Source organism: Malus domestica, chromosome 10, assembly GCF_042453785.1.
Source record: "Malus domestica chromosome 10, GDT2T_hap1".
In the NCBI taxonomy this organism is placed as follows: Eukaryota; Viridiplantae; Streptophyta; class Magnoliopsida; order Rosales; family Rosaceae; genus Malus; species Malus domestica.
Window position 1 is genome coordinate 28,718,815 of NC_091670.1, and position 138,459 is coordinate 28,857,273.

Below are 138,459 nucleotides of genomic sequence, written 5' to 3' on the forward strand. Positions count from 1 at the left end.
AAATTAATGCATCAAATAATGCAGTAGTATTTTCATCATATCAACAATGTTTTTTTAATAATTAATTCTTTTTGTACAATTTTTTTTATATATATATATTTTTTATAATTAATACCTCACAATGGGCTAGCAATAATGTGATTTAATCAGTTGTTTATTAAATATTATTTTCTCTATTTTTAAACACGTTCAAAATATCTTAAGAGGTGGATAGTGCCGGTTATAAAAAAAATCTTTTGCACGGGCATAATAATGTGATTCAATTAGTTGTCAAATTATTGTTTTTTTTTTTTAACAAACGATATTATCTACACCAAGGGGGAAGGGGTGAGCTTAGCCTTACAATAGGCTAGCAATATTGTGATTCAATGAATTGTTTATTAAATATTATTTTCTCTATTTTTAAACATGTTCAAAACATCTTAGGAGGCGCGTAGTGCCAGTTATAAAAAAAGGGTCTTTCACACGCGCATAATAATGTGATTTAATTAGTTGTCAAATGTTTTTTTTTAACAAATAATATTATCTACACTAACGAGGAGGGGTGGTCTTAGCCTCATAATGGGCTAACAAAAATGTGATTCAATCAGTTGTTTATTAAATATTATTTTCTTTATTTTTAGACACATTCAAAATATTTTAAGAGGCACGTAGTGTTGGTTATAAAAAAAAAGGTCTTTCACACATGCATAATAATGTGATTTGATTTGTTGTCAAATGATTGTTTTTTTTTCTTCGAACAAATGATATTATCTACAATAAGGAGGAAGGGGTGGGCTTAGCCTCACATTGGGTTAGCAATAATGTGATTCAATCAGTTGTTTATTAAATATTATTTTCTCTATTTTTAATCACGTTCAAAACATCTTAAAAGTCGCGTACTGCCAGTGATAAAAAATGTCTTTCACACGCGCACAATAATGTAATTCAATCAGTTGTATTATTTTCTCCATTTTTAAACACTTAAGAGGCACGTAGTGCCCATTATAAAAAAAGTCTTTCGCGTGCACATAATAATGTGATTCAATTAGTTATCAAATGATCTTCTTTTTTTTAACAAACGATGTTTTCTACACTAAGGGGGAGGGGTGGGCTTAGCCTCACAATTGGTTAGTAATAATATAATTCAATTAATTGTTCATTAAATATTATTTTCTCTCTTTTTTTTTGTCGAATTATTTTCTCTATTCTTAATGTAAATTCAATAGAATGTAGATAGAAATTAAAAAACCCATTTTATTATATGGATTCAGCTACTTTGATTGGTTTATGAGGAGTTTCTTCTAGCATGGTCTAATATTATTCATTTACTTCAAATATCTTACTTTCTTTTTGTCATAAAAAAAATTATTGAAACAATTCAAGCATATAAATACATTTAAAACGTGAAAGTCGAGTGTTGCACGCTGTGGTTCAAAAAATGCCTTCTGCACGCACTCACGCGCGTGCATGAAGACTAGTAATTAACTATGCCAATTGAGCGAGAAAATTAATTACCTTGAAAAAAAAATACAATTTTTAATTAAAAATATAAAAAAGATAATATGAAAATCTATTAATATGTTGAGGTGTACAAAATCAAAGGACATTGATAAAAAATTAAAGGGTAAATCTCAATTTACTACCCTCAAGTTTTGTGGTTTTTAACATTTGGTACATGAAGGTTTTTTTCATCCCAGAGTCATACCTAAAGTGTTAATTTTGGGACAGTCTCATACATCCATTAGTTTGGCTGTTAAGTCTCCCCTTAACTGATGACATGGTGCCCATGTGAACAATGACTGGGCACCATATGTCATTAAGGGGTCCATTTGGAAATTAAAAATTAAAAAAAAAAAAAAACCCAACCATCTTCTACCTCCCCCAACCCTTCATTCCCTTATTTCCTCTGCAACCCGTACCCTCAATTTTATCCTCTCACCCATCTTCCTTCCCCTTTCCCAAAAACCCTAATCTCATAATTCAAGAATTCAGAGCCAAAGAAAGAAACAGACATGGGTTCCTGCTTACCCGAGCACCTCAAGGCTCAGCTTTTCTGGGTTCTTGTGCTATTCACTCTCGACTCTTTCTCTTTCTTTCTTTCTTTCTTTCTCTCTCTCTCATCCAATAGGTCTATGTCAATTTCCTTAGACCTGCCAAGAATCTCAGAAAGTATGGATCTTGGGCACTCGTCACTAGACCCACCGATGGCATTGGCAAGGCCTTCGCCTTCCAACTGGCTCGGAAGGGGCTCAATCTGATCTTGGTAGGTTGGAATCCAAGCAAACTCAAGGATGTCTTACATTTGGATGCAAATGTATAAGAAAATAGCGACGAGAGAGGGGGGTGCGAGTTGCAGAAGAGAGAAGGGAGGGATGATAAGTGTGGGTTGCAGAGGAGAGAAGGGAGGGTATGGGTTGCAGAAGAAAGAAATGATGGAGGGGGTTGGGGGAGGTAGAAGACAGGTGGTTTTTTCCTTTTTTTTTAATTTTTAATTTCCACGTGGACCCCTTAATGACACGTGGTGCCCAGTCATTGTTTACATGGGTGCCACATCATCAGTTAACGAGAGACTTAACAGCCAGACTAACGGATGTATGAGACTGTCCCAAAATTAACACTTTAGGTATGACTCTGGGACGAAAAAAACTTCATGTACCAAATGTTGAAAACCACGAAACTTGAGGTTAGTAAACTGAGATTTATCCAAAATTAAAACTACTAAAAAATTTTAGTTTAAGAATATTAGTAGCTAGTCACTACATCTAAATCTCCCTAATTTTGAACCTAGGGTTTAGCAACAAAAAGTACAAGTATGTCAGCTTCCAACAAACCATAACTCTGTATAATACTGATACAACATCTTACCTAGTATGAAAGATGTTGAGTTTTGGTTTCAAACCTTTTTGTATTTCTCATTGTGAAGATTACAAGAAAAAAAAGGCCACTCTTATAGAGAGCCAAAAAGAAAGCTACAAGAAATTGTAGGCTAACTACTCCAACACAATCCCTAAATCTGCCCTAACAAGTGGAAAAGCCAAAACCTAATTATAAGGAAAGAAGTTCCTACAAGCAACTAAGAAAGGTTGACAAAGTAGGCAAGGAGAATGACAAGTTATGGGAAGACATAAAAATAGGGTTAAGACTATCACTTTAGCTCATGACTTAGCTAAAGTGAGGATGACAACCCATCATTGAGATCTTATACAAATCGATTTCAATACTTCCCTTCAAGCTGGATCAAAGGGATTGATTGATCCAAGCTTGCAAAACAAACACTAAAACTGAGTAGAGTCCTAGGGTTTTTGTGAACAAATCAGCAAGCTGATCGTGGTTGCGTATGAACACGGTGTCTATCACATTGGCTTGAACTTCAGCACAAATATAATGGCAATCAACTTTGTTTGTACCATATTTAGGGCTTCCGTATTTAGACCTCGTATAAATATTTAGGGGACTCAAAAGTAATTATGTAATAAATGAAGGGGCAAATATGTAATAAGTGAGGAGCCCTTATTCTATAAAAGGACTCCTCACTCTCCATATTAAGGGAGGTCAAGGTTTAGGCCATGGGAAGAGAGAAAATATCTCAGAGAGGGCAAACACAGAAAATAGGCTAGAGAGCACACTGCCTCTAGCCTTTTTGTATATTCACCATTCAGAGTGAAACAATATCAACATCAGTGTGGACGTAGCCCAAACATTAGGGTGAACCACGATACATCTTGTGTTCTTTACTTTCTGCAGATTCACGGTCGGATTTACGTTGTTCCAAGACCCCTCCGGTTTTGTGCATTAACAAACTTCAATATGTTTGGTCCTTTCATGAAACACGGGATTAGAGGCAATGTGCATGGCAGCTTGGTTGTCACAATACAAAGACATTGGTGCCATGCTTGTGAATCTAAGCTCATAAATAAGACCTTTCAACCGTATAAGTTCACACGATGTTACTACCATGGCCATGTACTCAGCTTCTGCACTAGATCGAGCAATCACAGTTTGTTTCTTGCTCTTCCAAGTGACAAGATTCCCTCCAACAAATTTGCAAAAACCTGTTGTGAATTTTAGATCAAGGGCATTTCCAGCCCAGTTAGCATCTGTGTAGGCCAAAATGTGATTTAATCCATTGTTCTTCATAATTATCCCACTACCTACTGAGCCCTTGAGATAACGAAGTATTCTCTTGACGATTTCCCAGTGAACTAAAGTAAGATAGTGCATGAACTAACTGGCTAGGCTAATTGAATATGAAATATCAGGCCTAGTAATGGTAAGATAAATAAGTTGCCCAACCATTCGTTGATAAACACTAGGGTCCGAGAGAGGTTCACCTTTTGCATGCAACTGAAGCTTGCTAGATAAGGGTGTCCGAGCTGGTTTGCACTCCATCATGTTAGCTTCATCTAGAAGATCTAGAACATACCTTATTTGATTTAAGAATAATCCATTTGAAGAGGTGGCCACCTCAATTCCAAGAAAGTATTTCAAGGGCCCCAAGTCTTTAATGGCAAATTTTGGATAAAGTGACTGCTTAAGAGCCTTGATTTCACTCACAATATCACCTGTAATAATTATATCGTCAACATATATAAGCACAACTAATTTGCCAACATTACCACTTTGAACAAATAAAGAAGAGTCAGCATGACTCATTTTAAACCCTATAGCTTTAAGAACTAAACTAAGCTTCGAATACCAAGCTCGAAGAGACTGTTTGAGACCATATATGGCTTTGTGAAGCCTGCATACCTTATTGGTTTCCTTTTCTCTTGGATGACCCTGAGGCAACTTCATATACACTTCTTCTTCAAGATCCCCATGAAGAAATGCATTCTTCACATCCATTTAGAATAAGGGCCATGCATTATTGACTGTCATAGACAACAATACCCTCACAGTGTTCATTTTGGCAACTGGAGCAAAGGTCTTATTGTAGTCAATCCCATAGGTTTGAGTAAAGCCTTGAGCTACTAACAGTGGTTAATGTCTCTCAATGCTTTCATTAGAGTTGAACTTGGTCTTACATATCCATCTACTCATCACTGCCTTATTGCCATTTGGAAGATCCACCACACTCCATGTCTTGTTCCATTCAGAGCTTGAAGCTATTTAGTCATAACATCTTGCCACTCAAGCATGCATGTGGCTTCTTGAAAATTCCTTTGTTCGAAAGTGTTTGATAATTTGTTGAGAAAAAAAGCATGAGAGGGTGAGAATCTATGATAAGAAATGGCTGAAGAGATAAGATGCCTTGTAGTGTAAGTAATGTACTCTTGTGCCCTCATTGGTAGATGTCTATCTCGTGAGGATTTCTTCTTGGTGCACTTATAGCTTGCTAATTTGGTTCAGGTTCTAATGGTCCAGAGGAGTTAGACACTTCTTCACTTACATTCTTAGTGGGATGAGAATTCTCAGTGCTGATATGTGCATAAGTGACTTCATGAACTTCTGCTGGAGTAGGCAATGGAAATAGATCCATAAGATATTCCCTGTTGGGATTAGTATCCAAACTTTTGTATAAATAAGGTGAATATTCATCAAATCGAACATCTCTAAAGACTGCCAGCTTCCCATTGTTAGGATTGTACATTTTGTAACCCTTTTGAGAACTTGAGTATCCCATAAACACACATTTGATAGCCTAAGGGTCGAGTTTATCATAATGGAAGCTTGAATGTGCACATAACAAGTGCAACCAAAGGTTCTGAGGTGAGACAAGTCTATAGACCTGCCCTTTAAGACTTTGAAGGGAGATTTAGTATTCAACACACGAGTTAGCAGTCTGTTAATGATGTAAGTGGCAGTGAGTATGGCTTTAGAGCAAAATTTCTTAGGAACATTCATTTGGATCATAAGTGATCGAGTCTTTTCCAATAAGTCTCAGTTCTTTCTCTTTGCCACTCTATTTTGTTGTGGGGTACCAACACAACTAGTTTGATGTAAAATGCCATGATTGCTCAAGTAATTAGAAATGCACTTGGTGCCATTATCTGATCTCAACATATATAACTTAGATGAAAATTGATTAGTGATTAGGGTATGAAAATCTTTAAAAGCATCAAACAACTCACTTTTAAGTTTTAAAAGATACAACCAGGTCACTTTAGAATAGTCATCAACAAATGTAACATAATATCTATACTCATCAAAGGATTCTACACGAGAAGGACCCCAGATAACTGAGTGAACAATCTCAAAAAGTCTACTGGTTCCAGAATTAGAAGAAACAAAAAGAAGTCTAGTGGTTTTTGAAATTTGACAAGTTTCACACTCAAGTGTGTTTTTACAAAAAATGGGAAACAACTTGGTCATCACAGGTTTTGAGGGATGGGCAAGATGTTGGTGTCAGAGTTGGTGTTCCTGAGCTTGACTTAAGTTGACACTGGGTTTTTTAACAAAATTGGACTCCTTTGAGAAATAGTAGAGTTTGTTTAAGAATAACCCTTCACCAATCTTCTTCTGAGTAACTCGAATCCTGAAACATAACACTGTGAGGGGAAAATATGGTAAGACAATCTAAAGTTTTTGTGATTTTTCCTATGGACAATAGCTGAAAAGGAAATGAGGGTACATAGAAAGCAGTGGAATTAGTATGGTCACTTAACAATCTAATTTTTCCTTTCCCTAGAATAGGTTCCCCTTTCCCATTTGCAATAGACACATGAATTGGATCAATAGATTTTTGAAATTCATGGAGACTAGAAGGTTTATTAGTTATATGATCAGTGGCACCGGAGTCAACAATCCAAAAATCATGTGTAATATTTGCATTAAGAGCAGTGGAAATGACACTGATAATACTTGGAATATTGCCTTTCGATGTGTTCTCCGAGTCAGCTAAGAATCCATTGAATTTCCCTAGCATTGCAGTAGGGTTTTCAATCTTCAATTCTTCATGCTCAGTGGTTCCTTGCTTCTTTTGAAGAAAAGCTGCAAACTCATTGATTAAGGAAATAGGGTTTGTTGAGAAATTAGCCATCCCATTAGCTGAGGAACAAGTTGAGTGAAAGGCTTTTGGAGTGATTCCCCTTCCCTCTTGGATCATCTTGCCGTCCCTATCAAACTTAGGCTTTAACTCCAGATGTAGGATCTAACATTTTTCTTTCAAATGTCATTTCATGTTGCAGTAAAAACATTTCCAGTTTGCTTTCTTCCCTAGCACCTTATCACTAATTGCTTTGTGATTGGTCGTGAAAACCCTAACCTCAAAGTTGGATTTGGACTCAACGTTTATCACTCTTCGTCGAGTTTCCTTTCTTTGGACTGCATGACACACACTGAAAAAGGAGGGCAGCTTTGGAGTCATTAACAAATGACTACGTAGGTCTTCATACTCAGCTCTCAAGCTTGCCAAGAGTTGAAACACCTTGTCCTCATTAACATTTTTCAGAAGCACAGCAGAATCAGTCGTGTATGGACGATACACATCGTGTTCATTCCAAATAGATTTCATGCTTATAAGATGTTGAACGAAAAAGTGGTCACCTTACTTCAAACTAGCAACACTCTTCTTGAGTTGAAAGATGCGATCTGAGTTGTTTTAGCTGCCATACATGTCTTTGACAGACTCTCATAAGAGAAGGGAATATTCAGAGTAGCTGAAGAGCTCAGACAATTTGGGCTCCATGGAGTTAAGGATCCAAGACATGACCAACTGATCAGTGTCGTGCCATGCATCATAGGTTGGTGATGTGGATTCTGGAGACTCAGAGCTTCCATTGATAAACCTAGCTTCAATCTTCCTCCTAGAGCAAGTGACACAGCTTTTGACCAAGGTAGATAGTTGAACTCGTTTAGTAGCACCAAACATAGTCGTTGATTTGGGTTGTTCTCACCCTCTTGAGTTAAGTTGAGGGATACGGATGAAGAGCTATCAACACTAGAGGAATGTTCTTCTGCCATCTATACCAATGATGAGCAAATGAAGAAGTAAAAAAGAAAATGGACAGAGTCAGGACCCTATGGTTCCTGCTCTAATACCATGTTGAGTTTTGGTTTCAAACCTTTTTTTATTTCTCATTGTGAAGATTACAAGAAAAAAAAGTCCACTTTTATAGAGAGCCAAAAAGAAAGCTACAATAAATTTGTAGGCTAACTACTCTAACACAATCCTTAAAATTTTCCCTAACAAGTGGAAAAGCTAAAACCTAATTATAAGGAAAGAAGTTCCTACAAGCAACTAAGAAAGGTTGACAAAGTAGGTAAGGATAATGACAAGTTATGGGAAGATATGAAAGCAGGGTTAAGACCATCACTTTAGCCCATGACTTAGCTAAAGTGAGGATGACAACCCATCATTGAGATCTTATACAAATCGGTTTCAATAAAAGAGCATTGTGTTCATCAAATAAGACAAGGTTTCATATGAAAGAATCCATCAAGTTGCAATTGTACTTGCATATCCCATCAATTTGGAGTTGGTTATCCTGTTTGGACTTCAGTTCCAGCAGTATAGCTCCACGTTCCACCCCCAGATCAAGCATTGCTCCACCACTTTTTGTAAAACCAAGCGGCTTGCTAACCATATATTCCAGGCGTATAGTAAATAATTTAATCCATGATTCTGCTTCACCATACGTTTTCATTACCCACATATGAAGATAACTATCATACTCATCATCACCATCTTCGTCACGACGATTTATAAAATGAGCAAGGGACTATCCGTATCTTGAAATAAAGTACGGAGTATTTGTATAAACAAATTTGAAGTTTTCTCTCAAATATTCTTATACCATTATCTCACCAACTAATTCATTAGACATATCAAATGACGCGATAAAAAAGTCCATGCTCCGGCGAAGTTGAAGCCAATGCAGATTACCATTGACAAATACATCATGAGAATAGTAAAAGAAGTTAATTTCATTCAACATCCCTTCTACAGAGCACATCAAAATTATTTATATTCAGCTGAAAAAGGGAAAACCCTAGCTAAAAGGATAAAACGCAGCCACATTACGTTGTTCCAAAAGCTAGGGCATTGAGCAACAAAACAAGTTGAAAGCTAACAAGTATGGGCTGAAAGAGAGTTGATAGGCCCAACAATATGGTTCTAACAACTCTCTCCCCACTACTTAAGATGAGACATGTCCTCAGGTCTGAAAATCTGGATAACGGGCAATGATGTCGTCGGCTTCTTCCCAGGTAGCATCTTCGTTGGGCAGTCCTGCCCATTTGATAAGCCATTTGGTCACTACAACATTCTTCTTTTTGAACATGCCTCCGTCGGGAATTTTTTTAGGTTGCCAATGTAAAAAACCAGTAGTGTTGATCGGTGGCAGAATGGGATTAAGAGAAACAGTGTCACCAATCTTCTTCTTGAGCAAGGACACATGGAATACTGGATGGATCTTCATTCATGTGGAAGATTAAGCCGATAAGCCACATACCCAATGCGTGCTTAATTTGAATGGTCTATAAAACTTGGGTGCAAACTTGTTGGATAGGCGCATGGCAACAGATTGTTGCCTATATGGCCGCCGCTTAAGGTAAACCCAATCACCCACCATAAATTCATGTTTCATCCTGCCTTTGTCATAGATTTGTTTCATTCGATTATGAGTGAGCTGCAAGTTAGCCCTTAAAAGTCAAAGCAACTTGCCTTGGTCTTATAAAGCTACATCAATGGAGTGTAATGCAATTGTTCCCGGCAAATAAGAGTGAATGGATGAAGGAGGGACCCGTATAATGCTTGGAATGGTGACATCTTGATGGCGGATTGGAAGGTGGTGTAGTACCACCATTCGGCCCAAGGAAGAAGAGTGGACAACTTGATGGGTTTATTGGCAGAAAAACAACGAAGGTAATGCTCTAAAGTGCGATTGAGGACTTCCGATTGAGTTGAGGGTGATATTTCAAACTATGACAAAGTTTGCTACCTTGGTGTTTGAAAAATTCTTGCCAGAAGTTACTGAGAAATGTTGGGTCACGATCAGACACCATTGACTTCGGCATGCCATATAGATGAAATATCTCCTTGATGAAGGTGTTTGCAATGGAGGAGGAAGTATATGGGTGTTTAATTGGAATGAAGTGACCGTATTTGGTTAAGCGATCCATGATCACTAATATCACTATGTAGCCATTTTTACCATCGATTTAATGAAAAAGGGTTTAGAATTATTTCCACCATTCCATTTATAGTGAATAAATCATAACCCCAGCTTACGAGTTTATTCATGATCAAAATAAAGAAATCAACATATAAATCATTGTGATTCTCATCCATATACTCCGATTCCCAGCCACATTTATTGGCAGAATAAATATTAGAAATTCTAGCCATACACATTGGCAAAATAAATATCAAACATCAGGCCGCAAGTCTCATTGGCTAAATCAATTTCAGAATTTCAAGCCAAACCATCAAAATTGGCAAATCAAATATCAAAATTCTGTCCAAAATCATTGGAATTTCAAATCACAATTACTCACCATCATTGGCTAACAACAATTCCATCACTTTTTTTTTCCTTTTATCCCAATAAGTGACTAGCAACTGGAAAAGATCATAATATACCTGGTCACATTGATAACACATTCTCACAATCCACACATGGCGCTTTTCTTTCCTTTTTTTTCTTTTTTTTTTCTTTTTTTTTCTTCCACCCAAATTCAACATCCACGGGCCTTTTTTACCCAATGTCAAATCCACGAGCCTTTTTCGCCCAATTCAACATCCACATGCCTTTTTTGTCCACGGGTCTTTTTCACCCAATTCAACATCCACGGGTCTTTTTCGCCCAATTTCACATCAACGGGCCTTTTTCGCCCAATTTCACATCCACGGGCCTTTTTCTCCCAATTCAACATCTACGGGCCTTTTTTGCCCAATTCAACATTCTCAATTGCCTAGGTATAATACGAATTTTCCATCTACTTGTCACCATTTCACAATCATCTTACTTTCAAAATTTTATAATGCATAACATAATATCAACTCAATTCAAGATTAATCCGAAACTTTAAATCAAACGCTCATTCTTAAAGCTATACATAAAATATGACATTAGAAAATTTTCTACTCCTACTCAATTCAATTCACTTCATAATGATTCACAATATAAACATTTCACATAAATTCATCACTAGTCAAAGAACTTATGAAACAGTGCAATATGAATGCAATTCACAATTCACAACCAACAATAATATTTCACATTATAAGGTAGGATCATTTGCTCTGATACCATTTGTAACACCCCGCTCCGAAATATTTATTTTAGAAAATAATATCGGTGATAGGCCCAAAAACACTTGTTTAGTTAATTACCATTAATCACAATTTTCCACAACAATTTCTTAATCCCTCACAAAATTTATGATCAACATTTATTTACCAAAACATATGGTTAAATCTCAAATTATTCACCAAATTCCTTTTCTTAGTTCAATTTCTCAACAAAAGATTTGCCTCGATAATTTAAGGCTACATCTAAACCCTATTAGACTGCCTACATACCCTTGAACGGGATCAAACTTTTCGTAGTTCACCATTCAATCTTTAACCACTTCCGATTCTATTCCAAATAAACAAAATATTCAACATTAGTTCTAATGATTGAAACACATCCCATGGATACCAAATTCGCATTTAGAATATCCAAATTTGTACAAAATGGCAACATCGGCCCACTGGCCACGCGCCGCCCTGGGTGGCGGTTTCCGGCTTTTCGGCTAACGTTAAAAATTACCAAATTTTGCAAGTAGAGTTCAATGAGAGGAACAACTTTCATACCTGGGCCAAAGTCCAATTTGGCCGTGAAACACCTCAAATCACCATCAATCCACCAGAAACCCTTGATTTTGGGTGTTTTAAATTTGACTCCAAAACCATTCTGACGCCCCAACCAATGCATGGGCTTTGTTCCAAGCCTCAAGGGGAGTCCAAAGGTGGTGGTAATTGAAGGTAATCGTTTCAGAATTCACCGGAAAAAAAGAGAAACCTGCGGGAATAACCTTGGGTTTATAGCTTCGATTTGTAACATTGGCTAAGAAATTTTAAGAATATAACACCACCGGGATGTTGGACTTATCAAGATCTTTCCATAGACACCGGAATCACCTCCAACGGACATCAGACGGAGGAGATAAGACCGGGTGGAAAAACCGGGTTGGCCAGTTCTATGCTTCTCCCTCCCCTCATTACCCTCATTTCCTTCCTTATTGGTCCTTTCCCCCCCCCTTTTTTTCCTCATTTCTCTCCTTTTCTGCTCTTTCCTTCTTCCATCACAACCATCCACGTGGCGTTTCTAGATTATCTGGAACATTCCAGATTATGGTCAAATGACCATTTCACCCCTAACTTTGCTCGTTCATATCTTATTCGTTATAATTTCGTTTCACAAATGATTTGCGCCTACTCGTTCATGAGATCGAGCTCTATCCGAATATGCCAAAAAATACAATAGAATATATGAGGATAAAATACGTCCTCTTATAATTATGTTAACCAAAAATGGGCATTTTCGCCATTTTTCACTTAACGAAAAATTATACGACATAAATAATAATAGAATTTGGATGCGGAATTTCACATTTCCCCCCTTCGAAATTTCATAACCATAAATCAATTTGTTTTCGATTTCCTACACATTCATAATTATGAATATTAATTTCATATACTTAAATTTTCCAAGGTATTACAAAGGGTGTTGTCTTCCTCGGAATTGCAATCATGGAATTCATGGTGTTCATCATCTAGGGTGTCAATGTCCAGCAATACAATCATAGGGGTTTTGCATTTGTGTCAAGGGACATGAGGTTCTGTGCAGTGGAAACATTTTTTTTTCGATTTTTTCTTGGACCTCAGCTGGGGTTAAACGTTTGAAGGGAACATTGGGGGTGTGGGATGTTTGTTGATGTAAGTAGCCTGGCATAGTGGTGGTGGGAATGGTGGGTTGAGAGTCGGTGATTGGTGCTGTGGAGAAAAGATAGGACGGGATGAACGTTTGGCATGGTTTTTGGTTTAAAAAATTTTGGCTAATTTTTGAGCTTGGTGAAGAGAATCAAGCTCGAGAGCAAGAACATCATGATGAATATCCTCTCATAAGCCACTGAGGAAAACATGTTTCAATTGGTTTTCTGTCCAATCAATCACTCGACATGAAAGTTTAGTAAACTCGGTTATGTACTTATCCATCGTGCCTGTTTGTTGGATATGGGTGAGTTGTGATTCGATATTTGCTTGATCACCACCACCAAATCGCTGAAGCAACAAATCAACAAAGGGACTCTAATTATCTCTACCATAGCGTTGTTCAAACTCTCACATCCAAATAGAGGCATCAACCCCAAAATTACAGGCGGCCACCATAACCCACTGATGTGGTGGTACCTCATAGTAGTCCAAGTACCTTTCAACCATGACCAACCAACCATATAGATCATCCTCATTAAAACGAGGTAATTCCATTTTAATGGCCTTAAAATTAAAGGGTTGCTGATATGGGGTAGGTGTTATGGGAGGGGGGTTTTGGGAGGGAAATGTCACTGTGGAGGGGATGACATGGAATGATTGGGGTTGGGATAGGGCGGGAGAATGTGGGTGTGGGGAAAAAAGTGAAGAAAAGGCGGTTTGGTGCTGGGAATAAGTTGGTCGACTGTTTATGGTTGTGAAGGATGAGGTGGTGTGGATGGAGGACAAATATGGAGGTAGCGGAGCTAAACTTGGTGAGCAAGGGTTAGAAAGACTCAGATTGGAGTATATGGCGGTGGGAGGGGCAAATAGGGAACATAACGAAGTTGTGGGGATGGGTGTGGAGGGCTGAGTATGCACCTAGGTTGGGTTTGTGATAGGTGGAGCGGTGGTGGTTTGGGAGGTAGGAATACCAGATTTCAAAAGATGAAGTTCGTCAAGCATCAACGATTGAAACGCTGCAAACTATGAGGTCATTGTGTTTTGGAAGGTTGCGTTCGAATTGTTCATATGGTCGAACGATTTCTGGAGGTTGGTTTGTTGTGTTTCAAGGGCTGAGATGGAATTGGAGAAACCCTCAACCTAAGTGTGAATGTGCTCCTGGAGAGCATCCATCGCCACGGCGACTATATTCGGATCGAAAGAGGTGGCAGACTGGCTGTTTTTGCCCATCGAATCAATAGGCTCTGATACCAATTAGTGCGCCTAATCGGTTCAGGATGATGGAATTGGGAAATTAATGAGAATAATGCAGGAAATGTAAAGAGAATGGAAGGAGAATTGAGATTTGAAGGGAAAGAAAGTTCATTTCATTCAACATCCCTTCTACAGAGCCCATCAAAATTATTTATATTGAGTTGAAAAGGGAAAACCCTAGCTAAAAGGATAAAACACAACCACAATATGTAGTTCCAAGAGCTTAGGCCTTGAGCAACAAAACAAGTTAACAAGTTGAAAGCTAACAAGTATGGGCTGAAAGAGAGGTGATAGGCCCAACAATATGGTTTTAACACAAAGCAATTTTGCAATATAACATTTTGCTCTAGTTTTTCTGATACAATGAATCTTATATATAAGGGGATGAGGATTTGAACTCGAAACTTCGGTTGTGAATGATCTTAACCAACCAAGTTTTTGATGCAAAAGAGTTCGGAACTCTTTGAGGTATACATAGTGTTTGTACCATACTTAGGGTCTCCGTATTTAGACCTCGTATAAATACTCAGGGGACTCAAATGTAATTATGTAATAATGGAAAGGGCAAATATGTAATAAGTGAGGAGTTCTTATTCTATAAAAGGACCCCTCACTCTCCTTATTAAGAGAGGCCAATTCTTAAGCCATGGAAGGACTCTCTCACCCTCAGAAGCTCTCTCCATCTCTCCCTCACAAACAGAGAAATACAATAATCAGTGTGGACGTAGCCCAAACATTGGGGTGAACCACGATACATCTTGTGTTATTTACATTTCTTGCTGATTCACGGTCGGATTTACGTTGTTTCAAAACCTCTGGTTTTATGCATCAACATTTGGCGCCGTCTGTGGGAATCGACACGAAAAGCTATGTCGGTTCTCTTACATTTTTTCATCTCACCACCGTGAAACCTCACCACAATATCCACCGTGAATCTGCTCACCTAAAAAACCACAGATCTAAATTCTTCTGTCTCTCCCCAATCGGATAAGTAAACGCCCCATTTCCCTCTCAGATTTCCTCTCCCTCAGAAAACCCATCTCCCCATTTCATACAATTTCTTTGTAAACTTTCAGAATCCACACACCACAAACTCAAAAGCCTAAACCTTTTTCCAACCCAGAGAAGGAAACAACAAAAAGCAACAATTTTTTATTTTATTTCTGGAGGACTTGGGTTAATCGTAAAATTGATTGGCAACCATGAATTCTGGGCTGGGAGGAGAATCAAAAGCCTCGACCTTGGAGTTGGAAAGCGATTCGGGAAGTCACCTGGAGGGTCATCGCCGTCGAGATTGACACCCGCATGGACCTCGAGCTGCAGCTCCGAGGCATTGAAGAGGGCGACAGGCAGAGACCCATTAAAGTGGATCGCCAAGATCGCCGTCGAAGAGATCGTCGCTGCTGTGGAGAACTTGATAATCATTTTCTTCGCTGCTGTTGTAATCAAATCTCCCTGCCTTCGATGCTTCCGAGTCGCTGGCAGCGTTTAATTCCCATATTTCATTTTCAGAGTCACCAGAGATATCCTCGGACTTGACATCCTCCTCAACTGGATTTCTTCTTGGGCTAACACCAGCATTTCTTTTGAAATGTTCACTGTTGCCCCGACCAATCAATCATCTCTCCCCTCTGCAACTCTTGATGCCTCAAGCATTTCTTGATCACCTATATTCTGTGATCCATCCCCTTAAAGTTTTCTTTGGAAAATCTCTACAATGGAACATCCAAAAAGCTTTCTCTCGCGCGTAACAAAATCTGCTCCAAGTGCAAGGGTAAATGGTCAAAGTCAAGTGCTTCAATGAAATGTCCTGGCTGCTAAGGTTCTGGAATGACAGTCTCTATTAGACATCTCGGCCCCTCGATGATCCAGCAAATGCAACACCCTTGCATTGCTAGGTCCCGCAATTGCCGAACCTTTCCAAGCCCAACCTTCTCTTCATCCCTGGCTTCGGCGTCGACGCAACATGGTAGTTCGTTAACCTCATCCACCTTGTCACCCTTCACTACGACGTCTAGGTGCCGGATCTCATCTTGCTTGCTCATCACTGGCAGCACTGATCAGACCACCCACATGGATGACTTTTGTCGACCACCCACAGAAAAACTATAGATATGTTTGCTGTAAAGAAAGTTTGCATAAGCAAAAGCAAGTCTACTAGAGAGGGTGGAGGTAGAAAGACAGAGAGAGAGACGCAGTGGAGAGAGAAAAGAAAGAATTATGCTTTCTTTAGTTAAAATCTGAAGCAATTCGATAATAGCGGTTGGTGTTTTCTTTATTTTGTCGACCACCCACAGAAAAGCTATGGATAACAGGCACGCAAATTTGCAAAAGCAAGGAATAAATGGAGGCTTTCATCTGCGAGAGCACATGGGGGACACTAGAAAAGTAAAAGAAGATAAAAAGAAGCAGACATAATTACGGTGGTGATGGCATGCAGAAAAGGGAATTATGGGCGTGACCCATTGAGCAGAGGGTCAGATTTATTTTTGAGTGATGTAATTTATTTTTCTTATCTTTCGGAGACAACTGTATAAACCCCATCAGAGGGTATTAATCATAAAAATAAAAATAAAAAACGGCACGCCCAAAATAATGGGCTAGAATGTTATGTGGAGGGCGAAGACCCATATGCCTAAAAGAGCCAGACCCTCTATTATCACCAACCAGGTGATCAAAAGTACGTCCAGTACTCCACAAATATTCGGCACCCTGTCGCTATTATCACCAATCAGGTGATCAAAAGTACGTCCTGTACTCCAAAATTATATATGAGCATCACTCATGTCAAACATACATAAACATACATAAGCATCACTCATGTCAAACATACATAAACATACATAAGCATCACTCATGTCAAACATACATAAACATTCATGAGCATCACTCATATCAATCATACATAAACATTCATGAGCATCACTCATGTCAACATTCATATCAATCATACATAAACATTCATGAGCATCACTCATGTCAACATCCATGAGCATCACTCATGTCAATCAACATAAACATTCATGAGCATCACTCATGTCAATCAGCTTCAAAAGCTTCATTTACAGAGCTCTAGCTTCGAAAGCTTCATTTATAAAAGCTTTAGCTTCAAAAGCTTCATTTACAGAGCTCCAACTTCAAAAGCTGCATTTACAAAAGCTCCAACTTCAAAGCTTCACTTGCAAAGCTTCATCTACAAAGCTTCAGTGCAGGGTATACAAATACCGCCTCCGAACAACCGACACTTCAGCCCATACATGGATTCAATTTGAAGTCTCCAGCCAACAGACTCTATTGACCGAAGACTTGGGGGACTACATTATGTACCATATATTGGGCCTCAATTGGGCCCCATGAAAAATACTTTGGGGACTTAGCCCATTATTTATGTATTGAGGAGCGAGCCCTTATTCTATAAAAGAGACTCCCTCACTTTCATTAGAGAGCACCCATTATTCATGTACTGAGGAGCGAACCCTTATTCTATAAAAGGGACTTCTTCACCATCATTAGAGAGCATCACCGCTAGCTGAGCAACCGCCTCGCCGCAAGCATCAACTCTAGCCCATCACCATATATTGGGCCTCATAAAAAAATACTTGGGGGACTTAGCCCATCATTTATGTATTAAGGAACGAGCCCTTATTCTATAAAAGGGACTCCCTCACCATCATTAGAAAGCATCGCCGCCTGCTGAGCAACCGACTCGTCGCGAGCATCACTCTTAACCCATCACTTATGTATTGAGGAGCGATCCCTTAATTTTATAAAAGGAACTCCCTCACCTTCAACGCCACAAGCCGAGCCAACCAAGGCAACATAAGTCACAAGCAGAGCAGCCTCGCAACATATGCTACTTCTAGTGTAGCATCATTTCACTTTGAGCACCGCCTCATATCAAATATCAGTTCAAGACGACATCTAGTTACTTCGGCACACACATGGACTGAATTTCAAGTCTCTAGCCAAAAGACTCTCTTGAATGAAGACTTGGGGGACTACTGTTTGTATCATACTTAGGGCCTCCGTATTTAGATCTCGTATAAATACTCGGGGGACTCAAATGTAATTATGTAATAAAGGAAGGGGCAAATATGTAATAAGTGAGGAGTCCTTATTCTACAAAAGGACCATTCACTCTCCTCATTAAGAGAGGCCAATTCTTAGGCCATGGAAGGGCTCTCTCACCCTCAGAAGCTCTCTCCATCTCTCTCCCTCACAAACAGAGAAATACAATAATCAGTGTGGATGTAGCCCAAACATTGGGGTGAACCACGATACATCTTGTGTTATTTACATTTCTTGCAGATGCACGGTCGGATTTACGTTGTTCCAAGACCTTCGGTTTTGTTCATCAACACATAGTAATAATATTTTCCTGATTTGGCCAGGAATTGAGAATTCTCCCAAAGTCTAATCAAACTAGGACACCAAAAAGTATCGAGTAATTTACTTTTGCCGGAAAAGGAAAGGGTCAAAAATTACATTGAACTTGTTCAAAATTAAAATGGGGCAAATTGCTCCTTCCAAATTTGCTCCTATAGCAATGACCCGAATCTGGATTCGTCTAATTATTACACGGTGCATTCATCATATTTAATTCAAAATATGTTCAATGTTTTCATTTAAGCTCATCATTAATAAGGGTTAGGCTATTCATGGAAGGCTGTTCCATGTCGACACTATTTAAACACCCCCCCCCCCCCCCTTTTCTTCCTTATGTATGAAAAGGCATTATCCAAAAATTGAGAATTACTTTTAATCTTGGTTTAGTGAAAGAGTGTTTTCGTGTTTTCTTCCTATCTCTAAACTCATATCTCTTTGGTGAATTTCTTAGAGTGACGAGTTATTTATGTTCGAGTGTTCACTTGTGGTTTCTCTTTTGATGTCCATTATTCGGGGTCAAATTGTTACCAAAGTTTCAGGTGATCCTACGGAGAAGCTCCTAAAGGAAATGGCTTATCCAATGTGTAAGAAGTTCCTAAATAATTTGTACCTTCCTCCAAAGTTTGATTGTTGTCCAGATGGTTTTTGTAAAATTTGTTGTTGTATATGTCGTTATACTTTTGTCTATGATGATGGTGAGGACGAATGAGAAGATAAAATAGACCTGTAAGAAGGCTCCAACTTCAGACTGCCTAAAATTTATGTAGACTGATAAGATAATTTACACCGTCCGTTACAAAGTTTCGAACTCATTGATGTATAGAGTACGGCAGCGGAATTTAGATAATTTAGCGGAAGCCACAGAAAACTTAAATTAAACTACGTCTATAAGGGTAACTGAAATCACTTCAGGGGCGTCACACCCGTTCTTGTACTCCGGAAAACAAAGTTTTTCTATACATAAACTCTTCATTGTTTGTTAATCTGAAGTACAAGGGATGTTTACAAGGCCTTAAACCTAATGAACGCAGGAAGGTAAGCTTGTTAAAATACTAAAACACCCATTGATTTAGGAAAGCCATCACTTCTGTTCCGCATCACTAGTGAGAGGAAATAGCTCAAGTTCTACGCTAAATTTCACGTTTTCCAATTAACTTTGCCAATCGCGTAGGACTTCCTGGGAAATCTTAAGATAGAAATGATGCCAGGCGTGCATCTGTGCGATGTGGAAGGCCAGTTCGAGCTCCTAAAGCCCTACAGCAGGCACCTGCCTGCAATTGATACGACGCCAGAGGAAAAAAAAAAGGTCACAAACAAATCTATGTTGCAGCAGCCCACCACATCAAAACACTGCCCCAACTTACCACTTGTGCAGCAAACGGCAGCATTTTCTCTGGTGGCATGTTGGTGCAAATAGCTACAAAACCAACAATCCCATCCGTGAAAAAAGTACATGACACGATAGAGATGATATCTTCCGATGGATAAACTAAGTACTGATTTGGTACTGAGGTGCTTTTATAAAAAGTTGGTATAAAAAAAAGCTGAGCTCAAAAAGGTGTTTGGTAAACACTTAAAAACAGCTTATTTTCACAGTTTTGGATGAAAAAAAAGCTGAAAACGTGAAGCAGCAAAAATAAGCTTATTCTCACAGCACAGCAGAAGCAGTTTTTTTTTCAAAGCACAGCAATACCAAACTAGCGCTAAAAGATTCTGGCAATGGATGGAGAGAAGAATTTGCAAAAAGTAGTAAATTCAACTTTATGAAATCAACAAGAATGTGTGTCTGTGAGAGAGAGTGAGAGAGAGATACCATAAAGAACTGCTCCAATAAAACTATCTCCAGCACCTGTTGTGTCTACGAGTTCTTCCGGCGGTACTTTCTCAGCTGTTCCAACCAACAACCTCCCACAAACTGTCCCTATTCCGTTGGCTCTCAATTTTGTCACCGGCTGAGAGGATTAAAATAGAAAAACTTGTGAATTAGTAGATCTTAATTTAATACAAAGGACTATACAGCAGTTCCAGGCTGATTTATTATAACGCAAAGGGAAACAAGTCTTGTCTGAAGTTAAAGTTCCTAACCGATGAAACACATGTTGGGATAGCTGTGCTATCATCCTTTCTCTGCTTCAGTGATTCCAACAAGCTGTCGACATCCATTTCTTCTATCTGAGGAGTTTCTGCCAGAAACAAAGTTTCAATGAAAACCTGTAAAAAATTTAAATCTGATAAAACAAACTATCTTTACAGAATTCTGAGTCGCAGTTTTGTACCCTATGTTTTATATTGATTTCCTCCTCAATAAACCCTGGAAAGAACTTACCGTCCACACTTCTCTCAAGCATAATGCATCCATCTTCTCCCAATGTCACAATTGCAAATTTGATCTTTGGCAATTTCAAAAGCATTGAAACAAGAGCACTAGAAACAGATGCTGCTTCTGTCCATGCCTGTTCACATAAATGATCTAGCAGTGTTAAGCTTAAGCAACATGATGAAGATATACAATGAATGTAAAGAAAATCTTGTAAGAATTTTTTTTAAAACGTAGAACAAGAAATTGAAGAAAAAAATGAACAGCAAAAAATGTTTTTGAATGTGGTCTAAGTTTATTGTAAAATAAGAGCAACACATTACCATACATCCTAAGTGAAACGTATATCTATAACATTGTTAAGACTAATAAATAATATGGTATAAGAAGAGCAGTGCTCTAGAAAACCTCTTATTATCTGGAGAAAAGTTTCGTTCATGGGCTTCTTTTTTTTCGGCTGAAAATTGTTAGGCAACAGACAGGAAGGAAATCAACGTCGTATCTCTAGTTTTAGGGGTTTCAAAAAAAAAAGAAATTGAGCATAAGTTAGTTTCCTTTCAAGGAAGAACAGTTGACTTGCCTGCGGAAATTTCGCTGAGCATACAGCATAATCAGCCAAGTTTAGAAGACCATCCAACCCTTCTCTTAGCCGTTCACCATCAACTAATATAGGTATATTTTTCCGAGCAGCCTGTAAGAATTCAGTTATGCTTGATTTATTCTCTTTAGTTAAAATTACCAAATAGTAAACTTCAAAGAAAATTAAATACTAGAAACAAGAAGATAACAATTACCTCCTGCGCAACAACTAATGCAGTTTCATGTATTCGGCAATCTAAATAAAGAATTCTTGCTCCATCCAACGCAGATGATAAACTTGATTGGGAAAGGTCATCTGGTATCATGGGAGGATATCCTGGAGTATGAATACAGGTGCGAGTTTTCCTGGAAATGACACTCACAGCTAATCAAATTGAGAATGATTATCAAAAACAGCCTTTGAGATGCTACGTAAAGAGAAATTCCATTGCAAAATGTAGGGTCAGTGCCTACTTTTTTCAATGCCATCAGATCGGATTCAAAATGTTGAAAGAAAAAAATAGGTTGCGTTAAGCAATACAGTCAGACTGCCACAAGGTTGTGTGTGTGTGTGCATGCAAGAACGTGTGTCTGTGTGTGTGCATGCAAGAACGTGTGTCTGTGTGTGTGTGTGTGAGAGAGAGAGAGAGAGAGAGCAGAACAGATATAAGAAAAGGTCCTCACGTTTCGTTGTCAACAATAATGTAGGTAAATGGTGAATTACCCTCCTCGGAAACCTGAAAATAAGACAGGTCGAGTTTAAAAAAAAAATGATAGCAATATTGGATTGCACAGCAGTCAAGTCCTATTTGTTCAACAACCGGAATTGATAATCAACCAATTTAGAGAGTTCCCAGAAGCATTCAAGGGAAAAACCAAATTTTGTTAGCTATTTTTTAAATATATTTCTAAATCTACTTTTCAATATTGCAAAGGTGTATAAAGCATTAATATACAGTAATCGAAAGATACATAACCTAACCCAAGAAATAAAAATGATGGGCTCCAGATTTAAAATACTTAAGCAGCAAGCATCATTATTAATATCATAATTGCCTGATAAAACACCGCAGGTGAAACCAAGATCATAAATGACTTTCCTTTTGAAGCTTACCACAACAAAAGAAGTATCAATGCCGTCATCCTGCAGCCCCTCCAGTATACCCCTGCCTTGTGTATCATTTGCAACCTATCATTTCACATTGCTCAAGACATGTTACAAACTTACAATAATCAAACAACCAATGCTCGGCGAAAACAGTTGAAAATTCAAAGTAAAGGATTCAGATTGAAGACCTTGGAAATCAGCCTGGCATTCAAACCCAAACGAGCTGCGCAAGTAAAGGCATTACCTGCATTCCCACCTCCTTGAACCTAAGAAACCAACCAACCATTGGCAACTATTAAAGCAAAGCCATAGCACAATTCACGCTGTAATAACACGTATTAACAATAACAATTGGGGGTCGTTACTGGCACTCCAAAACAGTCATCATGCGCTCTTAAGCATACATGAAAAATTTTCACGTGACGAGTGCAAATAAGTTTTTTGGAATGTCAATAACAATTTAATAATATTAAACAATAAAGCTTCGACTGGATAGGATGTTGGGCTTCAGCTACGAGTCCTGGGTTTGAAACTCCCCCTCCCCCAAAGGCAGACGACATTTTTTACAATAACCTATCGATAACAGTTTACTAATTCCTAACAAAGCTTTCATCGGTAAAAATTGCACAAGCAACCGAGTTACTAAAGTCAAATCAAGTTGGGTAAATTCAAGTAACCTTTAAGCTGGTGGATCTGATTTTATCGTCCGGCTTAGGATAAGAGGCCACTGCGGCCAAAAAATCAACGACCACCGCGCCGACGCCGACCTGCGCATTCACAGTTGGTCAGTGTTTATATTATTAACAATCGTAAAAAGTATGATAATTAATTAATGGGGATGAACTTACGACGGTTCGGTTTTCGGGGAGAGGAGGGAGAGAATCGATTGACATTTTGAACCTGAAATCAAAACTTGAAATTAGTGATTAAAAGATGTAGAATTTTGGTTGGAGGAGAATGGTGCGGTGGTTGGAGCGGAGGAGGGAGGAGGAGACCTGGCGGAGCGAGGTGGGGAGGGAGGGAGGGAGAAGGATGTTGGTGAGTTGAGAAGAGTGGCATTGGAAGTTGGGGAGAAAGAAAGCATCGTTCTTTTCTTTCTGATGTTCCAATGGCAACGCGCGTGGAAGGCAATGTGTGTGTTGCTTCAGTATCCGTGCGACTATTGTTAAAGGAAGGGAGTCGTGTTGTTTGGTTTGGTTCAGTTCGGTTTGATGAATAATTAAATTATGAATTAAATTGAATATGTTTAATCATATCGTAACTGAACAAGTAAGGTCGATGGATGGATTGGCTTGGTTGATTTACAGTTAATTTGCGAATTGAACCGATTATGTTGGTAAATACTTGGTCAAATCATAAACCGAACCAATAGTATTAGGTCAAGTTCTTCGTTTATTAAGATTGTGAATGTGAGTTGAACAGATTGATAAGTATTCGAATTCATTTCCATTGTTTTTAAATTCAAATCCACTTTTAACCTTTAAAAAGTATAGTTAGAGTCTTAGAGAACAAATTTTGGAGCTAATAGTGCCAAAATGAAAACCTGCTTTAGGTCAACTGGCTACAGTGAATCCGCCCCTTGTACTTAGTAATTTAGAGTATCGCTTTATTTACGATAATGATCTTGTTCATTAGAAGAAAAAATATGAAAAATACAAACAAATGCTACGCAGCTTGAAGATTCGTCCGTACAAACTAACAGAAGCTGACAATATCAGTGGAAAGTATGTATCTGAATCAGATAAGTTATATCTGGCTACAAGTAGAAGATGACTTTCAGACGAACAAATACAAACGAGGGTAAAATTGTCAAATCAATAAGCCATTGAACTTACATTCAACTTACATTTCTCCATCCATCTTGAGCTTGTATGCAAATGAATCAAGAATTCCAAAATTAGAACCCATTAATCCTCTCTCCTCACTTTCTCTCTCATCTTCCAAACATGGAATCCGCAGGATTTTCCAACCCTAATCTACACCAACGGCTTAACTAAAAAGCCGCCGCGGTCCTTTTTGAGCTGTACAAAATTCAAAAAATTAAGTTAACAAACTTGTTCAAACCCAGAAGCCATCGTTCCAAGCACGCTTCTTCGAGAGCAGTCCCCCATGCTCGCTCCTACTTCCTCTTACTCTGTAGAATGCTGGCTTGCTTCGGACTGTTCTCAACGGCCCTGACCTATTGCCGTGTCTGATTGGTAACAATATCTCATCCCCTACCAAACTTGAAGTTGAAAACGGTCTGTTTTCCATATCTTCAAGTGGTCCAGAACTATACTCCTTTGTGATGAATGAAGAGGCATGCCCATAATTCATCCGGGGAGTGAGTCCACCAGCATTCCACCAACTGCTATCAGATGGGGCAAGATCACCTTTAAAGTCAGAGTCCTGGACGGAAGACTCCTTTTGACTATAACAGTCCCCACCAGTCTCATCGTTATCATTGTATATCAGCTTTAGAGCCTGCACAACTTCACCCATAAAAGGTCTGTGGGTCACCTCAGGGTGAACGCACATGGAAGCAATGGCTGCCACTTTAGCCATGTCGTCAAAGTCATGGGTTCCAGCTAAGGTGGGATCCACCAACTGCTGCAAGCCTTCTCTGCTCGTTAGCAATGGTCGTGCCCATGTTACTAAATTCTCCTGTCCCGGAGAGTGGGACATGTCAACCGGTTTTCTTCCAGAGAGGAGTTCCAGCAGCACAACGCCATAACTATAAACATCGCTCTTGACAAGTAGGTGCCCTGTCATTGCATATTCTGGGGCAACATACCTGTAAAATCCATCATTTTGGTCAAGAGAAGAGTTGAAATGGTGCTCTGAAAAAAATCTATTAAAACATTATTTCATCACATAGTCATCAAAGTATACTAGGAATTTTACATATATATGGACAGAGGATATAAAATTCTAATTAAATTGTTCCCTAAGTATCGTTAATCATTCATTAAAGGTTCCCAATCTCTAGTGAACTATGTTGTTATACCCAAGTGCATTTATCAACACTGTATTAGCTTAAAGAAAACAACGAAAACACAATGCACTGTAAAAAGCTTTGTGAAATCCTGATATCGCAATAGCTTAAGCAACTCTGATTACCCAAAAGTTCCCATGACCCTAGTGGAGATGTGATGACTTCCCTCAGTTGCTTCCCTAGCTAACCCAAAATCTGAAACCTTGGGTGTGAAGTCAGCTTCCAGCAAAACGTTACTAGCCTTAAAATCTCGGTGAATAACACGAGGATTAGAATCTTCGTGAAGATAGGCTAATCCTCTTGCTGCCCCAAGGGCAATCTTCATCCTTGCATCCCAGTCAAGAGGCCCATTTATCTTGTCAATGCCTGAAAAACAACCATAACATACAATTAGTTAGTTGACACACTTTGGCAATTCAATTCAGAAACCAAAAGAGACCGCGGTAGACAAGAAAATATACCGTGCAAGTGAGATTCAACACTTCCATTGCGAACAATCTCACATACCAAACTGCGTGTCTGCCCTTCAATACAAATGCCTATCAACTTCACAAGATTACGGTGATGCAAACGGCTTAGCATCTCAACTTCTGCAATAAATTCACGGTCTCCATTCTGATTCTGATTATCCCTTGTAAGCACTTTGACTGCAACTTCAGTCCCATCTTCCATAATTCCATGGTAAACACGTCCAAATCCCCCTTCTCCCAAAACCCTTTGGGAACTGAACTTATTTGTTGCTTTCTCAAGCTCAGCTAGTGGAAATGTTTTGACAGAGAGAATACTGGTAGCCATGGTGGACATTAGGGACACTGAAGTGGAGCTTGCAATGCTACTTGATAAGATAGACCCGATACCTGCTGCAATACACACATATATCCAATCACTCAGTCTACAGTCGTTTACCATGGGACTGAATTAAAAATTCATTAAAAGCCACATGTTTACCAGATCTTTTGTGAACAGAAGGTGTGAATACAGGACTGACTGCGCTAGATGGTCTTCCAACTCTCCTCCCCTTCACAAAGATACAGATAGCCGCAAGGAGAACCACCAGGACTACAAATGCAGACAGAGCAATAATCACAATCGTTCTAATATTCATCCTCTGGTTCTTGCCGCCAAAATCCGCGGTGAAAGGGAGACCTCCAGCAATTCCAGCTGGATCATGCCCATTGTAAATCTCATATGGCGGTGAAGAAGGTAGCCCTGATTATAACCCTTTCAATCTCAACCTCAAACAATATTGAAATGATAATCCAACACATTAGCATGAGAATTGAGGGGAGTACCTGGATAACTAATGTATACCACTTCATAGTTTCCAAAAAGTGTCAAATTCAGAGGCACTTTCTTATGCTGAAATCTATCATATGTCAGTATCGCAGTGGTATTATCAAACTTCTCCCCTAGTGGAACCAAGTTAATATCCACCACTGTTCTTCCTTGATTTTGACTATCAGCACTTGCACCCATTATTTTCACTTGACTTTGTGTCAGATACGTGCCTTCAGCAATCTCAATCTCTAGCTCACTCATTACTGGAAAAATAGCATAAGGAGCTATGTCCAGTAAAAGTTTGACTTTCATGGGAAACACACAACCACAAGGTGAACCAAATGGAGATGTGGTAAGTGGCTCTACACAAATTTGGTCACAACCTGCCAGAAGTACCATGATCACAGAAGTAAACTGGTAAGGTACTTGCTAAGAGAAACAATATTCTGAGGTAAACTATATTGTCATGACCATAGTTAAACTAACAAAACTTTTTTCATTTCCATGAATCCGAGTCCCTTTTCTAGCAGCAGCTGCTAAAAAAGTTGCAAGCAGCACCCCAACCCAGAGTTGAAGGTAAAGCTTAGAACTTTTTTTTCCTTGTTGAAAAGATGGTGAAACCTCAAACTCATCTTCCAAAAGATGTAATTAAATAGGCCATTACGTTGTCGTCGTATTGAATAAATGGAAAGTCTAAAATATATAACTATTGCCTGGGTAGAGGAATGGTTTTATAAGGGACTAGAAGATTAGTTGGTCCAGTTATTAGTTCTTGGTCACCCCATTGTGGTCATAATAGAAATTAAACAACTTTTTTGGAAATTCAATAATTTCAACTGAACAGCTACCGATTGTCTGGATGTTGTACCAGATGAGTGACACCTGACATTGACAATTGATGACAAATCCGAAACCCCATATAATTACCTGGGTCATTTGATGGAGCTGGAGCAACAGCACGGGGTTTCACTCTCACATGATGATGACGATAATGGCCGTGCTGTGGTGGGTGAGGACTGCTAGGACCTGTAATTGCGAAGTCAACATCAATGCAATGCCAGTGACACTAGAGCATCTAGGTATTCATAGTCTGAAAAGAATACATACCTAGATGAATTGGAGAAGGTGCAGGTGCAAGGATTCCCGTAAAAGGCTTGACCGCCCATGCTTTGGATCGCTTTGATGAAGCAAATGGAAGAACCATCAACGTTGACCTTGCTGCAAATGGTAGGACAACCGCATATGTCATCCGCAGATTAAGAAATAAATGCATAGCTGTCAAAAGAAGTAAACTTAACACGGCAAGAGGTATAACTAAAACACCGTAGCAGATGCAAGACCGACGCATACGCAAAGTTACGATTGGCAACCTCAAAGAATGCTCATTTCACAGACAATATTTATGCTAACACACTGTACTGCTTAAGGTGGAGCCTGGCAAATGAATTATGCACAGAATAGTAGCATCCTTACCGCGTTCGACTGAGAAATTTTTCATAGACAACGGTTGGTCTGGCAATTGAGAAGGAAACAAGTAAATATTTAGAGAAAAACCCCCTGAAATAGTATAAAATTCAAAAAAAAAAAAAAAAAGCTAAGTCAGTTTTCTACATAACCACTACTTTTCGAGCACGCGAAGATTTAAGCTAATAAAATCGCATAAAATAAACACTCCAAGCACAATTGGACTGCAATGCACAGTATAAAGAGCTGAATATTTTACCTAAGCAGCAGAAAATCAAGAGGAGAACAAACAGCAGAAGCAGAATCGGAGTTCGCATTGTCGAAATTCACACAGAACATCGTCAAAAGCAGCCGCCTTGGAGCTCGAGAGAGTGACCGGAGAAGAGTAGCTCGAGGCTTCTAGGTTTCCGACGAGGTTCTCCATCGCATTGAGCTAGGGATTGCATGGTTTAAGCTACAAAAAAAAAAACAGTGGAAAGAGTGGCGGTGACTAAACCTAGGAGAGAGAATGAGAGGCAGAAACTGGGGGAGTGAGTGGGGGTTGTAGATCCATGAAACGCGGTGGAAATATCTAGAAGGAGAGAGAGGCGGAAGCGGAGGCGGAGGCGGAGGCGGAGGCGGAGGTGTAGAGAGAGAATGTGGGTGTTTTAGAGAGAGAAAATGAAGAGAGAGAGAGAGAGAGAGAGAGAGGAGGAAGGAGGAAGGAGGAGGCAGGTTGAGGGAGACAGTAGGAGTGAGGTGGGGGAGAACTTATTGCTTGTGTCTCTGAGTCTGGCGTGCGTGTGTACGGCTCCAGCAATACCGGCTTGGCAAAATTGAATGATGCCGTCTGATCCACGTGCCAAATTGCGCGAATGAGTGTATGTTTTCGGGAAGGGGCCCACCCGACGAAACGCAAGTTACGTGGCCGTTTTACCTGATTTCTGTTTTAAAGATTTGGATTTTGTTTTATTTGATTGAACTTAACCCACGTATAAATAGAACTAGTAGTTAAACAATTGGATTTAGAAACTATTTTGTTCAATCATAGAAATAATTTATATATATTTCTTACATATAACGTAATTATTATGTGGATAGTCTGATATGTCATAATTGTTTATGTTTGAGTCATCAGAGTTGATACTGACTCATTATGATGTGATGGTTGTAATAGATGAGTCCATATAATCACATTTATCGGTAATAAATAAAGTGGTTGAAAAGTTAAAATCGCATAACAATATCATGTATAACTAAGTTTGCTTTGGCACACCGTTTGACTAAGTTTGGTTTGGCACACCATTTAGTTAAGTTTGGTTTGTCAATTAGTAATTTTCAAGATTGAGTTGAGAATCGTCCTGATTGATTTGAAATTATAGTTGATTTGAAGTCCGATAAAGCTATCACATTTATTTAAAAAAGAATATAACTAAAATAATATTTAAAAATAAATATAACCAAAATAGCATTTGTTTAAGCTGAGTTTTTTTTTTTTTTTTTTTCAAGTTCTAAACTTTATTTTTTCATAGGTCATGCGTACTATATTACATTTTTTTAGATCATAAGCATTTTAATTTTTTTTACACAACGATATATTCTTTTGATGATATAAATATTTTGATTTAGCCAAAACTCTATAAACGACGTGCGGTTTAATCTTGTTGGAATAAACCAGAAGATAAACTGGGACCCGGTCTTTCCCTCAAAACGAAGCAAACGATGGTTAAACTCTGTGAATCTCTCCCATTGACTGCTACTTTGCTGCTTCCCAAAATTCCAATCCACCCTCACAAATTTACAGTTTTTTCCAATTTTTCCCCACGAATCCTATCTAATCTTCCCACCGCCAAAAATTCCTACCGGTTTTCGAATTATCGTTCTTTCTTCCTCTACGAGCTCCATGCTCTTCTGGGTTCGTTGGATTCTTCTGAATAGCCATGGCAGTTTTCGGCGTATCGGGCTCTAGGGTTATTCTCTCCGAGATCGGAGTTGTTCTGGGTTCGTTTTAATTTTTCCAGTTTTATCTGAATTTGTTTAATTGCCATTTGAAGGTTTTTCGGAATTGAGGGATTTTAGGTGGATACTATTTTTGTGTTGGTTTCTGTGTTTTTTGGGCTTATGGGTTAGGATGGTAAAGCTGGCAGCTTCATTTGAGGTACAAGTGCTTTTCGCGTAAGGACTTCTGGGCATTGAGAAATGAGAATTGAGCTCTTCTGTTGTGCTGGTACGTTTTCGTTTGAGCTTTTGTTTGGCAGTAAATTTTGTTGTTTGAATTCAGAATTGGAAGTGGGGTTCTAGGGAGCTTCTCTGCAGAGTATGAGTGCTTTCTCAATGAGGACTTTTGGGCATTGAGATTTGAGAGCTTCCCTTGACTTGGTACGCTTTCGTTTAAACTTTGTTCGGTTTTGCTGCCTTTGTTGTTTGAATACAAAATTGGAGGTTTTGGGTTTTAGGGAGCCTCTTTGCAGAGTGAAGGGTTATAAAGTTGATTTTCTTAGGTTTGGGGTATTTGGTTACAGAGATATAAAGTCGAATTCTTTTCAAGATTGGTCGTTCGGAATCCTCCATTACTGGAAATTCGAGATAGGAGGTGTGAAATTTGGCAATTGGCAGAATGTTTGCTTTCTCTTCTGATTTCATGGCTGGTGGAAGGAATGGGGATCATTGACTGTAAAAGGCTAGGAAGTTCATCAAACCATTAAAGGATTTGCCAAACTCCATTGCTGATGGAGGGTTCGCCTAGGCTTGGCTCAAAAGGCCTAGTTAAGAAACATGAGTTTGTAAGGATAATAATTCAATGCCTGCTTTCAATTGGCTATGAGAAGTCTGCTTCATGCTTGGAGTTGGAGTCTGGCATTTCGTGCAAATCCGATGATTTTCAAATGCTGGAATCACAGATATCAAGCGGGAATTGGGATGGTTGTGTTGATACGCTTAATACCGCTCAGGATTTGACAGATGAGACCAGAGCTGCTGCTTTGTTTCTTGTATTCAAACAATGCCTTTTGGAGTATTTGAGTTGCGGGGATGACAAATTGGCTTTGGCCATTTTGCAGAAAGAGGTGTCAGCATTACATGTAGACAGAAGTAAGGTTCACAACCTGGCTCGGATCATCCTTTCCGCAAAGGAAATGGAGCAGAGCAAGACAGACGATATTGCTGTCTGTGAGTTGCGAAAAGAACTATTGCAGGAATTGGAAAAATTGCTTCCTCCACCAATCACGCTGCCTGAGAACAGGTTGGAACATCTGGTTGAAACCGCTGTTTTGTCCCAGATTGATTCATGTATGTATCACAATTTGTCGGATGCAGTTTCACTTTATGCTGACCATTTATGTGGTAGGGACCAGATCCCTACTGAAACTGTTCAGGTGTGATTTGCCAGCAATAATGCTTATGTTTTGAAAATTGAAGTTATGAGAGTTTTACTTTTGTTTGCTCATATGTTCTTCTGTTGGAGGACTGACATACGCATGAACACTTGTTTTCCCTGGAGCAGATTTTGACTGAGCATAAGAATGAAGTGTGGTTTGTACAATTTTCTAATAACGGGAAGTATTTGGCCTCTTCGTCAAGTGATTGCACAGCCATCATATGGAAGGTACCATAGAATTATATCCGTATAAGTTTTTATTCAACTTATTGAATATTGCTTTGATACTAAAGTTTCAATGATGATTAATATATTAAAGCGCATGATGTTTTACTTATTTGGTGGAAGTGTGGTCTTCATGCATAAAAAATTGTGGATAAGAAGTAGAAAAGGGAAAAGATAATCTTTTGAGATCATGAAAAATCCTGCTTTTAGTATTCTCTAAATTTATAAGGAAAGAAAAATAGTTTATTCTGTTTTAGTAAGAGGTTTGTAGGAAGGAATCTGTTTTTAAGCTACTTCAATATAACACATTGTGTCACGTGGAGGAATGCATGATCCAAAGAGGTGTATGTTTAATCATTAAATTTTGGTAATGCAGTAAAAGCATTTGTATTGTTCCCAGAGGTATTGTGGCAATGTTAATATAGTTTCAATCATGCAAAACAGATATAAACGCTATACAGGATCCTAACTTTTATGATTGTTACTTTAAATAGGACTTTCATGTTTGTATGAACTGAATGCTAAAAAAGTGTGTGCAAAAAATGACAAAATAAGATACTAACTGGAATAACTAGAAGATGCCAAGATGTTAGGGTTTCTGACATTAATTCTGCCATTCTGGGCCAGGTTTTGGAGGATGGTAGGGTGACATTAAATCATACCCTGCGAAGTCACCACAAACCGGTATCCTTTCTAGCATGGAGCCCTGATGACTCAAAGTTGCTTACATGTGGAAATGTTGAAGTCCTCAAGCTATGGGATGTGGAAACAGGTACATGCAAGCATACATTTGGGGATCCTGGCTTCATTGTCAGCTCATGTGCTTGGTTTCCCGACTCAAAGCGACTTGTGTGTGGCAGTTCCGACCCTGAAAAGGGCATCTACATGTGGGATTGCGATGGCAATGAGTTAAAAGCATGGAGAGGGATGAGGATGCCCAAGATTTTAGATCTTGCTGTGACACCAGATGGGGAAAATCTTATCAGCATTTTCTCTGATAAAGAAATTCGGATTTTAAATGTGGGAACAAATGCTGAACGCGTCATCTCAGAAGACCATTCTATCACATCCCTTTCAATTTCTGGGGACTGCAAGTTCTTTATTGTCAACCTAAATAGCCAGGAGATTCATATGTGGGATGTTGCTGGGGAGTGGGAAAAGCCACTGAAGTACATGGGCCACAAGCAGAGCAAGTATGTGATACGCTCCTGCTTTGGTGGATTGAACAGCACATTTATTGCCAGTGGTAGTGAGAATTCACAGGTATGCTTCCCGAATTTGTGAATTTACCTAGAGTTCTGCAGATATACAAATCATTCTTGTACCAATGAACCAAACGGAACCTCACAAAGTTCAAATCATTATCTTGTTTAGGTATACATTTGGAACCGAAGAAACTCTAGGCCGATAGAGGTTTTGCGTGGGCATTTAATGACCGTGAACTGTGTGAGTTGGAATCTTAAGAGACCGCAGATGCTGGCATCAGCAAGCGACGATCATACCATCCGCATATGGGGGTCTAGCCGACCTAATAAGATTCAACCTCAGAAGCTCTGTTGAAAAGATCACGTCTCCAGTTTTACATCCGTCGCCTTCTGTAGATATAGCCCTTGTTATTTTCAAGCTCCTATTCATCAATGAGTTTGTGAATATGTTTTTTGAAAATTTTGGTGTAGATTTCCATTTTTAGATCCTTAATTTTAGTCTCTGTGAACATAATGTTGGAAGTAAATTGGAAGCGTGTTGTGCTATTAAATATCTGTTAGCTTTGCTTTTCTTTTGCTTTTCCATCAATGGAGACGAGAGATTTGAATATCGCTAAATTAAGAACTAGTGACGTACGGTGGTACGAACCCAACTTTTGCCGTGCCACCCAAGTCTACTGTACCTAGTGGTAGGGGCACTGTTGAGATCCTAAAACCTGTTTCCTATTTCCAGTTTGCTGTGTTTCTCTCACAACCCAAAAGTAAGGAAGCAAGAAAACACTCCAAAACCGAAACAAACAATAGGAGGCCGGTTGAGAAGAACGTCAACCAATGAGATGTTACTGTGACAGTATACCGAATCAATCGGGTATGATTTAGTGTTAGAAAGTTAATACGTTAGACGATGCGTGATGGATGGTCATAATTTATTCGTGACATGAAGGAGAACAAACGACATAACGTTTTGATTTAAAACATTTAAAATGTTTACGCTGATGTGGCGCAATACGAACCCTCGAGAAATTCAGATGGACGGTTGGAATTAGGAAGTAGAAAGTAAGGGAGGGAATCAGAAGGGCATTTTGGTAAAAACGCAGCGACTGCGCATTCGGCCTTTGGTAAAATCGACGAAGGAAGTACATAGGAATGAGAGAGGAATAGACTCTTCTTCTTCCCGCATCAGAGAGAGCGAGAGAGCCTCGATTTTCTCTCCTAAATTTTCTCTCTCCTCGGATTCAGATTTCGCAGAATTCTCCTCAAAATTCAAATTCCAAAATTGGGGTCGCAAGTTGGGCGAAATTCCCATGAAGTCCGATCTTACGATGGCAGGACCTTCGCGGCCGTTGGATCAGACCCCGATTTCTCCCCCTCCGTCCTCCGAGCATCTTCCCTGCAGGTCAGAATTCGAATCCCTCAATCGTCCCTGAATTGCGTTAGGGTTTTGTTTGTTTGCTGTAATTCGATCCGTATGCATCTGCGATTTTGGATTTGGCTAAATTTGATTCTTGCAAGTGTTGAATTTGAGTTATATTATTGTAATTAGGAATCTCCAGTCCGATAATCGTCGTGTTTAGTTTAAGTTGGATATTTTAATTCAGTTTTTGTATTTTCGTTTAATTTGAAATTATCCCATCTTAGTGGTTAGTTGCGCTTTATAGATTTCAAGTTCAATGTAGCTTTCCAATTCTGTTGGTTTGTGCGAAATGCTTGTTCGAATTATGATACAGTCTCGAGTACATAGGACGGTTCGGTGTTAATGATCGAAAGTACATAGGGCATAAGAATGGATCAGCACCGATTGGCTTGGACCGCTTATACGCTTCAGAAATGAATTGATTGTATAGCTATGGCTCTGGAATAGGGCAAATACTGCAAGGCTGCAGTTTGAGATGTTGATTTAAAACGATAGATTCGGATTTGACTACTTGGTGGGAATTGTTGGTATTATATATTATTAAAAGATCGACCATAAATAGAGAGATTTTTATACCTTTTTGAAATAATAATTTTTCCTTGATTATTTCAAACGTTTCATTTCGTAAATAGTGAAAGTTTACATGTGAATTAACATCATAATACTCCTAAACAAGTGAACTTTTTAATTTTGTCTGTGGCAGAAATGTGGTTGGCTTGCTAGCACGAAGGGAGATTTCACCTAGAGCAAAACATGCGCCCAGAAGGGGGTGGGGAGAAACTTCTAAAAGGAAAGCTAGTTCCTCCTATGGGCCTAAGGGTGAAGCAACAAGAGATGCAAAACGTGGCCTTCTCTCATGGTAACAACCATTCTCTTTTTTAACTATTTTCAAGCAGGTTTGGGTGTGAGGTTTTTTGTACCTTCTATATGAGGTTATCAAAGATGCCATGCAGTATTTATTGAATCTTTATTTCATTGATCTTTCAGGGTTGAAGCAGAGTCACTGCGGCACTTGTCAGCCAAGTATTGTGATTTAGTGCCTCCTCCAAGGTCAACCATTGCAGCAGCATTCAGCCCCGATGGAAGAAAACTTGCTTCTACACAGTAAGTTATCTCATTTTGTTCACTTATTTAGATTTGAATACTTATTTCTGATTTTGACTCTATTTCAAATCTTTTCATTCTCGCAGTGGTGACCACACTGTAAAGATAATTGATTGCCTAACTGGCAGATGCGTAAAGGTTTTGAGCGGCCATAGAAGGACACCTTGGGTGGTACGTATGGCTTGTGCAATTGCAGATCTATTTATTCTTCATTTTCTTCCTAATATTTGCATCCTTCTCTTTGAACTTCTTAGCCAAAAGTGAAATCTATGTAAATAGAAGTCTGCTGAAAAACCAGATACAAATTAAATAATCTTATCCCATTTATTTGAAATATTATGTACCAATTAGCTGGTCCAAAATGTTTAATTAATTAATTAATTAATGGCTGCGGTAGTTGCTTCTGGGGCATGTGTTTTTCAGTACAGCCAAAATCGAACCACCAAATTGTGATTATTGTTTTGACGTGGATGTAACTAATGGCATTCTTACAGGTTAGGTTTCATCCTCTGAATCCAGAAATAATTGCTAGTGGAAGTTTGGATCATGAAGTTCGCTTATGGGATTTAAACACATCAGATTGTATCGGCTCTCGTGATTTCTGTAATTTCTGAAACTTCAATGTCTTACAAATTTAGTAGTGCAGCTTTTTTTTTTTTTTTTTTTTTTTTGACACATTGTATTTTTTCTAGAATTCTGACATAGTTCATATCCCTTTATGAATCTCTTCCTAGATCGACCTATTGCATCTATTGCTTTTCATGCCAAAGGGGAACTCCTAGCTGTTGCATCAGGACACAAGGTGTTGATTTTTTATGACAGTTCTTTGTTATATCATATAAGTCCTTGATGATTAGTAATGGGCATATATGTTTTGATAACACTGACATAGAAAATATGGTTTCAGTTGTTTATATGGAAATACAATGGGGAACCTTCTTCTCCAGACATGGTATTGAAAACATGGCGTTCCCTTCGAGCAGTGCATTTTCACCCCCAAGCTGCTCCATTCCTCTTAACTGCTGAGGTAATTTTCCAGAGGGTATTTAAATGATTATTCATTCCTGATATCGTATAGGTTACATTATTGAACTGATATGCAGGTCAATGATCTTGACTCTTCAGATTCCTCAATGTCTCAAGCAACATCTCCCGGCTACGTGCATTATCCATCTCCTGCTGTTTTTGTGGCAAACGCTGATTCTAGTGAACGTCTTAGTTTGGCTACTGAACTACCACTTATGTCCTTGCCTTTTGTCTTCGTGCTGCCATGTGTAGATGATCCAAGAATAGTAATGCAGCCTGAAAATGGGCCTGCTGGATCAAATAGCATGCAAGTCACCTCTGCTTCAATGCAGTTTCAAGCAGATGCAAATGCAGCAGAGCAGGATGCTACCACAATTTCTCCAATGGAGACATTTCCATCAGATCCAACTGTTTCCAATCTCAACGCTGAAGGCAATGCAGATAATTCTTTCCTTAATGGAACGAGAAGTGGTATTTGTAACCGCACAGGAGATGCAATGGAGACTGATGAGATGCCGGCTGTAGGGGGAAGCCAGCATGGAAGCTTGACTAATTTTGATTCTGCGAATATTAGAGTTGAAAATACTTCAAATCATCCTGGTTTTACTGAATCTGGGCAACCTTATAGGACGTTTCCATATAGAGATCCTGCATTCTGGGAGCTACCTTTTCTCCAAGGGTGGTTAACAGGTCAAAGCCAAGCTAGTTTTCCCTCAATGCTTCCTCTAAATCGTGGTGGGCTTGACAATTTAGCTCAGTCTATGGGTTCTTCTAGTTTGGTGTCGCATCTGTCTGCGCATAATGTGGCGGATGTGGTAGCTTCTTTGGCATTGCCAGGAAGCAGCAGTGTATCTGGGCTTTCTGGAAGATCTGATTTGCAGCATTATCCACGGTTCCACTTCTCTGGACCAGAATCAGGGGATAGTACTGCCTTAAATACCCAACCCGATGAGAATGATGCTCAGCCCATTATTAGTAGAATCCAGTCTGATATTGATACATTAATGGCTGCAGCAGCAGCTGCAGAATTACCATGCACTGTAAAACTAAGAGTATGGTCGCATGATATAAAAAATCCTTCTGCTCTGCTGAATGATGAAAGATGTCGTTTAACCGTTCCCCATGCTGTTCTTTGCAGGTATGTGAACAGTTTTGGTATTCCTTTTTTTTCGTTTTCTTTTTCCAGCTTTCTCTTTGTAATCTTATTCATTCTTCTACATGGCTTAATAATTGATTGCAAATTTACAATATCTTCTAGCACTCACATCTATATTGAAAACAGTTGTAATCAGATGCATTTTGTGGATTTTTTGTGCTTAGCTTGCAATTATGTTTATGTTACAACTTCTTTGTGTTGCATATGCTTTTGCAGTGAAATGGGTGCTCATTTCTCCCCTTGTGGGAGATTTTTAGCTGCCTGTGTTGCGTGCATGCTTCCTCATACGGAAGCTGACCCTGGACTACAAAGTCTAGTTCCTCAGGATTCTGGAATTGCAACATCCCCGACTCGCCACCCAATCTCAGCGCACCAAGTTATGTATGAGCTTCGCATATATTCACTTGAGGAAGCCACGTAAACTTCTAATCCTTTCGTCAACTTTCTTATTTCCATTATTCTTTTATCAACATCTTATATATGAGTTATTCAACTATCTCGTGCAGATTTGGTTCGATACTTGTGTCTCGGGCTATTAGAGCAGCACATTGTTTGACTTCAATCCAAGTTAGTTTCATTGAAAATTTGACTGCTATTTGCTTTTGTTTCGATTTATTCACTGGTGCCTTGTACCATGCTTTTATTACCTTGGACTCATTTTCTAACATGATTTGGATCCTTGACCTCTTGTTCTATGAATGATAAGGTCGAAATTCATGGTTAATAATTATGCAGGTTTAAGTTGGATAATGACTTTCTTTTTGGTTTAATCTTATATGTCTATTTCTGGAAGCTGTTTAGCCTACCATCTATTGTCATTTGCCACTGACAATAAATTGTATATGTTCCTGTTGCTTTGGTACTTATAGTTGATTTAGCGTAAATTCCAACTACTGGTACTTTTGCTTTCGATGTGGGAAGGATATTTTGAGTTGAGCCTCTGTGCTTTATGTTGTGCCTGCAGTTCTCCCCCACGTCTGAGCACATATTATTGGCTTATGGTCGACGCCATGGTTCTCTTCTTAAAAGTATTGTCATTGATGGGGATACAACCTTACCTATTTACACTGTTCTTGAGGTGAGCGTCCAGAGTCTTCCCTCTTGTTCCGTAACTGAATAGATATTATTTTATCTCACTTTCTGCATGTTGTTTGTTCTTTGGGAAAGTATTAGTTGGCAAAAAGTACCATTCGTTGACATATGCTTTCTTTTTGTAGACATATAAGTTAGAAAGCGTAAAATGCTGGATAGTTTTCATTCAAGGAATGTAATAGTATGCCTACTTGGTGATATTGCGAAGGCACAATGGTTGAACTTGTTTTTCAATGCTTATGACAGAGTGATGAATAAAAATTCAAAATCGAGTGAACTTTTTCTTTTTCTGTTTTTCCTTTTTATTTAATTGGAAAATGAAAAGCACTGCAGATATATTTCTGCTTAATATTTTAACATGTCAGAACTGTCTCAATTGGCATGTTGTTTACTATTGTTACTAAAGTTTTACTTTGTCGCACTCTTAATTACCATATATAGGTTTACAGAGTTTCAGACATGGAACTTGTGAGAATACTTCCCAGTGCAGAGGATGAGGTTAATGTTGCTTGCTTTCATCCCTTTGCTGGTGGAGGTCTGGTTTATGGGACCAAGGTGTGCTTCTGACGTTTCAGAAATCTTGCAATGATCAATCTACTGCTCTTTTGTTCTTTTCTAGAAGTTTTGTTTGACATTTACAATACTAATTTTCTATGAATTGCAGGAAGGGAAGCTTAGGGTACTCCAGTTTGATGGTACCCATGATGAAAATTTCTTTGGACCAAAATACTTTACAGAGGAAAATACAGCTGTTGCAGTATAGTCAGCAAGGTTGTAGCATATTCTTCCTTTCATGTTTCTTCATGAGTTTTCCTTGTGTCATTATAAGGGATCAATAAAGTCATAAGTTGGGGTGCCGGGTTTGGCGGGTGATAATGTTACCATTTGAAAATCTTTACATTCGGTACACAATTAAAGTTGGTGTGTATGTGTTGATTGAAAAAATATAGTGTTTGTTGTCAACTGTTGTGTTCTTATATGCCCATACCACCTATTTGACTCAATTATTCACTGCATGCAATCTATTGGAACTTCACTTTGACATCTCTCTCTCTCTCTCTCTCTCTCTCTCTCCCTCTCCCTCTCTCTCTCAGAAACTCAGAAACCGTTCCAAAATTTAATCTCACTAGAATTGAATTCCTCTTCTTTGTTCAGATATTGAGGGAAATGGTTCAGAGATTGCTTGCTGAGCATATATATTATAAACTCCAAAAGCCTAGCCTTTTTCCTTCAGGTAGATATATTTTCCTATAAATTCAATGTTTGCATGCTTACCTTTATAATAATTTGCGAACTTGGGTTTGATTTTTATTGGCTTTTGTTTCCTTTTGTTTATTTTTGGAGGGTGGGGGGAGGGGAGGTGTTATTGGTATCATAAATTGAGGGTTATTTATGTACTTATATATTTATTTTGACTTTTATAGTTCTGGGGATGGTTTTGGATCGTATCAATTGGTTAAAAATTTGATGTGTATTTGACTATTTGTGTTTGTTGGCTTCAATCTAATACATTAGGGTTTCGAGTACTGGTGTTTGGTTTTGTTTGATGTTTGTGGCTTCGGATGGAAGTTTCCATAAAATCGTATCATCTGTATGTGATTGCTATAATTTCCATGTCTAGTAATTCGGAAGAGGCTAAGTTATAAAAACTAGACTAGAACGTGTAGCATCTCTTTTTCACTTCCCCTGCTTTGAGTCCTGTAAATTTACTCTGCAGACGATACAAAATGCATTTTACCGAGACTGTTGCAATCCAGATTTTATGAGCATCGTATATTTTCGTATTTTGGGAGTAATCGTCCGCCTTATATCTTTTGTTTGAATGGTTTTTTGGTTGCAGGATCCATGGCAATGTAGATATTGGGAAAGCAAATCCATAAAACAGCTTCTGCAGTTGGAGCCACATAGTTCTAACCCTATGCGTGCTTCTCTCAAACCACAGCTCTATTCGGGGGTCCTGAAAGATTGCACAACCAGCTTCATTGAGGTTGATGGCGGAGTTTACGCATTTACGGGTGACAACAAAGTGAGATTGAAGTTTCGTGCTTGTACATAAACCCGTGTTTGGTCAATCAACAGACCGTTCGAAGTCGATTTTGTATTCATGTAACTCTTATCTAATTGTGAAGTGCAATTTTGATATGGAGACTGCTTCTCTGTGTCTGTAATTCCAAACAAAAAAAATCCAAAAATCTTGTCCAGCTTTTGCGTCAACAAAAAAGGATGGGATTTGAAGCCCTAGAGTAAACTTTGTCCAAACAAACGTTTTGGTCTATTGGACTTGTAAGTTGTACCATCCTTTTACCAAAATAAAAAACCCTAACACTTCCAACACAAAACGTTTCCCCCATCACTCGATGTTAGGGTATGCTTTCTTGCTAGGTAGTCGAATATGTTGGGTTGTCAAATTGTTAATTGAAGCCATAACGTTTCTGCATTGATCTGACAATCTAACATGTTATTAAATTAGAGTGTTTCTTTCTTGCTAAATGGTTTGAGACATTGTATTGACAAAATTGTTGGTCAAGGTTGTTAATTGCGGTCACATACAAATAATAATCTTAACCAATCTTCATATTGATAATTTATTTGTATATTGCATTGAAATTAATAGCTAAACTTTTTAGGATAAATTATTCAGAAATAAATGGTAGTCGTTATTGTTAGGGGAATTTGCACATATACTACTTGGACTTTTGCTGGTGTGCGATTCCACTTGAACTTTCAAATTTTATTATTTACAACCCGAACTTTGTATTATGTAGCAATGTACCACCTATAGTTACAAATTTTGTTAATTAACATATACAACATAGGGGTACAATAAAGCAAATATAAATCAATATAAAAATTAAAAATAAAAAAATGATCTCTTTCCTTCATCAATCAATACGACCCCATTTTCCTACTATTTCTATATGAAACCAACAATTCCTAGTGGAACCACCGACCAACTTGATCGAGTCGCATTTGATTCATGACTTCTGAAACTCCCAGCTATACTCCACAAATTTGGAAGCAATGAGAGGGAGGAGTGGTCGATGTGGTTAAGTTGAAGGGTGTGGGGTGGGAAGCTGGTGGGGGAGATTAAAGGGGGCCTACGCGTAGGAGCCACTACCATTATTAGGGTTCTTTTTTGTTTTTCTTTCTAATTTTTGTTTTCAAAATTAAATTGTGTCCAAGTGGTGCGCACGTTGGGTCCACGTAAACATTAAATGTAGCGACTATGTTGCCCACACTATCAGTTAACAGAAATTTTAAAAGTAGATGATGCGTTGTAACATAATGCAAAGTCTAGGTTGTAAATAAAAAAATCAAGTGGTAAATACGCACACTAGCAAAAGTCTAGGTGATATTGCGTAAAGGGTGGTGCTATCAACAAATTCATTTTTATCTTTCACACACCTCTCTCAATTTTTGGTTGTCATATGAAAGAATTGGAAAAAATTAATGGAAAAAAAATTACAAAGATGTGTGCAAAATTAAAAAAAATAAAAAAAAGGTGTGTAAATAGCACTACCTTGTGCAAATACCTGTCTGGGTTAAATTACATTTTATTTTACCCTCTTAAGTGAAGTTACAACCATATATAGCTTCTTTAAAACATTTCAATCTTGTACATTACTTATTATTATATTTTAGTTTTATACATCCGATAAAATTTCCGTCAACTTCACCGTTATATGTCAACGTGATCGTCTCAGGCCCCACAAAATTTGTACCACATAGATAAAAAAAAAAACTCAAATCTGACCCATAATAGGATTCTCTCATCCTTTAATCTCTCTCATTTTCTCCCATTTTACTTGAACGGTTACGATTAAGCCACGTTAACATCTTATATTGAATTTTTTATGCGGACAAAAAGACAAAAAGCAAAGGGAAGGGAAGGGAAGAGAAAAGAATGAAAATAAGAGGAGAGAGGACCAGAAGAGAGGGTAATATATAATTTAGAGAGTTTTAACGAAAAACATGTTGTATAGAATCTGAAGGCTTTCCTTTCATTCAATGTAATGTATAATTACAACAGAGTTTGTTATATATAGTATTGGGTATTCTAGCATATTACACTTATACCCATAACCAAACTAACCATTTACAAAACAGCATAACAAACTATAAACCATTCTTATCAACACTTTGATGATTCAATTTTAGCTTCTTTACACCCCCTCAAGCTGAACTTGGAAGCATCGAAAGGACCAAGAGAAAGCTTGGATTGAAGATATAAGAATCTCTGCCAAGACCGGGACTTTGTATGAATGTCTACCAATTGATCTTGACTACAAACATATTGAATCTTGATAAGTTGAGCAAGAACAAGCTCACGGATGTAATGATAGTCAATTTCAACATGTTTAGTTCGGGCATGGAAAACAGGGTTAGAAGCTAAAGAGATTAAAGAAATATTATCACACTAGAGATGAGGATTTTGAGGTAGGGGAAATCCAATATATTTGAAAGCTTTACAAATCCATGTGATTTCTGTAGAGGTATGAGCTAACGACCAGTACTCTGTGTTCTTGGGTTACAGTCTTCAACATTTTTAGCTTCTTTACGCGGTACTGTTCACTTTAACGAAAAATCACATTTTTACACTAAAAAGTCAATCATGGTACTATTTATTTTGTTCTTATCATTAAAATTCAAAGTTTTCAAACCCTTTTCATTAGTTTTTCTTATAATTTATCATATTTGTTACGTTTGTAAGCCAAAAAAAACCAGAAGAACAGGCGGGTGTCAATATCATTGCCCACAAATAGTTGAATTTCTTTGGTTTTCTCTTTCTAAAATATCATATTTGACCAGTCAAAGGAACATTAAAGGCGATCTCGAATACGTAAAGAGGATTAGTTCCAATGGGACATGCATTGACTAATTGTTCTCCTTCTTTAGGCCACTACTACAAGATATCCATCTCTCACTAAATTCACTAACCCTAGAAAAATAAAATAATAAAATAATAAAATATCGAAAAATATGAATAAATTATGAGCAAAAGAAGACAATAATCAATATGAATAAATTATGAGCAAAAGAAGACAATAATTATGGATTAATGATGATAATAATAATTAAGAAGAAGAAGAAGAAGCAGAAAAAGAAGATTCGAATTTGTAGTGTTTATCAACAGCAAGAGAAACATCCCAAGTGCAGGTGAGTCCCTTTGGGATGGTGACAAGATCTCCAGCTCCAAACTCGACATATTCCGACGACCCTTTTGGATAATACGCCTTCACTCTTCCCTTCAACAAATAACACGTCTCCTCTGCATCAAACTTCAGCTGGTACTTCCCCGGCGAGCAACCCCATCTGTAAATTCATAATTCCAAAACAAATCATAAATAAACCTTAAAAAAAAAAACCTAAGTTATATATACTTGAGAGAGAGAGAGATGACAACTATGTGCACTGAGGAGCTAATCACGCCTAATCCTCTTGAGCAATGATTGATCTTTTATTATTTTAGTCCTCACTTATTTAGGGCTTAAAGTGGCTCACTTGTGACTCTAATTGGCACAAAGAGCTAATCGCGCCTAATCCTCTATTTATTGAGAGAGGGAGAGGGAGAGAGGGAGAGACTTACTTGGGCCAGCACTTGATGTCCAGTTGGGATAAGCGAGATTCAGAAGGGTTTCTTTCAACTATGATTCTTAGGTCTGAAGATGATGAGGAACTTGCTGATGAGGAGGGTTCTGCAGCCATGAAAATATTAAGAAGGAATGGTTGTTTGAGAGGATGGAATATGAGTTGGAAGAATGGAATATATCTTCTAGACTTCTTTTTTTTTTTTTGGTTGAATTTTTGAGCTACATATATATAATATTAGGGAGAATTTGGAATATGGTCAATTTTGTAGGCCTACTTTTGAAACAAGTTTAATTTTTAGTGACTTTTAACTTTTGAAATAGGTCTAATTTTTTGTTACTTTAGATCTATATCAAAAAATCTCATATTATTATTGTAAGGGTTTTTCGAGAAGCTTCAGAAAAAGGGAATCTTTTACAAGGTATGAGAATTGGGATCAAACAAATTTTAAAATTGTACGAATTGGGATCAAACAAATTTTATAACTTTTTAAAAGTTATTATTTAATAGACGTGTGGTTAGAAAATATTATTTATTGCACTATGGCTTATTTCCAATACTAGTCGGCTTGATCGAACCAAACCTCCGCATTTTTTTGTCCTCAATGACATTTATAAGTATATGGAGACGGGTTTCGTTAAATCAGACCAAAAAAAAAATAAAAAAAATTATTACCATACATAATTTATTTCAATACATAACTGATTCCCAAATTGGGACCAAAATTTTTTTAACTTTAAAAAATTTATTCCAGTATAGACTATTACTTTAAAGTGTTTCTGTAGACATCGAAATTTTGGTAAATAAATGTTGACCGATAAATCAAAGTTTCAACACTCATGTATTACATAAATTTTACACGTAGCGTGTGACTCAACGAAAAATTGAAATGAGTTGGAAAAGTCATCAAACAAGACACGTATCAACACCTGGCAGAAACGACTTATTTCATCTGGAATATTATATTCAAAATTAGTCCTTGAAAATTTTTATGAATAGAAGCCAATTCATTCATTTCATTTAACTAATAGATATTACACCTTGAAGCTCTAAAGCTCTGAAACTCTGAAGCTTTCAAGCATCCGGGTTCCCGAAGAATCAAGAAAACCTTCTTCGTTCTTCGTTCATCGTTCTTCCAAGATCAAGCCCCGACGGCCCTTGGATCAACAATCATCCACCTTCAAGATCAAGCCCCGACGACTCCTTTGAAGAACTTCCACCAATTCAAGATCAAGCCCCAAAGGCCCTTGAAGAACTTCCACCAATTCAAGATCAAGCCCTGACGGCCCTTGAAGAAAGTGTTCATCGTTCATCATCCGTTCATCCTAAGATCAAGCCCCAACAGCCATTTGGATCAACAACGTCGACAAATCCATACATCCAACCGTTCTTCAAGATCAAGCCCAAAAGCCCTTGAAGATCCGTTCATCACTGTTCTTCAAGATCAAGCCCAAAAGCCTTTGAAGATTCGTTCATCACCATTATTCAAGATCAAGCCTCAACGGCCCTTGAAGAAACACTCATCCTCAAGATCAAGCCCCAACGGCTCCTTGAAGATCCGCTCAAATCCACCTCCAAAGATCAAGCCCACGACCCTTAAAGAACGTTCATCCTTAGATCAAGCCCAACGACCCTTTGGATCAATCGCACATCCATAAATCAACACCTTACGGAGATCGAATCAGATGATCAAATTTGAGAGAGATTGTAACCCAAAATCATCAAATACAAATATTATTTTGTGCACATGTTCTTGTCTCTCTTGTTTCAGGAAAATTTCGTGTTCACAAATTTGGCACGCTCAATGGGACTATCTTTACCTCTCATCTCTTTCTTCGTTCAAGGAATCCAAACACACCTCAAAGTCAATGGCATCAAGCAAGGAACAAGCTTTTTTCGCAACCACCAAGGGAAGAATCCTGAGCATTTTTGCCGTGAACGGATAATCCATTGGCGCCACAACTGTTCCTCAACATGCCACTTCAAAGTTGGTGCTGCTAAAGAAACAAGGAGAGCATCAAAGGCGTGAGTCCGTCATCAACCTGACCTTGTTGGGGGCACCGAAGCATGCTGCTGAGGCACACAAGATGACATCCCAAAGCAGCCAACGACGTTCTTCGTCAGCATCTTGGATGTCTAAAGGAAAGTCATGTCTATTGGTTGCACAAGTCATGACCATCGGCGTTACCTCCATCGAAGAACAACTAGCTCAAATGAATGAAGCGATCGCAAGGCTAACACGGATTGTGGAAGAAAAAGACTTGCAAATTGTTGTACTTGTCAGCCGACTGGAGCCATAGGACGGCGAGAACCCCGACCCACTAAAGAGATGAGCTGGTGAAGAAGAAGAGCCTCATGTGGAGAAAATCGATGTGAAGCCGAAGCCAGACCAAGCAGCGACACTCATGGGATCTCTTTCTATCTAGCAGCTGCAGGAGATGATCACCAACACCATCAAGGCATAGTACGAATTGAGCTCAAATACCTTCGGGTTGTACTCGAAGCCGTATTCAAAGAAGATTGACGCCTTAAGGATGCCGAGGGGTTATCAACCGCCAAAATTCATGCAATTTGATGAAAAGGGAAACCCGAAATAGCACGTTGCCCACTTTGTTGAAACTTGCAACAACGCAAGGACCGAAGGGGATTACCTAGCCAAGCAGTTTGTGCGCTCGCTGAAAGGAAACACCTTTGAGTGGTACACATACCTAGAACCTGAGTCCATCAACAGCTGGGAGCAATTGGAGTGGGAATTCCTCAACCGCTTCTACAGCACCCGCCGCACTGTGAGCATGCTAGAGCTAACGAGCATAAAGCAATGGAAGGACGAGCCAGTCATTGACTACATCAACAGATGGCACACTCTAAGCCTCGACTGTAAAGACAGGCTTTCGAAAACCTCTTCAATCGAGATGTGCATCCAAGGCATGCAATGGGGTTTGCAATACATCCTTCAAGGCATTAAACCACAGACCTTCGAGGAATTGGCCACTCGCGCCCATGACATGGAGTTAAGCATCGCCCATCATGGGAAGAAAGAACCAATCGCCGACTACAAGAATGACAAAGTTGTTGGTCCAAAGGTGGAGAAGACTGCGTGGAAACCCACCAAGGAAGCAATGACGGTCAACACAGCTCATTTCAAAATCCCTACACGAGGTAAGGCGATTCAAGCCGAAGCTTTTCGTGATCAAAAGATGCGTAGACGCACTTTGAATGAGCTCGAAGAGAAGACGTATCCATTCCCTGACTCTGATGTAGTTGCCATGTTGAAAGACTTGCTTGACAAAAAGGTGATCGACCTACCTGAATGCAGATGGCCGGAAGAGATGAATCGTACTGATAGTCCAAGGTACTGTAAATTCCACCGTTTCATCAGTCATCCAACGGAAAAGTGCTTCGTACTGAAAAATCTCATCCTGAAGCTAGCACAACAAGGGAAAATCGAGCTTGACCTCGAAGACACGGTTGCGGCACACACTACTACTATCGTGTTTGGATCACTCGATCCTGTGCATCTCCGAAGAATGCATGACCATTCCCGTCAATGTTCCAGTCACACGGTACCTCCTACACAACCATCACCAGGGGCAAGTAACCAAGATGCATATACTGGTGATAAGAAAGGGTGGACATCGCCAACCTACAAAAAAATGAAGAAGCCAAGACCACAAGCCACAAGGCCAAAAGAGGAGCCTAAACCCGCCCCTCGAACTTCAGTCTTCGACAGGCTGAATCATTTAAAACCTAGAATTTCGGTGCTTGATCGCATTAGTGGTCGAGAACGAACTTTCGTCTTCAAAAGGCTTATGACGCCAACACCGCAAAGATCTGTTTTTGAAAGGTTATCAAAACCCAAGAAACAAAGCGGCACAGCTAGATCTCCTCCACAACTATCGACTTCAGACAGACTTGAAGAAACTAAGAAGCCTTCTAGAAACAGGAAGACAACGCCAAAGGAAGAAAAGCTCGACAGTCTAGTAGGAAAAGACGATGTTCAAAGCTTGATTCCTTCAAGGATGAAGCGCCAAGCAACTTTGGAGGTTGACACAAAAGGACCACTGAAGGTAAGGAGGCACACCATCATCTACACCGGCCAATCTTCACGCCAACAAACCCAAGAAGACCTCACTGAAGAGGAGGCCCAAGAAGACAAATAAGACGAAATCCCAGAAGAAGACGTCACTTCCAACTCTGTCAACTCAAAATCTTCACCTCAATCGCTGAAGGCATGCTCCAAAACCATGCCAGTCAAGCTGAGTGAAGTTGAAGGATGGACTCGTGTCACTCCGAAGAAACTGCACAAGAAGCATATGTCTTCTCCACAAGTGCACCAATAAGAAAGGGGGCAAAGCAGCTTTCGCCAACCTCCAAAGCGATGTGAAAGTGTTGAAGATGAGGAAATTTCGACACAAATATCGACCATGAGCGATCTCTTCTTCATCAGAAAATTATTCAGCTACTCGGTCAAGGCTCCTTGCTATAAAGATTACGAGGAACGCCTCTCCAAGCAGCAACCATCTCTTCCACAAGTTCACCAATGGGAAAGGGGGCAAAACAGCTCCTGTCAACCTCCAGAACAATGTGAAAGTGTTGGAGATAATGAAACTTTGACACGAAGATCATCCATCCCCATCACGATGCGTGACATCTTCCCAGAAGACTTCTTCAACTACTCAGTCAAGACTCCATGCTATGAAGATTGCGAGGAACGACTCTCTCAGATCGTTTGACGAACCAACAATGCTCCTCGTTCGCATGAGCCTAAAAGGCAACACCAATGCTCCTTGTTCGCACGAGCTTAAACTGCACGAACCAAAGCTCCTTGTCTGCACGAGCATAAAAGGGGACAACAAAAGCTCCTCGCCTGTATGAGCCTAAACTGTACAAGGCAACAAACGTTCATTGCCTGCACAAGTTGAAACTGCAAACGGCACCAAAAGCTCCTTGCCTGCACGAGTTGAAGTTGCGTACGGCACAAAAAAAAATGTATTTGAACTACGTCATGACTTGATCCCTCCTCAACCGAGGGTACGTAGGCAACTTGAAACTTTAAAACTTCAAGTACAATCACATCATTAACAAAAACAAAAACATGAACGCTTTGAAGAATAAAGAGCAAATTCAAAATACGAATACTTTATTTCTTTAAAGGAATGAGTTGGCAGGCGGCATGGTCGGTGTGCACGGCAACGTCACCTCTGAGGAAAGTTATAACAAAAGGCACTACACAGCATAAACTCGCTGCAGTCTTTTGCACAACCCCACACGGTAAAAAGTGACATACTGGAACGAGCTCCAAGCAGCAACAACAGTGCATTCTGGCCACCATGATCAATATCGATGAAGAACTTCAATAACCGCCGTCAAACGACTAGCCGATCATGAAGCTTGACGCCTTACATTTTGCCTCAAACTCCAGTGACAACAAGCAACAACAAGCAACGACGGCAAGCGGCAAGGTCAATATGCACGACAACGTCACCACCGAGGGAAAACAGTGATCAAAGGCACTACCGGTGAAAACTGTGATCAAAGGCACTACACAGCAAATCCCCGCTGCAGTCTCTATCACGGCACCACACGGCAAAGGCACCAACGAGGGAAAACTGTGATCAAAGGCACTACACAGCAAATCCCCACTGCAGTCTCTTGCATAGTACCACACGACAAAGGCACCACCGAGGGAAAACTGTGATCAAAGGCACTACACAGTAAATCCCCATTGCAGTCTCTTGCACAGCACCACACGACAAAGGCACCACCGAGGGAAAACTATGATCAAAGGAACTACACAGCAAATCCCCACTGCAGTCTCTTGCACAACACCACACGGCAGCGCACCAACAAGGGAAAACTATGATCAAGAGGCACTACACAGCGAAGCCCCGCTGCAGTCTTTTGGACAGTTACACCCACATCCTGCCCACTCCATCGCTAATTGTATATTCACAAGAAGCTGCCACCAACTGTGAACATGGGTAATCCATCAAAACAGCAAGGAAATCCATGAATGCAGGGAGCACATGTAAAAAATAATAATAATAATAAATAAATAAATAATTAAAAGAAAATAATATAATAAATGGTATATATATATATATATGCATCAGCAGCAAGCCTCTCAAAATGAGGTCATCCAGGCCCTAGTGACAGCCTCTAAGCCCAAATTCCTTCCCACTTCCTGCAAGTTCTCGTTCCGTCCAGGCTCATCTCTCCAAAGCTAGCGAGCCCAGCCACATATCCAGGCCCAAGCTCCAACTTGTCGTCCCTCTCCCTCCAAGCCCAATCTGTCATCCCCCTCGGGTCTGTTATGCCCTCCACCTCATCCACTTGTTCTTAACCCTTTCTCATTCTTCTCAGCGCACCCGACCGACGCCGAGGACGAGGATCCCAGCTTCCTCGAGGAGCCCACTGAACAAGACAATGCCACTCTGCTTCCTCCGTTTTCTTCAGCGCCGGCGCAACCCAATTCCAGCAACCACTGGACCCGTGTCATTCCTCACCAACCTCGTACTCACCACATTTGGCCTCGGCGGCGATGCCAACTTCGATTGCTCATCCTCAGACCTAAGATATGCGAACACCACCGTCGCTGCACCACAAATGGCTTCCATGTTTCGCTCAGGTGGAAGGTCTTGGGTTCGAAGGTTGGTGTGCTTCTCATGCTCAGCAACATTTGATTCGGCCTCAACATCATCAGCAATGTCAGCACCAGCAGCGTGATTCTCGACTCCGAGCTCGGTAGCAGCGGCGAGGACGGCGGCATTGTTGTCCTAAAATGTGGAAACGGCAGCATCAAGGTTTCAGTTGTGGGATTTAACGAAGAAGAGGGCTTCTTGCTTCGATGCAGATGTGATCTCGCAGGAGGAGCTGACGACGGCATTGTTTTGGGAATTGGATTCTTGAGCTTCGACTTCCATGACGAGTGGATTGTTCAGTGCTCTCTGCCCCGATACGGTGATGAAGGTGGAGAGGCCAGCTGGAGTCGAAAAGCTTGAAAATGACGGTGGCGATGATTGAAGGCTGACAACTCTCTCTGGGCAGAGAGGAAATATGTCGTGTTCCAGCGCAAAAAGAACTTTTGTGCATGGCTAGCAACCTGAGTCGGGGCGAAAGTCACCATCTAACATCCTCAAAACCATCAGCTCATCGAGTCTCCAGCTCCAAGCTCGACCCCGTGCCCTCCAAGGCTAAAGAACCGGTGCTCCGAGGCCCTCTCCTTCTGCCCATCAACTTCAGCAGTAAGTGCAGCCCCTCCTCCTTCGTCATCTCTCGAGCTCGGCCTGGGTTTTCACCCACAAACCCAGCCTTACATAGCACCGTATATAAAGAAAAAAATATATATATATATATCATGGTGCGGTATGAGTATAAGGACCATCATTTCATTAGTGATGGTGGGTGTAAGCACCGCGAAAGGAAAAGAAAGAAAAGGGAAAAGCAAAGGTGGTGCCTCAGCACCATGAAAGAAGAAAAAAAAATGATGAAAAGATGTGGAATGGTGCATGCAAAAGAAAGTGGTGGTGGCTAGCACCGAAAGAAAATTAAAAAAAAATAAAAATAAAAAAAAGGGTCATGATGGTGCGGTGTGTGCATATATATAATGTAATATGTATAAAAAAAAAATATAATAATTGCATTGAGAGAAATAAAGCCCATTTTATTTATTTCTCTAACAAAATTTTACATAAATGAACATTTTTTACATGAGTAAAAAAAAAAAAAAATTGCATTGAGAGAAATAAAATCCATTTTATTTATTTCTCTGGAAAGATTACATAAAAATGCATTCTACATGCAAACAAAAAAAATTTACAAATGTGCAAGCAACAAACAATAGAGAGCTTTCACAAAGGTTGATCACGTGGCACCTCATCACTCGGCGGAACTCTAGGAAGAAGAGGAGCTGGAGGTTGATCATTCGGAGTTTCATTACGCGGTACAGTCCCAAAAGACGAAGGCAACTGTTTTTGGAACAAACCCACAAACCTCTGATGATCAAGTAAAATCTGACCATCAGATTCCTGCATCTGGTCAATCTTCATCTTCATGTTTGTAGCATAGTTATGTGCGAGTCTGTGCAACTGTTTATTCTCATGCTTGAGCCCTCTAATCTCCTGTTTGAGACTCATCACTTCAGCGGCCAATGATTCAACTTGACGGGTTCGAGCAAATAAACGTTGGTCCATATTAGACACAGAACTTGCACACTGCACACTGAGAGCCAGAGAATCATTAATAGCCAACTCATCAGACCGTTTGGAAAGCAGTCTGTTATCTTTGGGAGTGACAAGGTTCCGGGCCACCACCGCAGCGGTCATATCATTCTTCATCACCGAATCCCCAACGGTAAGAGGACCAGTAGGGGATATGAAGGATGAGCGCCATATGTTGTCTGGAGAAGGCGGGACTGCCTCTTCACCAAGGTTCAAGTCAAAACGACGGTCAGAGGGTCCAGATATTTTCAAAGGTGTTGAAGAAATAAGAGGTCGGACAAATCAAGATCTTAGAAGTGCAAGAAAAGAGTTTCTACAAGCAAAAAATTCAAATGTGCTTTGAAACGAACTGCATGTCTCTATAAAAATCAACACTCGACGGGATTTCAGAGATCGAAGAGGCGAGCTCAGAATTCGAAGAGGCCAATTCAAAAATCGGAGAGGAACTTGCTTTTCCAAACGCGTCAGCACCCGTCACACGCAAACTCAGCTTTGCGGAAATCACGGGCAATTTGTCAAAGCGCCGATCCCAGATATCGAAGAGGCGCCAACCTTTTTCAGCCTCGTCAACACCTGTCACATGCACACTCAGCTTGGCAGAAATTACGGACAATTTGTCGAAGATTTCTGATGAAAAAGAAAGCACGTGAAGCCATACTGATCAATCACTCAATGGTTGCCGACACGAGTGAAAGAATAGTACCTTTACAGGTATTAAAGAACTTCCTATAACTGTCCACCTTCACCCTCCATAGCAAGGCAGACATACAGAACCTTTCTTCATCTCCGAGAATGCCTTCCCAACGAAGCCTCTCGAGTCACTCAGTGTTCCTTATTCCTTGGGGTACCTCTGCAAACAAATGACACCAAAGCAAAAGTATCTCATATCACCAGGGTAGAAAGCAAGAGTATCTCATATCATGCGTTCTCCCTGTCTTTTCCTTTGTCCTTGTTCTTACCTGCAAAGACAAAGATAAAGAAAGCAATATGCCGGAACCTCCACTCAAACTCGAGTAAAGAATCGACTGCTTGAAACCTTTCCCTGATTGCCTACCTAGCACTGCTTTCGAGTACTCGTCTTCCATTGATGATGTACTTCCAAAGAACCTGCCACATCTGCCTGGAGAACAGATAAGGCAAGTGAAAATGATACCTTGTAGCATGTGGAGACAACGTGCAAAAGAAACAAGCAGAGAAGAATGCAGCCTGCACAGTCAACTCAGCAGAAGGAGTCTGAGCTGAGGAACTCGAGAAGATGCCACATTCTGCCAGAAGAATAGATAAGGCAAGGGAAAATGATACATTGAAGCATGTGGAGACAAGCACAACAAAGCATGTGCCAATTCATTCGCTACTTCTTCAAAATCAAAAGTATCTCATATCATCAAGGTTGTAATCATTCTGGGTGGAAGACTCGTTTTGACCCTCAAATTCTTGGGTTGACTCGCTAGGCGTTGTGGGCTGCACGTGCCGATTCACTACCCTTGAATCAAATCATTAAAGATCAAGCCACCAACTGGAAGAAGAGCCCATCAATCTTGAATATCATACCGTTGACCAAACTGCTCAGGTGTGAATTAGAAAGATTGAACAAAGCTACAAGTCGTCACCTTCACCTCGTGCCTGCTTGCCATGTGTTCGAGTCAACCTTCAAGAATCAAGCATCAACGACCCTTGAAGAAGCTTCCAGCCAAATTCAAGATCAAGCATCGATGGCCCTTGAGGAAATCACAAGTCCGATTCAAGATTAAGCGTCCACCACCCTTAAATCAAATCCAGTTCAAGAATAAGCTAAGGAAAGTCAACAATTGGAGGAATCCAGAAAATCCTCCAACCCAGTTCAAGATCAAAGCTGTGGAAAGTCAACAAAGTGCAAAAAACAATACATGCCAATTCACCCACTACCAAAGCCAAAGATCATCTACCACATGAAGCTTCTTGTGGTCCAATTTCAACCTTCAAAATCAAGCCTCAACGGCCCTTGAAGAAATCTCAAGCCCAATTCAAGATCAAGCCTCGACGGCCCTTGAAGAAATTTTCAACCCAATTCAAGATCAAGCCTCAACGGCCATTGAAGAAATCTCAAGCCCAATTCAAGATCAAGCATCAACGACCCTTGAAGAAATCTCCAACCCAATTCAAGATTAAGCCTCGACGGCCTTTGGATCGACATCTACATTAAGGGACTTCAAAACGCATCTCCTACATGCGACAAGCACATGTATACGATGCGCCTTGAAGTGGGGGCATTTGTAGACATCGAAATTTTGGTAAATAAATGTTGACCGATAAATCAAAGTTTCAACGCTTATGTATTACATAAATTTTACACGTAGCGTGTGACTCGACGAAAAATTGAAATGAGTCAAAAAAGTCATCAAACAAGACACGTGTCAACACCTGGCAGAAACGACTTATTTCATCTGGAATATTATATTCAAAATTAGGCCTTGGAAAATTCTATAAATAGAAGCCAATTTCATTCATTTCATTTAACCAATAGATATTACACCTTGAAGCTCTGAAGCTCTGAAACTCCGAAGCTCTCAAGCATCCGGGTTCCCGAAGAATCAAGAAAGCCTTCTTCGTTCTTCGTTCATCGTTCTTCCAAGATCAAGCCCGGACGGCCCTTGGATCAACAATCATCCACCTTCAAGATCAAGCCCCGACGACCCCTTTGAAGAACTTCCACCAATTCAAGATCAAGCCCCAAATGCCCTTGAAGAACTTACACCAATTCAAGATCAAGCCCCAACGACCCTTGAAGAAAGTGTTCATCGTTCATCATCCGTTCATCCTAAGATCAAGCCCCAACGGCCCTTTGGATCAACAACGTCGACAAATCCATACATCCAACCGTTCTTCAAGATCAAGCCCAAAAGCCCTTGAAGATCCGTTTATCACTGTTCTTCAAGATCAAGCCCAAAAGCCTTTGAAGATCCGTTCATCACCATTATTCAAGATCAAGCCTCAACGGCCCTTAAAGAAACACTCATCCTCAAGATCAAGCCCCAACGGCTCCTTGAAGATCCGTTCAAATCCACCTTCAAAGATCAAGCCCACGGCCCTTAAAGAACGTTCATCCTAAGATCAAGCCCAACGGCCCTTTGGATCAATCGCACATCCACAAATCAACACCTTACGGAGATCGAATCAAATGATCAAATTTGAGAGAGATTGTAACCCAAAATCATCAAATACAAATATTATTTTGTGCACGTGTTCTTGTCTTGCTTGTTTCAAGAAAATTTCTTGTTTACAGTTTCTACTATAAAAAAAGGAGCAAGATATTGGCGTACCCTTTATTTCCTCCCTCCCTCATTACTATTTACCATTGACTTATCACATGCATCATGTCATAGTCACCAAATTAAATTTCATTTTCCATATGTTTAAATAGGGTAGAGGATCAACCCATGCAAGCAACTCTTTTCTTTTGTGTGCAAGTAAGTTTACATGTGAAATTTATTGGACGGTTTTAGAAGGAGAATCTTATGTACAACTTTGTCCACCCAATTAACTTATCATTATCTTTTAACAAAATAACATAAAATATATTTCTTATCATGATTACTTGCTAGCTACTTATTGGTGTGTACAATAAGGCGTGATCTTCTCATACAACCATTTACTTTAATATCTTATTAGTTACAACTCAATGCTAATAAAACTCATCAAACACATACAGTGTATGTAGGACTATTATTTTCTGCGGCCAGAGCATGGTGGATCGAATCCGAATACCTTAGAAGTATGGTCATGGACTCAACAACCTCTTTTGCAGAGCTGAATAAATGGAGCAGCAATGCCACCATCATCTTGTTCAAGAATTAGTGGGCGAAGTCATCACCATGCTTGTTTTGCAAGATACTGAAACCTAATTCAGTAAGCAATCAACATGTTTCCTAGAATCGTAGAGTCCTTATCTAAGGATTGACGTGCGCACAAGTAATCTCACTCCTAAGAAAATGCAATATTTACTTTTTAGATATCCTCTGTACTACAAAAAAAGGGGTCTTATGGGACGCTTAAAATGCGTCGCAAAAGTAGCCAAATGCGTCGCAATAGCCCTTTAACGACGGCCTTGCGACGGTTAGTAACGCGTCGCAACAAAGTGGTGTCGTAAATGTTTGGTCGATTATATGCGACGCTTTTAGTGCATCGCAAATACTATTTACTACGGGTTTGTGACAGTAGATTACGCGTCGCAAATAAGTGGTCTCAGGTTAAAAAAAAAAAAAAAAAAAAAAAAAAAAAGTGTGCATCAAATGAGACGCCACAACAACATTATTTTTAATAGCTTCACCAAAATTATTTCATTTGAAATTTACTATAGGTTCCAAACTAAAATAACAATCCAACCTCACTGATACTATTCATAATTCACAAATCCAAAAATATTTATTTGGTTTCTTTGATGAGAATGAAGAATGTATTTCACTTCTAGTATTTAAACATATATACATTATCCTAAACATTTATACGGTTATACCATCTATAATCCTACAGGAATTGTCACTCCAGATTGGTTTGTTAGTTCGACAACTAACTTCCTCCCCTTGATCCTGCGAGTAATTATGTCACTCCTTGCAGCAGCTCTACTCTTAGTACTCTTCATAGAGGCTCAAATTAAAACAGAGGTATGTCCGCCAATTGACTGGGAATTAAAAGTATCTAATTCAATAGAACTCTTACTGGTAACACATTAATGATTCAGAGTCGTCTCCTTTCCCTTTGCCAGTGTAGGCTGTGTGAAGATCTCCATTGTCACCCTTATTCTCCGCATCAAATTCAGACATCAAAGCCTCTGCAACAGTGCTAGAATTGAAGTTCTTACAAACACAAGGTAGGCAAATAATTTGGGAAACAAAAAGAAAAAACTGCAGCTCTGCTTATCAATGAGAGGTGTAGTGTTCTTGAAATACAATTGAATATGAAAGTTAACAAGTTGAACCCCAATAAACTTGGGAAGCACTCTGAGAGGCATATCACTGCGGACAAGGAATCTGCAGTCAGAAACACAGGATAAGCGCAAAATCATGAGAGAACACTTTCATATAACACAAGCTATTAACAAAAAAGAGTTTCCCTTTGCAACAACAAGTGTGTCCTCCTTTTTCTATGCAAATCTTAAATAATGATAAGGTGTGTGAAAATTATTTGGTATGTAGGCTTCACAACATAGGCAACCAATTTGAGCAAGCCATTATACAATCAGGACCAATCTTAGAAATTCATGAGCAATCCCCCCTCCCATGTACTTTTTATTTTGGTAAATATACGTATTCGATGCAGTGAAATTCTTACAGGTAAATAATAGCAATCATATTTCATTGTAGCGATACAAATCAAGATAATTAAAGCACAAAGGAAGGGGTAACTATTAACTACTTGTGTGCATAATGGTTCCAGGGGTCTAACAAACCATTGACCTTGAAAGCAATCATTCTGATTTTCCTACAAGCATAAATGAAAGGGAACCATTTTTTTTTTCCATTGCAGCAAGAAATTAAGACAATTAATTTGATTTTTCCTACAAGCATAACTTAGTTTTTTATTGGTAACACATTAAATCAAATAAATTTTACCAACCAACCGAGATGATCTTCACATTCCACGGGTTCACAATCTTTGCTCTGACTCCACACTATCATCTTTGAATCGCATGAAAACCCCCATAAGTGCATCACAAGACAACATACACAAACAACAAAATCCATAACAGCTAGAATGCGCTTTCAAAAGTCACATAAAACAAATTCAGAAAGCTACAATCTCAATGACCAAGATAACAATTTCTTAATGCAATTAAAACCTTAGAACTGAAAGTTTCCACTTACTCTTATTGAAAATCTCAACAAGACGAAAACCACCACAACCCAGTCCTAATCCTCCGCCTTCAACACCGAGGGTTTATCCTTAACCTCATAAGCAATCACCACCGAATCCCTATCCTTGCATGCTAAACTCCTTATGCACCGTCATGCAGTCCGGCTTTGGCCTCTTCATCTGCTTCACCTTCACATCAGTGGGTACATATAAACCCCATCTTCCAAAAACTCCTTCACACTGTAAATCATAATTAGACGCACTGGCACCAAAAAGAGAAATCAAAACTTCATTTACAAAGAGAAGTCAAAGACCATTCCGTAATTATGAACACTGAGCGATATTTATGTTTGGTTAGTGAGAAAACGCAAGAAACGGAATCGTATTTTTCATTCATCAAAACTTTTCTCAGGAAACAAACAGAGAGAGAGAGAGAGAGCATACGGCAAGTGATCAGAGCATAGCTTCGCTGGAAATCGGCGCTTGACTGTGAATCGGAGAGAGAGAGGGGATTTGATTTGGGGCAACTTGATTGTAGATCTGAGAAGCAGCCATTAACTTTACCGAAAGATTAAAAACGGCGAAATATCTTTCTTTTAGACCATCTCCAACCCTTGGGCTAAAAGCCAAATTTTTTAGCCCGGAAAATTTAGCTTTTAGCCCAGAAACATCTTTTCTGCTCCAACCCTTCTACCCTAAAATTTTAGCCCGGAATTATTAAAGAATGAAATTAGCCTAAATTTTTTTCTTAAATCAATTGTTTTAAAAAAAATAAATATGTAGATTATTGTAAATTAATTTTATGAACATTTTAATCTAAAAAAATTTAAATTCCGATAAACATTTCGCATTTAGCCCGGGGGGAAAGCTGGGGGCTATTTGGCCCAGAAATAGCATTTGGCATTTAGCCTAAAATTTTAGCATGGGTTGGAGAGTGTTTGGGGGGGTAATTTGGGGGGTAATTTGGCTTTTAGCCCAGGGTTGGAGATGGTCTTAAAGATGGGGCGCGTTAAATGAAAATCAGGCGCTAAATGAAATTGTTTGGAAGGGCGTCGTATCAAATACATCATTTGCGACGTTACTTAAACTAGAGTCGCAAAAGTTTCATCCCAAACACCATGCGCGCTATATTATTGAGAATTTGCGATGGTTGTGTGCTCTGTCGCAAATAAGGTGTCGTTAAAGGGCCTTTTTCTTGTAGTCATGAGATTCTCCTGGTTTAATCTAGATTGGCCTATCCTAAAAGGTATCATCCTCGAGCATTTGATCGGCACCCCCTCCCCCATTTGTTGGCTAACTCACAATTGTTTATTCTTTTACAAATTACTCGGATTTGTGTATCTCCACCTAGTACGACAGTGTGTGAATTTAGTTCCAACAATGTACATTTCTTTCTAAAAAAAAAAAATTACTTTCTTAAAAGAGATGATTCATTACATTCAAGCATTGTGATTTTTGTCCTACTAAGCTAGAAGCTCACCCCTTATGAGTATTTGACAGGTATTGAACTAAAGACCTAAAAAAGTAGTTGACTTTCATAGTTACCTATTAAAACTTTTATTATGTAAATTAGAGCGTGACTGTGTTGTGAAAATTATGAAGTAAATTAAGAGACATATTTTTTTTCTTTTTTTCTTTTTTTTTTTAATTTGCGCACCAAATATAGAGTTAATTTTCCTCAAATCTCCGGTCTAGAACATGACAGTATCATCTTGTGTTAGGGTAAGAGGAATTTTACAATGCACTAATACAACACGCTTAGGGCTCATTTGGTGGCTCAACTTAGACTGAACTATTCTAACAAAATTAAACTATTGTCCTCACCATAATTTGATGAGCTTAACCGTACTTTATAAACTAGATAACAGTCTAATAAATTGTGTCTTTCAAGTCTTGTTCAAAACGCTCAGACTCTTTTCCAATCTTGTCCAGTCTCAACCACCGAACGACCCCTAAAAGTAGAACCCTCCTTGTTTCTCTTTCTCTCTCTCTCTTAATCATGGGTTGGGTCAATTGAAAGGAAACTCTCTTGGACCCAAGCCAGTATCAAAGAGCCCAAAGACCTCGAGGTTTCATCAAGTCCACACAAGCAGTACCCTAGTTTTTCATGCAATCCAAAAGGTTGTAGAGGCCCCAAAAAAACAGTACAGACCCGGGTCAGTGTAGTTCACAAGAGCACGTTCTGTCCACTCTCACAACAATCAATTGTTCACATATTCCGATCCCCACACACTCTCTCTCTCTCTCTCTCTCTCCCCGTTTCGCTTTGTGGTTTCAGTCAAATCCATGGCTACCCAAGGTCAAATCATCACCTGCAAAGGTACTCTCTCTCTCTATATAATATATGTGTGTGTGTGTGTATATATAAATACATACAATGATATGGTTGGTTGTGATTGAGAATATGTTGTGTGGGTGAAATTGAAATTGGGAATGCGAAGCGGCGGTGGCCTGGGAACCCAACAAGCCGTTGGTGATCGAAGACGTGCAGGTGGCTCCGCCGCAGGCTGGAGAGGTCCGGGTCAAGATTCTGTACACCGCTCTCTGCCACACCGACGCTTATACCTGGGGCGGCAAGGTAAAAGCTTTTCCATTTCTCCTCCGAGTCGGTTCCATAAAATTTGTACTTGCTTGGATTGTTAGAATAAGTTGTGATCTTTGTTTGGTTGAGATGATAATGCATTGTTTACGTTTGTCTAGTACTCGGTGGCTTAGCCGGCGGCGACTGTTGTGAATGTAGTGCAAATGGGGTGGTTATTTATTGAATTTTTGTTGCTGTTTTGGTTTTGAAGCTTGGATCCACAGGCCTTCAGACGTCTCATCAAAATATGAAAATTTCCATTACCTAATGTTGTATAGAGATATTGCGTAATAGAGGCGTTCTGAATAATGTCTGGAAATCAAATCTGACCGATAAATAGGGTATAATAGAACTGAACTGATTTCATAAATAGTTATGAAAACTTAGTAGGTTTCTTGGGATGGTTCGGAAGGAGCTTGAATTCTTAATAGTAGTGTCGTCAAGTCAAAAAATTTCAAATTGCAGCACTCTAGTTCATAGTTCTGTTTGTTCATTTTAAAGAAATATGACGGGGGCATTTGATTCTTATTTGAAGATGAAAAGTAGTCTGGTTGAGGATCAATTTTATTTAGAGGGCAATGTACATATGTTCACTTAATTTTCCTTGCAGGATCCTGAAGGTCTCTTCCCTTGTATTCTTGGTCACGAGGCTGCAGGGTATGTTACTTATGCACGTAGTGTCGTGGATCAATGGTTTATTGTGTCTTTGGTGCTGAAAGGAGGTCCACTTCATCTTGGTGCAGGATTGTTGATAGCGTTGGTGAAGGTGTTACTGAAGTTCAGCCAGGAGACCATGTCATCCCTTGTTACCAGGCAGAATGCGGAGAATGCAAGTTTTGCAAATCAGGGAAGACAAATCTCTGTGGAAAAGTACGTGCTGCCACTGGAGTTGGAGTCATGATGAGTGATCGCAAGAGCCGTTTCTCTGTAAACGGAAAACCTATCTATCATTTTATGGGAACATCAACATTTAGCCAGTACACAGTTGTTCATGATGTTAGTGTTGCAAAGATAGATCCAAAAGCTCCATTGGAGAAAGTATGCCTTCTTGGTTGTGGTGTTCCTACTGGTAAGGATAATAGTACTTTTTTAAGCTAGGCCTGGTGAATGTGTTTCAACTTTTGTTAAAGCATACACCTTAATCATAATAATTTGTAATATTAAATTCTATAACTGGTTATATTGATAGATTAGAGCATGGAATTTTCATCACCGCAGTCTTAGTAATTGGCTTCGTCCTTTTTATGGGGAAAAAGAAAGAAGATTGTAATGATTGTCTTCTTCTCTATGGTTGTTGCATATGATGTACGACTTATCTTATGCTTCTATCTTGATTAATCATGTATGTCCCTGTGTGTGACACATACTAGGTCTTGGAGCTGTTTGGAACACGGCAAAGGTGGAAGCGAGATCAACTGTTGCTATTTTTGGCCTTGGGACTGTTGGTCTTGCTGTACGTTTGTAATCGAACCTTAAGTTAATAATCTTGTGCTGAGTTCTAAACTGTAATGAAGTAATTGTCATAACTTGACAGGTTGCAGAAGGTGCCAAAACAGCTGGTGCATCGCGAATCATTGGCATTGATATTGACAGCAAAAAGTTTGATACAGGTACATATTAAGTTCTCCATATTAAAACCTTACTATACTATATAGTGTCTTGTAATTTACTGTTTTCGAAAGTATGGAAGAGGTCTGGTTCTACAAGCTTGGGGACAAAGCTGGTATCACCTAGTGAGCGAGAGGAAAAGTTGACTTCTACCCCTTAGGGGAATAAGGAAGGAAGAATATTAGGAAACTAGTTCCTGTGCATAATGGTAGTCAGTAGGTCACATTCGCGCTCCTCGCATAATCTTGAAGCACCTGAAATTATCCTTTTGGTAGTATTGTACTTTTATTCCTGCACCTTTGATTCTTTTTCTTATGTTATTTAACTTGTCATATAAGACAGAACAATGCCTATCAAGCTTGTGTTTTTAATATCTTTTCTCATTAGCAGTATCTTGGATTCATTCAGCAAGGTTTTTATTAACAGTTTAAAGTTGACATTCTATTGCAATTTCTTATTTGCAGCAAAGAACTTTGGAGTTACTGAATTTGTGAATCCAAAGGATCACGAGAAGCCAATCCAACAAGTCCTTGTTGATCTCACTGATGGTGGTGTTGACTACAGTTTTGAGTGCATTGGAAATGTCTCCGTGATGAGGGCTGCCTTGGAGTGCTGCCACAAGGTGAGTGCTTTTATGACCGCTGGCTCGAATAATTGTGCATAAAACGCATCTGGAGGTTGCTGAAACTCTTTGCAGGGCTGGGGGACATCTGTTATTGTTGGTGTTGCGGCATCAGGGCAGGAGATCTCTACTCGTCCTTTTCAGTTGGTAACTGGTCGTGTCTGGAAGGGAACAGCCTTTGGTGGTTTCAAGAGTCGCTCGCAGGTGCCATGGCTTGTAGAGAAGTACTTGAAGAAGGTAAATGATTTTTAACAAATATTCAACAATATGAATTCCTTTGTAACAAATTATATAACGTATAACATTATGTCATGGCCTTTTGCAGGAAATCAAAGTTGATGAATACATCACCCACACTTTGACTCTTGGTGAGATCAACAAAGCATTTGATCTGATGCACGAAGGGGGATGCCTCCGGTGTGTGCTTTCTACCGATGCATGAAATGGGATGCCTCCGGTCTGCCCTTGCTTCGGATTCACGAAGAATGCCATTTAGGCTCATTCCAAGTGTCTCATGTGATGGAACTTTCTCCTTATCCTTATCCCTTTTAGTGGTAAGATTTGAAAAAATAACCTTGACATTGCCTGCTTTGATTATAAATAAAACTTCTGGCGGGTTTGCTACTTGTCATATTAAAAAGTCTTGTTCTTGTGCTTAGCTATCGTATGCAATTGTCGGAATGTTTTGCTGCAGAATTATAAGATTCTGATTGGTGTTTTGTCATAATTGAATCTTGTTATCCGTCGCGTAGCCTTACGTTTATCGGTTGAGAAGCCTAAATGCCAGTTTATGAAGGAAGCTTTTTTCTTCCTTTTTTTCAGTTATTGCTTTTCCGTCAAAGAAAAGCCTTTCGTTGTCCTAAGTTTCAGGAGTGAAATGGTACACACCCTTTTCGGCCTTACACACGCCCATATTTAATTATGGTCGTTGATTCTATTTGATTTATTCAATCCAATGATTATAAATAAAGAGTGTTGTGTGAGGCTAAAAAAAGGTGTGAAAATCACTTCATTTTCGAGAAAAAGATTAGGGAGTCTTACTACTTTCTCATATAAAAAGACCCCAAGTCCATAATATTATTCGGGTAATTAGATGGACGGAAATAATGGCTGTGGAATTATATAGGCTACTGACATGAAAATTGAAAAGAAAACCGGAGGAAACTTTCGGTTCGTAACTGATTCGTGGTCCTGTACTTCTGTGCAACAAGTTTGTGAAGACGAATATGCGAATTTGATGTGAAGTGTGGAGGGTTTGAGACGTGAGGGTAGTGTGAGAATGCGTGCAGAGTGTATTAAGATAAATTTTAATTTAAAAAATACACATACGATGTTTATAGTACACGGGGTGTAATCAACAAAATGCAACGTGTCAATAAAACAACCCTTAGAATTTTCATGTTTTTGGTACAAGCACTACCTTAACCAATAACAAAACATTTGGAACGCTATGTCAGTTGCACGACTCTTTGTAATACCAAAAAATGACTAACTTTGACTCGTAACAAACATCACCCATCTTCAAGAGACAACCAACCGGCGGCTCGAGGCGGATGAGACGCAACGTCGTGGCCTACTCAAGATGGAGGAGCCCAGTTCCCGGCTTTGAACTCTTTATGGAAGCTGGAGCGTTTAGAAACAACATAAAACACTGCACGAGTATACAACGACTGGTAAGAAAACCAAAGGAACGAAACTTATATTGCGTCTGAACTGAAGGTGACTGCGCTAAAGGCGCACCTGGTATCCCTGGAACGATGAAGTTAGGTTCTTTCAGAACGTCGTGAAGTGTTCTCTTTTCGTTTACTTTGACCCATTTAGAGGAACCTTTTCCTGGGGAGCATCAGATAAAGGAAATTCAGATAACCTTGTCGAAAAATGTAAAGACTGGGGAAAGGGGGGTCGATAATGTTTATTTGTATTTGGTGAGTAGACAGGTGACTGCAGCAAATTGAATGTTTAAAGCTGAAAGGACCAATCCTGTGTTGAGTCTTTGAGATCATATGAGCATGAAAACGTACGGTTATCAGTCCACAAACCCAAGATAACCATATCCATCGCAGCCAAGTGAAAGCATAAATACGCATATGATAAACACCCGAAGACAGGGATAGAGAGGATAAAAGTAAATTAATCATTAAAGAGAAGAAGCTAAAATTTGTCCACGACCAGAGGCCACCAACAATATAACTTTTCATAGCCTAAACCACAAACACGCAGAAACACAGGCATGAGCCACTCTAGTGCACCGGAAAATCATATCCAGCCTAATAGCTGAAAACTCAGAGTGCATAATCAATGAACTACTGATAACTGGGCTAAAAAAGTATGGTAAAGGCACCATACCTGCTGAGCTGCCACCATTAGAATTCTCATTGGCATCCTTTTGCTCGCCATTGATGCTTTCCACATTAGAAGCTGGAGTGCCCTCTAGGAGACAATGAAGGATCTCTGTCTTCGACAGAGAAACTCCTGAACCAGCCTGTCAAAATCAAGGATGGAGAAATCATAAATAACGGATCTTCAAAGATACATAAACCTATTACTTGGTGATGTACCCATAAAAAAGTATTACTTGGACATCCAATCAACAGGTCTACAGCGAAAGAACAAAAAATGGAGATGACTAGGTTTATACAAGTTCACTCATAAGCCTCATTTCCTGCTCTTTGATGCACCAACATCCAAAGGAATCCCCAGCAGGCTCTACTAGTTACACTTTACTTCAATTAACCTCAGGGTAAAACAAACCATTTCTACAAGCCAACTGTGATCTCATGCCCCAACTATCGAGAACTAGCCAAACCTAACATCTAATCACAATCCTATAAGCGACGTGCATCTCAAAGTCCATGAAATATTACCTCAAATAAATGGATAGAAGCATCCTCGAATCAGATAATGTGTTTATGCTAACCCAACAGTACAACAATCAATGCCACAACATCCATTTCGCCAAATTTAATAATTAATATCACTTCATGTAGCTGATAAGGTCAGACTCCTGAGATATAGTGACTCTGCCAATTATTCTCAGAGTCTCAGTAGTCCAACACAATATAAGCAACCCAAAATATAGATAAACTTCTTGAGAAGTTTAATATCACAAAATATTGAGAAGACTCTTCAAAAAGCAACTTCGTTTTACTTTGAGTGAAAAAAGAGAGTATACTTTTGCGAGCACTATATGTCAACAAAGCGACTATAAACTAAAATGACTTACTTCGTAGTATAACTCAATAGCATCACGAGTGTAATTGTGTTCCTGATCCCATGACAAAGGCGGGCAGCTATCTGAAAACATGTTTGAAGGTTCAGGAAACAACAAAATGTACATCTATCCAAAAGCATGGCATGCTACATAGAAAACTCACAGACAATTCAGCTTTAAAATATAATAGAACACTTTAAAAGAAGGATATCATGTCGAGATGAGCTGACAACATGTCGGTCTCACAGAAATCCTCAATGAAGTCACTGGACATAACCTCTGCATACAGCAGAAGAACTGGCCAATGAAGCATGTTATTCTTGTCTAGTACAGGCTTTCGTAATCCGGTAAGTTCTCGATACATTGCCTTCCCAAGCTTCATGCCTCGACCTTCAATCGCGGAAACAAGGTCCTGCATTGTTCCAACAAACAAACAAGGACGAGATCAATAATAATCACAAACAGTTCAAGCATGATCGCAACATCCCCATTACTCCTTAAGTATTATAATCACACCTTAGCCTCTGCGATAGCCTTGGAGACTTGAGCCTCACGCTGCTCATGTTCCATTTTCTTCGACTCAATCTGCCTCAACAGCTTCCTCAGCTCCTCGTTAGCCGGGTCATGTTTAAGCCCGTTTTCGCAATGTGATGTCGATTCAGACAACAAATTCAACGAAAAAGACGCTTTCGCAGCACGGTACAAAGCCTAACAATCAAAACCCACATTTCTTAAACCACAAAACAGACTAAAATTTCAAACAAAACCCAGCTTCGAACTACACAAAAAAGACTAGAAATTCAAACAAACCCAGCTCAGAACAACAACAACAATGAAAACGGAGCACCTTGAGATTAGTGGGGCAGAGCTTGATTGCTTCCTCGGCATCAGTAAGAGCGCGCCTGTAGTTACCGAGCAAAAGATTGACATGGGCTCGATTCGAAAAGAGAATTGAGGTGTCGGAATCGCTCAAAGCTTGCTGATTGATTGCCCTCGTGTAGCAATCTATGGCTTCAGCGAAATGCTTTTTACCCTTTTTCACACACTCGTTTCCCTTTTCCTGCCAAACCCAGAATATGAAGAAAAAAATCCATATGGTCATATATATATATATATATATATATATATATATAGAGAGAGAGAGAGAGAGAGAGAGAGAGAGAGAGAACCTTGAGTTCAATGGCAGCGCTTTCTTTGAGGGCGGCGATGGCGTCAAGGTCGGCCTTTTCGCTTTCGGTTTGGGGTTGGGACCCCTTTTCCATCAGCAGCGCCATTTCTTACTTCAAATTCGCCTCTTTGCTATGTTTTGTTGTTCTTCTGCTATCTGCAACTAGAGAGAAAGAGAGAGGAGAGAGAAGCAGTGTTCTTCAGTCTACCGTCAGCAGAGTCTCTAGACTCATCTGCAACAGGAAGCAGCAAATTATGGTTGGTGATGGGCTTGCTGGGCTGAGTTTTAAGCTTTTTTTTTTCCAAACAGGCCTTCAATTCTTGGATAAAACTTTCCTTCAACGGGCTACGCTTCATGTGTCTTGTCTTTCTCTGCACATTGCGTTACAAGTTCTTCGATGTCGGAAGAATATTGCAAGATCTCCCTGTAGATCGATCGGAACTTCACATTGCGTTACAAATTCTTCGATGTAGGATGAATCGATCGGAACTTGTATGCCGGTAGACGGTTGCATTGTCCCGATCGACCAATACTCCTTTTGAAGGTCTCTGGTGGTTCTGTAGGCTTTGTTCTTCGGAACCATCTTGGTCTGGCCATGAGGTTGGAACAACTTTACGCATGGCCTAATGGCCCGTTTAAAGTTGTTTTATGTACTTCGCTCGTAAACGTTTTTACTAAAAGTGCTTTATTTGAAAATACAATTGATATTCAAATGTTTCTAGAAAATACACTTCAACGTACTCCTGAAGAAGCACGAGCAAGCGCTTCTCCATAAAGTGCTTCCAACATTTTGAATGCCGGAAAACAATGACAAACCCTGGCAACAACTTTTTATTAGAAGAAAGAAACTCGTAATTCTCAAATTTCTTTGGAAACCCATCAATAATAATTAACGAGTAGAAGACATAGGAAACAACCTGCCTCTACAGCGCATCTCCAAGCTAGGAATACCTTGTACACTAGTTGAAACATGAAACACCTATACACTACCAAAGCTCCTCACAAGCACGTTATTTTGCCGAATCACACGCGTGTCAAAACAGATATTTTCGTTTGAAAAACTAGACAAGTAAGAATCACTTCACCTACGCACATAAGCTTGCCGCTTTTAGGGAAGGATTAACAGTTACAGTCGACTAAACCTGCGCAAGACCATTCCAGGGGGGTTCAAAATCAAACATGAGCGAGTCTATGAGACTGGGCTCGGGAGACATGATGTTCAGATGAGATGCCATCGGATCATTTGATTCTGCCGGACCACACTGGGTTTCCATAAGCCAGCTTTCAAATTCATCCAAACCACTGAAATTAGCGACTTTGTTAGACCGCTCATTGACAGCACCTAGCCCATATACAGGCTCGGTGCTTTGAATTTCAGATATTTCAATTGGAGGCTGTTGCTGGATAGGAGATGGCTGCTGAAACTGAGGTTGCTGAAGCGGAGGCTGTTGCTGAATTGGAGGCTGCTGAACAGGAGGCTGCTGAATGTTTGGACTGGAATTGTTTACCCAATCAGAATTCGTAAAATCCAAATCTGTGACACTCACACCTAAATTACCTTGCGGACTAAATTTCTGGCTATAATTCTGACTCTGATTCCCATACTGAAATACACCTTTACTGGAATCCGGACTTGGAATCCCGTGCTCACAAAAAATTTGGCTATCATTTTGACTTTGATTCCCTTGCTGTTGAAATGTTTGGCTATAAATTGATTGGGGAATGGCCTGACTATAAGTTTGGGGTTGGGAGGGCACTGTATTTCCAACAGAAGTGGTCATGAGCTGGGAGGCGCTTTGATGCACACTAGAATGAACACCCTGCAACCTCAAGGGGTTTCTGTCATTTGATGTTGCCATGGGAGTGGAACTTCTGCCGTATACTGATGGAGTGGTACAACTACTGTTATTTGACGAAACAAATGTGGTTCGGTTCATTGGCAAGGAGACCCCAAGAGCTCCTACTCTTTTGAATGTCGAATGAGAAGAGATGGGGCCTAAATGACCAATACTTTGACCTCTGTTCCTCCCAACAACATTAGTGCGTGCACCAAGCAACTGCTTAGAAACTGAACAAGGTTGGAGTTGGTTCTTAGGGAAAAGATATTCTGATTGGTGGCTTCTGATACTAGGCATGGTACGACCAGCTGAGGTACAATGGTGAATTGTAGCTGGCCTTGAGAGCTGATTCTGTGATATAGAGTTAGGTGCCAACTGAATAATATTGTGTGGTGGAACTGGACTGTGTTTAGTCGGTGACAGATTGTTTAAAGCTGGTAATGGTGCAATTTTCGGTGTCTTGAATTTTTTTCTCTGTATTCTCCATGTCTCTTCTTTATCCGTGGCATGACAATGATTAAAGTTGGAGCCTCCGGTGCTCCAATGTACACATGGTGCCAGCGACTCACAGACATAACAATGACACTGCATTTTAGAAGGAAAAAAAAAAGACATCATAGTGGTATATTGTCAAACTCAGGCAATAAAATAGTATTTGATGGAAATTCTATAAGCAACAGCTTGTAAGAGTCAACTCACACGATCACAGTGGTTCTCGTGCCGGGTAGTTTTGAAAGGGAATTTGGCACAAAGATGTCGTGGATGAGGGTAGTCTCTACATGCTACCTGCAACCAAAGAAATAAGGTCAATTAAGGCTGGAAAAGCAAAAGGTGCGTCCATTTTCCAACTAATATGAAAATTAAGGTGTTAGACAATGTATGGTGCTACGGTCCTGTATTACGAGAAACAAGTTTTTTTTAAGGTCGTACCCAGTGCACAAGGCTCCCGCTTTACGCAGGGTCTGGGAGAGGTGAATGTCGGCTAGCCTTACCCCCATTTATGGAGAGGCTGCTCCCAAGTACGAGAAACAAGTTTAACATAAGAAAATAACAACAGCATGAGAAAGATGAAGTGGCCAAGCAAGCAAACAACACCAAAAATTCAAAGGGAACTTCTTCAAACCCATTGAACTTTAATATCAAGGTCACCAAAAAGCAAGAAACAGGTTTTCACTTCCACCATAAAACAGAATATCAAGATAACTATATCTGAAAAACAATATCATCCAGAAAGACCAAAGTTCATGCTCGCAGCCAACGGGGCAAAATTTGAAATATGTGTAAATCAATTCCGATGCATCCACAATTAATTCTCCCTTACTAGAAAGTTAGTCGCGAAAAGTAGAAAAAAAAAGTCTTGGATTGTTCCTCTTTCATATGACAACAATATCATTAGCCTAACCCAAAACTTAATGCCACAACTAATCAGTTTGCAACGTTTTCATGACAACCAAAGAGAGTTAAGCACCAGTCGAAAAATTATTAAGATGCGATAACCGCAACCCTTCAGTTGAAATTAAATTTCTTTAAATCCTCTATTCAAATCAGCAATAAAAAACTTCCAAAGCATTTAGTTATCTTTCTCTAACTTCCAATTGAGGTAAACTAAACCAACCAAACAATGCAAATCGTACTTAAACCTAAATCAGGTCGAATTTATACCTGCCCCGTTTCCCCAACCACAAGCAACTCGTCGGAGCCGCTACCCGAATCCTCCACCACCGAAACCGGCTTATCCGGGTCGCCGTCCAAGACCACACAATCATCGTCATCATCCGCCACCGTCCGTTTCGAAGACTTTTGCCTAGGCTTGGAGTTGACCTCACTAATCACCACAACGTCATCGGAATCATCGTCATCGGTTACCTTGTCGACGGATTCCAAAAGCTCCGATACCCAATCAAAGTTGTCCTCCTCATCCAGGTCGTTCCGCCCCAGTTCGTCGTCGGAGCTTATGTAGATTGGACCCAAATTCATGGCTGATTGAAGTTCAAAGACTAGGGTTTGAAGAAAAGCTCGAACTTTTGATTGAACTGGAGAATTCGAGGCATGGGTTGTGAAGAAAGAAACGAATGAATTAAACGGGAAGCCAATGCCCGAACCACATGAAAATGGGCAAGCCTCGGATTTCCGGGAAAATTTCCGGACTTTCCCGGGAAATTTTCTGTAAAGGGAAAGTTGAAAGATTGAGGAAGGGCATTTAGGGTTTTGAATTGAGCGAGAAAGATGAAAATATTAGGGTTTGAAATAGATCGTCGACTTTGGCGGTGAGAGAGAGAGAGAGAGAGAGAGAGAGAGAGAGAGAGAGAGGAGGAGGAGTGAGGAAGTGACTCAACTCCTCAAAGTCGTTTTACCTAACCGACGACGAATGTCAGGGATATTGACGGAATTTTCAGTTTTGTGAGGGGCGTTCACTTTACGACTAAGAAGGGATTGTCGTTCTTGCCGTTGGGTCATGCTGGCCTTGTGGTCGTGGGTTGAGTAGACGATCTCGGTGGGGTAAGTTAGATTTTGGGTTGGGCTACATCAAGAATTTGTTGAGAGTTTCAACGCGGAGAGAATCGACATTTTATGTGTTTATAAGAAAGTCCGCTATTTACAAGTTATTATATTGTGAATTGATTTTATGATAAAATTTTAACTTTTTTCTTAGTAACAAAGCAGATTCGGCATTATGCTTCAAATCATCCGATTTATGTTAAGACTTGAGATCAACCCCTTCAAAATATGTAGGTGTATGATGGAGTTCTACGTGTGCTGCATCACCAATTGTTGCTAATTTGTGAATTAGGGCGAATAATTTTTCTTCATGACTGTTTCATCTTCTACATTTAACTTGGACAGTCGTTAAAAATGATCTTGTTAGAAACAATTCTCTCAAACAAACGCAACCTTAATTTCTGATTTATGTGGCCTTTGGTCTGGTAATTCATGTGACACTTTTTCAAACCAAAGAAAGGAAGGAATTAACAACTGGCCATGTGGTCCTAGTATCATAAAATTGTCTAAGACATATATGGATGTATGAGGGCGAATCTATAGCACCATTTCATTACACAAATTTTTGTGGGACGTACTCCGTAATGTACTTTAATGATCCGAACTATCTATATTTTAGATCATCATTGCAAAAAATTAGACAAATCCAAAACCATTAAGACATTCATTTGTAGTGAAAAAAATAGATGAAGATGGTTCTACAAAGAAACCATAAACCCTTAATCCAACGGCCGTATGGTTTCAAATTTGAGTGATTTTTTTTAGATATGATGTTTGAGAGAAGATCTAAAAGATAAACGGTTCGAATCATTGAAATACATCATGGATCCGTTCCCATAGTTATATACACACGTATACATAGCAATGCTGAATGTGAATTGATTGGTCCATATAGCATCACATGTAGTACATTGCTATTTATATATAGCAATGTTGGAGGTGGATTGATGGGTAAGTGAAAGCAACCTGACCATCCGACATATATATTTGTTAGGTGGGTTTTGATGAACTCTATTCATTTTGAATACCAACATTCATCATCTCTTCAATTTTTTACCACTTATTGATGATTTCAGATGCGTACTAGTATTTAAATCCGTGCAATACTGCAGGTTATAAAACTATGTTAAACATTTGAAATATATTAAAATTTATTTACATTCATGTTAGAATCTAAAAATGATTCAAAATGTATTTGGAGATCTCGAAATATAAATGTCTTGAATATCTTAAATGCATTTAGACACACATATCATTTGAACAAAAGGGTCATGGTTCTTGGTATGCTACAACCAAAATAATGTAAAGTAGCTAGGTACAAATATCAATCATATTTTTCCATCTACATTACATTATGAGCTGCTTATTATCCAAAATACAATAGATTGGTTGACCAATTAACTTTTCAAAAATTGATCGGAGTTCGAAAGTATGTGATCTCACATCCATGGTTGCTCATCCCTATACATGTAGCAAAATAGCTAGCAACTACATCATCGCAAGTCCTCACATCATCTTTCATTGCATCCCTGAAAAGCAAAGTGATTCAAAAATGTATTTGCCCTAAAGTTTAGGGTATTTACCATATGTTTCCTTCAATCAATTGAAGAAATCTGACATTTTAGTAGATGGGGTTTGTTCAAAAGAATAAAAATTCTTCCTCAATTTTTCAAATTAGACACTAAATTCTTCAAGAAGCATAATAAGATAGTGTCCTCGTATATATTGATTGTTTATTGATTACATAATACTTATATATTGACTATTTATGATTCAATGTTTAGTTCTCCACAACACATAGTTAATATGTGGTAATTACTTTGAGATCAATGAACCATCAATATGAGAAAATTTTGTACAAAGATCTATATATCAATTGCAAAAGCATGCTAAGCATAATTTTTGTTGTGCGTTTCAATTTAAATACACATCACCTATGTACATTTCAGTTCATTACGCAATTTGCCAATCTCAATTTCAATTCACATATATTAAATTAGTTCACATTCATATACACATTACATGTCACACACATTTGACATTTCAGTTAATATTCACATAAGTCACATCCACACATAAAATATATAATTACCTCAGGCAAGCAGTTCACCCTCCACATAATATGCCCTTAATTCGTCTGCTTTTCTTTCACAATTATTGCAGCGCTTCTAAGAAGAAACATACCAACATTCATTTCGAATACCAACATTCATCATCTCTTCAATTTTTTAGGTGGGTAGCTCCAACTAAGGAAAAGAGAAGAAATAAATGACAGATTTATGTTATCCATACTGCAAAAAAAAAAAAAATTGATTGAATTATATTGAATCTGACCAATTTTGAATAAAACTAAACGAAAAAAAAGTAATCACAATTAAGTTAACCTCTTCTTCTCATATGGAGTAAATCTTGTCCGCTGTTTTGCTTCTGCGTACAACGCACTGTTTACTGTTTCGACACAAAAAGAACATATTTAAAATTCTCAACATCATTACAAAAACTATACGCGCAATATTATTTACAGGTAAAGGATAAATATTTACTAACAAAACAATGGATTTTAATAAATTATCTTCAACCAAGTAGCCATGAATCTTTACTTATTAAACAACACCAAATTAAAAAAATTAAGTAAATTCATACCAAAAACTTCAACTGTCACACATATAGCTATAAGTTTTTTTTTTTTAGTACATTTATATTTTTACACTAAGGAAATGGGGAGTTCGGCTACACAATAGACAACCTAATTTGGTATTGAATTCGCCATCCATGGGATTCGAACCTAAGACCTCTCACTTCCAATTGAAGAGGAATACCACCAAACAATAGTACTGAGTGACATATAACTATAAATTTTAAATAAAGTACTTTTTCATCTTCTTAATGATATTTTCAGTCAATATACCATTTGTCCCCAAAAGACTTTTGTGTTATAAACCTTGTTGTAATTTAATATTCCACTAAAGAAAAAATATATAACACACAAATAATTGGTTCATGAAGACGAAAAAGAGAGAAGATGAAAATGAACCAATTAATTTAAGTATTAGGTGTTAACTAATTTACAAATGCTACCTCTCTCAACCGATGTCAAAATGTTCCCAATCAAGATCAATTCTGACATAGTCATAATGTGATCAAATTACTTCTAAGAAGCAACATACCTAATAAGATGTAATAACTATAAAACTGATAGAAAAATAAACCCAACTTCCAATATGTTGGCAGTAAATTAAATACCCAAAAATTCTTTTTGACATTGCATTGTAAACCCCTTTGCAAACTAGAAAAGCAATAACCATATATATTTCTAAAAAAAAAAAAATACTTTATGCACACAAATAATCAGATAAACATATTATCCATTGCACTTTATGAAAACAAATATATGCACTGGGCAATTATGTCTTGAAGGCCAGAAATGCAAAATACCGATAGTAAAAACACTCAGAAAAAGTGAGAAATCGATAATCCATTCAGGAAAACAACAAAGAAAACGATTTGGTTACCAGTGTCAAGCAGTCTCATTTGCCTTGAAATTGGGGGTAGCACCCGAGTTTCAATTTTCATGCCCTTAAAATTCAAAAAGGCCATGTTTAAATCCGCAAATAGACGCATTGTATATAAGAAGAATATACTAAATATAATGAGGTTTAGAAGCCCAACCATGTGAGTAAAGTCCTCATGCCAGGTTGCTTATGGATGACCCTCCTATTCCTTGGAGCAGTCAGGAGACTTGGCTTCCTGCTTTCAAGTTTAGAAGGGATGTAAAAGGTTTAGAGAATAAGTGAAAAATAACTTGCATCGGTATAACATTAACATTATGTACACTTTTTAAGTGACAATGACTTGGTTTCACAATTCTAATTTTTGAGTATTTTGGTACACAGATTTTGCACAGTTCTAAAATCTTGTATTATGATTTGGATTTCTGTTATGCATGCATACACTACAAAAGTAATACAGTAATTTAAGGAAAGACACTTGCAGCCATGTTTCTAATTGATGCATCTCTTGTGTTTCATTAATTTTTTTCTTTCTTTCTATAATCAAGCTTACACACTTCAAAAACCAAAAAGAGAATGTTGTAAAGGGAAAATTAGAAAGTCATATTGAAAACCACAATCTAGGCACATTAATAATCTAACTAATGAATGTGATTCGAGAAATAAACCACTGTTTGAGTGCAAGCAATGGGATCCTATCCTTGCATTGCTGTTTACACATAGCACTCTGCACATAAAACTCGTAAAAAAAAATTAATACACAGTCCATACGCAAATCAACCAACAAATAAAAAAATCCTTCAATCCCAACAGATTTCAAACACATGTTGATCTCTTCAAAACCCATAATACAAAAACATAGATTTCAACATGACCCTCAGGCAAAAGACCAAAGCTAACGGCTAGGGTGGAGCAAAAAATAATCACAAGGCGACACGTGGATTTTTTGTAAAAAGGATAAAGTTATCCCTGAGACACACCGATTGTCCTACGCGCGAGCAGTGAATAATCATTCTTTAATCAAGCCAAGAGTGTCCAAAAAAGGTAACCAATTCCAAATTATCTCATCCATCCTCATCTTAGGTAATTACTTCATAACCTACAAATTATTCCATATAAATGGAGATTAATTGGCTAATTAATCCATTAATCACCAATTGAATCACCCATTTTCACACAAAAAACCTCTAAGGGCCGGCCACCTCCATTCTCTATATATATGACCCTATTTTTTCTAAAAAAGAAGTTCCACACTCTTGCAAAACTCCAAAAAACTCTCCAAATATTTTTCTCTCTAAATTCTAACTTTGGCATCAAATGTTCTTTGGCCAAAGCCCCCCCCCCCCCCGCAATTCATCGTGGGCGTGTGAGGCTATTGGCTTTGACCTAAGGTGTTAATTGTTTTGTAGGTGCAATTTTGTCCAAGAAGAAGGCGGAAATTTGCATCCACAAATTGGTGCTTTCATTGAAAGCTAAGTCCCACACTCGTAGAAGACTCTCGCATCCAAGGTTTTCTATTTTCTTGTCCATTTGTAGATTTTTCGTACGTTCTTATTATTAGAATTTTTTATTTGCAAAAATTCTTTGATAAAACGTAAAAGAGAAGTACAATGGCTAGAAATTTAGAAAATTCAACAAATGAAAATTTTAACATTCAAGAGATGGGACCACGATGATCCATGAGGCTAAATGTGACAATAGGTGGAGCGGCACCACCACCACGAGTTTCCACCACGGTGGTTCCCGTGGTGGCTACCATGGTAGCCACCCACGGTCAGGTCCATCGTGTCACCACCTCGGCCCAAGCCGTGCCATCCAAGGTGACTCACGACACTAAGGCCACGGCCCAAGCCATGTCACTCCATGCCCAACGTGTTGCCAAGTCGAGCCCAAGCCTCGCACATGAGTGCATCATACGCCGAACAGCCCACTCCCGTGGCCCATCCTGCTCCTGCCGAGCAGCCTAATCTCGTGGCCCAACTAGATCCCGTGGCATTCCAAGCAACCCAGATCGGCCCAAGACTATCTCAACCATTCGGACCAATCATCGAGCCGGGGGTATTTTCACCTGGTTTCTTCGTGGATTTGACATTTCCTAATTTAAATCTCGCGCCCGGAGCTTACCACACTTCCACTGCTCAAGGAGACATATTCTTTCCAAGCTCTTCTAATCCAAATGACGAACAACACTTGTCTCGACAAGTCATAGAGTTAACGAGTGCCCTTGCACAACAGACAACCTTGGTGAATCAACTCTTGCAACACAACGGGGTCTAACGTGCCCCAGACGAAGTGTCTCGAAGAAGGACAAGGACAGATGAACCTTTCCACCAGCGTCCCGGCAAGCAGCCACTTGACCAGTCATGAACTGAGCGTTCTAACGGAGTACACTCCCGACTGGACCCCCAAGATAGCGTATACTCATGTCTTAACGCGTGGAGGAGTGTGCATTCACAGTTAGTCCCACGGACAAACATACACTCGCGGTTGGGGCCACACTCCGATAATCAGCATGAGCAACCTTCTAGGCGAAATGTTCATTCGCGGCAAGGCCCGCAAGGAGCATCCTGCACCTCACATCAGAGTAGGCAGCACAGCGGACGGAGATAAGCAATCATTTAATCCGGCTCAAGTTCAACCAACAACCTGCGAGTTACTCGCTCTCCTGCTAGAAACATACCACACCGACCGCAGCCATGACATAGACGAGCCGAACACATGGAAAAACAGCCTAGATCAGCAGGTCATGACCAGGGGCAGCTGAGGGCTCTGCCACTCCAACAAAGGCAAATTCAGGAAGAAGTAGAAATACTCATGACCGAGCGATTGCACGATTTCCCGCACAATGAAGCGATTGACAAAGCGCTTCGATGAGACATGACCAACATAAGCAAGTCATCTTTCAATGACAAGATCAAGTAAACATGACTACCTCATATAGATTGCCATATATAAAGACTTCTTATGTTCTGACAAACACAACAGCTCAGCCTAATGGCACGTCAGGGGTAGACGAGTACCAGAATGACACACCAGCTCGACTACCAAGAACCGAGGGCAGACTTTATTCTCAACACTCCAAATAATTCCTCCTGCTGCGCACAACCTGGCCCAAGCTAGCCCCATCTCTGATTTCACAACCACGCATGCTTGTTCCACGGTTCTTGGCAGCCATTGATCTATCACCATGGCTCATAAATGTGCCAATCTTGCATTATGGCTCCCAACCATGCCGATCTTGCCATGTGGCTCATGCCAACCATGCCTAAAAAAGGCACACGACAAAACACCTAATGATGGCACAATAATTATGAAAGTAGCTCATTGCGCTTACACCTTTACGCAAGGTCCACAAGCAGTTTGAAGTCTTAAGCAGATCGCTAAACATGACCTCGCAGGCTAAGGATTATTTCGGTTATCCCAACAGTCCAGTTTTCCTCAGCTGCACTCATGACAACGACTTCCATGCTCTCAAGTGCGAGAGGGTAAACCATTTCCCCGACACCCATATGGGTTTGTTCTCCAGTGCGAGAGGATAAACTAATTGCTCTGTGCGATAGGGTAAACCAATTCCCCGACACCTTTATGGGTCTGCTCTCTAGTGTGAGAGGATAAACTAATTGCTCTCCAGTGTGAGAGGGTAAACCAATTCCCCGACATCCAAAAGGGTCTGCTCTCCAGTGCGAGAGGATAAACTAATTGCTCTCCAGTGCGAGAGGGTAAACCAATTCCCCGACACCCAAATGGGTCTGCTCTCCAGTACGAGAAGATATATTAATTGTTCTCCAGTGCGAGAAGGTAAACCAATTCCCAGACACCTATATGGGTTTTCTCTCCAGTGCGAGAGGATAAACCAATTGCTCTCCAGTGCGAGAGGGTAAACCAATTCCCCGACACCCATATGGGTTTGCTTTTCAATGCGAGAGGGTAAACTAATTGCTCTCCAGTACAAGAGGGTAAAACTAATTGCTCTCCAGTGCGAGAGGGTAAACTAAATCCCTGACACCCATCTGGGTAAGCTCTCCAGTGTGAGAAGGCCACATAGTTCAAAAGATCGAATGCTTGAAGATCAACTAAGCAACAAATGGTTAGGGGGCAGCAGCCACTTTTACACTTAACATGTCTCTCATCCGACACTTCATCTTCAGCAACTCTGATCTTGGCAACTTCATCGTTGACTGCTCCATCTATGGTAGTTGAAAAATCAAACTCAAGCAGTTTCCTCATTTTTAGCAGACAGCCCAGACGTGGTAGCCTAAACAATTGCCTATTCCACGCCACTTCCTTAGCCTATGCTGAACCAATCATTAACTTCAATCAAGCCGAGCTACTCAAGCAATGGCCCCTGCCACATCACATCCTTGGTCCATGCCAAGCCGACTCTTGGCCCCTACCAGCCGACGTGCCGCACCACCCCGACGACTGCCCCGTGGCAGCACTACCCAAGAAGAAGACAAGAAGAAATTAAGTTTTCATTACATTGGTGCGGCACGGAGAAGACAAAGAAAGCAACAAAAAACGGTCATTTGCACGAGCAAGATGTAGAAGATTGCTAGAGGAGGGGGAACAAATATCCTCTAAGCTCTCTCTTTCTTGTAGGGTAGAATAAATCACTCTCCAAAGTTGATTTAATAACCCACTTAAGGTGGACTTAAATAGGCTTTGAGAGAAATTTATTTCCTTTTCCTAGAAGGATCTAATTTCATATTAAAGAGGGAATCTACATCAAAACTGGAAGCAGTCATAAGTTTCCAAGAGCAAGAAGATCTCTACACCTGCTGCCCTTTCCTACAAGCAGCCCAGTAGGTGTGGGGGCATTTGTGGAGAAAAAAATAATCACAAGGCGACACGTGGATTTTTGGTAAAAAGGACAAAGTTACCCCTGAGACACACCGGTTCTCCTACGCGCGAGCAGTGGACAATCATTCTTTAATCAAGCAAGAATGTCCAAAAAAGGTAACCAATTCCAAATTATCTCATCCATCCTCATCTTAGGTAATTACTTCATAACCTACAAATTATTCCATATAAATGGAGATCAATTGGCTAATTAATCCATTAATCACCCATTTTCACACAAAAACCCTCTAAGGGCCGGCCACCTCCATTCCCTATATATATGACCCTATTTTTTCTAAAAAAAAAGAAGTTTCACACTCTTGCAAAACTCCAAAAAACTCTCCAAATACTTTTCTCTCTAAATTCTAACTTTGGCATCGGAGGTTCTTCGGCCAAAGCCCCCCCCAATTCATCGTGGGCACGTGAGGCTATTGGCCTTGACCTAAAGTGTTAATTGTTTTGTAGGTGCAAGTTTGTCCAAGAAGAAGAAGGCAGAAATTTGCATCCACAACTAGCATGTTAGATTCTCGGTGCTACACAAATGGAGATATTAAACTAAAACGTATATGCTGCTTTATTCATGTGACTTTTACTTTACTAAGGGTGTTGTTGGTTTACTCCAGTGATAATGGCCAACTATGGGCATGGTAGAGGTCTACGACTAAAAAACCTCAACCATAAACGTAAACAAAATTCATCCCCCAATTTCTTCCATGTTCTCTTTCCCTTTTCCCCTTTATTCTTTTTTTTTTCTTCCTCTTCTTCCATTTGCACTAGGGTCAGCCCCGAGAATTTAGGGCCCTAGGCAAGCTTTTTAAATGGGGCCTTAGAGTTCTTTGACTCCCGACCCTTTGTACATTGACATGTGAAAAAAACGTAAAAAAAATTCACTAAATACATGCAAAGTCTATTTCTACATCAAATATCATTAAAAATTAATATCAAAAGAAGAAATATATACAAACATTACTCAAATATTAGTGTAAACGTATGTGCTGCTTTATTCATGTGACCTTTACTTTACTCAGGGTGTTGTTGGTTTACTCCAGTGATAATGGCCAACTATGGGCATGGTAGAGGTCTACCACTAAAAAACCTCAACCACAAATGTAAACCAAATTCATCCCCTAATTTCTTCCATGTTCTCTCTCCCTTTTCCCCTTATTCTTTTTTCTTTCTTCCTCTTCTTCCATTTGCACTAGGGTCGGCCCTGAGAATTTAAGGCCCTAGGCGAGCTTTTGAAATGGGGCCCTAGAGTTCTTTGACTCCCAACCATTTGTACATTGACATGTGTAAAAAAACGTAACAAAAATTCACTAAATACATGAAAAGTCTATTTTTACATCAAACATCATTAAAAATTAATATCAAAAGAAGAAAGATATACAAACATTACTCAAATATTAGTGTAAACATATCTGCTACTGTATTCATGTGACTTTTACTTTACTCAGGGTGTTGTTGGTTTACTCTAGTGATAATGGCCAACTATGGGCATAATAGAGGTCTACCACTAAAAAACCTCAACCACAAACGTAAACCAAATTCATCCCTCAATTTCTTCCAAGTTCTCTCTCCCTTTTCCCTTATTCTTTTTTTTTTTATTCCTCTTCTTCCATTTGCACTAGGGTCAGCCCTGAGAATTTAGGGCCCTAGGCGAGCTTTCGAAATGGGGCCCTAGAGTTCTTTGACTCCCGACCCTTTGTACATTAACATGTGTAAAAAAACGTAAAAAAAAAATTCACTAAATACATGAAAAGTCTATTTCTACATCAAATATCATTAAAAATTAGGGTAAAAGACTTTTTACTTCCCTCATGTTTCATGGTTTTCAACATTTAGTACATCAAGTTTTTTTCGTCTCAGAGTCATACCTAAAGTGTAAATTTTGGGATACATCCGCTAGTCAAACTGTTAAATTTGCCGTTAATTGTGACGTGACGCCCATGTGGACAATGACTGGACGCCACGTGTCAGCCATGTTTTTTTTTTCCTTTTTTCTTCTTCTTCTTCTTCTTCTTTTTCTTCTTCTTCTTCTTCTTCTTCTTTTTCTTCTTCTTCTTCTTCTTCCTCCGACTGCAACTTTTTTTTTCTTCCTCTTTCTCCTTCTTCCTTCCTCCTTCCTTCCCCTTCTTCTCCTTCTTCCTTCTTCTTCATTCTCCCTTCTTCCTTCTCATTCTCCTTCTTCTTCCTCCAAATCTGGGGAAGTTTTTTTTTCTTCCTTCTCCTTCCTCCTTCTTCTTTCTTCCTTCTTCTTCCTCCGAATCTGCCCAGATTCGGTTTTTTTTTCTTTCTTTTTTTTCCTCCTTCTTCCTCCTTCTTCCTTCCCCTTCTCCTTCTTCTTCTTCTTCCTTCTTCCTTCCTCTTCTTCTTCTTCTTTTTCTTCTTCCTCCGAATCTGCCCAGATTCGGCTTTTTTTTTTCTTCTTTTTTCTTCTTTCTTCTTCTTCCTCTGACTGCAACTTTTTTTCTTCTTCTTTCTCCTTCTTCCTCCTTCTTCCTTCTTTTTCTCCTTCTTCCTCCTTCTTCCTTCTTTTTCTCCTTCTTCCTTCCTCCTTCTTCCTTCCCATTCTTCTCCTTCTTCCTTCTTCCTTCTTCTTCATCTTCCTCAAAAAAAAAAAAAAAAACCTTCATCTTCCCCAGATTCGGAGGAAGAAGAAGGAAGAAGGAGAAGAATGGGAAGGAAGAAGGAGGAAGTTCTTCTTCATCTTCCTCAAAAAAAAAAAAAAAAAAAAAAAAACCTTCATCTTCCCCAGATTCGGAGGAAGAAGAAGGAAGAAGGAGAAGAATGGGAAGGAAGAAGGAGGAAGGGGGAAGGAAGAAGGAGAAGAAGAAGGAAGAAGGAAAAAAAAACCGAATCTGGGCAGATTTGGAGGAAGAAGAAGAAAAAGAGGAAGGAAGAAGGAGGAAGGAGAAGGAAGGAGGAAGGATGAAGGAGGAGGAAGAAGGAAAAAAAAAAAGAAACTTCCCCAGATTCGAAGGAAGAAGAAGGAGAAGGAGAAGGGAGAAGGAAGAAGAAGGAAGAATGAGAAGAAGGGGAAGGAAGAAGGAGGAAGGAAGAAGGAGAAGGGAGAAGGAAGAAGAATGAAGAAGGAAGAAGGAGGGGAAGGAAGAAGGAGGAAGGAAGAAGGAGGAGGAAGAAGGAAAAAAAAAAAGTTGCAGTCGGAGGAAGAAGAAGAAAGAAGAAAGACAAAAAAAAAGAAAAAAAAACGTGGCTGACACGTGGCACCCAGTCATTGTCCACATGGGCGCCACGTCACAATTAACGGCACATTTAACAGTTTGACTAACGGATGTATGAGACTGTCCCAAAATTTACACTTTAGGTATGACTCTGAGACGAAAAAAACTTGATGTACTAAATGTTGAAAACCACGAAACATGAGGGTAGTAAACAGTCTTTTACCCTAAAAATTAACATCAAAAGAAGAAAGATATACAAACATTACTCAAATATTAATGTATTACCTGTCTCGCATTTTTAGATGCAAATGCATTTTATTAAGTTTACATAATCTAATTTTCAACCAATTCAAACCGAAAGAGAAGTCCCTACCCAGTATGCCAAATTCCAATCATTTTTCTATTGTTACAATGTTACTTATTACATTCAATAAATGAATGAATGGTTGGATTACAGAGACAACATCTTACAACTAGGAAAAATAATAGAGTGAAGATGATAGTAATTTTCATATACGCACCTAGGCGGCCGAAACGGATTTGAATAATTTATTATATATTATATAAACTAATTAATTTGAACATTTAATAACATCATTTTTTTCAAAAAGGTGAGAGTTTTAGCCCTTTAGGTACATAATAATGATATAAGTGGTGTGACCTTTAGGTACATAATAATGATATAAGTGGTGTGATCTTAAAATAGGGTAATAAAACCCCATAAAATAAACATAAAGGTGATATTTAAGAGAGAAGTAAAATAGTAAAAATGTAACATCCCACATCGACCAATGGAGAGGGGGTTATGTGCCTTATATGTACATGCCCACCTCCATATAGCACCAGGCTTTTTGGAAACTCACTAGCTTCGGATTCCATCGGAATTTCGAAGTTAAGCGAGTTTGGGCTAGAGCAATCCTAGGATGGGTGACCCACTGGGAAGTTTTCGTGTGAGTTCCCAGAAACAAAACCGTGAGGGTGTGGTCGGGGTCCAAAGTGGATAATATCGTGCTATGGCGAAGTCAAGACTGGGATGTGACATAAAATAAGATGGTGGGGACTATTTAAAGGGGAGAAGACGTGCAGATGTATATAAAAAAAAAAGATGGTGGGACCAACTTAAGTAAAATCGTGCAATTAAAATGATGTTGGGAATAGGGTTGTCTTCTTCCTCACGCGAGGCCGACCCTGCAACAAAAGATTTCCAAATTCCAGCTTTTACATATAAGCATGCATAGCTCCCACCCATCCTTGTCCAGACCTGTCTAACTCTGCCTAAAAATTGGGGGGCCTTCCAAAATGGGGGCCCTAGGCGGGCGCCTATTTGGCTACCCTTAGGGCCAGCTCTTCGCACTCCCCCATTTTCCCCAAATTCATCCTTTTTTCCTCCCTTTTTCCACCCACTCCTCTCGAGGATAATCGTTCACTCTTCTTTTATTTATTAATTATTTCTTTTATCTTTTAGTTATTTCACTCATTGAAATCATAAGATGACATTTTTTCAGGCACCAAAAAAATCCACAAACCCAAAATCACAAAAATATCTAATCTATAACATCGGACCACATATTGTCACGTACAAAAGGATGAATAACAAATCCAAAAGAAAAAAAATTTATAAACAAACTAAAACATCAAATCGGTGAAGATTGTACCTTGAAAAAGGTAGACGCACAAAGCTCTTCAAGACTATTCCCAATTCTGATGTCGGAGACTAAAATAGAGTCTGATTGTAAAGGGTCACTGGCATAAAAGTTATTCGAATTAGAACATAATTTAGGTATATTGTTTATCGTAAAAAAGAAAGACCAACATTAATTTTAGGTATATTGTGGAGAAATACTAAATATTTATCGAGCATGACAAATAACAGTTGTACAAATACTTTTGATGTACCAAAAAAATTTGGACTTTAAATTTTATATTTGAGTTTGAATATGAGTCAAAATTTATTTATGAGTTTTCAACTAAAGTGAGATCCGAATTTAGGTTTGCATACGAGATTTAATTCTAAAGTGGAGCTCATGCAACAAAGAAAAATGTTATTCAACCAAAACCAAGAAAAATAAGATTTAAGTTTTGGCTCCAAGTCTACAACCATCTCCATGTTGGATATAAGTCCCACATCGGGAATTGAGAAAATAAAATACAATATATAAGCATATAATTCTAGCCATAATAACATCAAATGCCTTTTGTGATAAACTCAACACCTAACAATAGGTTGTTAAGTTGGGAGAATATAGGTGTGGTTAGGAGTGGACCAATGGTCCATCTCTCCAAAGACCTAACATGGAAGAACGGGTTTGATTATGGGTCATGTGGGTCCGTGTTGTGCTCAAGTTACCGAGTTCAATGTAACATCATGCTTTCAAGCCTAATCTCCGATGTGAGATTGGTTGCACATGTGGCTCACTATATGGTAGCCATATGATGGTCTCCCATGAGGGGGCGTGTTAAATATGAGGCCACATTGGGAAATTTAGAAAATAAAATAAAATATATGTGTATAGTTCCACTCCTAATACACTAAGGTATTTTGTGATAAACTAAACACCTAACAATATGTGGTTAACTTGGAACAATATCAATGTGATTAAGAGTGAGACAATAACTCGTCTCTCTAAATATCTCACACTGCATTTCCGAAGTCTTCTTCTCCAACGCATAGATTCGAACCATAAAACTCAAAATAAGTTTAAAGACTTGTGTTTGTGCATTGAAAGAAAATCAGAAAAACTCAAACCTACCACTATTTTTTTACTCAAATATTAGAATATATGTCTAGTATTAGTAATATATAGTTTTGTATCAGAGACGACCTAATAAATAGATGACATGAATGGTATGTGGCCTATTTTTCAAATGACGTAGAAACTGCATTTGCACCACATAAACAAAAAATAATCGTCATTAAGTTTTGACTTCTCATAAATTTATATTTTGTATCCCAAATGATAACCCACTGCATAGTTTGACAGCAATGCTGCAAATATGACCTTCTATACAGCCTATAAACGAGTTTCATATCTGTCGCTTGATCAATTATAAGTAAGATTCAAATAATCAAACAAACATAAAGCATAGATGATAATTATTTTTTCTTTTTTGAACAAATGATACAATCTAACTCCGCCTGTGTAAGTTTATCTTACATTGCCGGTCCCAAGCCCGGATAAAGGAGGAGGGGGAGGGCGTCAGGTAGTTGACAGCCGACACTCCTAGTTTACGTCGAATCCTTATGAAAATGAATCCAGAATAAAATCGCGCTAAAGCTAGGGCGTCACCCGTAAGTGACACGCTATGTGGCCCGAGCACAGTGATAAGTGAGCAAGGGTCGCTGTATCTCCATCGGCACCCGGATGCAGTGTTAAATGAGCAAGGGGCCATAGAAACTTCTTTTCGAACGACTCCATTCAAAGTTGTTTGGGAGCATATGCTCCTATCAACTTTACATAGGACACACAAAAGAAGTATTTTGATCCTATTAGACGGGGGAGGTTGAAGAAGCTAGGACAGAAGGGTAGAGTTCAAGAGAATAGAATGCGTTTAGGAACGCGGAATATAGGAACCCTAACGGGAAAATCTATGGAAGTAGTGGAAGTTATGGTGAGGAGAAGGATAAATATTATGTGCCTACAAGAAACTAAGTGGGTTGGTTTTAAGGCAAAGGATCTAGAAAACTCAGGGTTTAAACTTTGGTATTCGGGCACAAATAGAACAAGAAACGGTGTTGGCATCATCGTGGACAAGACCATGACACAAGATGTTGTAGATGTCAAGAGGGTAGGAGATAGAATCATGGCAGTCAAGATTGTAATAGGACAAGAACTCATCAATGTGATTAGTGCGTACGCACCTCAAGTAGGGTTGGATACAAGTTCGAATGAGAAATTTTGGGAAGACCTTGGAGACTTGGTGCAAGGAATTGCTCAGACGGAGAAGTTATTTATACGAGGAGATTTAAATAGACACGTGGGCAAGGAGACAGGCAACTATGGAGGTTTTCATGGTGGCCATGGTTTTGGGGAGAGAAACGAGGATGGGGAAGCTATCTTGGATTTTGCAATGGCATATGATCTCTTCTTAGCCAACACCTTCTTTAAGAAGAGAGAAGAACATGTGATCACAAACAAGAGTGGGTCGTCAAAAACACAAATAGATTTTCTTCTAATGAGGAAAAGGGATCGTATAACTTGTAAAGATTGCAAAGTTATACCGAGAGAAAGCTTGGCTAATCAACATCGCTTGTTGGTGATGAATGTACATATCAAAAGAGTGAGAAAAAAGAACAAGACTTGGAAGTGCCCAAGGACTAGATGGTGGAATCTAAAAGGAGAAAAACAAGCCATTTTCAAAGAGAAAGTAATCACCCAATGTGTGTGGGATAGAGAGGGAGAAGCTAGCCAAAGGTGGGATTTCATGGCTAGTTGTATCCGAAAAGTAGCAAAAGAGGTATTAGGAGAGTCCAAGGGCTTTGCTCCACACCAAAAGGAATCTTGGTGGTGGAATGATGAGGTACAAACAAAGGTGAAGGCTAAGAAGGAATATTGTAAAGCCTTATACAAGGATAGGACCGATGAAAATGGTGAAAGGTATAGAAGAGCGAAGCAAGAGGCGAAGAAAGCTGTGAGAGAAGCTAAGTTAATGGCTTATGACGATATGTATAAGCGACTAGATACCAAAGAAGGACAGTTGGATATCTATAAACTAGCTAGAGCAAGGGAAAAGAAGACAATGGACCTAAACCAAGTGAGGTGCATCAAGGATGAGGATGGAAAAGTTTTTGCTACAAAGAACGCGGTCAAAGACAGATGGAGAGGTTATTTTCATAATCTTTTTAATGAAGGACATGAAAGGAGTACTTCTTTAGAGGAGTTGAGTAACTCAGAAGAGTGTAGAAACTACTCATTTTATCGTCGAATCAGGAAGGAAGAAGTGGTTGTAGCTTTGAAGAAGATGAAGCATAGAAAAGCAGTAGGCCCAGATGATATACCAATCGAAGTGTGGAAAGTCTTGGGAGAGACAGGTATATCATGGCTCACTGACATTTTCAATAGGATTTTGAAAACGAAGAAGATGCCAAATGAGTGGCGAAAGAGCACTTTGTTGCCTATCTACAAGAATAAGGGCGACGTACAAAATTGCATGAACTATAGGGGTATTAAGCTAATAAGTCATACAATGAAGCTTTGGGAGAGAGTCATTGAGCATAGATTGAGGCAAGAGACACGGGTTTCGAACAACCAATTCGGGTTCATGCCAGGACACTCAACCATGGAGGCAATTTATCTCTTACGAAGATTGATGGAAAGATATAGAGAGGGGAAAAAGGATTTACACATGGTCTTTATAGATTTGGAAAAAGCGTATGATAGGGTCCCAAGAGACATTATCTAGAAGATTTTGGAGAAGAAAGGAGTACGAGTAGCATATATCCAAGCTATAAAAGATATGTATGAAGGAGCAAAGACTGCCGTAAGAACTCATGAAGGACAAACTGAAAGCTTCCCCATAACTATAGGAGTACATCAAGGCTCATCCTTAAATCCTTACCTTTTTGCGTTGGTAATGGATGAGTTAACAGGACATATTCAAGATGATATTCCTTGGTGTATGCTTTTCGTAAACGATATAGTGTTAATAGATGAAACTCAGAAAGGGGTAAATGTGAAGCTTAACCTTTGGAGAGAAGTGTTGGAATCTAAAGGTCTTCGCCTAAACCGATCAAAGACAGAATATATGGAGTGCAAGTTCAGTGCAAATGGAGGCCAAAATGAGTTAGGGGTGAGGATTGGAGATCAGGAAATACCAAAGAGCGACTGCTTTCACTACCTAAGATCTATCTTGCTAAAGAATGGAGAATTAGATGGAGATCTCAACCATAGAATACAAGCTGGATGGATGAAGTGGAAGAGTGCATCCGGCGTGTTGTGTGACCGCCGTATGCCACTAAAGCTCAAGGGAAAATTTTATAGGACGGCAATAAGGTCAGCGATGCTGTATGGCACAGAATGTTGAGCGGTGAAGCATCAACACGTACACAAAATGGGTGTAGCGGAGATGAGGATGCTTCGTTGGATGTGTGGGCACACGAGAAAGGATAAGATTAGGAATGAGGATATCCGAGGTAAAGTAGGAGTAGCCGAAATTGTAGGAAAGCTGAGAGAAAATTGGTTACGGTGGTTTGGACATGTGCAAAGAATGCCTACTGACGTTCCGGTTAGAAGATGCGACTACGGGATAGAGGTTCAGGGCCGAAGGGGTAGAGGAAGACCTATGAAAAATTTGGAAGAGACTCTAAGAAAAGACTTAGAGTACTTGGATCTAACGGAGGACATGACACAAGACCGAGCACAATGGTGTTCTAAGATTCATATAGCCGACCCTACTCAGTGACTTGGATTTTTCAAGTCTCCAATTGAGAAGTTTTCCTCACTCGAGAAATTAAGGGAACACTACCTCAACCTACATGCTTCACTCACAAAGCTTCAACATACAAGCTTCAACAAAAGAAAAATTCAAAGAATTTAGTGAAGAAGGCTTTGGTGTATTTAACACAATACGTTGAAATAAAGCAAAGCTTATTTATTGATATCTCCGATAAGTTACAAATATGTACATATACATGAGTCAAAATAAACAAATAAGAGAGGGCCTTTACAAAGGTTGCTTAGAAGAAGTCTCAGCAGTCGGTAGAGCCCCAGAAAGAGAAGGCACCGGAGGATGATCACTTAGAGCCTCAGTACTGGACAAAACCCTAAAAGGAAGAGGCATCGGAGGCTGATCATTTAGAGCTTCATTACGCAGTACAGCCCCAGAAGACGAAGGCAATAAATGTCTTTGGAACAAACCCACAAACCTCTGATGATCAAGTAAAATCTGATCATCAGATTCCTTCACCTGGTCAAGCTTCCTCTTCATGTTTGTAGCATAGTCATGTGCGAGCCTGTGCAACTGTTTATTCTCATGCTTGAGCCCTCTAATCTCCTGCTTAAGGGCTCGTTTGGATGTGCTACTCTATAAAGCGCTTTTACTCACTAGCGCTTTTTGTTTGTAGCACTTTTCAATAGTGCTTCTATGAGGAAGTAGTTTGTTGTTTGGCATGCAACCAACTAAGCGATTTTGTATTGGATAGAAGCGTTTTTGATATTAAATAGAGTGTTTGGTTGTCAAATGAAAAAGCGCTTTCATTAATAATTCTCAATAATTTTTGCATAAGTATTTTTTGTATATAATTAGCATACAATTTGATTAAGAGTTGATGAAAATTCAATTACAAAAAATAATGATCACTAACAAAATTATACATACTTATTGAGAATATGTGTTTGTTTCTTGAAAACAAAATGATATGTTATAGTTGCATGACAATCAAATGTGACATAAGCATTAACTAGATATAAGAAGATTAGCAATCCTTTCTCGTTCAACATCCATCTCTCGCCTATGAGTAAAATTTTCATCAACAATTTCTTCATCTCTATGATCTTCCTCATGTCCAGGTGGAAGTAGCTCATCATCATCATCATAAGGTTGGAACTCTTAATCTGTCATGGAATGCTTCCTAATAAAATTGTGTAAGGCCATTGAAGCAACAACAATTTGTACCTGTTTTTCAAAATGGAAGTTACGCATAAGACGAATCATTGTCCATCTATTTTTCCAAACACCAAAAGTTCTTTCTATTGTGCATCTTAGGGATGAATGTCTCTGATTAAATATCTCTTTTTTCCCTCTTGGCTGACTTCCACGTCGAAATTCAAGAAGATGATATCGTTCACCCTTATAAGGTCCAATATATCCATTCATATGTGGATATCCAGCATCAACTAAATAATATTTGCCTACACCATAATTGAAAAGAAAAATATAAAGATTTTTGCGTTCTTAAGATAAAAAATAAATAAACACATTCATATAAGACTAAGGTTGATTACTAACCAGAAGGGGGATAAGGAAATTTCAATTCTAGTCTTCTCAAGGCCTCCATGAATATACGTGAATCATGAGCAGCACCCTCCCATCCAGCCCAGACAAATGTGAAACACATATTAAAATCACGTACAACCATAACATTTTGAGTTGTATTTCCTTTTCTACCTATATATGGCACTTGCATTTCTCTAGGTACCACAACTGGGACATGTGTTCTGTCAATTGCCCCTATGCAACCGTTAAAATATGGCCAATACTGATTGTCATCCTTAATTTTATTTGATACTCTCTTGAATTGCGGATCATGTGGACATATAATATCAGTAGCCATGCGAGAAACAACATCTAATAGTATCCCAAACCACCTAGAAACAGTTTCTCCAGAGTGTTGAAACGTTTCTTGGACCATCCTATTAGTGTGCCCATGACCTAATGTGTTTAGAAACATTGCTAATGCTTCTTCTAGGGTTATATCTCCGATTCTTTTTAAGCCATAATCACGCTTCCAAGTCTCTAACAAGTCCTTAAAAACATGTTGTTCCATCCTAAATTGTTCATGGCATCTTATAGGATGACCATTTAAAACTTCCATTACCCATCTATATCCCGTATACGAAGAAGTCCTACAAGGTTCTTTGTCAACATACTTTAACCATTCAGAGACAGCCGTGACACAGCTTGCAGAAACCAGTTGATAAAATTCATCATCACTTCCATCAGTAGAGTTGTTTGTATTGCTATTATCACTGCTGCTAGAACTCATATCTGTAAACACAAAAGAAAATTTTAATATGAGAGGAATATATAATCATGGCAAAAATAAAGATCACATTTTGAATAAAGTTCTAAAAAAATCATATAATTAAAGATATTAGAGGCACACATGTTTAACCAATCCATTACATAATAAATACTTATTCAACCACCAAAAAAAAAAACATGTTGAAAAATATAATCCTAAGATAAATGTGATGAATCAAATTTTCTTGCTCTTGAGCCACATGATTTGTCGGTTAGATTGCTTCAATGCAACAAACATCTCTCTATTTTTTCTTTCAGTGAAGATATCAGCCGCTTTCATAAAGAGCTCATCATCATTCACAACTTCATGCATTCCTTCCAACATTTGCATCACTTCCTCAATGTTACAACCAGGCTTATCTGTGCTCTTAGAACGGTTGTTTACAGCTTCTAAAATACCATCTAATTATTTTATCATCTTGGCCCCAATTCCAACTCTTTTAGAATCTCTTGTTCTTTTTGTTCATTTTCCTTGTGTTGAAGGTTGAGCAGGGGAAGGTGTCTCAGCATCGGCTATGTCGTCAAGCCCCTCATTATTATCTATGTCATTCTCCAAATCATCTTGACCGTCATTTTGTTCGCATGTTGGAGCTTTTTGGACATTATTACTCATCAACCCTTGTGAGGGTGGTCATGCACCTACACCTGTAACAGCTCCTTCTTTAAACAAAATGTCCAGTTGGTCAACATTTTTCAATCCACTATTTCGATATTTTGCAACTTCAGAATTCTCCTGAAATATGACCAACTGCAATTAACAAATTATGATAAAAGAACATAAATATGAAGTTAGATTTCCATGGATATGAGATAATAATTTCTCACCTTCACTTTTTTCTCCCACCACTCATCACTTGCAATGATAGTTTGCTTCACAAGATCCCATCCTAAGCCAGTCTCTTTTCCAACTAATGATGCCCACAATTGCCATTCTTTCTTAAGTGCAGTCCATTTGTTCTTGAGTTGTTTATGAACATATGACCTTTGAGTAAGGTCATTAAATTTTTTAATAACATTTTTCCATCCAATTCTAATAAGATGACCACCTGTTTGATTTCCAGCTAATGTCTCAGCTACACAAACACTTATAAATATCTCAACACTTGCATCATCCCATATTGCCTTGCTCTTTTTTTCGTTACCTTCTCCACGATCTTGCATATCTTTAACTATATTCTTAGACATATCTATAAAGAGAAGTGGAAAAAAAACCATAGCACATAATAAGAGCATATACCACTACTTACGTCCTAGCTAACAACACAAAAGTAAATTAAAAGCAATAATGCAAGATTTGTAACTAGTATTTGTTATATATAATAATGCAGTACACCGTTGCTTCCAAAACTGCAGTGCGTATGTATTTGTTATATATAATAATGCAGTACACCGTGGTTATATATAATAATGCAGTACACCATTGCATATGTATCTAGTATTTGTTATATATAATAATGCAGTACACTGTTGTTATATATAATAATGCAGTACACCATTGCATATGTATCTAGTATTTGTATATATAATGCAGGATATGTAACCATTAACAATAAATTCATTAGTGTTGCTTTCTGTTGTCATTGGAAGTTAATTTGCTATTAGTAGTATCTACAATCGTTAATACGACATCAAATCTCGGCATCAAATCTGCAAGTTATTGTTCATCGTCGGTCTTTCAGCGTTCGAATGCTTGGTTTCATTCATGATATGATGGTGTCCATGTAATACGTACAACATGAACGTTCTGTGTCACACGTATCTACTTACATGGGATGGGATGTGCAAAGTCATGAATCGTCAACCTCAAGGGCATCAGAGAATGAATCAGGAAAATTAGAAATATCGTGAAAAAAATGCAGAAAATACCATTGGAATGTCAATGAACGATCACTAAACCCTAAAATTATTTTCGTGTAGTTCAAAAATCACAACAATTTTGATAAAAATAACATATCAACAATCAAATTCACACACTACATACAAATTTTAAGATAAGAAATAGCAAACATACCTCCACAAGAATTTTAGGTGATGGAGATGCAAAGAGATTTGGGGAAGATGGAGAGGAAGAGATGGAGACCAAGATGACTTCTCCAGCCACCAAAATATTATGAAAATAAAAGACTTCTAGGTTTTTAACGTGCAAACCTAGAAAAAATTGGTGATGTCAATTTTGATGTTTTTTTCAAGTGTAATGGCATTTTAGACTTTGCAAATTAAAAAATAGGGATAATTCGGGAATTGAAAAAAATTCATTAAAGGGAGCAAAGTGCTTCCCTTGTTTTCTCTGCATAGCACTTTTAGGAGGAAGCACCTCCTAGGTGCTTTTTAGAAAATGCTTATTAGTGCTTCTACTTCTAACTAAAAGCACTTTTAAAATATTTTCCAAACGACCATTTTTTAAAACTAAAGCGCTTTTACTCATTAGGAAGAGCTTTTGACTCTTTCAAAAACACAACCAAACGAGCCATAAGACTCATCACTTCAGCCGCCAATGATTCAACTTGGCGGGTTCGAGCAAATAGGCGTTGGGCCATATTCGACATAGAACCTTCACATTGAACATTGAAAGCCAGAAAATCCTTAACAGCCAACTCATCAGACTGTTTGGAAAGAAGTCTGTTATCTTTGGGAGTGAGAATGTTCCTGGCCACCACCGCAGCGGTCATATCATTCTTCATCACGGAATCCCTAACGGTAAGAGAATCAGTAGGGGATAAGAAGGATGGGCGCCATATGTTGTCTGGAGAAGGCGCGGCTGCCTCTTTACCAAGGTTCAAGTCAAAACGAAGGTCGGAAGGGCCAGACATTTTCAAAGGTGTTGAAAAGAGAAGAGGTCGAACAAATCAAGATCTTAGAAGTGCAAGAAATGAGCTTCTACTGGTGGAGATTCAAGTGTGCTTTGGAACTTAATGTCAGCCTCTATAAAAATCTGCACTCGACGGAGCTTCAAAAATCGAAGAAGTGCCTGCTCAGAAATCGAATAGGCGTTTGCTTTCTCAAAAGCTGGGCTGCTCAGAGACCACGATGAACTATCTTAAAGATCGAAGAGGCGTTTACTTTCTCAAAAGCTGGGCTGCTCAAAGACCACAATGGCCGATCTCAAAAATCGAAGAAGCGCTTGCTTTCTCAAAAGCTGGGCTGCTCATAGACCACGAGGGCCGATCTCAGAAATCGAAGAGGCACCTATTTTCTCAGCCTTGTCAGCACTTGTCACATGCACACTCAGCTTTGCGGAAATTACGGGCAATCTGTCGAAGATTTCTGGTGAAGTAGAAAGCACGTGAATCTTACTTTTCAATCATCCACTTTCCACACGCAACATCAGCTCATGGGTACCACAAATAACTTTGCCAAAGATCTCTGACAAAGTTTAGACACGTGAAGCTTGCAGCTCCCACTACATCGCTATGACCAAGAAAGGTAAAAGAATAGCAAAGAAACAGCACTAACAAAGTTTAGACACATAAATTTTGAAGGTTTAGCTACCATATTATTACCCATAAGGGTAAAGGAACAGTACCACTGCTGGATAATTGGAAAGTCCCTATGTCTCAACCTCTGTGCTCCGTGGCAAGGTAGACTAGCAAAAATGCCCAACCTTTACTCACATTCCAGAAAACACTCCCAACAAGATTGCTTGCTCCAAATTCGAAGAGGCACCGCCCTCCGAATCTCGAGAGCCGAGCCAGACTCCCAGCAGGATTGCTTTCTCAAAAATCGAAGAGGCACCGTTCTTCGAATCTCGAGAGCCAGATCCCCGAAAGGATCGCTTGTTTGAAAACCGAAGAGGCATCGCTTTCTCAACTTCGAAAGCCAGATCTCCTTGGATAAAGCTTGTCTGTAATCTTCACACGCAACATCAGCTTTCCAGATACCATAGACCACTTTTTCAAAGTGCTCTAACAGAGTTAAAACACGTGAAGTGGGCAACTCCCACTACAGTACTATGACCAAGAAGGGTAAAGGAATAGCATTACTACTTGTTGTTACGGAGACTCCTATATATATCGACCTCCATCCTCAACGGACAAGCAGACCTGTAAAAATGCTCAACCCTTCCTCATATCTGAGAGGGCACTCCCAACGAAGCCTCTCGAAATACTCAGTTTTCTTTCCCCCCGATAATACCTCTGCAAACAAGCTACACCAGAGCAAGAATATCTCATATCATCAGGGTTAAAAGCAAGAGTATCTCATATCATGCTTTTTCCCTGTCTTTTCCTTTGGCCTTGTTCTTACCTACAAGACAATGAGAAAAAGAGCAATCAGTCAGCACTTGGAATCAAGCTTCCAATCAGGAACTGACTGCCTGGAACCCCTTACCTGATTACTTACCTGGCATTACTCTCGAGTACTCATCTTCAACATCTTATGCTTCCAGAGAAGATACCACATATGCCGGAGGAACAAATAGGGCCAATGAGAATGATAAAAGGAAGCATGTGGAGACAAGCGTAACAGAACACGTGCCAATACTTCCACTACTTTGTCAACAACAAAAGTATCCCATATCAGCAGGGTCGAACGTACTCTAGATTTGATGGACTTGTTTTGACCCTCAAATTCTTCAGTCAGCCTTATACTCTGGAGGTAACCAAAAAACCCTCCAGCCCAGTTCAAGAAAAAGCCTGTGGAAAGCTATTTCTTCAAAAGCAAAAGTATCTCATATCATATCTTTTCCTTTTCTTCTCTTTATCCTTCATGTTACCTGCAAGATAAGGAGAATGAGAACAATCAGCCGGAACTCGAAATCAAACTTCTAATCTGGGACTGATTGCTTGGAGCTCTGATTGCTTACCTTGTCTGTCACCTCTTTCAGCAGATCCCCTAGCTCTGCGACTTGGGGGACTCCTACTACATGGTTTGTATCGCGCTTGACCACGCCTGAAATTACAAGTAAGCTTCAAGTGAAATTGATACATTACCTTATGCATCTCCACCAGTTAAAGATACCACCCCTGGACGGAGGAAGAGTACTTCCAGAGAAGATGACACATCTACCTATGAGACAAATAAGGCAAGTGAAGACGATACCACACTTCGGTACTTAGAAGTTTCGTGATTACTCAGCGGCTTGGATCTTGCAAGTCCCTAACCAAGGAGCTTCCTCTCCAACCAAGAGGCCAATCACAGAATGACACGTGTCGACATCAGAAGCCAATCATAGCGCGACACATGTCAACATCGGAAGCCAATCACAACACAACACGTGTCAATGTCAGAACAAGGCTAGAAACTCTCTTCTATAAAAGGAGATCATTCTCCCAAAATATTTCCTAATGCCATTTGTACTAAATCATTCACTTGTACCCACTAAAAGAGAGCTTGAACCTATATACTTGTGTAAACCCTTCACAATTAATGAGAAATCCTCTACTTCGTGAACGTAGCCAATCTGGGTGAACCACATACATCTTGTGTTTGCTCTCCTGTCTCTATCCTTTTACATACTTATCCACACTAATGACCAGAGCAATCCAGCGAAGGTCACAAACTTAATACTTTCTGTTGTACCAAAGTCCTCACTGATTTTGTGCATCAACAATCCTTAAGTCCTTACCTTTTTGCATTGATAATGGATGAGTTAACAGGACATATTCAAGATGTTATTCCTCGGTGTATGCTTTACGCAGACGATATAGGGTTGATAGATGAAACTCAGGAAGGGGTAAATGCGAAGCTTAACCTTTGGAGAGAAGTGTTGGAATTTAAAGGTTTTCGCCTAAGCCGATCAAAGACAGAATATATGGAATACAAGCGGGATGAATGAAGTGGAAGAGTGCATCCGGCGTGTTGTGTAACCGTTGTATGCCACTGAAGCTCAAGGGAAAATTTTATAGGACGGCAATAAGGTCGGCGATGCTGTATGGCACAGAATGTTGGGCGGTGAATCATCAACACGTACACAAAATGGGTGTAGCGGAGATGAGGATGCTTCATTGGAGGTGTGGGCTCACGAGAAAGGATAAGATTAGGAATGAGTGGGTTGGACATGTGCAAAGAAGGCCTGCTGACGCTCCAGTTCGAAGATGTGACTACGGGACAGAGGTTCAGGGCCGAAGGGGTAGAGGAAGACCTAGGAAAACTTTGGAAGAGACCCTAAGAAAAGACATAGAGTACTTGGATCTAACGAATGACATGACACAAAACCGAGCGCAATGGCGTTCTAGGATTCACATAGCCGACCCCACTTAGTGGGAAAAGACTTTGTTGTTGTTTGAACAAATGATACAATCTATACTAAGCCGGGTGGATTTCATCTCACTATAGGCTAGCAATAATATGGTTCAAATTCGTCTTTAGCGAAAATCAAAATTAAGACCTCTCACTTACAAGTGAAGAGAAATATCACTAGACTGTAATATGAAGTGGCAACATAAATGATAAGTTCACAAAATTTTAAGAGTGGAATGACAAAATTAACACCTCATAACCTATTCGAAAACTACTCTAAATGCAAGGGGAGGAAAATATAAACTTTTGTAATAGAGTTAGGAGCATGGACAATGCAAATGAGATCGTACAAGATTCCGTTTTTGGTTTATGGAGATTGTGGAAGAACAAAAATGAAGCCGTGTTTCATGGAGTGCACCGACATCCGATGGAGATTTTGGAGGTCTGGAAGAAGAACATTGGGGAATTTTGAGGAGCGAAGCTACAGGTGGCTGCCCCTTCGTGCAGGTTTGGCGCGGCGGTGAGGGAGGTAGCGAAAGGACAAAAGGTGGCGTGGCAGAAACCGGAGTTCGCGACTGTTAAGGTTTATACCGATGCGGCATGGTGCAAAGTGTCATTGCGAGCGGGAGTGGGCGGGAGGCTCAGGTGATGTGCATTTTTCAAGTGCAGCAACGGCTGAAGCTGCGGCCATTCGGGAAGCGATGAAATTTTGCATTGAGAGATGGGATATGATGAAGTCATTTTTGAGTCTGATGCAAAGAATGTTGTACAGATGATCAACAAGGAGTGTGACCCTGACTTTGCTTTGGAGTGCATTATCCCGATCGACCAACACTCCTCTTGAAGGTCTTTGGTGGTTCTGTAGGCTTTGTCTTCGGAACCATCTTGGTGCGGCCATTGAGGTTGGGACAACTTCACGCATGGCCAAATGGCTCGTTTAAAGTTGTTTATGTCGTTTAAAGTTGTTTATGTACTCGGCACGTAAACGTTTTCGCTAAAAAATGCTTTGTTGATATTAAAATGCTTCCTGAAAAAAGCACTTCAAGGTGCTCCTGAAGAAGCATCTACTCTCCATAAAGTGCTTCCAACATTTTGAAAAAAAACTTGTCATTTTCGATTTTCTTTGGGAACCCAAAAGAGCAGGAAAAAAAAAACAGTATGCAGGAATGAAGTACCCCATGATTTCAAGCATATGGGAAACCCAGAAATAATAATTAACCAGTAGACTTGGGAAACAACCTGCCTCTGTACTGCATCTTCAAGCAGGGATACCTTGTACACTACTTCAAACACCTATATACTACCAACGCTCCTCACAACCAGCCTTATTTTGCCGAATCACAAGTCAATCACAAGTCGTGTCAAACAGATTTTTTCGTTTCAAAAGCGAATGGGATTCATAACCAGCGACACTGGATAGGAGACGGCTGCTGAAACAAAGGTTGCTGAATGGGAGGTTGCTGAAGCGGAGGCTGTTGCTGGCTAACTTCCTGGCTAGAATTCTGACCAATTTTCAGTGTCTTGAATATTTTTCTCCATTTTCTATATAGCTCTTCTTCATCCGTGGCATAACAATGATTAAAGGTCCAATGTACACATGGCGCCGGCGAGTCACAGACATAACAATGACACTGCATTTTAGAAGGAAAAAAAAAAAAAAAAAAGACATCGCAGTGGTATATTGTCAAACTCAGGCAATAAAACAGTATTTGATGGAAATTCTATAAGCAAAAGAGTCAACTCACAAGTTTACAGTGGTTCTCGGGCCGGGTAGTTTTGAAAGGGAATTTGGCACAAAGATGTCGTGGATGAGGGTAGTCTCTACATGCTACCTGCAACCAAAGAAATAATGTAAGATCAATTAAGATGGAAAAGCAAACGGTGCGTCCACTATCCAACTAATACGAAAATTAAGGGGTTAGACAATGTATGGTGCTACGGTCCTGTATTATGAGAAACAAGTTTAACATAAATAAGTGGCCAAGCAAGCAAACAAGACCAAAAATTCAAAGGGAACTTCTTCAAACCCATTGAACTTCAATATCAAGGTCACCAAAAAGCAAGAAACAGGTTTTCACTTTTACCATAAAACAAGAATATCAAGATAACAATGTCTGAAAAACAATATCATCCAGAAAGACCAAAGTTCATGCTCGCAGACAACGGGGCAAAATTTGAAATATGTGTAAATCATTCCGATGCATCCACAATCAACTCTCCCTTACGAGAAAGTTAGTCGCGAAAAGTAGAAAAACAAGTCTTGGATTGTTCCTCTTTCATATGACAACAATATCATTAGCCTAACCCAAAACTTAATGCCTCAACTAATCAGCTTGCTACGTTTTCATGACAACCAAACAGAGTTAAGCACAAGTCGAAAAATTATTAAGATACGATAACCGCAACCCTTCAGTTGAAATTAAATTTCTTTAAATTCTCTAATCAAACCAACAATAAAAAAAACTTCCAAAGCATTTAGTTATCTTTCTCTAACTTCCAATTCAGGTAAACTAAACCAACCAAACAATGCAAATCGTACATAAACCAAAACCAGGTCGAATTTATACCTGCCCCGTTTCCCCAACCACAATCAACTCGTCGGAGCCGCTACCCGAATCCTCCACCACCGAAACGGGCTTATCCGGGTCGCCGTCCAAGACCACACAATCATCGTCATCATCCGCCACCGTCCGTTTCGAAGACTTTTGGCTAGGCTTTGAGTTGACCTCACTAATCAACACAACGTCATCGGAATCATCGTCGTCGGTTACCTTGTCGACGGATTCCAGAAGCTCCGATACACAATCAAAGTTGTCCTCCTCATCCAGGTCGATCCGACCCAGTTGGTCGTCGGAGATACGCGATTGGGCTCCTTCAGCACAGATTGGGCTCCGAGGTAGCTGGATCGGATCAGTTGCAGGAGAAGCATGATGATCGCCGGCAAGAGGGGCAGAGATGCCTTCCCCGGCACCTCGAGAGAGCATTTCCCGACGAAACTTTTCAAGAGAGGCATCGAAGGCTTTGGTGAAGGCCTTTTCGAAGGCCTTGGTGAAGGCCTTTTCGAAGGCATTGTCGATCGCAGTGGCGATGAGGGAAGGTAAAGAGGCGATGATAGCCTCCAAGGAAGCAACGCGAGTTTCCATGGCAGAGTCGCAAGTGGCAGCGGATTGGCGAGCGCGCAAGGAAGGGAATCCAGAATTCAATACGGGTGATACCATTGATAAAACCCTAATCTCAACCCTAGCTCAACCTTAAGTATTACACACACATACAAGAGAGAGAAGGAAGGAAGACCAAGGAAATCTAATAACTTCTGTTTATGAGAATCTTTCCGTAAAGTCACATTCCTTCTTAAATCTGTAGACCATTCAAAAGGAATCTAATCATTTAAACTTCTGTCACATATTTAATCAGTCTTTTTTTATTTTTTTATTTCTTTTATTCAAACCCAATTGAATCACCAATGAAAATTCGTGGAAAAGAGGAAAGGTTGTTGAGCAAAAACAATAAAAAAAAGTAAAGCTTATTAAATTTGTGGCACAACTTTAATTCTTTTTTTTTTTAATAGTAGGGAGATTAAATTTTTTAAATTAAAATTGTAAATCTAATGATATGGTTGTTAATGATTAAATTATTACTTAAGCGTTGATTAATGTGCTTATTTATTATCTGTGACACATCATTTAGTTTACAAATTTAGTTTAAAATTTTGATCTTCCGTATTACCTTTTTTTTTAAACAAATAATATTATATATGCTAAGTGAGGGGAGTTGGCTTACTGTCACATCCTGGACCAGCCACCACCTATCCCCGGCTTGACTCCACCGTAACATGATATTATTCGCTTTGGGCCCTGACCACACCCTCACGGTTTTGTTTCTGGGAACTCACACGAGAACTTCCCAGTGGGTCACCTATCATGGGATTGCTCTCGTGCGAGCTCGCTTAACTTCGGAGTTCCGATGAAATCCGAAGCCAATGAACTCCCAAAAGACTTCGTGCTAGGTAGAGATGGGAATATACATATAAGGCTTGCAGGATCCTCACCCCTGGACGATGTGGGATCTTACACTTACCCTTACAATGAACTAACAATAATATGATTCAAATCTTTTTTTACGAGAATCGAATCTAAAATTTTTCACTTACAAATAAAGATAAATACTAAACATTTTTAAAATGATTTAGATTAAAGAGAGTAGAGAATCCATATTTGTCAGTAAGGTGTCCAGAATTGGCGCCAAAAGTCGGTTTTAATAAACAATTACCTAGAAAAAGGCACATGCTGATCAGTAAAACCTAGGAGGATTTCCTGCGACTAATTATTAATTATATTTAAGGGTAAATTACATAATACCCTTCAGATTTGAGGTCTATTACAATCTCATACAACATCTTTAAAACATTTCACTTTCATACCTCACATACTATTTTATTTCAAAATAATATCTCCGTTACATTTTCTATCAATTGATCTGTTAAGCGCTGAAGTGGCTGCCACATTTGTGCCACGTGGCAAAATTTTTTTTTTTTAATTTTTTATAAAAAAAAACCTGAATCTTCTAAATAAAAATAAAAGCTGAAACACACCTCCCTGCAACACCCAAACCCATAAACCTTATCCCTCCACAACCCACGTAGACGCACCTCCTTCCCCTCCTCCTCCTCCTCCTCCTCCTCCTCCATCTTCATCTTTTTCCCCTTGCAACCCAGGAAAAAAAAATGCTCTTCAGTTCGTCTTCCCCCTCCTCATCCTCATCTCGTCTCCCCCATCTTCATCTTTTTTCCCTTGCAACTCAAAAAAAAAAAAAACATTTAGTTTGTCTTTTCCCCCATCCTACTTCCCTATCTTCTTCCCCCAACCCCCTACCTTCAACCCAAAAAAAAAACCCAAATCCTGTCTACGCCGCCATCGCCGGGTTCGTGAGGTGAAAATGGGAGGAATGGGTGTGGATTTAAGGAGTGGGGTGTGTAGAGGAGGGAAGAGGGTGGGTGCGGAGGGAGGGTAGGTGCGTGTGCGAGGGTGGGTGCGGGGGGAAAGGGGGTGGGGGTGAAGAGTAGAAAGGGCTCGGGAAGGTGGGGGTGGGGTTCGTTTTTGGATGGGAGGGGAGGTGAAGAAAGTGGAGGAGAGGGAGGTGGTTGGGAGTAGGGCTGGGTTCGGTTCTTATCGGTTCGGTTTTTTGCCAAAACCGAAATTTCGGTTCGGTTCGGTTCGGCCCAAATTTTTTTCGGTTTTTTTCGGTTCGGTTTTTTTTTCGGTTCGGTTTCGGCTTTTTTTCGGTTTTTTTTTTTTTTTTCCTCCAAAAAATGCAAAACAAGCACAACATAATATAGAAATAGAAAATATGACATGTTTCCATCTCTACGTATAAAGTCTCATAAAACTAAAAGTCTCATAAAACTTAAAGTCCAACTAGAAATAGAATCAATCATCAATCAAGTTTAAGTCTTCAAAAAGTCCAAATTAAACATCAAAGTTTAAGTCTTCAAAAAGTCCAAATTTAAACATCACACAAGTCAAATAAACCTTCAAGGTTTCATCACTTCATGTCTTGCACAAATAAAATCTTCCAAGTCTTCAAGCTCAAGCTCAACGCATAGGCGGCCTAGGAGGCAACATATCACCTTTCTTTGAGCTTCCCCTTGCCATTTCTACATACAAATAAAAATAAAAATAAGAACATGACATAATTGGCACACATACTTGGCATAATTGAAATTTCAGATTATATTTTTGGCACACATACTTGGCATAATTGAAATTTCCAGCAACTATAGTACATAGTTACTAGCGAAGAAAACAATGACACCTTAGTTCAAAGTATCTGGATCTACAAACTAAACATGCAACGAGAAAAAACTCTCACATACTTCCCTTAAAGGTTCATCTGCTGTACTGAAAAATTAACTAATGAACCATGTTAGAGCAAAAACGCAACAGTTTGTATTATTTATAACAAAACGTAAACAAGCCTTGTGACTTGAATAAGCTAAAGACAATCCATGCCATGGCAAAATTTGACAGATTTAAGACAGCATTGCTAATGACTTCAACTCTTCTTCCTCACATCCTGTGTAGTACTAAAATCTTATACAAAACATCTACATAACCCATCTCGTACACATCTAAGTCAAAGCATCTGCAGAACGGAACCCATCTCGTACTCAAACAACACCGAGTCGCATGTTTTCAATGCTGAGTCGGATTTCTTACTCAAATAATTCCCAGAGCTTCAAGCTAGTACAGTACCATTCCTAATTCCTAAAGCTCAGTTATTCAATACAAACTACAACAATTCTATTCTGAATCCGAATGCATTACTATCCAAAATGAAATTTAAACCGATGTAATCCAGTACCCCTAACCAAACAAACCCTAAATTCTCCCAATAACAGAAAAAAAAAGCTCACCCTTAAACGAAGCCTTGAGCCTCCTAAACGAATCATCCCGTTTCTTATTCTCCACCACCACCATCCTTTCATACTCCTCCTCCTCGACCGTACGGCTCTGCTTCTTCTTCACCTCATCCGAATTCTTCTCCAACGCCGCCTGCTCCTCCTTTTCGAGATCCTTCTCCTCCAGATCCGCTAATCGGCGGGCCTCGGACTTCCGCGTGGCAGCCTCCGCCAGCTTCTCGGCTTCTTCCTCGCGCTTCTTGGCCACGGGGGATTTGCTGATGAAGCATTCTCGTTGCAGCCATCCCAGGGAGTCGGTGACCCCCAAATCCTTCAAATCCTTCAAAGCCCAATCCCCGAGAACCCCCAAATCTACGACACCTCCAACTTCCTCCCCCACCGCCGCCTTTCCTCCTCCTCCTCCTCTTGGCGGTGCTCCCTTCGCTCCAAGGACGCCGTCATCTTCCTCGCGCTTCTTGGCCGCGGGGGATTTGCTGCCCTTCACCTCGCACTAGTACTACTCGTCCTTCTCGCGAGCCTCGCGTTCCTTGCGCTTGGCTTCGATGAAGCTCTTCACAGAGAGACAGAGAGAGTGAGAGAGATGAGGCTCGGCTGCGCGAGAGGGTTACTGGGCTAGGTTACACTGGAGGCAGGGAATGAGAGAGAGAAGAGAGGAATGAAAAAAATAAAAGGTGCGGCTAGGGTTAAAACTTAAAAGGTTTGTTGATTGCTCAAAAAAACTAAAAAACTTTTCTGAAACCCTGGAGGCATGAGGATTCGAACCCATGCGCAAGGGCTTGAAGAGTTTCAAGCAAACCAACTTGGTAACTGGTTATGTCTTGTTATGATTGTATCACTAAATTATTTATAATATTGAAAAAAAATTAAATATATATATTTGTTCGGTTCGGTTCGGTTTCCGAACCTTAAAAACCGAAACCGAACCAGCCAGATTCGGTTCGGTTCGGTTTGGCAGTTTCGGTTCGGTTTTTTTCGGCCTCGGTTCGGTTTGGTTTTCGGTTTTTTTCGGTTATTTGAACCCACCCCTAGTTGGGAGGCTTGGGAGGGAGAAGAGGGGTGGGGAGAGGTTGTGGGGGTGGGTTCTACATCTTCTAAGTTTTGTTTTTTTAAGAAGATTCATGTTTTTTTTTTAAATTAAAAAATTATTTTTTTTGTCACGTGGCACACATTTGGCAGCCATATGGCAACCACGTTAGCGCTTAACGGATCAATAGATGAAAAATGTAACAGAGGTATTATTTTGAAATAAAATAGTACGTAAGGTACGAAAGTGAAATATTTTAAAGATGTTGTATGAGATTGTAATATATTTCAAATCTGAAAAGGTATTATGTAATTTACCCTATATTTAATTCGGTGCAAAATTCGACGGTCAGGATCATCCGACTTACAACACAACAGCATTGCAACGGCATTTACAGTTTTGTCCGGTGGAAGTGGGGTACTTTCTGCACACGACACGTCGGATGTTAAAGCCAAAAACATTTTTTGTTAGTGGAAGTTATTACGATTATGATACTTTTTTAACTTTTTTTATAATTGCGTTTTAGGCCTTGGGGTTTTTTATAATGACGTAATTCCACCCATTACTCTCTTCTACATGGGGAGCCCCTCTTATTTTTATTTATTTATTTAGTTAATATTATGTAGTTAGGAATGCATCATGGAAGTATGCATATTACCCATTACTTTCTAATACATCATGGAAAGTATTCATGCTACATTCTTTTATGTAGTTAGGAATAGTCGAAGTGGTGACAATGAGAAATGAGTTATGATTAAGTTAGAGGTAACTTTTAGAGAGGGGTGGGGAGAACAAAAGTTGCAATTGCACAGGTTTTCAAATTTGTTTTGAAAGTTATTGCTTTCTAGTATTAATATATTGTCTTATATATATATATATTTTTTTTTATGGGAAACTATCTTAAGGAGGGGCTCTTTCAATTTCAAAAAAGTTAAGGGGAAATTGGTTAATCCCGTAATCAGCACCAGTGCATACCAACAACTTCGAGGTAGACGTAGTTACATGTGTCACCTAACTATCAACCGCCAAATGTATATATGGATTTACGTAGGAATTTACAGATCACGCATCAACTGGAACTATTGATAGTGAAACTCAAACCTTGGTGGGCAACACAGAAGGCATGAAACTTACCAACCAAGCCAACCCTCGTTGACCTCAGCCACTTCCCTTTAATATTACACTTCACATAATTTGTAGGAGGTGATTCCATTTAGCAACATACATTTTTTTTGTTTTTATAGGAATAAGGTGTTTTATTTTATCAAGAACAAAAACATAATCTTAAATAAAATACTTGTTACGTAAAAATAATTACACAGTGCGAATAAAAAAGAAACAAAAGAGAACACCAAAAAGTTTCTTTGTAACATCCCACATCATCCAGGGGAGTGGATCCTGTAAGCCTTATATGTACATTCTCATCTCTACCTAGCACGAGGCCTTTTGGGAACTTACTGGCTTCGGGTTCCGTCGGAACTTCGAAGTTAAGCGAGAAGGTGGCCAGAGCACTCCCAAAGATGGATGATCTACTGGGAAGTTCTCGTGTGAGTTCCCAGAAACAAAACTGTGATGGCATGGTCGAAGCCCAAAGCGGACAATATCATGCTAGGACTCTATGATGAGTGACCCACTGGGAAGTTGCTCGTGAGTTCCCAGAAACAAAACCGTGATGACATGGTTGAAGCCCAAAGCGGACAATATCATGCTAGGACGGAGTCGAGCTCAGAAAGTGGTCCCGCCCGGGCAGGGATGTGACACTCTTACAATTAGTACATCGATATTTTTACACTAGGAAAGGGGGAGTTCTGCTAAACCACACAATGGGCAACCTAATTTGATATCGAATTCGCCATTCACGAGATTCGAACCTAAGACCTTTCACTTCCAAGTAAAGAAGAATACCACCAGACCGTAATACTAAGCAGCTCTTAAAAAATAACTTAAAAAGTTGCTCCTTCCATTTTAGCAACATACTAAGGATCCCATCATGCGACATTTCTTCTATTAGAAACTGGATAATATATCATTAATTATAATATTGTTCATAATTTCAATTTTGTTAGAAATGCTTCAAAATGGGCAGTATAAATGATAGTTCTCTTAGACAGTTTATTTTGTTTTTGTAATATACAACTGATAGGGGGAAAATCCTAAATCAAATATAAAATTTATTGTGTAAATTAAATGTTCTTAATCACTTAAATTATAAGTCTCTGAGAAACAATATCCAATTATATATAATCAATAGGGTGCATCCACGTCTACGTAAATGTTCTTTTCGTATAGAATAACCAATATATATATATTTGTTTGTAACGGCATATCGTCCAAAAAATAACAAGACCTTTTTTGTTTATCTTCTTTTGTCCCGATAAGAAAACTGAAAATGTCTGCATGGTGCAATAGTGAATATGTGAAAATCAAGGGGTGGTTTCAGATATTCTCTGAATTTCGATTTCTACCTGAGTTGTCTTTTCCTTTTTTCTGTTCGCTCTCGCCACATCCTTGTCCCTTGGGTTTGTCTAACTTCCGCCCCCTGCTTTCACAGACCACCTCGTCCTAAATAAAACCTTCCTCTCCTCTCTCTTTATACAACCCCATTCCAAATTTAGCAACTCTCTCTCTCTCTCTCTCTCTCTCTCTCTCTCTCTGAAGGACAATCCATTTGAAACCAAACAAAGAGGTACTAATATTTCTCAAATCCCAGCCTAATATGAATTTTTATTTGTTTTATTTACTCATTTTTTCTTATTAATCTGCATTATGATATTTAATTTCCTCATGCAGTTACCATCTGAATTATGCCCCTTCATCTTCTGTTTCAGTTACAAATCAATGATGATAGCAATCACAAATTTTGAAATTTATTTGAAATTCATAAATGCCTGATTTTTTGCTCTTTCATTTCTCTGCATTATTATTGTGTTTGTATTGAATTTTGTGCTTTGCTTCACATTCTATGGGTACTTTCAGGGTGCAAATTGTTTGCCTGATTAAAAAGTTCAAAACTTGTATTCAAAACAGTGGAGTTGGTGCGCAAAGGACATAAATTTGTGGATTTTGTGAGTAGATTGAATGCTTCTGTGATCTGGGTTTTTGCGAAATCGAGGATCAAACACATTTAAGGAGAGAATCCTTTCGGATTTCGTGTTTTTTTTTTTTGCATCTGGGTCTTGTTATTGTGGGTCGGAATGCTGGAGTGATAAGAAGTAGTAAAATGGGTTGAATGTATGCTGGTTTTGGGATTTTTTAAACAATGGAGCGACGCGTATTAATTCGGTGAAATGAGCATTTTATAAAGATTAGATAAGGGTTTTAAAATGGAGGGTAAAGAAGATGGTGATGCATACGAAGAGCGGCCTCCGTCGCCTGCTCAGGTTTTGCAGGAAATATCTGAGGAGGCATTTAAAGTGGCAGGGGAAACACTGCAAAATGTGGTCTCAGGTAAATCGAGCATGCCACCACTGGCACCGGGGCATACGCGCTCCCAAAGTGAAGTTGTAACTACGACACACAGACGGAGCAATAGCTTTCAAAAATTGAAAACTCAGATGCAGAAGGCTTGGAGATGGGGTGGAAGTTCGCGGGATGGTTTGCGGTTGTCTTTCAATCCTGAGGTTTTGGCAAACCAAAAACGCCAGTGGTATCAGCGTTACTCCAAATCAAAGGTATCCTTTTCTATGGCATTGCTTGATACATTGTTGCTACACAAAAAAGGAAAAACAGAAAACAGAACTTGATTACTCGAGAATTTCATGCTATCGAGTAATAGTAAATAAAGAGGGTTTAAACTTAATCTATTGTGTAAGAAAGTAACCTTTTTTGTCCACTTCTTTGTTTATGAATATAGGTGTAGGATTTTTGATTGTATAATCAGACATGAAAACTAGAAAAAGTAAATGATTAAATGTAGCGATTATAAAAATCTTGGAACCAGTTTCCCCCGCGATGCTTGAATGTTATTGCTTAAAAAATCTCTTTTCTTTACTGGTTTAATTGTCTGTCTAATTTACTAAAGTTTTATGATTATGCCGTTCTAGGGCCATATAAAATATACCGAGCCAACTTCACTCTTTGAGCATTTTATTATTGCGGGGCTTCATCCTGATGCTAACCTTGACACTGCGGAGGATGCATTTGTTAAAAGAAAGAAATGGGAGATGGAGATGATAAATTGCGGAATTGTTGACCTTAAATTGCTACAGCAGCGGGGACCTCCAATTCCTACATTAGAACCTCAGGTTGGGCGTATAACTGCATCAGAAGTTCCCAGGAACTTTGTTTCTCTTTGGCATGCGATGATAATTTATATGTTCCTGAATGTTTTACTGGATCTACAGATACTTTTTAAATATCCTCCTGGGAAGCGGTTTGATATGCGTTTGACAGATTTAGCTTCCTTTTGTTTTCCTGGAGGGGTTAAGGTTCGATATTGCTCATTTTCCATTAATTTTAAATTCACTCATTATCTTGTATTTATTTAACACTTATGTTGCATTGATATAATATACTGTTCTCTTACAGGCACGGTTATTGGAGAAGACTCCGTCACTAAGTGATTTAAATCAAGTTGTTTATGGACAGGTACACGAAAACGTGTCTCATGTAATCTATTACATATATATTCATCAACTTTTCAATTTCTCTTCATTTTATCTCGTCACAAAACACAACTTCTTGTAGGGGTTGGTTCAGTTTCAATCGGTTAGATTTTTTACCAAAACAAAAAATTGAACTGAAATTACTGAGTTATCTTCGGTTTGGTTTGACTTTGGTTCAGTTTTTTTTTATATTTATAAAATCTGAAAATTGTTTAAAAAAATTGAAATTGGTCCTTTGGAAAAAAAAAAGGAAGGAAAAAATATCGAGATTTTGTAAAACTTCAAATTTGCGTCTCTGACAATATTGTCGTACAGGGGCTGGTGTTCACAATCTAGGTACTAATAGCACAGTAACATAAACACTGTATGAGGAAAAGTAGAGCCTGTAGCCTTTTTATTGCCTTTTCGTTATACTTCTGCATCTAAATTTTCTTTTTCTACAAAATAACCAAGTGAAAAACAAAAGAATACAAAGTGTAATTGGTATTGAACAATGGAGAGTAGGTGACACAAAATTACGTTTTCCTTTTATTTTTGCTCGCTCATATCTAATGCTAAACAGTTAGGAAATGAGCCACCAATGTGTATCAAGCTAACATGCTTTTTCGCGTGCAGTCGATCTTGCACGTGGAAAGGCAACCATACATGTTGATGGAGAAACGCAGGTTCAGTCCCAACCTGCACTTTTAAAACTAATAAATAAGTAGGGTAACAAGGATATGAGGTTTCAAACACAAGACCCCTGGGGATAAAGCTCTGATATTACCATTGAACATCAGAAGCTAAAACAAGATCAATTGTTTTAAAATGGGTCCTAAGTTTAATCAGTTATGTGTAGCCTCGAAAAAATCATTGTGAGTCGTGTCCATTTAGAGTTTGCAGACTGATTTTCCACTTTATGTTTCATTTCATTATTTATCGATTAGTTTTACATAAATATTTAAATATAAAACACAGATAGCACTCTAATTATCGGATATTCTCGACAGGAGCATTTAGGCAAAGATGATTTATCATTTATTTTCTCACTCAAGGTATCTTATGTTCATTTTGTCCCCTTTGAAGATTTGTACAGTTGTTATTTCAGCTTGCTATTTACATATGTTTGTAGCACACACGGTTACTAAAAAGGTAATACCCTTTGATCAGGTGGCAGACAATGCAACACTTTATGGTGTTTGCCTGCATGTGTCAGAAATTGTTCAGAGGCCTCCTGCTATCTTAGGCATCTCATCACCTAATTCTCATTCGACAGGAGGACTCTTCCGCTTTTTGGTTTCTGCACCTCGATGCTACTGTGTGCTATCCAGAGTTCCTTTTTTTGAGTTACATTACGAGATGCTGAATAGGTGAGTTGTAGTTTTTATTTCTCTATAATTTGTAAGTATAGTATAGACATTTCAAAATTTTATTTATCCTTGTAAAAAAATCAATGCATTTCACCGCATTTTACTTGGATGATGCAGTATCATTCAACAGGAGCGTCTGAAGCGAATAACACAATTTGCTAGTGAAATGGCCCTCAATGATTTTGTCCCTACATTGCCCAAAGTACAAGATTATGATAATGAGTCCCCTGAGAGGGAGTCTTTTGATAATTGGATGGACTCCGCAATACCAGTGAACAGTTCAATTGCACTTACAGTTGCTGGTGCAGGAATCAGACCGGAGGATGAGACTCCACCTTCTTCACTCAAGATATGGGAACTGCAGTCCCCTGAAAGTGTTTCTGCTAGCGAAAGTTCAGATTTTTGTCAAGTACGGTATTTAGACAAAGATGGTAGAAGGGATTCACAATGTTCTGATGACTATGGTTTTGAGGCCTCTGAAACTCGTTCAGAGGCTTCAGAAAGAATATGCGCAATCTATGGAAATGACCATACTTCTCCAGAGGTTGGGACATCTTTCTCCACCAGGAATCGCACATTGGAGCGTCTTGGCAGTTCTGAATCTCTATTCAGGTGGTAAATATATGTCTATTCTACTATTCGATTTATCGTTTTATGCTTTAGAGATGAAGTAGTGGGGTTTTTTTTATGCTATGTCTGTATATATGCTGCTATATGAGATTAAGTAGTACTTGAATAGCTCCATTATTAGTTTCAATCTCAATTCTTTATGCCGTGTAAAATAACTTGATGCCACTCTCCCATGTTACCATACAAGTACAAGTTCAATAATCTATTATTATCTTTGGCAGTCCAGCTAGAAGCATGGTATCGGAGGATGAAGATGATGACCTTTCCTCAACGTGTGAGAAAGAGTTTGGTGATGAACTAATAATGGAATGGGCTAGGGTGAGTTTACCAACACTGCAATCTTACTAATTTTATTTCTCTATTATTGATAATTTGATTTCCCTTTGACAGTTATTTTTGTATCAACTCTCTATGATAGGAGAACAAGAACGATTTATTACAGATTCTTTGTGGTTTTCATGCTTTGCCTCTCCCGCAACGAGGAAGTGAGTTTTCTTTTCAACCTCTTGAACACCTACAAGCTACTGAGTATAGGAGACCTTCAGTTGCTGCTCTTGGTTTTGATGAGAATAGTGTTGATTCATTTGAAGATCCTGGGGTATTTGGTTGATTTCTCATTTTTTAAGGCCTCTCTCTCTCTCTCTCTCTCTATAAATTTTGTTGTATTCTTTAATATTGGCTTAACGTTACTTCACTTGGTTAAAGGTCAATGTTATGTTAGCTGCTGCTGAGGAAGCGCTTGCACTATCAATATGGACAACTGCAACAATTTGCCGAGTTCTCTCCCTTGAAAGTGTAAGCTTCAATGTTTGCCTTGAGTCCAGCTGGTGTTAAGATTGTAAATAATTTTTACCATCTGGTCCAGATTCTTTTTAAGCAATATTTATTCGCACCATGTGACTCAATTAGTTTTTTGTTTTTCCTTTGATTCAAGTCCATTGTGAGACTGAAACATTTTGAATCCCGTACCACACTGACAATGATGTTTATGCTTGAGCTTTTCACTTTTCATGTGATTTACCATATTTTGTGGATTGTTGTTTAGTTACAGAAAAAAAATACGGGAACTTGTTAGCATAGCTCTTCTGGAATTGTTAGGCATACGACCCCTTGACATTCTAACCTAACTGCGTATTTGCATGTGGGCTCACTTTTGTCCCTGGAAAAAGAAGTCTTTTTTTTTCCGTCAACCCCTTAGTAAATATTGTTGTCTACACTTACTGATTCATCAGTGGTGTTTTTGCCAGATTTTGTCATTGCTTACGGGAGTATTACTAGAAAAACAAGTGGTGATAGTGTGTCCGAATCTGGTAAGTAATTGTTTGTATTGGAGTTACGTGCATCAATCCTGAGAGCACTTTCTATTTTCATCGTTTGATCATTTGACACTGCAATCAATGCAGGGTGTGCTATCAGCTACAGTATTGTCTCTCATTCCCATGATTCGTCCATTTCAATGGCAGAGTTTAATGCTTCCTGTAAGTTTGATTTATTGCTGAACGTAAAATATTTGCTTATAGCTAAAACCTTGTTAATTATTTAAGCGATATCATTGATGACATCCTGAAAATATGTTTTTCTCTAAGTTTCTTCAATATCTTCAGGTTCTACCAGGGAAAATACTTGATTTTCTTGACGCCCCAGTTCCATTTATTGTGAGTTTCGTTTCATTTTTACAGTTGTATTTGTATAAATGTATTTCATTGTATTACTCTCTCAGACCGAATGTTCGACATTTTAGGATTCATCTTTCCAAGTGAGGTGTTAATGCTATGCTAGTATGTGCGGTTAACTTTAAGGCTTGACCAAAAACAGTTCCTTGCTTTGCTTGGATATTCTGTATTCATGAAGCCAGAAATCTAAATGGGATGTCATCAAGTCATCTCCAAATTCATATACTTCTTAGGCAGTTAAAACATTCCGCATCTAATTTTTCTTTTTGATTTGTTTAGTTTACCTATTACTGAGTCTTGAATATTTGTTTTGAAACAGCATGTACTGTTTATGAACTAGGGTTTGAAGTGAAGTGGGAATCCCGTCAAGTATTACCCTCTAGAAATCTTGTGATAGTTTTAACTCTCGGAATTCTATTCTGTGCCTAAATGTTATATTACTCTCTGGTATATATAGAAAATCCTAATTGTATTGCCAAGAGAAATCATATGTCAAGTTCTCACTTAAATTTTTAGGGTTGTAATAAAAAAACTGTCATTAATTTTAGTTCAATTTCCTTTGTGCTCTTGTCATATGGCAGATTGGGATACAACAGGTTCCTGCAGACCTGAAGAGGAAAACGTCGGATCCTGTTCAAGTTAATGTGCAAAAGGATCAGGTTTCTTTTATTCTCATTTAGTTTTTTCGGCTACTTTTTTCCTTATCACTGGCTTTATAAAGAGGTAGGTGTCTCTAGAACGCTATGGGAAGATCTTTGAATTCTCGCATCTTCGAGTTTGATTCAAGCAACGAGTTGATCATTCAAGAAGTCCTTTTTTCTTTTAGGGATTATCTCTTCAGAACTACAGAATGCTCAGTTTTTTATGCCACCTTAGAGGAATTACAACGTATTTTACATCTTGCAGTATTCAAATTAAGAATAACGAGTGTACTTACTGTTACTTTGTTGTTCATGCAGGTGAAAATGTGTCATTTGCCGTCACTTCCAGGACATAAAGATCTAGCCACTGAATTAGGGCCCATCCATGCTAGACTGTCGCGTGAAGGTTCATTTGCTCAAAAGCATCCTGTATATAGGTGCAACGAAGTGCAGGTTTACTGTCATACTTGCATGCTTACTGCTTCTGCTCGTGATTCTGCTGGCTTTACACTTGGAAACTTCATATTTTATTGCACATGCAGATACCAAATTATGGAAAAATGTTTTAGAATCAATGATTGTTCAACAATTTATCATACTTTTCTAGGCAGTTCCAGCATTTTACTTATCACGAATGCCAATACATATCTCGTTCCTACATGCTTCAGATCGAAGCTGCAGGCCAGTTTTTGGAAGTCATGAAGAACTACGCAGAATCACTTTGTTCAGATCTAAGGTCTTACACAATAACAAGTGTACAATCAAACAGTGACAGGGTAGAGAAACTAACACCGTAATTTCTATATTCCTAGAAGTTCTCGATGAAATAAACTGAAAATACCAGAGTACATGGCTTATTACACTTTTTGACATGTAAATCTTTTACCGTCCTTTCAGGTTTCTTTACTTCTTAAAGATAGCTTTATCGATTCCTTTCCGAGCAAGGACAGACAATTTATGAAGGTAACCTGCAATCCTTTCTAAACTTCTCCTGGATCTTTCATTTGTAGCCTATCGCCTGTCTTTTATTTCATTTGCAATTTTCGGCTTGTGCAGTTATTTGTGGACACACAGATGTTCACTGTTCTAACTGACTCTCGTTTGTCAAGCTTCGAGAATGGTGACCCCTAAGAGAAACCTGATACAGAAGTTAAATGAGCACATCATCGGAAGATTCCAAGTTGCAACTCAAAGATTTGTCTCAAGGATAACGACTTCTCCAACTGTTGACGAAGGACGAGGTGCAAGTAACTTGGAGGGAAGGGGTGGAATGGCTCCTGGCCCGGTTGGGATGGCCTGCCGAAGGAATTTTATTCGACCTAACATGGTTTGGGAGCTTCTATCTCTGCAAACTGCTGGCTAAAGCTTGCAGCAAATACTTTGCAACATAAAAGTTATAGTCCAAAGCGCAAATCTCCACACCAACATCTATTGTATATTTGTATTGCACACCCTGTAGGATCATAATCCCTATATTTTACGGGAATATGATGTTCGATGTAACGAATTTCTGTATCGTATCAAAAATCTTGTAAATGTCAATGGACATAAAAGATGTTGCTTCTGATGTCAATAAAACATAAGTGAGAAAAAATCATGGGTCCTGAAAAATATTGACACTAGTTGTAGCAGTAAACTAAATCATGTTTGCCCATACCATTTATTTTATGTCTCCCAATAAATACGTAAGTTTTGTATACTACATAGGGTAAAGTTGTCATTGAAAAAAATGGATGGATAAACAGCAGCAGCGCTTTTTCACATGGAAGAGGATCCTCTCCGGATCCACTTTGTGGGGATCTTAAGGATATCTGTTCATCGTACATCGTGCGATCAATTTTCTTCATACTATTTATTTGTATTTAATTTTAAATAAAAAAAAAGTCAAATGATTTATGACCACCAAATCCACCCCAAAAGCCCTAGCGTGCGACATCCCGTCCATTCCCCCCATCATTTGGGTGTTTTAGCAACATTGTCCGGAACCTGCACTGCCTTGTAGAAGGCCAGGAAGACGGAGGGAAGAGTAGTTGTAGTAGCACGCACATAAGCAAGCCTGCATTGAGGTGCCTTTCCGACAGGGAGCAGTATTCCCAGGCCTATAGAACCAATTATGATGCATGAAATGAAAGCATTGCGAGGAAGTTTTTCCCACGACCGGAATACCAAGATGATGATGTTACAGAGGACGATTACACAGACATGGTCCTATATCGGCTCATGAATGAGGTTGTGGTGCCCTTGAAGGACGCCTTCTCTTCTCCCAAAAAAGAGGACGGAAGCTGTGTGGTTCACAAGTATTTGGAGGAAGTGAAGGCTGGCAAGACGGAGATTGAGGCGGATACTTTGCTTCCACATGAAACATATGCAATGTTCATCTCTGGAATGTAGAGAAAGTGGCCGAGCTTCAGTGGATGACAATGGTTGAGGACTTGAAAAAGCAAGGCAAGATGAACAACAGCTTGGCGGCATGGACGTCATCAACTCGACATTCAAAGATGATATCCCCATTGCTTTGGGACTTTTGGTGTCTGAATTGAGTGAAGAGCCATGGAAAGGGAATGTGAGCAGTCACGGCGATTGGCATGAGGTGAATTTTATACAAGGCGAGGATGTTAGGTGCAAGCCACCGAGACTGATCATAGTGGTGAATATTGTAGCACCTGGAAGACTGGGTGTATGAGGTCAGGATGAAGGCTATGGGAATGTGGTGCCACACATTTTGTTTTGGACTTTGTCGGAATACCTAGCCGGCGCAGTCTTGTACGCAGCCAGGGTTGACGGTATTGAGTGGCTTCTACATCATCGGTCTTGCTGAAGATGCTCTTGGACAAGATATCGGCCAAGACCATGTCACGGAAGCAGCCGCATCCGGCGAAGAGAGGCTGGCCGTGGTGGACTGACACGCCTAAGATTAAATATGGAGCCTAAACTAGTTGTGTTGTGTTCGATATCATTGCATGTTATTTTATCTTGAATTTTTGCTTTTTGTTTGTAGGAAGAGGGTAAGGATTGACGGGTTCTAGCTAGAACTAGACATTTCTGTAGACAAGATATCACTGCTAATTAAACCTTTCCAACATAGGGTCGTTAACGATCCATCAAACCTTACTAGTTAGGGTCGTTACAATTTCTCGTGTTCAAAATGCTTCATCGTACAATGATTCCGAGTTGAAAGTCGAAGATTTGTCCGTCATGGCTTCTGCAGCTGTTTTGACGAATCACATGGCACGAGTACATTTAGAATGAGGCGTGGAACGGTTTCTGTTTCTGTCGGGGATGGCCTGCAAATGAATTTTTCTCAACCTACTATGGATCGGGAGCCACTATCTCTGTGTACTGCCAGCAAGAGCTTGCGGGAGTAGTCTTAAAGGCGAGCTTTCTCGGATCATTTCTCTTCATCCTCAGAGTCTGATTTTGCAAAAACTGTTTCAGGCTGGGTTTGTGCATAAGCTGGAGCAATGTACTTTGGTTCTTTCACTGCAATGTCTGCATACTTCAGTATGGCCTCTCTCGGATCTTCGTCCATCCACGTCTCCTTGATCATACCCCCTTGCTGAGATGGGACTCAGGATCAGTATATGTTTTCCGCAGTTATATTAAATTCCGGAACTAAAGATAAATACATGTTTAATGGGGAAAAAAACGTTACCTTCATGAGGTACTGGGTCAATAAGCTTCCTTTACTTGCGCCAACTCTTCCACCAAAACCTGGTCCGGTCATGGGGAGTTCAGGCTTATGGGATTTCAGTGGGTCCTTCAGTGCTTTCTCTCGCTCACGCTTACGGCTTGGCTGATCTCTGAATAAGGGTAGAGCATGAGGGTTGTGAACCACTGGTTTTGCCTCAAAATCATCCATAGACTTTTTCCTTGGGGCACGCGCAACACATACAAGGGCTCCTCTTTCACTAAGGGTTGGATCGTATAACACATGAGTTCCTCCTTGGCTTTTATCTCCTGATGTTGCAAAAATCTTCAAAAACAAAGGCGTGTAAGATTTTTCATTTTTTTTTAATTTTGGAAAATCAAAGGCATGTAATTTCTGAGTATATCTGCACTCTTCATAAATTGTGCATGCATGCATACGAATGAGTTGTGCGATTTTTTTTTTAAACTTCGGAAAATCAAAGGCATGTAATTTCTGAGTATATTTGCACTCTTCATAAATTGTGCATGCATGCATACGAATGTGTTGTACGATTCTCAAATAGATCAACGAGCATGCTAGACCAGTTCAGGAAAATGATGGACCATCACTGAGAGCATTACCTGATTGAGTTTTGGGTGCCAGGCACACTGCACAACACTACAGGTGGGGGATATCCCAACTTTTGAAACAAGTTCAAGTTTTGCTCGATCAAAGAAGCATAGCAAACCTCCAGTGGTGCTCTCCCTTTCAATAGACGTTCCAGTCAAGAAGAGTTGCTCATCGGGACTAAAAGCTACATTAGTTTGGGCATAGTTGTTTGGGAGATCCTCAAATGCCTTAAGAGGATCCTTCATCTGACGCAAATCCCAAACCTAGTACACATTATGTAATTAGTAGGGAAATACACAACAGAAAGAACAAATCTTGACGAAGCACATCCTAGACTGCTAATAAACAGCAGTATATTCTTTATACAGGAAATGCATTACCTTCAATGTACCATCAAGGCTTCTTGATAGTAAGATTCTCCCATCCATAGAAAATTTTAGCCCGGTAATATCGTCTGAATGACTATTCTGAACGTGTATATCTGGCCTGCTTCCCCATCCAGGCTTAAGGTTCCATACCTGTCAAAATGATACATGCACTGTGAGAAGAAGCTAATGCAAAAATCGAACAATATAAATCTATCTATTTATCTATCCAAGCAATGCAAACTTCCATTTGTGGGGAGGGGCCTTGTGAGCTAATTCACTACTGCGGTTATTGAAGTAAGATATTCCAGCCAATACCTGTATAGAACCATCTCCTATACCACCTGCAATACGTTTTCCGTCGCGATCCCAAGCACAAGTGGTGACCGGAACTCTTCCAGGCCGAGCAAGTTTTGGCTTGATTACCTATTCATTGAAATACAGCATCATTTAGTCTAACACATCAAGTTCAGTAACATGCATTCTCATTAGCACAAGTAAAACAGAGTAGAAATGAATATAATGACAATAAACTCAATTAGCAATCCAATTCGTTATTACATAAAGCAATTCCAAATTCAGCAATGAACAAAGCAATTTTCTAGTGCCATAGTTATGCATGACAAGTGACGCTCATATTATTCAAAAACATTGCCTTAAGAAAATCGAAAACAATATCGAACCTGTTTCTGACTTTTGAAGTCATTGACATCCCAAATACGTAGAGATCCATCCTCGGACGAAGTTAAAATCGTGTCTTTACTTTTAGGATTCCACTCTCCACAAGTCAATCCAGTTATGTGGCCCTTGGTGTTCTTGAGATCACGAATATACATGTCCCCTTTTACAAACTCTCCCAAAGTAAGTCCATCACGATCATAGATCTGCAAAATCCGCATGAAATCGAAAAGGGTATAAGCAATGCAAATTGCCCATCACGCACCAACTCCAAATACACAAAACCCAAATCAAATAATGCAAAACAATAACAGGAAGATGAATTGTAAGGTTGAGCAGCACCTTCGCCGTAGCCGAGCCAGTAACACAGAGAAACCGGTCCGCCGTGGGGCTCCAGCTGATGGTTCGAACTTGGTGGCCTTCTGATGGCTCGAGCTGCCGGAAAGACTGCAACTTTGAATTCATTCCCTGGAAATCGTACATCCGCACGGAGTAGTCGTAGCTGCCTGAAACAACTCGAGACCCAGTGTGATCGATGGCGAGGGCGGAAACGACTTTTGTGTGTCCCTTGAGAACAATCTCATTGCTCACCGGAATTCGGAACCTGTTTTCGAAATTCGCCTCCGAATCAGAATCGGAATCGGAATCGTCCCTATTGGACCCAGCCGGCGGCCTCGGCGGTCCAATCAACTCACCATCGTCGTCGTCTCCAAGCTCGGATTGCGGCGGCGGAGGGGGCGGTCCAACCATGGCATCGCCATCGTCGTTCTCGTTAGGGTTGGAGTTGGGGTTGGGATTGGGGTTAGGGTTTTTGGGGGCGCGGATGGAGCTGAGCCAGGTTTGGGAGGAGGAGGAGAGAGAAGGGAGGCCGCTCGTTTTGGAGGCGGCGGAGGAGGATTTTTCCGGAGGGTTGTTGCTGACGGAACGACGAGTCGTGTTGTGAATGGCTTCGAGAGGGGTTTGAGACTTAGATTGCTTCCCGAACGATAGAGGAAAAGCAGCTCTGATTCCGTCGTACATCTCTGCCTCGTCGTCCGCCATTGGAACTTGTCTTTCTCTCTCTCTCTGCACTACACTCTTCTTCTTCTTCGTTTCGTCGTCGATGCCTAAAACGTCGCCGTTTTTCTGGTGTTTTCCGATATAGACCTGTTTATATGCGTCCAGACTCCACCGCCTTTAACCGGGAGAGAGGGGAATAGCTGGTGGGCTAGCCCAATTTTTGTGTTTTCTCGGACCGAGCCCAAAAATATTTTATTTTTTCTAAAGCCCAATTGACTTTTGATACCCAGTCCCTAAAATTCAACTTGGGGTGTGCTATCTACACACACCTTGCTAATTTCTGTCATTTGATCTTCTTTAATTCATCCGATCCGACGGTCAAAAATTAGAAGGGTATGTGAGAAGTAAAAAGAGGTGTGTGGATAGCACACCCTTTTAACTTACAAAATTTACAAGAGTAACGCTAAGAGACCAACTATTTAGTTTTAAATTTGTAAACCATATGACGTGAATGTTAATAATTAGATTATTACTTAAGTGTTGATATACGTGCTTTTTTTATTGGTGACACATCATATGAGTTGCAAACTTGGTCTAACACATGCATTTTAGTCTTTCTTAACCATCATCATATGATTCATTAGCGTCAGGAATCCAAAAATCAAACTCAGGACGTGGCTTGTGGAATACAATCCTGAAATTCATCTCCAACTACTGGACCATCTGTGGTGGTTTTTATTTTTTTTATTTTTGTTAACTAAAGTGTTTTTTTTTTTAAACATCACCATTCAGAAGAGGCTTACATGTAAATTGTAATGCTGATATTATTTTGTGATATTTCCAGTTAATAATAATACACGAAGAAACTCATAATTGATATTATATTATTAGCTCACCACGCTGATGGTGATATAATTGTTACATGTCTTTCCCATCACTAGAGATCCTCATCAAATAATAAACATTCACAATCACAATTCCATCTCCACGCTAAACAACAGTTTTCATCATCAGCTGTAAATCAAACCCAAAATCAGTTTCATTATTTCCAAACAATCCAAAAATCAACTCGTACCACGTTAAACATAAGTACACAAATTCAACAGATGAAGGCACTTTTCTCTTAAGGTAATTCATTGCTGTCATCTCTTGCCTTCTCTTCCAACACGACTTCTTCATTTTCTATGTTAATTCCACGATTAACGAGAAGTTGTGTTGGATGATGCGTTGGCTGGTTTGATATTGCTGTACTTTAAAAAAAAACTACTTCTGCTGTGCTGTGAGAATAAGCAAATATTGACACGCCCCGATCCCGATGTCCTCGGGACATCGGGATGGTCACGTGTTGGCCGACACCCGAAGGGTGACGAAAGCCATTTAATTTAAGTAAAAACTCAGAAATAAGCTAAAACAGGCAGCAGGAACTAGCAACACAATACTAAAGTTCAACTCCTAATTTATAAAATTATGGTCATACACACAAGCTTAGAGCATACGTCTATTACAGAGTACAAACAGAATTTAAGATAGAGATGTGCTATATTACAATAGATGTCTAAGCAGAGGAAATATAGCATTGAATCACTGGTAGGGAAATGCCTCGTAGCTTAAATCATAATCCTCGTTTGTAGGTCCTGAAGGGGCGCAAAACAAACATGAGTGGACCAAGTTGATATAGATATAATAAAACAGTTATCAACATACTAACCCCAGGTTTATGAAAACACATATATAATGAAAAAAATAGGTTTTCTGAAAACTAGCATGATATGCAGTATCTCAAATTCATAACTTGTATAAGTAATAAACACTAGTGATCTGTCCGATAACCCCCAGGCCCCATACCGGCTCCCCGTCTCTGAGCAAGACAGTCAGAGGAAAATACACTTCATGCCCCATACCGGCTCCCCGTCCATGTGCTAAATAGCCAGAGGAAACACACTCCAGGCCCTATGCCAACACAAAACCGTTGCTCGGGAAGGACCAGAATCTATCCATACGTCCCGTATCGGAATTGACCACTAGGTAAGTACAAAATCATTGAACATATCTATATTGAAAAACAACTTCATAGTATAAAGTCATCATCATCTATACTATAAAGAGGTGTTCTAAACATGTTCTAAATATCATATCGTCATCCATTGGATATTATATAAGAACATGGGTTATATGAAAAATAGTAGTAATTTAATCTAGCCTCATTAAGCATGTTATCTCACAAAGTACTTCATAAAACATAATTATTAAATCATGTTTTTCATGTATGTATTTCTATTATTAAAACATGCTTTTGAAGGGGTCCACTCACTGTACACCGATGGTGCAAAGCTATACCAAAAAAGTATAACGGAATCACCGTTAATAATTGCATCTATTCACATAAAGGAGTATCTTTAGTCAAACTCTATTTAAACGATTGAATTTGGGAAAACGGACTTCAAAAACAGGTCCAGGACGTTGAAATTAGCCTAGGAGAGGTCCTTGACGAAACCCCGAAAAGTCAACTCAAAAAGTCAACGTTGACCTTGACTGGTCAAAGTCAAAGTCAAAATCAACTCTGACAGTTGACCAAGTCAACGCTGACCGTTGACCGAGTCAACAGTCAGAGTCAACTGGTCAAAGGTCAAAGTCAAACATGGGTTTTGGATTGGGTTGGGTCGAAACGGCCTTAAGGGTTTTGGGTCTAGACTAAGGCTAATGGATTTGGAAAAGGGCTGAAAGCCCAACTCAGATTGGCCCAAGGCCTTTATTTCTAAAACAGAAATTTATTAAAACCTAAAAAGGTTTTTGGGTTGGGTCACGGGCCTTAAGCCCTGAATGGCACGGCCCGAAGGCCTTTAAGTCCTAAATCAATTTAATTAAAACAATTAAAAACAATTGGGTTAGGGTTTTGGGCTAGACTCCCCACGGGCGTAAGGCCCCTTTGCCTTGGAACCGGCCTGCATGGCCTGGCGTCGACGGAGAAGAACGTCGGAGCTTCTACAGCTTCGGCCGACCTCAAATCACAACCCTAGACTCCGATCTAGGTACCAAAACAAAGTACAACACAAGGGGAGTATTTTTATACCTTCATTTCACCTTGGGATGGCTGGAGATGGCCGGAAAGTCCCTTGACACTCTCGAGTTCGCCGGAAATGGGTGTGTCTACACCTGCCTTGATTTCGTCCTAAAACCTTCCAAAATCACGAAATAAACTCAATTAAACCACATCTCACAAGATTCTAGGATGAAAAAGGGAAGATTTGAGGCTTACCTAACCGGAGATTTGAAAAACTCGTCGGAGTTCCTTTCCGGTTTTCTGGGTTAGCAGCACGGGAAAGAGGGAGAGAGAAGGATGAAGAGATGATGATGGTGATGGGTGTTTTCCTCGAGTAGGCGTGAGCCTCTGCATGCGGATGTGTGTGTGGGTTCACAGTGTAGAGTAGAGAGAGATAAGGGAGTGAGGGTTTCGAGAGAGAAGGGAGAGACGGGAAAGACAGAAAAGAAGAAGAAGAAGAAGATGGGTTCACCGGGGGGGGGACAAAGAGAGAAGAATGAGAAATTGCTTGGGGTGCTGCCACATGGCAGCTTGAGGAAGAAAAGAATCCAAAGCTTAGATCCTGATAAGGTAGTCAAAATAGGACCAAATAGATAGATTCATAAAATTTAGGGGATAATTACATAAATATATTTTATAAATGGGGGTGGGTGTTACAACTATGAAATAAAGCAGCAGAGTGTTTAGTAAACTTTTTTGTAAAAATGCTTTTGAAAAAAAAAACAATATTGTAGTGTTTGATAAACTTTTATGTAAAACAGATGTGAAAAAAAAAAACTGGTTTTTCAAAGTTGGGCTTTGCAACTTTGTGTTTTTGGCTTTTTTTTTTTCAGCCAAAACTGTGAAAAAAAACTGAAGCTGAATGTTTACCAAACATAAAAAAACTCCCATGTTTTTTTTATAGACAATTTTTTCAGAATCACCTCAATACCAAACCATGGCTAAGATACCTCCAACGATTGATAGGATCAATAACAATTTTCTCTAATGCCACAAGATTCTTGATTAAGTACGTGACATGTCTTCTAGCAGGTGCACCACGCGATAACCTTCGATTTCCACTACCTTGAGGCAGTGATGGGGGCATGCCTTAGCTTTCTTTATCTCATCCACATATTTCCCGTCACCAGTGCAATTCATCTGCGCCAAGGAAACAATTTTAATTTATGTTTATACCTTTCGTTCTTCAAAATTATCAACAGAAATGTTTTACTAAATGATCCATGAAGTACAAACACATACCTTCACCAAGTGAAGGAATGGTAAAGGGGAAGCTGTATCGATGCAGCGTAGATCAAAATAGATACCTCAACAAGTGAAGGAACATTGCTGAGACGCAGGTCTATAACACTACCTTGATAGATAAATGAAACAGGGTTTGCGTCACAAATCTCAATCCTTTTGAGGTGAACACATGCATATATCACGAGATACTTCAATGTAACTGAGGAGCCAACAGCTCTTAAGTTAACCAAAATTTTGGCACCGAACACTATTAATCGTTCAAGAAATGGACAATTACACAAGAAGTATTTAAGGGTGCGTTTGTTGCACCGGACTATCTCAGACTGGACTAGCTTCAGGGACTAAGCTGGACTGGCTTAGACTAGACTAAGCTGGATTAACTTAGTGAAGCGTTTGGTGCAGTGTCGGACTAAAAAGAAGGATAATAGCAAACTACAATATTATATTTTTTAATTCATATCTAATAATATTATATTAATTAATTCTACCTTTTTTATTCTAATAAAACTCTCCCTCTCTCTGTGGAAGCCTCATCCTTTTCTCCCTCTTTATCTCCCTCGTTCTCTCCGTCCCACTCTCTCATTCCTGCCCTCTTTTTTTCCGATTAATTGCCAATTTTTTTTTCTGCAAAACGAAGAATCGAGCTTGGTTTTTCAGGTTTTTGTTCGGTGCAAGATTACAACTGGAGAGAGCTTTCCAAGTCCGTGGATTCAATCGGAGCCGCAAGCCTGTGGAGCGGCGGAACCAGCCTGCAACAATGCCTGGCAAGCTGTCCGGCAACGAGTCGGGGTTTGTGGAGTCGGGGAAGTGAGAGAAGGCGATGGCTTGGATTTCTTGGATTCGTTTCCGTCAAACCCAAAATTCCAGATTTGGAGATCTTCTGAGATGAAGAAGAGGGAGGAGGAGAGAGAGAGAGTCAGAGAAAGGGACCGCAAGTTGTCGTTCAAGCCTGGGGTGAAGCGAAGCAACATGAGGTGAAGAGAAGAACAGAAGCGGGACTACAAATCCCCTCGTTTTTGGTGGCTCTCGCTAAGCCCACCTAGCGAAGGATTTAGTCGGCACGAGTCCGGCTTAATCCCATTAAACACAATCCCAATTTACACCAAACACAGGACTACTGATTCTAGCTTAGTAGTCCAGTCCAGTGAAACTTAAGCCGGCCAAACAAACGTGCCCTAAGAGTATTAACATTCACATCAACATAACGGAAATTAAGAATTTTTAAGAATTTAAATTCGCTATTGTATCCATGAGAGTGTAGAAGGGTCATTTTCCGAGACCTAGTAAGTAGTCGGGACATATTATTGGTAGTAATCATATCTCAAAAAGAATTCCAAGTCAAGTTTTTGAACTCCCTTTTCCATTGCAAATTGAATCCATTTATCAACGGAACTTGTAAACCAACCATCTAGTGGAACGCATTCCTTGAATTGTTGGACCATTAGGCCTTTGTGTTGTTCCATGACACGGTTCACGTAATTGATGTGTCTATAGATTTCCATGTCTCTTAAATTCCGTTTGAGGGCTATTAAACCTATCACATTTCTATTAAGATGGTAGTTAGCATCAAAGTTGAGAGTTTAGTAGACATCCACACGTACCATACCATCGCTTTGAAGGGATATGTCTTCCTCGAGATATAGTCACCTGTGTCGGAAAGATAAAGTATATAAAGCCTAATGAAACCTAAGAATTTGAAAAATTTTAGGGGGTATATAAACTATATGCATATTGGTTATATACACACCACTAAATCTATATATTTGTAGTTATACTTTAATATGCCTCTTAACCAAGATCAAAGTCAGTTCTTCAAAGGTGGTGTTGTCCATACATTCATTTTTACCTTCCACATACTCTGTTAATTTCCCTCTTTTGATTCTTTTCAATTCATTTAATCTGACATTTAAAAACTGAGAAGAATATGTGAAAAGTATTCATTGAATATGGTATCTCTCTGATTGACTAACTCCCTCAAAGTTGTGCTTTACCAACCATTTTTGTTAGCCAAGTCTCCTCCTCTTTCAACCATTTTTGTTAGCCAAGTCTCCTCTTTCTACAAGCAATTTTGGGGGAGGGGAATTTGGCAAATTTCTGTACCATTGAACTCTGTACCTGTAACCCATCTTCAACCCATTTAAATCGTATGTGCGCCGCCAGTCCCACTTTATCCAATCATTCATGCAAAGAATTGACCACCCAAATTCTACCCTCGACTTATCGTTGACTCGTTTGTTTCAGTGCTGGCCTCAAATTTAGTCGGTACAACCGTGTTACTCACATGACCAAAATATGTAATAAATAAAAAGTTAAAAAATCCGTTGCATTTTGCCCAAACACATTAATAGCTTAACGCGTCTTACTTGCTCTAAAATCTTGATTTAAATAACACTTTTTTCCCGTCATTTAATATTACGATCAAGTGATATTTTTATTATTATTTATAAGTGAGAGGTTTCATGGTCACTTTTCGCCAAAGATGAATTCGAACCACATTATTATAGTTCGCTTATTGTGAGACTTAGTCTAGTACCTCATCCCTTTAGTGTAGATAATATCATTTGTTAAAAAAAAAACAAAAAACAAAAAAAAATCTCTCAAAGGGGTAATGTTAGGGAGACCACATTTTTTAACCAAATTTTGTAAACCAAATGATGTGGATATTAATGATTAGACTATTACTTAAGTGTTGATTAATATGTTTATTTTCTATTGGTGACACATTATTTGGTTTGCAAATTTGGTTTAAAAATTTAGTCTCCTAGCATTATCCCTCTCAAAGTCTCAAGTTCGATTCCTAATTTTCCATTGATCATAGTAATTAGTGTTAATATATTTGTGTGCGTATATGACTCTGAACGAAATAGAAACTACACACCTATTAATAGGGTCGGCCCTGAGGGTGGCGGCGGTCTAGGTCCCCACTCCTAAGAGACTCACATTTTATATAAGACATATATATATATATTAATTTTACAGGCTTTGAGTTTTTGTCTAAATATATATACAATAGCCCATTGCCTCTGCAGAAATAAAATTTTCAAAGTTAAAGTTGATAAAATCTTATCTTCGGTCAACTATATCACAAAAGAAGATTGAATGAGTTAGCTATTTTTCAATTGAAAAATTTGTTAAAAAATTAGATTATATAAACTTAATTAGTACATTTACATCTAAAAATGTGAGATGTGTAATATTTAAGTAATATTTTCTTTTGATTAACTTTTAATAATATTTGATATAAAAATAAATTGTTTTTTTTATGTATTTAACGATTTTTGTTTTATACATCAATATACAAAAGGTCAGAAATCAGAAAACCCTAGGTCTCTAGTTCAAAAGCTCCCCCAGACATATAAACGAAAATGTTTTTTTTCTCCTTTTGGGTGCGAATGTTTGAATTTAGGGTTTATAGATGGTGGGAATTAGCAAGTCAAAAAATCGAAACCCTCACATGATGAAATAGGGCCAACAATTTTGACCAAAAACATAGGGTCAACAATTTTGGCAAGAAAAAAGGTGGGCCAACAACTCATGACATTAAGAAAAAAACATAAGTAATGGTAATGATACGATTGCCATCCATGATGTCCCATGCCAACACCATAAACTTTCGATCATGACATGGAGGACCCCATGAAAGTTGCATCACACTTTAGCATCTTATCCTCCTATAAATTCGATGCTGCAAAAAATAGAGGAAGTGGCCAACTAAACAACAAAGCCAAAGTCTTTTTCCATCACACTTTTTCATAAAGTTTGGAACTTTGGAGGGAAACGAAACTTGGGTTTTTGTTGGTTTTTAATTTCAAGCTACCAGCTAGCCCAGTTCCAAGCTGTTCTTCTTCAATGGAGATCAGTTGTGATATTCAGAAAGCTGGCCACAGTTTTAGACGAAGTGGTTCTTCCTTCTGGATTGACAATGGCAGCGGAGTTTTCTCAACGTCTTCGCACGGAGAGGACGATGAGGAAGCTCTCAAATGGGCTGCTCTTCAGAGACTTCCAACGTTTCAGCGCTTGAAGAAAGGCCTGCTCGCTACTCCTCAAGGGGAGACCAACGAAGTTGACGTGAGCAATCTTGAAGTGAAAGAAAGGAAGAATTTGATCGAGCGGTTAGTTGGAGTAGCCGAGGAGGATCATGAGAACTTCTTGTTGAGACTTAAGAACCGCATTGATAGGTGAGAATTCAAAGTTTTCGCAACTCTGGGTGTTGCCATCTTCTCGGTTTTTGATAATGATGGGGTTGTTTTACTTGGTTTTTATCTCAGAGTTGGAATTAATCTTCCGAAAATTGAAGTTAGATTCCAGCATTTGAAAATTGCAGCTGAAGCTTATGCAGGAAGCAGGGCTCTGCCTACAGTTTTTAATTACTGTGTTAATTTAGTGGAGGTAAATGATTAACTACTAGAGTTCCAAGTTCTCCATTGCATGTAGGGATGGGCAAATACCCATCGGTTATGGGTAACGGCGGTTACCCGTCCATTTAAATTTTACGGTTATGGTTATGGGTAACTGTTTAGATAAATAAACAGTTATGAGTATAACCGTTTACCCGCAAAATTTAAATAGACGGTTATAAACGGATAAACGGGTTTAAATGGTAAAAAAGAAAGGATTAACGGGTTTAAAAATGATAAACGGGTAAACGGGTACTAAACGGTTACGATTAAATGGGTACACGGTTATGAGTATGGTTAACCGTTTATAAACGGTTATGGGTATGAGTATAGCCGTTTAGAGAATTACCCAACAAGTAAATGGTTATACGGGTATGAGAATAAACGGTTATGGATAAATAACCATGATTATCCGTCTGTCGTAACCGTTGCCCATACCTAATTACATGTTTGGACCCGTCTGATAACCATTTCATTTTTAGTTTTAGTACATTCTTACTGAATATTTGTTTTCGGCTTCCTAAGGGTTTGTTGAACTCCGTTCATATTCTTCCTAGCAAGAAAAAGCACTTGTCTATCCTCAAAGATGTTAGTGGGATCATTAGGCCTTGCAGGTGAGAGAACGTTGCAAATTTGGTTCATCTGTGTTTTGTGTTTCGGTTGGAAAATAAAATCTGACTTGGCTGATCATGTGTTTATTGTACAGAATGACACTGCTTTTGGGTCCTCCGAGTTCCGGAAAGACCACGCTGTTGTTGGCTTTGGCTGGAGAGCTTGACCGGGATCTTCAGGTTAAACAACACGAAATCTGGGTTTCTGATTTCCGATTTTAGCTTCGGGGGCTGCTCTTGGTTTTTGTCACTCAGTTATCTGAGTAAAAAATTGTTGTGCAGTTTTCAGGACGTGTGACCTACAATGGTCACGGCATGCATGAGTTTGTGCCTCAGAGGACAGCTGCCTATATCAGCCAACATGATGTTCATATGGGAGAATTGACAGTCGGAGAAACATTGCACTTCTCTGCAAGATGCCAAGGGGTCGGAGCACGTTATGGTGGGTTTAGAGAACTGACTTTTGTTCAATTTCAAATCAAACCAATGACTCTATTACTCGAAGATTAACCGTTGTTGGTTTGAATTATGGCAGAGATCCTTGTAGAGTTAAGTAGACGAGAGAAAGAAGCGAATATTAAGCCGGATGCAGACATAGATATCTACATGAAGGTGAGAAACAAGAAAAGATACTTAGCAGAACTTAGATATCTACTTGAGAGGTCAATTAGTTAGTTAATTAGTGTGTTGTTAATTATGTTTTCGGAATAATCAACAATTTACGTACTGTTAATTCACTGTTTCGGTTAATATAGGCAGTGGCAACAGAAGGCCAGAGGGTACAAGTGGTGACAGATTATATACTAAAGGTAAAATCACCTTTATATTTTGTACTAAGAGAAGGATTTTCTGAAAATTACCCTTTATTGATCAGAAATTCATTTGATTTTTCCAGATTTTGGGATTAGAGGGATGTGCAGATACCTTGGTAGGGGATAACTTAATAAGGGGCATCTCCGGTGGACAAAAGAAACGACTCACAACTGGTTAAAACATATTTCTAGTTTTTAATAAACCACATGATTTTCAAAATTTTTAAGCGAGCGATTTTGATTAATGAATTATATATAGGTGAGATGTTGGTTGGACCGGCTAAGGCATTGTTCATGGACGAAATATCTACGGGTTTGGATAGCTCAACGACCTATCAAATCGTGAATTCGATCAAGCAATATGTTCACATTCTCAATGGGACTGCATTCATCTCACTGCTGCAACCAGCACCTGAGACTTATGAACTATTTGATGACATTGTTCTCCTTTCCGATGGTCACATTGTGTACCAAGGTCCTCGTGAAAATGTTCTTGAATTTTTCGAATCCATGGGGTTCAGATGTCCTGAGAGGAAAGGCGTGGCGGACTTCCTGCAAGAAGTATGTCACTACATAGATGTGGTTTGAGCATTACACATAAAATTGTCATATTAATTTTCCATGTGTGAATAAATCATAATATTGAATGTTGTAGGTGACATCAAGGAAAGATCAGAAGCAGTATTGGGCAAGCAGAGATGAGCCTTACACGTTCATCACGGTCGAAGAATTTGTCGAGGCATTCCAATCGTTCCATGTCGGGCGCAAACTTAGAGATGAACTCGCAACTCCATTTGACAAGGCCAAGAGCCACCCAGCTGCATTAACAACAAAAAGATATGGCGTTAGTAAAACTGAACTGTTGAAAGCTTGCTTTGCAAGGGAGTTCTTGCTCATGAAGAGGAACTCATTTGTCTACCTTTTCAAGCTTGCCCAAGTAATGTTTTCCTTTATTCGACTTACTCCATGCTTCGCGCAATCTTACATGTTTTTAATCTTTATTAAAAGTTTCCTTATTTTCTTTAGCTCTCAATCTTGGCTATGATTACAATGACATTGTTCCTACGAACTGAGATGCATCGCAATTCAGTAGATGACGGGGTAATTTATGCCGGTGCTTTGTTCTTCTCCCTGGTTGCTGTTATGTTCAATGGACTGGCAGAGCTTTCGATGACTGTTACAAAGCTCCCTGTATTTTATAAGCAGAGAAACCTCCTCTTCTTTCCGCCGTGGACATATACCCTTCCCTCGTGGATCCTAAAGATCCCTATCACCTGTGTTGAAGTTGTGGTTTGGGTATTTATGACCTATTATGTCATCGGATATGATCCAAATGTCGGAAGGTAAAAATAACTAGAAAATTCTCCTACCTTTTTCATGTTTTCTCCATCCGAAATGATAAATATTTATGCACATTATGCAGGTTGTTTAAGCAATGGCTTCTACTCTTACTCATTAATCAGATGGCTTCAGGGTTGTTCCGATTCATTGCTGGAGTTGGTAGAAGCATGACTATTGCAAGCACATTCGGATCATTTGCACTTGTCATGCTTTTCTCCTTGGGTGGTTTTGTTCTGTCAAGAGGTATAACAATAAAAAAAACAACTTAATGTTTCATTACATACTGGTAGTTGAACTTGTATATTTACCTTTTGGCTTGGATGGCGCAGACGATATAAAGAAATGGTGGATGTGGGGCTACTGGATATCGCCTTTGATGTACGGACAGAATGCAATAGTAGTCAATGAGTTCCTCGGAAAGAGTTGGAGACATGTAATTCCTTTGAACATTCATTTCAAACATTCTAGTTTTTGTGTTTTGTCCCCAGTTCATAGTCTAAGTTCTTTTTTACCTTGAAGGTTCTTCCGAACTCAACAGAACCATTAGGAGTCGCTGTTCTGAAGTCACGCGGATTCTTCACAGAGCCTCGTTGGTATTGGATTGGCGCGGGAGTATTGGCTGGATACATGATTATATTCAACTTCTTTTTCACTTTGGCTCTCACTTACCTAAAGCGTGAGTACTTTCATCTTAATTCTTTGCATCAAATCTTCGAAGCGACAGTTAACTCAGAATATGTAAACACTGTGCAGCAATCGGGAAGCCACAGGCTGTTAAGTTGGAAGATCCTATCTCGACTCCTCAAATTAGTAGAGGTAATATATCTTACATTCGTGGATGTCGGTTTTGTGTGCAATTGTCTATCCGGCATTATTTTTTTGATCTGTTTGACAAAAACCAAATTTTGTGGGTGTATAGAAAAAGGGAATGGAAGTAACTCCTCCCGGTCTTCCTCAATTACAAAAGAAGCTACTAATGACGCAAATGGTAACAAGAAAAGAGGAATGGTTCTTCCGTTCGAACCACATTCCATCACCTTTGATGAAATCACATACTCCGTGGACATGCCACAGGTGATGTATATGCAACCAAAGTAAAATGTGTCTGACACTTGACAAGCTTGTCCAAATCCAAAATTGTGACACATTTCTTTGGATCGAAATTGCAGGAAATGAAGAATCAAGGTGTTCCCGAGGATAAACTGGTGCTCATTAGGCGCGTGAGTGGTGCTTTTAGGCCTGGTGTTTTGACAGCTCTAATGGGAGTGAGTGGGGCTGGTAAAACAACTCTAATGGACGTACTAGCCGGTAGAAAAACTGGAGGATATATTGAGGGAAATATCACAATTTCCGGGTACCCAAAAAAGCAGGAATCGTTTGCCCGGATTTCTGGATATTGTGAGCAGAATGACATCCACTCTCCTCATGTTACTGTCTATGAATCCTTGATGTACTCAGCATGGCTGCGTTTATCTTCAGAAATCGATTCTGAAACCAGGAAGGTTGGTATTCGAACTTTGTAAGCTTAAATTTAATTCTTTATGAACTGATGGAAAATTAGGTCCTGTTATTAAGGCAACTACCGGCCTCATTGTCGTTATCTTTCATAAACTTGAACATGATTGCAGATGTTCGTTGAGGAAGTTATGGGACTTGTGGAGCTGAACCCGTTGAGGCAAGCATTAGTAGGGTTGCCTGGTGCGAACGGTCTTTCAACTGAGCAGCGTAAGAGGCTGACCATTGCGGTTGAACTAGTGGCTAACCCCTCCATAATATTCATGGATGAACCGACTTCAGGCTTGGATGCAAGAGCTGCAGCCATTGTTATGCGAGCAGTTAGGAACACTGTGGACACTGGAAGAACAGTCGTCTGCACCATCCATCAGCCAAGCATTGACATATTTGATGCTTTCGATGAGGTGAAAATCAAAATCTTCTTTGATACAAATTGTTCAAACTTTGAACTCTATTTTGACTGGTCTTTTCTACTCGAGTATGATATATGTAACATGTCGTTGCAGCTATTCTTACTGAAGAAAGGAGGACAAGAGCTCTATGTAGGACCATTAGGCCGCCATTCTTGCAATTTGATCAAGTACTTTGAGGTATAGTGAATGAAGAAATTTCAAGCCTTGATAGCTTTATAATTGTTGAAGGTTTTCTAATGCACATTTATATCTAGGGGATCGATAACGTCAGTAAAATTAGGGATGGCTACAATCCAGCAACATGGATGTTGGAAGTCACTTCGTCAGCCAAAGAAATAGCTATGGAGATTGATTTTGCTGAAGTGTATAAGAAATCAGAACTGTACAGGTTTGTTTATTACCTATTGGCCTAAGAAACCATTTACAAAAGAATGTCTCTCTCCGTAAACCAGATTTGTTGAGAAAATGTACTTATACATGGCATAAATGCAGGAGAAACAAAGCACTTATTGCAGAACTAAGCAACCCTGCTTCTGGTTCTAAGGATCTTCATTTTCCTACTCAATACTCTCAGCCCTTTTTAACCCAATGCGTAGCTTGCTTATGGAAACAACATTGGTCCTATTGGCGCAATCCGCCATACACGGCCATCAGGTTGATCTACACAACCATCGTAGCATTGATGTTCGGGACAATGTTCTGGAACCTTGGCTCCAAAACGTAAGTCACAATGCCTCCCACATAAAAGATAAATATATTCTAACCAATACGTTTTGCTTCCAAATGTAACTATGAAACTTTTGAGTACAGAACGAAAGAAAGGGATCTCTTCAATGCAATTGGTTCAATGTACGCTGCTGTTCTCTTTCTCGGTATCAAAAATTCTACAACCGTGCAGCCTGTTGTGGACGTTGAAAGAACAGTCTTCTACAGAGAACGAGCAGCTGGAATGTATTCTGCCTTGGCATACGCCTTCGCACAGGTGACTAATCATACATTTTACCTAAGACTAGCCTATATTAAATTTAATTTATACGATTACTTGCATTATTTATCTTATCTGATGCCAAGTTTCCATATTTCGTTGCAGGTTACAATTGAGATCCCTTACGTTTTTGTACAAGCCCTTGTCTATAGTGTCATAGTTTACGCAATGATCGGGTTTGAATGGACTCTGGCTAAATTCTTGTGGTACTTATTCTTCATGTATTTCACATTTTTGTACTTCACCTACTACGGCATGATGGGAGTGGCCTTGACGCCGAACCAACACATAGCCGCTATAAATTCCAGCGCATTTTACGCAATATGGAATGTCTTCTCGGGGTTCATAATCCCACGGACTGTAAGTGTTGCTTTGCCCTTAGTTCCTAACTTATGCAGGCTTTGATGTCCTTAGAAGTTAAAACATATACTGATGTTTTATTTTCTGATCCTGCAATTTTCATTCGTGTTCATTTCGCCAACGGCAGAGGATTCCTATATGGTGGAGATGGTACTATTGGGCGTGTCCGATGGCCTGGACCTTGTACGGACTGGCTACATCGCAGTTTGGAGATATACAGGACGAGCTCGAGACGGGTGCAACAGTGGAAGAATTCATGAGGCAATACTTCGGTTTCAAGCAAGAATTTATCGGAGTGGTTGCAGCTGTGGTTGTTGGATTCGCTCTATTCTTTGCACTTATCTTTGCCTTGTCCATCAAGATGTTGAGTTTCCAGAGGAGATGAATATTTTGTTGCCTGTACATCAAGAAAGCAGGAACTGCTTTGATCTTATGTGCAACTTTTTGTAATTGGTCAATCATTTCCTAAATTTATAAATGTTATAATTCTTTTGGTACAGACACTCCAATGAATGGAGATAGAGCTAAGATACAACACGATCATACCATAAATATAAACAATTTAATAATTAAAATTGAAGTGTTAGATTTAGTGTTTAATCCGAATTTTATATAAAAAAAATTATTTCTTTTATTCAAGTTAAATTCTAATATAATTTTAATTAAGCACTAGAGAGAATTCAAACTTGAGTACATAGTAGAGAGCACATTGTTCTAGCCAATTTGTTTAAACTAATACGTTTAATCAACCAAAAAAGCCGATGATGAGTGGATGATTGCATTGTTAAAATCCCACATCGGTGGGTGAAAAAGAAAAATGGGTTTAAATATGATTACCCCACTCAACTAATACCGAGATTTTTTGTGGTAAAACCCCACACATGACAGATTGGGTAGGTGATAAAGTTAGGGATAATATCGGTGTTGTTAGAGTGGGACCCCCGGGCTCGTCGATCTAAAAAATATTTCAACATGGTATCAGAGCCCCTGGTTATGGGCCCGTGCAAGCCAAATGCTTGTCACAAGGAAGTGTAGACTTGGAAACAAGTTTGGATTCTTAACATAGAGTCAGCCCTCTGAGTTCTTAAGAGGCACTTCCTGAAAAGACTGAAAACAAGTTTGGACTCCATTGGAGCCGACCTCTGAGTTTCAATTGACATTCACGTGTGAACCACTAAATGGGGTTACACGTGAGGGGGCGTGTTAGCACTCCCACATCTGTGGGGGTAAAGAAAAACAATGACTTTAAATAGGATTACCCTACTCTAATTAATATCGATGTTTTTTATGGTAAAACCTTACACTTAACGGATTGCGCATATGGTAAAGTTGGGAATAGTATCGGTGTCATTAAGAGTGAGCCCTCTGGGCTCGTCGATCTAAAAAATTTCAACATGGTATCAGAGTCAAGGTTCATGTCCGTGCAAGCTAACGAGCTTGTCACCAAGAAGGAAACAAGCCAGGACTCTTAACATAAAGTTGACCTCTGAGTTCCATTGAAAGTAAGTCTGGACTCTTAACATAAAGCCGACTTCTGAGTTTCAATTGCTGATGTGTGAATCTCCACGTGTGAACCATTAAATGAGGTTATATGTGAGGGGAAGTGTTGAAATCCCACATCGGTGGGTGAAAAAGAAAATCATAGGTTTAAATATGATTACTCCACTCTAACTAATATAAGGTATTTTTTGATAAAATCCTACATCTGACAGATTAGACAAATGATAAAGTTAGAAATAGTATCGGTGTTGTTAAAATGAAATCCCACGAGCCGCGGATCCAAAAATCCAACATGCATATCGTCCAAGTGTTTTATAACGTATGTCGTGGAGTGGATGATTGCCTATCGTCCACTCAGCAATCAGCAGAGTCCAAAACAAAAGAGTCCAAAACAAAGGACAAACACATTCTGCTCCAATTTCTCAAATTTTCAGAAAAATCGAATTGAATCTTTGAAAAAAAAAAGAGAAGCAGTTCGTTTATCTTCTCATTTGTTTTTATTTTTATTTTTCCTGGGAAATCCAAGGCATCTTCATCTCCCTCGTTTTTCTGCCATAATTTTGAGGAACAAACAAGAAAAACAGCAGAAGATGAGTGGGTTGAAGCCAATGGACGCTGAGCAACTCAGAGAGAATGCCCACAAAATGGTAGATTTCATTGCTGATTACTACAAAACCATTGAGGATTTCCCTGTCCTCAGCCAAGTTCAGGTTTCAACTCTCAATCCCATCTCTCTTACATTTTAAATGCAAAGCCAATTTGAACTCTGAAGAAATCTTTATTTCTTCCCTTTATCAATGTTGGCATTAGGTTTTGTGAAAACTTTGCAAAAGTATTCCACACATATTGGCACAGATGATGATTCAGTTAATTCAAGTTTTTCCATTGTTATAACTTTAGTCACATTTTGCAGCCTGGATATCTTCGTGATCTTTTACCGGATTCTGCGCCTACTCATCCCGAGTCTTTGCAACAAGTTTTCGATGGTGAAATTTCTAATAGGGTTCTTATGTTCTAGATTTTCTTGCATACCTATTGCAAATGTGTATACAAAAGAAAATTCATGGCCTGATTGTATATGTTTGATTTGTATGACTCATGTGACATAAACATATGTGAAGAGCAAACTTTTATGTGGTTGCAGACATTCAGGCTAAGATTTTACCAGGGGTAACACATTGGCAGAGCCCAAATTTTTTCGGGTACTACC

General features: G+C 39.3%; 14 protein-coding genes and 3 long non-coding RNA genes across 38 annotated transcripts in view; 6 read left to right on the plus strand and 11 right to left on the minus strand.

The window, feature by feature from the left end:
• Positions 1-19,353: 19,353 nt before the first annotated feature.
• Positions 19,354-23,704, minus strand: LOC103445456 (uncharacterized). Its single transcript, XM_008384473.4, has 13 exons — positions 23,484-23,704; positions 23,337-23,388; positions 23,166-23,255; positions 22,677-22,754; positions 22,495-22,569; positions 22,065-22,117; positions 21,596-21,746; positions 21,382-21,492; positions 20,811-20,937; positions 20,570-20,667; positions 20,298-20,436; positions 19,849-19,901; positions 19,354-19,755 (listed from the first exon to the last, which is right to left on the minus strand). The coding sequence occupies exons 1-13, from the start codon at positions 23,570-23,572 to the stop codon at positions 19,672-19,674; spliced, it is 1,200 nt and encodes a 399-aa protein (XP_008382695.1). The 5' UTR covers positions 23,573-23,704; the 3' UTR covers positions 19,354-19,671.
• A 581-nt stretch (positions 23,705-24,285) lies between these two features.
• Positions 24,286-28,975, minus strand: LOC103445455 (receptor-like serine/threonine-protein kinase ALE2). Of its 8 annotated transcripts, none has more exons than XM_008384470.4 (9): positions 28,464-28,975; positions 28,214-28,297; positions 27,848-27,958; positions 27,668-27,766; positions 26,755-27,123; positions 26,411-26,671; positions 25,924-26,322; positions 25,588-25,828; positions 24,286-25,261 (listed from the first exon to the last, which is right to left on the minus strand). In XM_008384470.4, exons 1-9 carry the CDS (start codon positions 28,519-28,521, stop codon positions 24,547-24,549), a joined length of 2,337 nt encoding a protein of 778 aa, XP_008382692.3. In that variant the 5' UTR covers positions 28,522-28,975; the 3' UTR covers positions 24,286-24,546. The 8 variants fall into 8 exon arrangements, with proteins under 8 accessions (XP_008382692.3, XP_070663179.1, XP_008382691.3 ...); XM_070807078.1 differs by having other exon boundaries at positions 25,924-26,319; positions 28,464-28,971; XM_008384469.4 differs by having other exon boundaries at positions 25,924-26,319; positions 27,848-27,976; positions 28,464-28,971.
• Positions 28,976-29,890: 915 nt separating this feature from the next.
• On the plus strand, positions 29,891-33,540 carry LOC103445454 (WD repeat-containing protein WDS homolog). Of its 3 annotated transcripts, XM_070807081.1 has the most exons (6): positions 29,919-30,184; positions 30,314-30,562; positions 30,706-31,557; positions 31,686-31,787; positions 32,412-33,047; positions 33,159-33,540. In XM_070807081.1, exons 3-6 carry the CDS (start codon positions 30,913-30,915, stop codon positions 33,342-33,344), a joined length of 1,569 nt encoding a protein of 522 aa, XP_070663182.1. In that variant the 5' UTR covers positions 29,919-30,184; positions 30,314-30,562; positions 30,706-30,912; the 3' UTR covers positions 33,345-33,540. The 3 variants fall into 3 exon arrangements, with proteins under 3 accessions (XP_008382687.3, XP_070663182.1, XP_008382688.3); XM_008384465.4 differs by having other exon boundaries at positions 29,891-30,562; XM_008384466.4 differs by having other exon boundaries at positions 30,314-31,557.
• A 590-nt stretch (positions 33,541-34,130) lies between these two features.
• On the plus strand, positions 34,131-40,923 carry LOC103445452 (uncharacterized). Of its 3 annotated transcripts, XR_001791243.3 has the most exons (15): positions 34,131-34,385; positions 35,107-35,262; positions 35,391-35,507; positions 35,594-35,678; positions 36,002-36,110; positions 36,242-36,309; positions 36,415-36,534; positions 36,611-37,671; positions 37,906-38,106; positions 38,196-38,256; positions 38,654-38,767; positions 39,223-39,336; positions 39,446-39,552; positions 39,937-40,015; positions 40,622-40,923. XR_001791243.3 is itself a non-coding variant. In XM_008384463.4 (14 exons), the coding sequence occupies exons 1-13, from the start codon at positions 34,294-34,296 to the stop codon at positions 39,542-39,544; spliced, it is 2,397 nt and encodes a 798-aa protein (XP_008382685.4). In that variant the 5' UTR covers positions 34,131-34,293; the 3' UTR covers positions 39,545-39,552; positions 40,622-40,923. The 3 variants fall into 3 exon arrangements, 2 of the variants coding, with proteins under 2 accessions (XP_008382685.4, XP_070663183.1); XM_008384463.4 differs by lacking the exon at positions 39,937-40,015; XM_070807082.1 differs by lacking the exons at positions 39,223-39,336; positions 39,446-39,552; positions 39,937-40,015; positions 40,622-40,923 and adding an exon at positions 38,907-39,071.
• Positions 40,924-43,785: 2,862 nt separating this feature from the next.
• LOC103445451 (uncharacterized) lies at positions 43,786-44,595 on the minus strand. The gene is made up of 2 exons (XM_008384462.4): positions 44,369-44,595; positions 43,786-44,094 (listed from the first exon to the last, which is right to left on the minus strand). The coding sequence occupies exons 1-2, from the start codon at positions 44,485-44,487 to the stop codon at positions 43,857-43,859; spliced, it is 357 nt and encodes a 118-aa protein (XP_008382684.3). The 5' UTR covers positions 44,488-44,595; the 3' UTR covers positions 43,786-43,856.
• Positions 44,596-56,971: 12,376 nt separating this feature from the next.
• Positions 56,972-59,004, minus strand: LOC139188837 (uncharacterized). Its single transcript, XR_011572182.1, has 3 exons — positions 58,863-59,004; positions 58,430-58,680; positions 56,972-57,595 (listed from the first exon to the last, which is right to left on the minus strand). It is a non-coding gene; the product is annotated as an uncharacterized lncRNA (long non-coding RNA).
• Positions 59,005-60,322: 1,318 nt separating this feature from the next.
• On the plus strand, positions 60,323-63,956 carry LOC103445458 (alcohol dehydrogenase class-3). The gene is made up of 9 exons (XM_008384474.4): positions 60,323-60,738; positions 60,860-60,996; positions 61,610-61,656; positions 61,743-62,068; positions 62,370-62,452; positions 62,534-62,609; positions 63,072-63,229; positions 63,305-63,466; positions 63,555-63,956. The coding sequence occupies exons 1-9, from the start codon at positions 60,705-60,707 to the stop codon at positions 63,669-63,671; spliced, it is 1,140 nt and encodes a 379-aa protein (XP_008382696.3). The 5' UTR covers positions 60,323-60,704; the 3' UTR covers positions 63,672-63,956.
• Positions 63,957-64,580: 624 nt separating this feature from the next.
• Positions 64,581-68,266, minus strand: LOC103445459 (uncharacterized). The gene is made up of 8 exons (XM_008384475.4): positions 67,610-68,266; positions 67,288-67,500; positions 66,957-67,148; positions 66,652-66,852; positions 66,453-66,533; positions 65,576-65,711; positions 64,970-65,062; positions 64,581-64,880 (listed from the first exon to the last, which is right to left on the minus strand). The coding sequence occupies exons 1-8, from the start codon at positions 67,712-67,714 to the stop codon at positions 64,807-64,809; spliced, it is 1,095 nt and encodes a 364-aa protein (XP_008382697.3). The 5' UTR covers positions 67,715-68,266; the 3' UTR covers positions 64,581-64,806.
• A 155-nt stretch (positions 68,267-68,421) lies between these two features.
• Positions 68,422-71,840, minus strand: LOC103445460 (RPM1 interacting protein 13-like). Its single transcript, XM_008384476.4, has 3 exons — positions 71,109-71,840; positions 70,146-70,232; positions 68,422-70,031 (listed from the first exon to the last, which is right to left on the minus strand). Exons 1-3 carry the CDS (start codon positions 71,421-71,423, stop codon positions 68,745-68,747), a joined length of 1,689 nt encoding a protein of 562 aa, XP_008382698.3. The 5' UTR covers positions 71,424-71,840; the 3' UTR covers positions 68,422-68,744.
• Positions 71,841-90,764: 18,924 nt separating this feature from the next.
• On the minus strand, positions 90,765-92,156 carry LOC114825523 (uncharacterized). Its single transcript, XR_011572416.1, has 2 exons — positions 91,420-92,156; positions 90,765-91,322 (listed from the first exon to the last, which is right to left on the minus strand). It is a non-coding gene; the product is annotated as an uncharacterized lncRNA (long non-coding RNA).
• Positions 92,157-92,845: 689 nt separating this feature from the next.
• On the minus strand, positions 92,846-93,399 carry LOC114827437 (L10-interacting MYB domain-containing protein-like). The gene is made up of 2 exons (XM_070806315.1): positions 93,040-93,399; positions 92,846-92,962 (listed from the first exon to the last, which is right to left on the minus strand). The coding sequence occupies exons 1-2, from the start codon at positions 93,397-93,399 to the stop codon at positions 92,846-92,848; spliced, it is 477 nt and encodes a 158-aa protein (XP_070662416.1).
• A 6,174-nt stretch (positions 93,400-99,573) lies between these two features.
• Positions 99,574-101,772, minus strand: LOC103445462 (RPM1 interacting protein 13-like). The gene is made up of 3 exons (XM_008384477.4): positions 100,959-101,772; positions 100,137-100,223; positions 99,574-100,022 (listed from the first exon to the last, which is right to left on the minus strand). Exons 1-3 carry the CDS (start codon positions 101,607-101,609, stop codon positions 99,789-99,791), a joined length of 972 nt encoding a protein of 323 aa, XP_008382699.1. The 5' UTR covers positions 101,610-101,772; the 3' UTR covers positions 99,574-99,788.
• A 6,548-nt stretch (positions 101,773-108,320) lies between these two features.
• On the plus strand, positions 108,321-116,237 carry LOC103412187 (uncharacterized). 11 transcript variants are annotated; one of them, XM_029109946.2, is made up of 19 exons: positions 108,321-108,519; positions 108,810-109,504; positions 109,877-110,077; positions 110,177-110,260; positions 110,361-110,420; positions 111,427-111,471; positions 111,587-111,786; positions 111,904-112,398; positions 112,638-112,734; positions 112,835-113,014; positions 113,122-113,211; positions 113,664-113,726; positions 113,820-113,894; positions 114,021-114,071; positions 114,671-114,748; positions 115,049-115,183; positions 115,399-115,506; positions 115,628-115,693; positions 115,787-116,237. In XM_029109946.2, the coding sequence occupies exons 2-19, from the start codon at positions 109,157-109,159 to the stop codon at positions 115,859-115,861; spliced, it is 2,451 nt and encodes an 816-aa protein (XP_028965779.2). In that variant the 5' UTR covers positions 108,321-108,519; positions 108,810-109,156; the 3' UTR covers positions 115,862-116,237. The 11 variants fall into 11 exon arrangements, 7 of the variants coding, with proteins under 7 accessions (XP_028965779.2, XP_028965781.2, XP_028965776.2 ...); XR_011571821.1 differs by having other exon boundaries at positions 108,323-108,519; positions 114,003-114,071; positions 115,049-115,167; XR_011571823.1 differs by having other exon boundaries at positions 108,323-108,519; positions 115,049-115,167.
• Positions 116,238-117,769: 1,532 nt separating this feature from the next.
• On the minus strand, positions 117,770-121,182 carry LOC103412186 (uncharacterized). The gene is made up of 7 exons (XM_008350784.4): positions 120,374-121,182; positions 120,037-120,237; positions 119,672-119,779; positions 119,369-119,506; positions 119,000-119,251; positions 118,383-118,703; positions 117,770-118,286 (listed from the first exon to the last, which is right to left on the minus strand). The coding sequence occupies exons 1-7, from the start codon at positions 121,070-121,072 to the stop codon at positions 118,119-118,121; spliced, it is 1,887 nt and encodes a 628-aa protein (XP_008349006.4). The 5' UTR covers positions 121,073-121,182; the 3' UTR covers positions 117,770-118,118.
• A 1,287-nt stretch (positions 121,183-122,469) lies between these two features.
• LOC139189052 (uncharacterized) lies at positions 122,470-124,587 on the minus strand. Its single transcript, XR_011572533.1, has 3 exons — positions 124,287-124,587; positions 124,101-124,206; positions 122,470-122,664 (listed from the first exon to the last, which is right to left on the minus strand). It is a non-coding gene; the product is annotated as an uncharacterized lncRNA (long non-coding RNA).
• Positions 124,588-128,899: 4,312 nt separating this feature from the next.
• On the plus strand, positions 128,900-136,324 carry LOC103422212 (pleiotropic drug resistance protein 1-like). The gene is made up of 24 exons (XM_008360252.4): positions 128,900-129,493; positions 129,584-129,704; positions 130,238-130,326; positions 130,419-130,503; positions 130,606-130,765; positions 130,859-130,935; positions 131,079-131,132; positions 131,219-131,309; positions 131,395-131,696; positions 131,791-132,072; positions 132,162-132,478; positions 132,559-132,719; positions 132,806-132,909; positions 132,996-133,152; positions 133,230-133,292; positions 133,396-133,550; positions 133,646-133,978; positions 134,105-134,395; positions 134,498-134,581; positions 134,659-134,792; positions 134,897-135,124; positions 135,215-135,386; positions 135,495-135,749; positions 135,877-136,324. Exons 1-24 carry the CDS (start codon positions 129,165-129,167, stop codon positions 136,132-136,134), a joined length of 4,302 nt encoding a protein of 1,433 aa, XP_008358474.3. The 5' UTR covers positions 128,900-129,164; the 3' UTR covers positions 136,135-136,324.
• Positions 136,325-137,564: 1,240 nt separating this feature from the next.
• Positions 137,565-138,459, plus strand: part of LOC103422211 (phenylacetaldehyde synthase) — a 4,107-nt gene continuing 3,212 nt past the window's right edge. Inside the window, exons 1-3 of the mRNA XM_008360251.4 lie at positions 137,565-137,959; positions 138,163-138,235; positions 138,394-138,459. The exon at positions 138,394-138,459 is cut by the window's right edge and continues 165 nt beyond it. Coding sequence (XP_008358473.2) covers positions 137,585-137,959; positions 138,163-138,235; positions 138,394-138,459 — 514 coding nt within the window. The 5' untranslated portion in view covers positions 137,565-137,584. The remainder of the gene's footprint in view (positions 137,960-138,162; positions 138,236-138,393) is intronic.

What these genes read in the sequence shown, in the direction of transcription:
- LOC103445459 (XM_008384475.4), bottom strand. Translation starts at nt 67,714, where the DNA reads ATGGCGCTGCTGATGGAAAAGGGGTCCCAACCCCAAACCGAAAGCGAA. An exon ending in GCGCTGCCATTGAACTCAAG is followed by an intron (nt 67,501 to 67,609) that starts GTTCTCTCTCTC and finishes TGGGTTTGGCAG; the next exon opens with GAAAAGGGAAACGAGTGTGT. An exon ending in TAATGGTGGCAGCTCAGCAG is followed by an intron (nt 65,063 to 65,575) that starts GTATGGTGCCTT and finishes GATGCTCCCCAG; the next exon opens with GAAAAGGTTCCTCTAAATGG.
- LOC103412186 (XM_008350784.4), bottom strand. Translation starts at nt 121,072, where the DNA reads ATGGCGGACGACGAGGCAGAGATGTACGACGGAATCAGAGCTGCTTTT. An exon ending in GCCTTGATGGTACATTGAAG is followed by an intron (nt 119,252 to 119,368) that starts GTAATGCATTTC and finishes AATGTGTACTAG; the next exon opens with GTTTGGGATTTGCGTCAGAT. An exon ending in GGCACCCAAAACTCAATCAG is followed by an intron (nt 118,704 to 118,999) that starts GTAATGCTCTCA and finishes TTGTTTTTGAAG; the next exon opens with ATTTTTGCAACATCAGGAGA.
- LOC103445452 (XM_008384463.4), top strand. Translation starts at nt 34,294, where the DNA reads ATGAAGTCCGATCTTACGATGGCAGGACCTTCGCGGCCGTTGGATCAG. An exon ending in TATCGGCTCTCGTGATTTCT is followed by an intron (nt 36,111 to 36,241) that starts GTAATTTCTGAA and finishes ATCTCTTCCTAG; the next exon opens with ATCGACCTATTGCATCTATT. An exon ending in GTCTGGTTTATGGGACCAAG is followed by an intron (nt 39,337 to 39,445) that starts GTGTGCTTCTGA and finishes TATGAATTGCAG; the next exon opens with GAAGGGAAGCTTAGGGTACT.
- LOC103445451 (XM_008384462.4), bottom strand. Translation starts at nt 44,487, where the DNA reads ATGGCTGCAGAACCCTCCTCATCAGCAAGTTCCTCATCATCTTCAGAC. An exon ending in GACATCAAGTGCTGGCCCAA is followed by an intron (nt 44,095 to 44,368) that starts GTAAGTCTCTCC and finishes ATGAATTTACAG; the next exon opens with ATGGGGTTGCTCGCCGGGGA.
- LOC103422212 (XM_008360252.4), top strand. Translation starts at nt 129,165, where the DNA reads ATGGAGATCAGTTGTGATATTCAGAAAGCTGGCCACAGTTTTAGACGA. An exon ending in TATTTGATGCTTTCGATGAG is followed by an intron (nt 134,396 to 134,497) that starts GTGAAAATCAAA and finishes ATGTCGTTGCAG; the next exon opens with CTATTCTTACTGAAGAAAGG. An exon ending in TGGAACCTTGGCTCCAAAAC is followed by an intron (nt 135,125 to 135,214) that starts GTAAGTCACAAT and finishes TTTTGAGTACAG; the next exon opens with AACGAAAGAAAGGGATCTCT.
- LOC103445460 (XM_008384476.4), bottom strand. Translation starts at nt 71,423, where the DNA reads ATGAATTTGGGTCCAATCTACATAAGCTCCGACGACGAACTGGGGCGG. An exon ending in TGGTTGGGGAAACGGGGCAG is followed by an intron (nt 70,233 to 71,108) that starts GTATAAATTCGA and finishes CTTTGGTTGCAG; the next exon opens with GTAGCATGTAGAGACTACCC. An exon ending in ACGAGAACCACTGTGATCGT is followed by an intron (nt 70,032 to 70,145) that starts GTGAGTTGACTC and finishes TCTAAAATGCAG; the next exon opens with TGTCATTGTTATGTCTGTGA.
- LOC103445456 (XM_008384473.4), bottom strand. Translation starts at nt 23,572, where the DNA reads ATGCTTTCTTTCTCCCCAACTTCCAATGCCACTCTTCTCAACTCACCA. An exon ending in TTGATACTTCTTTTGTTGTG is followed by an intron (nt 22,118 to 22,494) that starts GTAAGCTTCAAA and finishes TCTTATTTTCAG; the next exon opens with GTTTCCGAGGAGGGTAATTC. An exon ending in GCTCAGCGAAATTTCCGCAG is followed by an intron (nt 20,938 to 21,381) that starts GCAAGTCAACTG and finishes TTATGTGAACAG; the next exon opens with GCATGGACAGAAGCAGCATC.
- LOC103412187 (XM_029109943.2), top strand. Translation starts at nt 109,157, where the DNA reads ATGGAGGGTAAAGAAGATGGTGATGCATACGAAGAGCGGCCTCCGTCG. An exon ending in ATTCATTTGAAGATCCTGGG is followed by an intron (nt 113,015 to 113,121) that starts GTATTTGGTTGA and finishes ACTTGGTTAAAG; the next exon opens with GTCAATGTTATGTTAGCTGC. An exon ending in TTAATGTGCAAAAGGATCAG is followed by an intron (nt 114,749 to 115,048) that starts GTTTCTTTTATT and finishes TTGTTCATGCAG; the next exon opens with GTGAAAATGTGTCATTTGCC.
- LOC114827437 (XM_070806315.1), bottom strand. Translation starts at nt 93,399, where the DNA reads ATGTCTAAGAATATAGTTAAAGATATGCAAGATCGTGGAGAAGGTAAC. An exon ending in GGTGGGAGAAAAAAGTGAAG is followed by an intron (nt 92,963 to 93,039) that starts GTGAGAAATTAT and finishes TGTTAATTGCAG; the next exon opens with TTGGTCATATTTCAGGAGAA.
- LOC103445462 (XM_008384477.4), bottom strand. Translation starts at nt 101,609, where the DNA reads ATGGTATCACCCGTATTGAATTCTGGATTCCCTTCCTTGCGCGCTCGC. An exon ending in TGGTTGGGGAAACGGGGCAG is followed by an intron (nt 100,224 to 100,958) that starts GTATAAATTCGA and finishes CTTTGGTTGCAG; the next exon opens with GTAGCATGTAGAGACTACCC. An exon ending in CCGAGAACCACTGTAAACTT is followed by an intron (nt 100,023 to 100,136) that starts GTGAGTTGACTC and finishes TCTAAAATGCAG; the next exon opens with TGTCATTGTTATGTCTGTGA.
- LOC103445458 (XM_008384474.4), top strand. Translation starts at nt 60,705, where the DNA reads ATGGCTACCCAAGGTCAAATCATCACCTGCAAAG. An exon ending in CTTATACCTGGGGCGGCAAG is followed by an intron (nt 60,997 to 61,609) that starts GTAAAAGCTTTT and finishes TTTTCCTTGCAG; the next exon opens with GATCCTGAAGGTCTCTTCCC. An exon ending in CCTTGGAGTGCTGCCACAAG is followed by an intron (nt 63,230 to 63,304) that starts GTGAGTGCTTTT and finishes AACTCTTTGCAG; the next exon opens with GGCTGGGGGACATCTGTTAT.
- LOC103445454 (XM_008384465.4), top strand. Translation starts at nt 30,913, where the DNA reads ATGGAGGGTTCGCCTAGGCTTGGCTCAAAAGGCCTAGTTAAGAAACAT. An exon ending in TCCCTACTGAAACTGTTCAG is followed by an intron (nt 31,558 to 31,685) that starts GTGTGATTTGCC and finishes TCCCTGGAGCAG; the next exon opens with ATTTTGACTGAGCATAAGAA. An exon ending in GTGGTAGTGAGAATTCACAG is followed by an intron (nt 33,048 to 33,158) that starts GTATGCTTCCCG and finishes TATCTTGTTTAG; the next exon opens with GTATACATTTGGAACCGAAG.
- LOC103445455 (XM_008384467.4), bottom strand. Translation starts at nt 28,521, where the DNA reads ATGCGAACTCCGATTCTGCTTCTGCTGTTTGTTCTCCTCTTGATTTTC. An exon ending in ACCTTCTCCAATTCATCTAG is followed by an intron (nt 27,767 to 27,847) that starts GTATGTATTCTT and finishes TCGCAATTACAG; the next exon opens with GTCCTAGCAGTCCTCACCCA. An exon ending in TGTTGAATCTCACTTGCACG is followed by an intron (nt 25,829 to 25,923) that starts GTATATTTTCTT and finishes GTTGTTTTTCAG; the next exon opens with GCATTGACAAGATAAATGGG.